We start from the raw sequence: 129,485 nt of genomic DNA, 5'->3' as shown, positions 1-129,485 counted from the left end.
ACGGCTGAAGTAGCGGAGCCCAGTCATTGTATGCAAATGAGGCCGCTGCCGACATAGACTCAGTCTGTGTGGAGGCAGACGCCTTTGAACTTGCCGCGAAAAGTCGGGGAATCTTGCTCCCATATGCAAATGAGGCAGACGACCCATACCGATGCAGCCCAACGGAGGGAACCAATGACGTACGATCATTCAAATTTGAAGTATAGCAGAGCGAGCGCTCAACTTCAAATGAAGTTCGCTTAACGGTCCTAACGACATCAACCGTCTCTCGGGCTGTGTGCGAGAGTAGCTTAGTCGAACGAGACACAGGGGCTTCATTTCCCAGCCGTTCACGATGGTGCGGTACACGAATACCTGCGCTCACCGTAGAAGTAGCAGAGAACGCCTTCCCAGTATTACACACCAAGCGAGACACAGGATTAACTCTCTGGCGAGCATTTCTCTTGGAAACGGAAAGTTTAGCTGCCGAAAGCTGACCCGTGGAGGGGGAAGGCTGCCCGACAAACTTCCTTGATATCCCCGCCGGGGTAGGAAGAGTAGCCAGGCTAGCGCTAGCTAACTGAGTGGATGAACTGGCCCGTAGTTTACTTGAGACATGATAACGGGGCAGAACAGCGCTACCCTCCACCGACTTAATTCTCTCGGCAGAGCGAAGGGGCAGGCGCAACCATCTCAGAACCAGAACCCAGAGACACATTAATCATAGCATCAGACTGTCGAGCATGGAAATGACACAAGTGACCACCGGTGTACACATGAACATGCTCTTTATTGTGCGAACCCCTAATACAGGGACCACAACCATCCTCTAACGTGAGGGGAGGGCCATAGGGAACAATAGCAGCCTGAGCAGACGTTAATTGTCACGCATTAGTGCCGGGCTTCTTTCTCTTCCACTGCGGAGCAGGACCTTGGCGAGCGGTGGAAGGAGCATGGGGAGCCTGAGCGGATCGCTGGTTCGCGGGAGGGGGACCGGGGGCAGCCCTCGGAGGGGCGGACCTCGCCGTCCTCTTCCTCCTCTTTACGGGGGCACGGGAGGCAGCAGACTGGGTCCTCTTGACCCCGAGATGCCTGGCCACCAGCTTGGACTGCTCCTCAACTTTGCCGAGGCGTTCCAGGGTTTCGCCAGCGGCAGAGCCGAACAGCCCGGACCGGTAGATGGGAGCGTTCAGCAGAGCCGTGCGAGCTGTGTCGTTCACAGAGGAGACGCCCAGCCACAGCAGGCGATGGTGCACCACAGCGTTAGCCATGACGCGGCCAGTGCAGATCGCGGCAGCCTGGCATGGCTGCATGGCCGCTCCAGCCGCAGCTTGGAGGTCGGGAACCCGTTCGGGCGATGGCGAGGCGCCGCTGCTCAACTCCGATGCCAGGGTAGTGACCAGGATGGAGATGAAGGAAACGGCGGCCGTGGCCTGGGCAGCGAGGACATACATGCGGTTTGGAGAGGGTAGCCGCCTGTCGGTCTCGCGCCCCGGGAAGCTGAGGCTTCTTGGTATTGCTCCACGCAGCCGCACCAGGAGCGAAGTGGGCGGCAAAGGAGGGCTCGAGCGCCGGGATGCCACCGGAGATGTCGCGTTCATAGCCGGACACACGCGTGGCGTCAGTCCAGGCGCGAACCGGGGCCTTAGCCTGCTCGAGAGGCGCCACCCAGGTACTCTCGACAAACTTGTCGATATGTTCCATGACAGGGAGGGGCCGCTTGATTCTCCGCGTCGAGAGCTCGAAGCAAGAAATGCCCCAGAGGTTGGTGCAACTCGCCTCAGGCTCTGACGGGAGGGGGATTCCGATGGAGACCGCCGCGCGCTCAAGTATACCGGGGAACACCCTCCGGAATACGAGCGGCTTGGCCCCACCGGAATCCTGGGGCTCATCGTCTGGGGGGCCGCCCTCGCCGCCGGCGGGGGGCTCGGAACCAGACACAGATGAGCCCGTGCGTGGGGAGGGGCCCTGAGAGGCGGGCAACTCCCCACTGTCCTCCGAGTCACTACTATCCCCAGAGTCGTCGTCGGAAGGCCCGGACTTGCAGGAGGGGAGAGGACAGGGGACGGTACTCCGTGCGCGCCAGAAGTCCAGGCGGGCACGCCTGAATTCAGAGGGCAGCAGCGCGCACTGGGAGCACGGCGGGTTGGGAGAGACTCCCTCTTCAGCGTGGCTCTTCCCCAGGCACGCCACACACCGGTCGTGGCGGTCGTCCGGGTCCAAGGCACCACAGCCGCAGTCCTCGACCCGCGGGGCATCTTCCAGAAGAGGAGGGGCCGGGCCGTCTATAGGGGGTCCAGCAGCGCCGGAGTCCCTCAGAGGTAGGTCGCCGCCGTTCTTCTCGCTCTTCTTCGTTTTCTTCATAATTCTTCAGAAGGCTTCCTTCAGGTGCTTGATAGCTCGTCTGAAAATGGGAGAGCAGATTGCTGGGGTTTAGCCACCTTTATAGTAGGTGGGGGGTCTGTGATTGGTTAGGACGATAAGAGTACATGTTTATCTTCAGATTGGTTGTTGGCATGCCAACATGGGTTACCAATAGGAGCGCTAGCGCCCCCCTATGGGGCGTAGCTCCACGATGTAGAACATGCGCCCCTAGCGGATTTGTTCCTATCGGAGAGGAGTTTCAATGTAAACTCCCATAGACCGGATTTTCTAATAATTACTACGAAGCCATTTCGGTGAAGTTATCAAAACAAAAACTTGTGAATGTCTTTACAGTAATAACCTACTAACTGAGAATTTCAAACGGTATCTCGCCTTCTTTCAAATTTTGGAAATTGCTCCATTCGTTTCATAAATGGACTACAAAGCCGGGCGTGTTATGCTTATGCGTACGTCACTCATGAGAGAAATGCTGTGCTTTGCGCCAGATTGCTCCCATCGGTATGAGACGAATGGTTGCAATTTCTACTAATTTCCAAGAGATCCCAAAGAGCTGGAAAGATGGATACAAATAAGTTGAGTTGCATTGCATATGGACAGTGCAACGTTGTGAAATGTCATAAACAAAGCCTCCTATTAACGTGAGCTGGTTAGGATGGTATTAGCTGGTCAGACTGGTCTTAGCTGGTCTGATCCGCAGGTGTTTTCGTAGGTGTACTGATTTGTAATTTGTAATTTGGTTGTATTGTGTTAGACGTTAGCTGGTAGAGTCAGCAAACTCGCAGAGGCGCACAAAATTACGTCATGTTTGTAGTTCTTTACCACCTCGTTACAAAAAATATATACATAATTCGGATTGTGATTGAAAATTAACTATGATCACCAGAATAAATAAAGTTTGTCTCCAAGTATATCATATTTAATGCATTCTACTAACTTTTCGATGTATACCGAGATATAATTTTTCTGAAAATGTGCTATGATAAATCCCATTCATTCTCTCTGCATTAGGAACACTACCGCTAGGGGGCGATGAGATTACTTTCCCTCCCTATAGCATCCGCACATGCGCGCCCGTTCCATCACTTTGTACGGCAACACCACTTGACAAACTTGATAATGGGACTGACAACCACAAACTCGATACCCGACACGTTCTGCAATCCGAGAATACAATGTGGCGAACAGTTATTCAGCTAGCTAACGTTAGCTACATATTGTAGCGAACTAGGTTCGCTAGCTAGCCAGGACGGCTAGCGGACTGCACCCTAGATAATAAACATATCCCAGCAGGCAGCACGGCCTATGTTCCAGGCCTGAAATATTAATCTAAAAAAGCACAGTAACGAACGTTATATTTTGTTAAAGGATGTGTTAGCAAAAGTGTTGTTATCTAAGAAAACAGTTGCTGGCTAGTTTGAGAAAAGCAACCATAAACGTCTTTAGCCATTTGATAGGTTCCCAGCTGCGAGAGTGGGGATGGGGCAAATTAAACTAGTAATTTGCTAATGTTAAAATGCAAAATTGCTAATATGGACAAATAGACCCTGCTGACGTGCTAGTTGAAAATAAACATGTGTAACAACATTAGTGACCTGTTTGAAGAATCCATCATTAGTCCATGTTACTATATGTAAACAAGTTGATGACAGTTAAAGCTCAATGAGATAGGATTTTTATAGTTCAATATTCACCTTTACTTGCTATTAGTTTATGAATTGGTCTTAGCAAGACCCCAAAAATCATTTTCGTGACATGAGACTCCATGAGACCCTGTGAATTTATTATTCTAGAATTTCAGTGTAGTACACTGCATGGAGGTATAATATAAACCGTATATCCCAGGCGCAAGGGTCCATCCACCGCGGAGGCCACCTTCTCCAGGTAGCCCTTTCGCCCCGTGCCCTTTCGTCCTGGGCTGGTCCAATTCTGGGCGCGAGGGGATCGTCGTCACTCAAGGGGGGCGGCGTCGACTCGGGGTAGTCCCAATTCCCCTGCATGCTGTTGGGTACAGCACCCGCTGTGTCCCTGCCCTCTCCCTGCCCTGACTCAAGGCGTTCCGGTGGCTGCTCTCCCCCGGTACCCAGGGAGGGCAGTACTATACAAGCAGTGTCCCTGACCCCTCCCTGGGGGTTGCTGTCTGGTTCCCTGAAGGGTGCCAGGCGATCCTGAAGAAGGACCACAATCCAAGAGCGGGTTTGCAGCCGTGATCCTTTTCACACTCCTTTGTACACTATATGGGCAAAAGTATTGTGACACCTACACATTACACCTACAGGAGCTTTTATGACATCCCATTCTAAATTCATAGGCATTAATATGGAGTTGGTCCCCCCTTTGTAGCTATAACAGCTTCAAGTCTTCTGGGAAGGATTTCTACAAGATTTTGGACTGTGTCTTTGGGGCACCAACCTCACCCAACCATGCCTTTACGGACCTTGCTTTGTGCACTGGGGCACAGTCATGCTGGAAAAGAAAAGGGTATTCCCCAAACTGTTCCGACAAAGCTGGAAGTATTAAATTGTCCAAAATGTCTTGGTAAGCTGAAGCATTAACATTTCCTTTTACTGGAAGTAAGAGGCCTAGGCCAACCCCAGAAAAAAAAACAGACCATTATTCCTCCTCCACCAAACTTGGTATGTCACAATACTTTTGTCCATATAGTGCAGGGTTTTCCAAACTGGGGTCCGGGTCCCCGTTAGGGGGGTGCCAACAATAGCAGGGGCCAGGCCTCAGATAAACTGATGCCTTAATATCATATTTAGCTAGACAAATATTTGTTGAAGAATCATGTCATTGACATGTCACACAGCAGTTATAACAAAATACATGATTATGTCTGATAGGGCCAAAAGCCTACTACACTACAATTATACAATTCCAAATCGCGTCAACATTGATGTTACTGCTACTAAGTTGTCAAAGTTTCATTGTACCCTAATTTACATTTCAAGTCGTTGTGAACGTCCAGTGTGTGTCGACCTCCGTAGGACGTAGACTGGACATCCAGTGTTGATTCCATTTTGCAGAATTTATTTTTTAGAGTGTTGTATTACCTTTACAAAACAGTAATAAAGCAACATGAAACGTAAAAGGCAGGTGTTTATTCAATCAAATCTAAATATTTAGCGCATTTCATACACAGAGACCACACAATGCTAGCATCGTGAGACCATCCTTCTCTCACAAGCTTAAATTCTGTTTTTTGCACTGTGGAGGTGCATTACAGGTGTCATGGTAAGCTAAAAGAGATAACTTTGTGTGTGTGTCCTTCTGTCCATCTGTGTATTTCTCCACTGGCTCTAGTCAGAGTCACTGCTGCTGCAGGAACTACTTGAGTACTGGAAGAAAAACAGAACAGGCGCACCTTTAATTAAACACATAACTGATCCATATGTGTGTTTCATAGTCAACATCCTATGGCAATTAAGTTGAAAACAATACCATTTTGTTTCTGCTTACTGCCGATGATGGCATATCTCATTTTGTAACTGAACTGATGTAATAAATAATAAACAGAAAATAGACTTGTGATTGAATCATTACTAAGATGCTACTAAACAATTCACTGGCTTCAAATGTTTCTGGCGTCTCTTACCCCGTGGCTCTTCTTTCCTTTCTTGTGACAACGGCCGTGCATATGACCATGCTTGTGCCTATGTCCATGACCATGTCCATGTCCATGACCATGACCATGACCATGACCATGACCATGACCATGACCGTGTCCATGACCGTGCCCATGACCGTGTCCATGACCGTGCCCATGATCATGTCCATGACCGTGTCCAGGTCCATGACCGTGTCCAGGTCCATGATCGTGCCCATGACCATGCCCACCTGGGTAACCTGTTGGGCCACAAGGTGGTGCCACAGGGTAACAACCAGGAGTGCCATAGGGTTGCTGAGGTGGGCAGACTGGGGGTAGAAAGGTGCCTGGGGGAACATGAGGGTAACCCCCTGGCATTGGCTGCTGAGGGTTATAGCCTCCAGGCATTGGCTGTTGAGGGTTATAGCATCCAGGCATTGGCTGTTGAGGGTAATAGCCTCCAGGCATTGGCTGTTGAGGAAAATATCCTCCAGGCACTGGCTGCTGGTTAGGATAGCCAGAGGGATGTTGGTTTCCTACACCAAATGCAAGGGAGAGAAAATAATGCATATAGTACATGCTCAAATAATGTACTACAGTAAACAGAGAGTATGTATCCTGAGTAGATATGTAAGAAAAACAGAGGAATTTACTCAATTACCTTGATTGTGGCCAAACATTTTGTACCAGATGTTTGACCTGAATCTGAAATTAAGAAAACAATCGACTGAACTCAAAGAAGTAGGCAATCTGTTATTATCTCTGTCAGTTAATCAGAAAATATAAAATCAAAACAAACTGTCATGGACCGTCAAATATAAACATGTCATTTTAAACATACACATATCAATGATAGAATCTAAATCAGTCTGACCAGTTGAAGAATGCTATCAGCAAGAAAATGCTCTGGACTAATGTGGGTTATTTCCTCAGCTAACATTCTGTAGCCTACCAGGCTGTCCTACTGAAGGGTGTGGCAGTGAGTTTTGTCCTTAATGTAATTTCAGTGTTGTTATTATTAGTATTATTATTAGTATTATTATTAGTAGTACTACTACTATTACTTGCAAGATGGCACTGTAATGCTCTGACAGTGCTTTCAAACAGTATTGGAAGATTATTCAATGATATGGTATCAAATATACAAAAAATACATGTTATTGCAATTTCTATGAAATGCTACAGTATAGGAAATTAAATATCTTAACATATCTTTAGTAAAATACACAGCATATGTAACATGTTTCCTGGCTCTGTTATCATAACATATATTACTATTAAAAAACACAAAAAACACAATGTACTTACTGTATGTTGCAGGTATGTTGTTGTACTGTATAAGCCAATGTCTACTGGCTCCCCGGAAGACATCCTTTAATTTATATAACAAGCCACTCCTCCCCTTCACTCTCCCAAACACCCCCCACAATCATGTCTTCATCATACACTCTACATGTATGAGGTTATTTTCCCTGTGTGTGTGTGTGTGTGTGTGTGTGTGTGTGTGTGTGTGTGTGTGTGTGTGTGTGTGCGTGTGTGTGCGTGTGTGTGTGTATGTAGGTTGAGGTTCCACTGGTGTTGTGCTCTCTGTGTGGTTGTCTGTGACATATCAATGCCTACATCCTGTTGGACTGTTCAGGGGTTTTTCTACACAATTGAAACCAGTTTTCAGTCATCAACCGTGGTCTTCTTTGGTATGAATGGCTGAAACTGGACATTTTTAAGCAAATAATACCTTTTTAATCTTGATTTTATAATGTAGCTTTATTTAGATTTGATTATTTTTTTCTTTAGCCATGTACAGTATTGTCTATTTCTACAATTTACTGTTAATTTATTTTCTATCTTTTCATGTTTGTTTGTTTTGTTTTTTACTGTACTGTTTTAAAATTACATTTTCTTTCCATTCTGTAAAACACTATTACATTTGCATGTATGTATAAGAGTAAAAGGATATTCGCACACTACATTATAGCTCCCAAAACTATTTGAAAAAACCTTTTGACCAAACAGGGTCTTCGTCAGGCAAAAAGAAGACGCTGAAGAAGACCGCTTGTTCAAAACTTTGCTCAAATAAAGTGTTGGAAGCTAATCCAGTGTGTGGATATCCTTTTCCTCTTACAGATTCATATTTTTTATCCTTCACCTAGCCTCAAGTACAAGTTGGATGTGCACACAGCTACTTCACTTCACATTTGCTTGTATGACCATGTGCTATAAATAAACTTGACTTTGGTCTAATCAGGTCATTTGCCATTGCCGAGCTCACTAGTACAGTCTATTTAATCACCCCTAATGTTAAATACTTTGTCTGATTGATTTATTCTGATTTTTCAGCCTCATTGGCAAGCTTCTTTTTTCTTTTCTTTTTTTTTACATTGACAGCTCTCTTGCACAAATGATGCAAGAAAACATCCACCTAATATAAAACTTTGAAACTAAGTGTCCTAGTACATTTACTACAGAACTGTACTACAGGGCCTGATGGACATGTTGAATTACTTAGGGTAAAAACAATCATACAAATATATTAAACATATAGACATTCAAATGTGTTTTACAAAGACATTCTCAATTAATTTCAGAATGTTCTTTGATATACTTCTTGTTATACATTGATGTAATATAGATAATTGTGTACTACATGCTTTTGATTAGTTCGAAAATGTGCACAGTCAATCAGAAACGGCCCAAAATATAAATATTGTAGAAAAAAAGTAATAATTTACTTGAGCTGTTCAATGAGCTTCTTTTTAACAGCTACTTCTTGTTGATTACCGTAGCATAGTGCAAGATTTCCTCTGAAGGAACAGTAGGCTACTTCTCGTGAAAATGTCTATACTCTGCATCTCTGAAAATTCACATTCAAATGAATATAAACACAAAAATGTTTTGGTTGTATAATGAGTCTTCAGTAAAGGAGACATTAACTATAGGGGGAAGTTAAGTGGAGAGCATTGGAAAATTAACCCACGGAGTTCTTTTAAAGCTTGACATTCAGAAAGAAAACGTGGGGAGAGGCGAATGACGGCTCTCTTATCAGTAAGACTCAGGTGTTTAGGAGGGACAAGAGAAATCACTGGACGGAAGCAGAGGAGGACGACTGGCAAAGAGATTGAGAGATTTGTTCTCCTGACAAGATAAACACGCAAAGTATTTGAACAGTGACACATCTTTTGTGTCACCCGACATATCGTCAATGATTCTTTGTCCCTCCTGAATACCTGAGATGTTGTGTTTCAACATGCCTACACTGAACAAAAAACCTGTTTTTACTTATGTTTGTTAGTTTTGCCCATGAAGCATGCGTCCCTTTCACTGATAAGAGAGCAGGTTTTTGCCTCTCCCTCTTCCCTCTACTGAGTCTTGCAGTCCTACTGCAGCCATACAGACCTTTGTTTGGGGTTTTATCTTCACCACCCAGTGCCCAGTGCAGTCTATTTCAGCTCCGCTCATGTTTTAACTAGTTTATACTATTGTAACCTTTTGAGAGCAGTCAAATTAAATAGTATCACTGCACTTACAGTGATTGATTTGGAATAGTAAGAAAAGCTAGAGATGGTGCACTTAGAGTATATTGCACATTTATCCAAAATCACCCATTCACTCACACACACACACACACACACACACACACACACACACACACACACACACACACACACACACACACACACACACACACACCAATGGCGGTAGCTACCATGCAAAGTGCTAGCCTGGGAGCAATTTGGACACTTTGACAAGTGGACAGGAGGAGTTGGGATTCAAACCACCGACCTTACAATCATTGGACGACCCGCTCTACCTCCTAAGCCACAGCCGCCCCAGATTACCAGAGGGTGGGTAGACAGATAAAGAGAGTGGTGAATTACAGTAAGAGAGATGAAGAAAGTGTGGGAGAGATGAGAGTAGATGGTGGAGATGCCGGACGGACAGACAGACAGGAGAGAGGGGGTATAAGTAGTGGGGGGGAAAAAAGCGCATGAACATGCTGTGACAAGAGCTTTAGAATGACATGCTCAAATAGATTGATCAATGATAAACTAGATGTATGGTAAATGGGCTGCACTTATATAGCGCTTTTATCCAAAGCGCTTTACATTCTCTCTTTCTCATTCAGACACACATTCACACACCAATGTTGGCCTGCAAGGCGCTAGCCTGCTCAATGGGAGCAATTTGGGGTTCAGTGTCTTGCCCAAGGACACTTCGACATATGGACAGGAGGAGGGGGGATTCGAACCGCCGACTCTACGACCATTGAACGACCTGCTCTCCCTCCTGAGCCACAGCCTGCCCCCGTAGCGCAACAGAGTACCGGACAGATGAGTGGCCAGACCGAGGAGCTCTCCTACTGTCTTGATTTGAATGTCCCAGTCCCTCATTTAAAAGCTGCTAAATGACTGGGATAAGACCCAAGACAGCCAAAAACCATCCTCATGTAATCAAGTTTCCAACAGTCTTTAAAAAGAATGTCAAAAGTTTCATTTTAATTTTTGAATTTTATTTTCAACTCAATATGTATTTTTCTAATTTCACAAAAGAACATATTGGGAAACAGTGAGTTTAAAAGGACACACACAATGTTGATGTTCTATTCAACACATTTACAGCATTATAGCATGATTTAAGAGTTGCCAAGAACTCATCCATATTTCTCATATACTGTAGCAGCATGTAGATTTTCAAAAGGTTCAGTCTTTTCTAAATGTACAGTGTAAGGCCAGAGGAATGATCCCGTTGTGGTCAGCTGTGATGGTTCAGGAGTCTCCTACAGCTTGACCTTCCCAGTGAGAGGATGAGAGGGGTAGAGGTTCGAGAAGCGGCCCAGAGTCCACACAGGGAACACGTTCCTGTAGGAGGTGTAGCTGATGGCACAGCTCTTATTGAACACGCCCGAGATGTTCTCCTGAGAAAAGACAGGCAAAACAAAATTACACTATAAAACTGTTGGGTAACACTATCTTAAGTCATCCCTACGGGCTATCAATTTGCAGTGTTTTTTTCTTCTCTAATTATTACATTATGTTGATTTTATTAGAGTAGATCAGTCACATGCTCAGTCATTGTACAATTTGCGATTTCTCTTAATAAACAGCAAATTTTCGGAACACAGCAAGGAGTTATGAGATCAGATGCTAGGTTCAAGTACATAAGGAAGATGCCGTTAGAGTTTCTCCACTTGGGACGACCGTGTCTTTTTAACTAAAATACTTTTTCATTCAACACATACTTGTACTCATACTCATGATTTTCTTCAGTGGAAAGTATGGTAGACGCCCATGTTGATGTCATATATCTTATCTATAAGGGAGTGTCACCAGGCAGGGACTCACCTGTGGCCAGTCTCCATTAGGCAACTGCTTGTCAATCAACAGCTGCACTCCTTTCTCAATTGCCTGGCTATCTGGGTGCCTGTCGCATTCACAACAACAAACAACAACAACAACACAGGAAAATATCATTCTACTCCTGAAACTGTTGAGCAATTTCCTAGGTTAAAAAAAACTGAAACCCATATGTATTTGTTTCCTTATCATTATTTACTTGATAAACATTGCCTTATTATCAAATACATTTGCTTGGTCAAGTACTGAAAATAACAATAAAGCCTTCATGGACTCACATCATCTGCTTAATCGATTGATTGATTGATTGATGCTTCACAAATAATTTACAAAATCATGTACATTAAAATGTGATATATAACAGGTTTCTACATCTGTTACTTTGCCAAATGAGTCCAAACTGTTTCGGTACCTGGCTGCCATGAGGCCCAGTAAGGCCCAGCAGGTGTTGTGGATCTGGGAGCCGGGACTCTGGACGTAAGTCCGTCGCTCGCAGGACTCAAAGTCCTCTCCCCAGCCTCCATCCTCCATCTGATTGGCCAGCAGAAACTCACACGCCCTTTGAACCTCGCCACAGACACTGCTAGAGGGGACACCGACACTGAGCAGACAAATAACTGAAGTTCAGAAAACAGAGTTACATCTCTGCTTCAGATCAGTTGAAATAGATTTAAGAACTAAAGGGAGTGTGTGTGCGTATGTGTGTGTACATATACGTGCGCACGTTTTGAGAGCATCTAGGACCCTTACTCGTTTTTGTAAGTATGACCCATACAAGCGAAGGCCTCTATCCCAAACCAGGTTCCATACGTGAAACACACTCCCCAAGACCTGAGGAGGCACACCACAGTTGAAAAAGAGGAATTTTTAGGGACAAAAAGACATACATTCCTAGTCTACGGTACAGACATCAAACTTGTGCATAGCCGCTAATATCTAGCCTGGCATTGCCATCTTGATCACCTGAGCTCACGCACTACCAAGCTTGTACATGTTATTGCAGGGTCAATTGCATAGAAATTGGCCTTGTGTACGAAATATGCTATACAAATAAAGTACATTCTTGAAGTCATTTACATGAAAACACATCCCAATACTTTTATTTATGTATTGTTTTTTTTCTCTAAAGGGCAGTCCAGCCCCCTTAGTGTTTTCTGTTTTAATAGGACAGGGTGAAATTTGAGAGGGAGACGAGACAGATTGTAGGAGCAGGAAGTACAGAGTGGGATTTGATTGTCCGCTGAGGGGGAGTCCAGAAAGGACTAGTGCATGGTAAGCGCCCCAGCCCGTTGAGCTACACATAGCTGTTCTTTTTTTAATAGTCATTTGTGTCACTACAGTAGTCACCAAAATATTTGAATGTATTGATGACATCATGGAATATGGGTGGCGACATGGGCTCAGAAGGGCCAGTGATTGTCTTTGTATGTGGGCCTGTCCTGATGTAGTCCCATCACTGGGCCTTGGTCTTACCCTTCCCAGGATCCATCAGGCCTCTGCACCTTTCTGCAATACTCAAGTCCTGCGCTCAGAGTGGACCTGGGTGAGAACAGCCGAGAGGTTACAGCCTTCCTGTCCTGAGCACTTTCCTCCCTCTTTATCCACATGACTGCACAAATGTCTTGTTTGTTCAGAAAAGGCTCATCGTTACCGGATCTCTTCAGTGCGATGATCAGGGTTTGCTTTCTGGAAGTGTCTGAGAGACTGCAGGACTGCTGATGTGCATTCCACATAGGTGTAGTCTATCATGATGTCACCTGGGAGAGGGGGAGAGGGAATAAGGACAGTGTCATTGTAAGGGTGTGTGTGTGTGTGTGTGTCTGCGTACTGTATGTATGTGTATGTGTGTGTGTGTGTGTGTGTGTGTGAGAGAGTGTGTGTGTATGTGTGTGTGTGTGTGTGTGTGTATGTGTGTGTGTGTGTGTATGTGTGTGTGTGTGTGTGTGAGTGAGTGTGTGAGTGAGTGTGTGTGTGTGTGTGTGTGTCCGGTGCGTGCGTGCACGCGTGTGTGTTAGCTCAAATAGGTGAACTGTTTGAGGATTAAAGATGGAGAGTGCTGTGCTGGGTCAGTTCTCACTTCATCAGAGCGCCTCGGGACCAGCTTCCTGCCGCCTTGTCTACCCACACTGGACAGTGCGGTTTATAGCTACATGTATTTACTAGTCAGGTGAACTGTTTTGCTTCCCTCTGGAAAATTGGGGACAGGATCAGTATATCTTATTCTTCCCCTACTTTCTTTCTGTGAAGCGCATTGTGATGCCTTTGTGTATGAAATACGCCGTATACTGCACGCTATATAAATAAAGTTTGATTTGTGTGTGGTGTGTGATAGCGTGTGACTGCTACAATGGGTGTGTCGCACTAGCACTTCTAAGGAGAGTGTCCAAATTACAAAATTGTCACAAGCAGAATGAAAATTGTATTGGTTTTCTTGTTGATTGCTGTACGCCTTTTAATGTAATCTTGAAAAGAAAAGCTGCTACAGAGCGAACCCTAACCAACTTGAACACAGTAGGTCTGTCATTCTACCTTCTGGAAGCTTCTCTACTGACCGACACACAACGAGCAGCAGATGGGGCGGTTGTAGCTCAGGAGGTAGAGCGGGTCCTCCTGACGACATGTCGAAGGGTCCTTGGGCAAGACACTGAACCCCAAATTGCTCCCAATGAGCAGGCCAGCACCTTGCATGGCCGCTGCCGCCATTGGTGTGTGTATGGGTGTGTGAATGGGTGAATGAGAGGCCTTCATTGGATAAAAGTGTGATATAAGTACACTCCATTTACCATGTAATGATTCTGTAATCAGTGCTTGGACTTGGCCAGGGCTGCCCAGAGCGCAGTACTGGAAACCCAATCTTTTGGGGAACTGTGTACGGGTCCCTCTGTAAAACAAAGCCTATTGCCGGCCGGGGACATGATGTGATTGGTGAATTTATGTGAACATGGTCTAATGGGCCAACTTGGAAAAGGACAGCTCCTGCACACCCCAGTTAAGCACTGACTGTAACACCTGTTTCCTGTGGCATCTCTTCCTGCAATATTGTTTCCTTTTCTAACCTGCCTGTATGTTTTTAACCTGTTGCACTGCCCTATGGATCATTAAGGCCATATTAAAGCATGTCTTATGTTTTTTCTAGTCTCATCTCAACTGTTTTCCTAATATTGAAACCAATGAGGGTGGAAGCAATACTGATAAGCAGTGACACCATGATGACACACAGGCCCCATGTTATACAACACTATGTCATAATGCTGAAAACATCAGATGTAAGGCCTGGTATCTTTGTGTGTTATACGGGTACTGTATTTTATAATTTTGCAATGTAACATGAACTCTTAATTGCATCTTTCAGCATGTCTTTAGATGACAGCTTACACCATACACAAAGTATAGACACAAGCAACAATATGTTATACTATGCATAATCAAATCTAGATCTAGATCAATCTAGATCCGGTAGTTATTTTGGGTCTCTCTGTGCTGGTACTGTGAAAACATCAATCCAGATCAAAATGTTCCCGGCCAAGTTCAGTCAGCTGGTCAGGGTAAATGTTGCTTTCTGCCCAAATCAGTCAGCTGGTCAGATAATAAAGAGTATACACTCACCAAACACCTCTGATGGATTCAACAGCTCCAGAAGTCTGCCTCCTCTCTTGGTCTCGTAGGTGGCGAAGCCCCCGTCGCTGTTTCTCATACTCAGCAGCTGTAGAAATAGAGGCGGGGTTTGAGTACATGTCATGTTGATGGATTTGACCACAGGAAAGCATAGTGAGAGAGACACCACATGAGATGTTACCAGTATGTTCTCTACCCATCAGTGTTATGCACCAACTGACTAGCATACCAATACAAGCATTAGTGTAATCAACCTTACAAAACGTAGGAGGTAATTCCCTAGGGACTTTTAAGGCCTTGCTTAAAACCCACCTTATCGATCAAGATGTTCTCTAAGTTAGTTTGGTGCTGTTGTGTGGCTGAGGTGTAATGTTTAAATGTCCCCCACTGTCTGTCTGATTGGCTGGTTGTTTGTAAATGTCATCTTAAATGTTGTCCTGTACGTTTGTTTTTTCTTTCCCCGGGCTGCGCCCTGGGACGATGTAAAAGTTTTTGGGGATGGGGGGTGCATTATAAATGAAAATATCATATCATATCAAAATGTAGGAGGTGCAAGACACTTTCTGCAACACCCCAATGATGCCATTTAGCCTCTGACCCATAAACCGGCGATTAGAGCATCACAGCTACAGCTAAAATAAACCCAGTTAGAGGTGTGGGTTTGGTAGTACTGGTCACCCACCACGCTGACGGCGTCGTAGAGGCGCTCTGAGGGGACAGGCTGGCTGATGAAGGGACACAGCTCCTGGAGCAGCATCACCGACTTCAGTCCCTCCGCTGTGCAGTCGGCTACGATCCAGCCGCAGTCACGCGTGCTGAAGGGGAACCCGCCCTGAAACCCAACCGGGACACACACACATGACATGCATATAAATAGTAATACCCACCCAGGACACACACACATGACATGCATAAAAACAGTAATACCCACCCAGGACACACACACACATGACATGCATATAAACAGTAATACCCACCCAGGACACACACACATGACATGCATATAAACAGTAATACCCATCCAGGACACATACACACGACATGCATGTGGGCCCACCCACACACACACACCCACCCACACACACACACACACACACACACACACACACACACACACACACACACACACACACACACAGTACATAATACAACTTTTACAATACAGTGTACCTTTTAAAACCACATGCGTTAAACCTCTACTGAATATTTACAGTGAAAGTTTACCTTGTTCATCTGTCTGTAGTATTTCTCATATTTGGGAGGATTATCAGGTATCTGAAGGAACGCAAACAAAACATCTGTTAGACGTCTGAAAGAATTCTAAAGCAGGTCATAACAAGCAGGTGGTGTTTCATCTGGGTTGTTTTAATGTGGAGAACAGGTCAAACAAACATCTTGACAATTTAGCCGAGAATGCAGCCTGGAAAAGAAGCTTGTACATACTGCACAACCCACATCAGCAGGACATGAATATCAACTTGACAAAACATTCCCATGCAACAGTATTTCATTGTGTGTGTGTGTGTGTGTGTATGTGTACGTGGGTATGTGTACGTGTGGAAAGAAGGGTGTGTGTCCCGCGTATGTTTGTGCGTGCGGGTATGGCCTTGGATGCATCTTTGTTTGTGTCATGCATGTTTGTTATTGTCTTTACTGTAAGATAATTATTAGTGTGCTTTGCCTATTTTTGCTTTTTATCATATTATCTTGCTTCTTGCTGAGCTTAAATATGTCCATGCTGGTTATGTTGTTGACTGCCATGACTCAGCTTTGGTAACAGCTGTCACATTTTGCAATCAATGGTTTAATTTACTTGTTCATAAATGCAATTGTCTTACATTTAGTTCTGTAAGTCACATATTTCAAGGTTATGGGCACCATGTCCCCCCTCAGGCACACAAGTGGGGGCACACACAGCTGCGTGCTTGGCTGACATCTCGGAGTGGGAGGCAACACACCTCCTCAAGTTCAACATGACAATTTAGCTGAGGAATGCATCCTGTCATACTGCACTACCCACATCAGCAGGACATGAATATTAACTTCACAACATTCCCACACAACAGTATTCCAGTGTGTGTGTGTGGGGGGGGAGGGGGTGCATGCTATACATTTTCAGCACAAAGGAACATGCATCATGGGCGGGGGACAACATGTTTACTGGTGCATCCGGTTTGTTTACAACTTGTGATAAACATCCTGAATCTATCCTTTCCTGTGAGGCTCTTACCTGTGTCAGGGTGAGGAACTGGTGGGCCTGCCTGAGGCACTCTGAGAGCCTAGGGCTGTTCTGGGCTCCTGCCTGTAGGACCCCACAAGAAAAACCAATGAAGAAGCCATTTTATACTATCAAACATAGCATATTCTGCACATACTTTACTGTAAGTACTTTATTTTGTCCCTTTACATGAACAGATATATTATCAATCACAATCTAACCATTGATGAATTGAACAAAATGATTAATTGTTATGGTTAAAGTATCAGCGTAAACTAAAATAAGTCAATGAAAGAAAGGGTCTGACTTTGGGAGATCAATTTAATATGAATATCTCACCTCCAGGAAGGCCTGCACTGCAAAAGCAGTGTCCCACAGCTGTGATCCATTGGTCCCCTGCAAAATGACATCAGAACTGAGGTGGGGGCTGATGATTTGAGGTACAGTATATGACAATGAGATGATGTTCAATTATGAGATTTAAAAAATCTATAGAGTAACAAAAAAATAAACGCACCTGCATTTTCATACCGTCCAAACCCAACCTAAAGAGAAAGCCAGTTGTTGACCATAGAGAAATAAAGCATATCTCTATACTGTATGCACAACAACATACAGGCACCTGCAGAGGTTTTATCAAAACTGATAATTTGATTTTATGACACAACAAGAATTCCCATACAGATTTGTGGGATTTTGGTGCTTTGAGATAATGCATTGGTAAGATTTTTAAAATGTATTTTACTTGATTTCTTATCTTTATTTTCTTTTTATTGTGTTTTATCTTCCATCTTATTTTCCCTGCTTTTTGTTCATTTTATTATTTTTATAGTCTATTTCTATGTGAAGCACACTGTGCTGTAAATTCTGTTGTAAAGCACTCTGAGCTGCATTTATTTGTATGAAAGGTGTTATAGAAATAAAGTTGTATTATTATTATTATTGCAGTATATGTCTATGTCATGCTATGTGTCTGACTGACCAGAGGTAGTCTGGGATCCTGGTCACGTGCTCCTGGAAGGCGGAGGAGGACGGTCCGTCCACATGCCAGCGCACCAGCATGTTGATGGTCTTGGAGATCTAAGGGGTCAGACGAACGGGTCAACCATCACTTCACATTCACTGACAATTCTCAATAAGTGTGAATAGTAAATGGTGCAGAATGTTATATAACCTGCTCAAATGTTATACTCAACTGTAGATTGACATGTAACAGAACTGGATTAGTAAGATCACTTCTCAGTTGAAAAGGGCATGCTTTTTTAAACTGAGCAGAATTCGGAGAACTATGCAAGAGATAATTGGAGTAATTCATTAGCAGATTAAATGTTTCTAGTACTGGTTTCTCTGCAGAAGTGACGTATGAACTTTTGTTGCGTACTTTCAGGTTCAACAAACACATAGTGCATTTCCATAGTTGCTCTAGTTGGTTGGCAAGCTTCAAATTCAAACTAACTTCAACTAAGGAGTAAGGGTTGTCAAGAAAGATAGAGAATTGCAATCCCCAGAACCCCAACCAACCCCTCATGAGCCTGAGGTTCCCCGATCTTGGCCTCATGAGTCTAGGTTAGGGCCGCCTGACCGTGGGCCTTCATCAGAAGTCCCGGAGATAAAGCCTCCTGGGGCTCCCGTTCAGTCTGTGTCTCCTGTGTTCGTGGACAATGGGCCCCGATACCAGCCTTTATATAGAGAGGAGGACGGAGGGGGCCGTGTACCCCACCTGTATGCGCCTCAAGTGAAGAGGTGGCCGAAGAAGAAGAGGGGCTATGGGGAGTGACCTTGGTCGCCCAACCAACACAGAGATCAAGAGCGACCACGGGAGGACCTCTGGGTTCAGATGGAGAGCAGGAGTGTAAAGGGGAAGAGGATTCGTCCTCTGCCCCCACCGCAGCTGCTGACCCAGGGTGGGGGCACTCCAGTTCAACCACCTCCAGAGGAGCTGTCGGGCTCAAGGGAGGTCATCAGTAGGGATCAGTTTCCGGAGAGTGGGGAGAAAGTGGAGTTGGATGTCTTGGAAGAATTCCTGAGGGGAAATGTCGTACAGGAAGGAAGCGACTTGGATGACGACTTTGCAGGGAGAGATCTTGTCATTGATCCAAACTTTTAAGAGGTAACCCTTTGTAACCATTTTTGAGAGAATCAATGTTGCTAGCATTGTATTGAGAACGTATTCTGTTAAAGTTAACAATAGTAACACAAGTAAATCATAAAGTAAAGTAACTGTTCTAACTTTGTGTGACCTTTCTAACTGTAATCATAAGACAGTGTGGCAAAGGGACTCGATTCCCCCGGTTTCAGCCTGTAGAAACTCTGCTACCCCGGACCTTGCTGTGTTGAAAGAAGAATCGTTACAGAAGAGTGTCGTTGAGGAGGAGGACTTTGCAGCATCCGCATCGAGGACCCGGGGGTAGTAGGAGTTGTCAGGTCAGGGCCGTATAGGGTAGGGTAGGTGATAGAATTTGGCCGATTTAGTCACTCTCCTTCAAAATGTATACTTATGTTATTGATTTATTATCTTGTAATCTGATTTTACTTGCTTATGCTTGTAGCCCAATTAATTAATATTCATCCAACTTTAATAAATTTAGTTTTGCTTATAAAGACAACAACTCTTCTGTCATGTCACTCTTCCCCTTGTGAAGCTTAGCTTCTAGGGGGGGAAGTATTTTCTTACTTCTGTGATTTGTAAAATGTTAGGTGTATGCATGCCACCACCGGTTCATAAAGGTTAACTCTAGACCCACTTAGACACTCCTTTACACTAAAAGAATACTTAGTGTTAATCAATATCCTAGCAACTACACCAACTGTAGTCTTAAAAGAGTAGATCGGTTGTTAACCAGTGCTTTATGGCTATTATGCTGTTATCAGGTCACAGCAGGGTATAGTTATATGTTGAAGCAAGGAGGGCTTTGGGATTGGAGACCGTTAGGAAGACTAGGCGAGTCTACTAAAAAACAGTTTATTGCTGGTTATAACTCAGTGAGGGATAATATCCTGTGAGCTGAAGAGTAGTGAAATCCTTAGTGATAACTGGTATCAGGCCCTTGTACAGGGGCTCTGTGGAGAAAGGGTTAAAGGGCGGGTACAGCTCCCCCTGGTAGAACACAGAACCGCAGCTGTAGTTCTCTCTTACCGGGCCGATACTGATGCACTTGGTGAACCGGTCGTCCGCCTGAATGTGATCGTACAGTTCTTTGACCGCTCTCCCTCGCAGTGCGCCGCTGTGATGTGCCTCGTATATGTTCATGACAGCTGATGAACCAAATGAACAGGTCAGCATTAATTGTGAACGGTCTAAACAATGAACAGGTGACATTGTAAGCTAGGTAATTAGCACTGTTTGTGAGAATAAGTCCCAATGATCGTCACACACCTGAGTGTGTGAAATTTGTTCTCCGCATTTGACCCATCCCCTGGGGGAGCGGTGAGCAGCAGCACTGCCGTGCTCTGGAATCATTTGGTGATGTAGCCCCCCAATTCCAACCCTTGATGCTGAGTGCCAAGCAGGGAGGCATACCATTTTTATAGTCTTTGGTATTACTTGGCCGGGGATCGAACTCCAGACCTCCCAGTCTCAGGGCAGACACTCTAACCACAAGGCCACTGAGCTGGTGACAGTGAATGATAGTGACACTGGCCCATGCAACATGTATGCACACTTACTGTATGCAAATATGGCAACGTCAAGAGTAATACTGCTTTTGTTTGATTAATAATACAAGGTTTGATTCATGCCCCAATGCCCCATGGAGTTGATTCTGTGTATGGGTCAGTGTGCAGAGTTCGTACCGTAGGCCATGGTCAGCAGCGTGCTGTGTGGTGTGTACATGTCACAAGCTGCTACGTTGTTCCTCTGAGCTGGCCAGTGGATAGTAGAATAGTCCTGAATATAGAGTTCCTGTGAAATACACAGAGTGTGAGAAATAATGGAAGTACAGATGTACTTATGCCCATGCAGCATACAGTGAGCCGTATTGTTCTACGGTAGAGTAGTAGTGTAGTGGTAGTGAAGAGTACTAGTGGAGTGTAACAGGAATAACAGAATCACTACAGCGTATTAAGAAGGCTGATTGCAGCATGAATGAAAGAATGTTTAGACCCGTTAGTCTTGCCTAGGCTAGCCTGTATGGGAGTGGTACAGATACTGTAAGGACAAGCGATTACAAGAATTCCAATGTACCTGTACTTGTTACATACTGTAATGGTAAATAAACATTCTATTCAATTTTACCACAAGGGGATTCTGGGCATCCCCTAGAATAGACTGTGCCTTAAGTAGGTCTCTGGTCAAATACAGGTCCGAAAGAAAATTTCAAATCAATAAACTTGCCACTTGCTCTCAAAATGTTGCCTAGCCTATTCTTCCTCTAAGTTTAGATGACCAACGCAGCAGATCACGTTGAATGTTAGGACGACTGATTCAATCTGCGATGCCAATGGCCGTTCTTTTGTATAGCAACTCCCATTTGCTTACTAAGTGTCTATTCTATTCACACAGACTTCTCTACAATACAGGCACCTTGTCAGACTGATGGCAGCACATCCCAAATGAATAAATATGTCGCCTCTCTGTAGGCTGAGGCAGGTACTGCACCTGTCGGAGGCTGAGCACCAGCGCGTCCTCTTTAGCGGTCAGCCTGACAGCGTAGCAGTAACTCATGGGCAGATAAACCTGCCGACAGTGGCACCAGAGAGTGGAGGGGTGAGCTGGCATCCAGCTAGGAAACAACCTGAACAGAGAACAATAAGCAACACAACACCAAATAAACAACAACAACAAAAATACAACAAGCAACATAGTGGTGAAGTAGACAAAATAGGACTGTACAATTAATTTAGAGCACAAGTGCTGTATTGTTGAGGCCAGAGTTTGTCGTGAGTAAACAGTATTCCAAATTAGAACAAATTCAGTAATTTACTAAGTAAAACAGGGACTTGCATTTCTTGTTCAGGTCATGTAGACATGGCAAGTCAGTCAGGGTCTCACGACTAAGAGCAAACCAAAGGTCCTCTATAAAATGCAGATAAGATCCAGGAGGTCAAGCCTACCACATCTCTGGGAGAAGTGTGTTCATCCCTTCCCAGCTGTACACATTAAGAATGGCCAACCAAAATTTACCCCAGGAAGGAATTCCCACAGCACCACCTTTTCAACAGACAGCAAACAAAGAACAACATAAACATGGTGACACTTTTTAAATAAAAATGTAAACGGCACATTTCAGTAGGTGGGCAGTCTAATCTTTGTTTAATCCTATGACCACTTAGGTACGACTTTATAATTGCACACTTTATAATCCATTAATAAATAAAAATGAGTAGATAATTAAATAACGATTAATACATGGTTTGTAAACAGCTGAGATCTGTAAGTAACTGGTAGTTAATCATCTACAAAAGATCTGAAATGGCTTACCATTCATAAATGTTACCACCAATATGAATAATATATATTTTGATATAACATTTTAAAATGTGTTCATGAAGACTTGTATCTAACCTTACCTTTGCTGTGCAGGTTGTTCCTGGCCTGAACCATCGCTGGGTTGTCCGGTCCCACTCCCAGGATTCTCAGGGTGGTGTAGCTTAGCGCAGTGCCAAAGACTGTAGATTTGTCTTCAACATGCCTGACAAAGGCACCAATAATAAATGATGTATATTTTGTTATCATTTTTATGTCATTCTAATTGTAGTTCTATTACATTATCATTAAAGAGACACTCTTCTTAACTTTTTCCAGTTAAAAACTGGTAGCTGTGTTCTAATAAAACACTTCATTGTAGGTGCAATTTGCACCCATCTGACCCCCCTTTGTAAAACAGCGACTTGGTATGTTCCAGAACACCGTGACCAGAGGTTCTGCTTGGGCTTGTGAAACATGCTGCCTGTGAGTGAGGGATGGACCTCCATTCTAGCTTGATATTTGACAATGTGAACCACATGGTGATGTTAATGGGACGTTTGCATGACTAAGTACACAATTCTTGTTAGGACATGACCCTATAGCAGGGGTACTCAAATCCAAATCCCAAAGGTCCACCCTCCCCCCCCCCCCCCAATAATCCAAAAGGTCAGTTTTTTAAGAAAACAATACAACCCCCCCCCCCCCCCAACCGTTTCACACGCCCACCCAACAAAGGAGAATCAAACCATTTCAAGTCCTGTCACCTCTCCTATCTCCTCTTTTCTCCTTCCTCTCCTCCTGTCTTATCTCCTGACCTCCCGTCTCCTCTCCTACTGTTCAATTTCATCCCGTTGATTTTTCTGGTTCTTAGCCCTGAATTCTGAAGAAAGGTTGCTTGAAAATGACTGTTTTGTTTCATAGTGGTGTTTTAAACTGCCACTTCACAAGAGCTACCGTTTCATGGCATATAAAGCACAGTGCTCATTGGACAACATCCATTCATCTTTGAATTGAGTAGAAGTATTGACTCACAGGCCCCAGCCTCCATCAGGTAGCTGGACAGAGAGCAGGTATCTCACCATCTCCTTCTTCCAGGCCTCTGGTAGAGGGATCTGAGCCACGTGACAGGTGATCAGGAGACCTGAGGAACAGCAGACAAGTACAGGACGAATAGATGAGGTTGGCCCTTGGCAGAGATCTTCTCTCAGCTTTCAGTGTAGCTTCTCCATAAGGACCTGGGAATGGCAAGCGGATGAGCAGCTTCAGACCCGTCAGTACCTGGGAGTAGGAAGAGAGGCCCTCCGTAGTCTCCCGCCCAGTGGCCATCTTCTGCCTGTAGGTGGCTGTAGAACTCCATGCCCTTCAGGGCTGCCTCAACCACGTTGTGTGCAGGGGGAGAGTCAGGGATGAATTTGTTCTGCAGAGTGGGTAATAATATCATATTCTACATGAATCATGATGAATTGATTTGTTATAATGCATTTTGGTGTGGTGAGGCCTTCAATAACTCTTCCCAGGGTAATTTCAAACCTTCTTTTTCACATCTAGTTCACTGCACCAGGAACGACACAGGCGTGATGGTTATAGTACAGTGAGACAATTCTTAGGAAAACGACATCGCCCAATTTAATCTTCTGAGCAGCACACAAGCTTCTTGGTCCATCGGGCAGGCTAGTTATTAGTTCTTAAAGACGTTGTACGTTGTGGGTGTACTTCAATGACCCACATAGGCTACCAATTCAAAATGTGACTAATTCTGAGAGCTGAATGAACAAGAAAAATGCTGTCAAAAGGATGGGTGAGGTTTTTGGTCTGGGCTAGGGTCTCAATAGGTTCTAGAGAAGAGCGTTCAGCCTCTGATGGTGTACCGTAGATAAACCCAGGGAGTGGGCTTCCAGCATCGTCTGTTCTCTGTCGGAAGCATCGTCCTCCTCATAGCGCCAAGCCTGCCTTCCCTCCACGTTACTCAGTCTCCAGCGACTCAGGTCGGTGGCCGGCTCCGTCTTGTAGGGTCCCCCCCGTCTCCGCAGACACCTTTGCAGATAAACGCGAATGTAAAGACTACTTTTGCCTAGCGGTAAATGCTATGTCCTGAATAATTGGTTAATTACAACAACTCGAGAACTCAATATATTTTGTGTTATATTTGATCACAAAAAAGATGTGTCCATGAAGAAAGGCAAGGCAAGGCAAAGCAAGTTTACTTATATAGCACATTTCAGCCACAGGGCAATTCAAGGTGCTTTACATGAGACATTAAAAGCATTAAAACAAAAAAGAAAGCAGCATCATCAAGGACAAAAGCCACTCTGCACACGTCTCTCTCCCCTCTGGTAAGAAAGGCTTCAGCAGCATCAGCTCTCCGACCTACAGAGCAAAGACCTCATGTTTTGACCCTTGAGTTGTGATGATCCTGAACAGCCCTCTCCGCGTCCCCTTGATCTCCCCGTCCGCCCGTCACTGACAATATCTTGCTAACGTTATTTCCATACACCCATCTTACATTTTGTAGGCTATGCTACTTTTTAACTGGTGTACAACAAGTAAACGTTTTATTGGGTAAGCCTAATTTTACCCATATTTTTCACATTTGAGAAATAAACTTGAATTTGAGACTGCTCGGGTTAATTTAGCACCACGAATTACAAATGCATAGTACATATTCCGATTATACCGTTAATCAACTTTCAGTTTCGGTCTACACAACTAAACAATTATGCGACTATAGCCTACGGCTAACTTACGTTCCATCGGTCATAGTTGAAACTTTAAATAAAACCTCCGCGATGCAATTCTCATTCCAATTTACGTTGATCTCCAAGGAGTAAGCCTACTTCTCTGGGAGATTTCCACTACAAAATCTATTCGTTTAAAATGCTAAATTAGTCCTAAGAAACAAACATTTCAATTTATTTTGAGCGGTGCTCATGGAGAGACATGAGCCGACAGGCGATGCTCCAATCAGAAGTTACATGGGCGGAGAAATGGGTGGACTTTTCATGAGGTGCCCCAACCCACGTGCAGTCTGACCAATAGTAAGCTTCTACAAATCAGAAGAAAATCTGCATCTGCGGTGCCGTCATGGTCACGTGATTGCAAACCTCCTATAGATGGATACGACCTTTACACTGTTATGAATGGAAAAACTACAGTATATCGTAAGAAAAACTAGTTTATTAAGATTTTCATGAAAAATATCACATTTATACAAGGTTCTGGCTTGAAACATACAGCTTAACACATGAAAATAAGGCACAAACATAAACAAAGCAACTTATTTGGGTTGGGAATTTGCCATTCCACAAAACCTGAAGCCAATGAAAGCCAATAATACATAATGAACAATCCTTTGATTCTAAAAACAAATGTAAAAATAGTAACAGTTTACACAATTGTCTCAACTCACAATATCTTGTATCAGCCTGTCAAGCAACATTGAGTATCAATTATGTTACAGGGACAAGAAAGCAATTAAATACTCTAATGTAAACTACAAAACTGTAGATGACTAAAAAAAGAAAAAGCTATTTGATGCTTCTTCATTGTGAAACCAACATGTACAAATATATTTTTAAAAAATTGCAATTGTCTCACACAAGGTATCCTCAAGCACAAGTCCATTGTCAGTGGATACATTTAGTCAGGAGGTCAATGAATCAATCCTCTACGATGTTCAGTAAGCTGGTTAGCTTTAGACTGCATGCTCGATCCTCCTCTTGACTGGCTAGAATCTGCCTTTTAAGTTCCTTCAGGCGCTGTGCCATGGATGGAGGGGCACTCTGCAGACAACCACGCTCTGCTTTGTCTAATAGGTCATCTGTGTCCACCTCCTAGAAACAAAGCAATTCAGGAGATTTAAAATGAAGACAGTTGGCCATGTCTTTAGTCATTTTCAATCCATATCTTACATAAATAAAGTAAGTTAAAGTTGCCTTATAGGCCACACTGCAGTGTAGTTGCTGGTGAAGTGTGTCCTCTGCCTTTGACCCCTAGGCTAGGAGCAGTTGGCAGCCTCACCAGCGACGTCCAGGGAGCCACTTTGGGTTTCAGTGTCTTACATGTTTCAATGTTGTGTGGTGTGGGTGGTATGTGTTGGGAACAGTGCTGTACCTGGATAAAAGAGGCAGGTTTGCCGTGGCCAGCTGCTGTGAGTGAGGGCACCATGACGGCAGGCATGGAGAGCAGGGAGGAGGGCATGAAGAGGGGCAGGGAGGGGGGGTCCAGATCATCCCCCTTCAGCCAGCGCTGGAGCTGCTCCACACACCTGCAGAGGATTAGGAGGAACATGGGAAACGCATGAGAATCGTGTACATTTCCAGGGGAAAAATGCACTGTTAGCCAGAGAGAAGCGTAGGCAGATGTGATTAGAACTGGTTCAAATACAAAGCTAGCCTGGGTCCAGCCGTTTCTTGGTCTGGTGTTGCTATGTGAAACAGTTGGTTCTCTGATTAAAATATAATCGACAAATGAGCGCTGTGGGTTCTTTTTTTTTTTAAAGACATTTTTTAGGGCATTTCTGCTTTATTAGGGACAGGACAGTGCAAGGACAGACATGAAAGGTGGGAGGGGGAGGGAGAGAGAGAGAGAGAGAGAGAGAGGGGAAGACATGCAGCAAAGGGCGTGGGCCGGATTCGAAACCACGCTGCTGCAGTAAGGACTAGCCTTTATATGGTACGTGCCCCAAACCACTGAGCCACCGGGGCACCCCAGCGCTGTGGGTTCTAACGATTAGCCAATGAGCTCCAAGGGCGGGACCGACGCCGCTGTGAAGCTGTTTTGAACGTTGTGGAGCTGTGGGTTCTGACAATGCGACTTCAGAGGTCCTGTAGTGAGAGCTTCTGGGAACTAAGATTACTTGAGGAGCACGACTAGTAGTTGGGAGTATGTCACAACATCTACCCCTCTGTTCGTACAGTAGCTTACTACAATAATTACACTACTGTTTCACTTAGCTCTGTTATCATTATGTTGTCTATGGTTGTCATGGCGATGCTGCCTCCCCATAGAAATCGGGTTAGAGTGGAAGCAACGTTTGACTGAGTTCTCAGCGGAGTGTAACGAGTTGACAATTCTGTCTGATATCAGGCTAATACAAAACAACGATCAAATACACATCAGTATTTGAGGTATGTCTGATTTATTTCCACATTTGGGACTGTTCTATTAGTTTCACTGTATTGAGTAAAAAAAATCAGTACTTGGAAAAATGTATTTGACCAAGATGTTAACGTTGGAAAAATGTATTCATATTGCAGATGAATCCAAAGTGTAATAAAATCTTGAATCCAGTCATGACGTGTTACCTTTGGCTCTGAGCCTTTTCCTCCTTGAGGCTCTCCAGGACCCTGAGGGGGAGGAGCTCCTGGGGAGAGGGGGTGTGGGTGATGTCCAGGGAAGCTGCGGAGGGTTCAGGCTGGTCCAACAGGCTCTGGAACAGCCTCTGTCTGAGTGACGGGGCAGCTGGGAGTCCCATGTCTCCTGGACCGGCCTCGTCACTGAGGGAGGGAGAACATACAAAAGAGGAGTGTGCTTCGTTATATGATTCACTCAAATATCATATTAGAGACTACAGGGATAGCTAACACATAATGGCCTACCATGTAGTCAACTTCTCTGTAACTATTTGTGCACTCTCCTGTTAGTCATGTCTCTCTTATGAAGTATCTAGCCCATGTTTACTGCTCTGTAAATGTTCTTAGCCGATAGACAAACATTTTCCAGGAGCTTGCTCGATCGTCTCGTTTAGAGAGGTCAGGGAAGAATTTTTACAGCTCACTTTTCTGGCCCCCGGGTGAATTTTTTTTTTTTTTTCTTCCCTCTGGAATATGTAGGGGTGGGACCTATGCCCACCCTCCCATTGCTCTCTGGAAAGCGCGTTGTGTTGCCTCTGTGTATGAAATGCGCTATACAAATAAAGTTTGATTTGATTTGAGTGAGAGAGAGAGAGGAAGATGTGAGTGAGAGCAAGTCAGAATAAAACCAGACTAAATGGCCTTGCAGGGAATCAAGTAAGATGACAGCGGAGTTGGGCGTCTGAACGCGATACACGAGAGAAGCAGCAGCTGAGGCCCAGGCTCCTTCCTTACCCTTCTGTCTCTGTCAGTTTCTCTCGATGTGTACGTCTGACTGCCTCCAGCCACTGAGCGGGGGGCTCAAACGCCTTCAGTCCCTCCCTGAGGAAGTAGACCAGGATCTCCCCGTCCTCTGACACAGCATCTACGCAGAACAACAATACCACAATTGTAGGATAATACTAATACTATTAATAATAATAGTATTAATAGTTCCATTAACATAATGGAACATGGGATTTACATTTAACACACTTTCATTGAAAACAATGCTCACAGTGCTAAAAAAATAATAGGTTGGGTAAGCCTGGCACCATACTGTAAATATACTGTACCATATTGGGTCGGCACCCCATGACCTAAGATCAAGAATTAACATTACTGTTTAACAATGGCATTTATAAAAAAAGAAAACCCCCAATTTCACAAAAGCTCTTTTTTCCCCACATAAAATAACGGGAATTTGCAAACGCAAAGCTATAGACAAAATATATTTATTGTATTATTAAAAACGAGCCTTTGTACCTTCACAAACGGGGTCTTCAGGGGGCTGCCAGTCTTTCAGCTTATGGTCGATGCACAGGGCCAACACCTCGTCCCAAGGGATCTGATCAAAAGAGGGGCCGTGTTTCTCCTCCTCCTCCTCCTCCTCCTCCTCCTCGGGGGCTGGAGACGGGGACGTGTGTTGGCTCTGCAGACGGACTCTCTCCAGGAGGTTCTCCAGGCGGGACATGAGGAGGGGCTGGCTGTGGCGCAGGGCGGGGATCTGGGAGCTGTACTGGAATATGGACCAACACAGCTGGGGCCAGGAGGCTGGTCGGGAGGGAGGGAGAGAGAGAGAGAGAGAGGACGTGGTTGGACATGACATATGAATGAAGATAGGGATAGAACGATCGCTGGTATAATGATTAACCGCGATAGAATTTGATAACATTTATCTTGCTAAAATTATCAGTAAAACTGTGTTTGATTACCGCACTCATTGTAAATACGGTCCAGCATCAACTAAAGTTAGCAACAGTTTCCAAGATAAAAAATAATGCATATTCATGCAAGCAAAAAGTGCAGTGCTGCTGATTTTATTTGTGGTTTTCTATATAAAACTTGGTGAAATGATCTGTGTGTGTGTATCAGTAGTTTTTGAACATGTTCAGCACATTTTAACAATATCGCGATAATACTGATAAGCGTGATCATTTGGGTCACTGTAATCGTAATGTGAAATTTTCATACCGTTACATCTCTAATTGAAGAGAGGTTTTATGTTATCGTAAATTCAAAGAAAGACCCGAGTAGAGTGAGAGAGGAGGTCCTTGTAGACTCCCGGATGACTGAACTTCTCACCCGATCTCTCAGGGAGACCCCAGCACCCTCCGGAGAAAACTCATTTCGACCGCTTGTATCCGTGATCTCGTTCTTTCGGTCATGACCCATCCTTCATGAGCATAGGTGAGGGTGGGGACGAAGATAGACCAGTAGATTGAGAGCTTTGCCTTTTGGCTCAGCTCTCTTTTCGTCACAACAGTGCGGTAAAGCGACTGCAGAACCGCACCAGCTGCTCCGATTCTCCGGCCAAACTCCCTCTCCATGGTTCCCTCACTCGTGAACAAGACCCCCAGATACTTGAACTCCTTCACTTGGGGTAAGGACTCATTTCCTACTCGGAGCGGACAGGACACCGGTTTCCTGCTGAGCATGGAGTCTTTCCCTGTAATGTTTGACACGGTGAAGGAGCATGGAGGGATGTTGGACCATACCTCTAGTCAGATCCTTTCAAGATCCTTCACATTCTTGGGTTTGCGCTCATCAACTGCCCTTTTCAACTCAGCCAACAGATTTTCTATTGGATTGAGGTCTAGCGACTGAGACGGCCATTGTAGAACATTGATTTTGTTGTCACAGAACCCTTTCTGTGTGGATCTTGGGGTATGCTTTGGGTCATTGTCATGTTGGAAAGTCCACCAACAGCCAAGTTCCAGCCTTTTGGTGGAGGCAACCAGATTGTCAGGCAAAATTGCCTGATTCTTGGAATTCATTACATGCCCCTGGACCTCTGGAATTAAAACAGCCCTAAAACATCACTGACCCACCATCATATTTCACCGTGGGTATGAGGTGCCTCTCCTTGTAATGCATCCGTTTCCACGCCAAACATGCGTTGCCGATGCTATATCTGGCCAAAATGTTCAATTTAGCTCTGATCTGACCAGCGCTTGCTTCTGTGTGTTGTGGTCAGAAAAGGCTATCTTCTGGCAACCCTTCTAAAGAGCCTGTGGTTGTGGAGGTGGCCCCCGATGGTGCTTTTGGAAGTCTGGTGACTCAAAGATGCCACCAAGATTACTCCAAGATGCCACCAAGATGACTCCAAGATGACTCCCAGGCCTGCAGTTCTTTCAGTGATTTTGTTGCTTCTCTCACCCGTCCTCCTCAGTATCCTGGGGGCAACATGCAGTTCCATCCTCTACCCATGAGGTTTTCAATGGTTCCATATCTTTTGACATTTGTAATAATTGCCCTGACAGTGCTGAATGGTATATTTAATCATTTGTGGATCTTCTTGCAGCCATTACCAGATTTATGAAGGTCTACGACCATCTGTCTCTTTTGAACTGCCAGTTCTTTTGTTTTCTTTGTGGTGTTGGATGACATTGATATTGCATGAGTGTTACCTCGTTTTTATACCATAGTGAAACAGTAAGAGATGTAATGGCTCAATATAGTTCCTTAAGACTTAGATGAACTTAAATAAGTGGAATTTAATACCTGGTTTAATTTTGGTAGATGTTATTCAAGGGTGACATTAATTGTGAAACCTTGATTTGGAGGAAATTGATTCTTTAATTTCAGTAAATGGTTTTGGTTGGTTCCACTGGAACATTAATATAGTACAGTTTTTATCACATGCTGGTATTTGGAGTTTCTCTATAATTATATGGTTTGTATATATTTTTTTAAATATATTGTTTGTGCATTGCCTGTCAGGGGTGCCAGTAATTTTAGAGCCCATTGTACACACACACATAGATGTGTGCTGCTCACCTGTAGCGGACGGCAGGTCCCAGTCAGGTATCTGCAGGCTGATGATGGCGGTCCGGAGCCAGGCCAGGTGTTGGGCGGAGTTCCAGCCCAGATGGGGCACCACGTCACCGGTGTCCGGCAGGACAAACTCCCCTGGGGGCCAGGAGAGGCTGGAGAGGTGCTGGGAGGACACTAGCTCTGCTAGGTAGGCCAAGACAGCGTTGTAGAGATGGATGACCGCCGCGGGGTCCTGGTAGGGCAGTCCTGCCTCCGCCCGCTCCTGCCGGTGCCGGTAGAGCCTGCTGCTGAACTCACGACACAGTCCGGCCTCCACAAACTGCACCAGGGTCTGGGAGGAGAGGAGGGAGGGGGCCGGGGCGCGGGCTAGCAGCCAGCTCACTGCATGGCTCAGCTGCAACCCAGACAGAATAGCAAGTAAAGCTGAGGATACACTACAAGATATTATGCCCGATTTTATACACAATTCACAATCCTGCCGAGTCTGTCCTAGTCAGCAGCAGTCTGCACTATTTGGGGGTAGTCGCAGTGGCAATTTGGCACAGATATCTGTAAGTGTATGAGAGGTACAGATTTAAATCGGCAAGTGTATGATGAGAACAGACTTCTCCCAAGTCGGAGCGAGTCGGAGCATATCAAACATGTTTGATATTTTTGAGCAGATTCTGGACGCAGTCGTGTAGTGTAAACTCGTCCAGTCGTTAAATGTGCGATACCCAGTTTTTCAGTTGTCATACAAAAATCAGCAGAAGCCAGTCGTCTAGTGTATATTTCATAATCTGTTAAGATTGTGAAAGTTTTCTAGTGTATACGAGGCTTTAAAAAACAATTACAATTCAAAGCATTATGGGTAACAATAGTGGACTTGTATCTTTTCCTGTAAGCCATTTGCTCGATCCACGCTTCTATTTATGTAGATGTTACTGTCGTCGAGGCATTTCAAGAACTGTTGAACCCTTATGTGGTAGACCATTTATGCTTTTCTATGAAGCAACAGGTGAAGTGTATTCTTTTTTCCCCAATGAATTGAACACATTGTATTCTCAGGGTTTCCTCATCGTATCACCACCAATAAGTGATTTCTCTTTAATGTAGGCAATGCGTAAACATTGTATAAGTGATCAAGTGAATATTGTGCCACAGATGTACATGAAATTGACCCATCACCACATGCCACAAATCTATCTATCTAACATTTGATCAAAATGCTGCCATGTCGAACACATACTTTAAGAATATTTATGAGATGCATTTAATCATATTGTTATTGATGACATCTTTTTAAAACTTAAAATCAGGTTGATGAAAGTCCAGCACAAAATGTTTTTGTTTTACCTAGTTCTGATTGAAAAGACAGAGTTTTATGCAACCAGAAACTAGGTCATGTTGACAATAATATTTGGAGCAGCAGTGGAGAAATGAACATGAATGACTGGTAAAAATAAAAGTTTGTCTGAGCTGTACCTGTTCTGAACCTTGAAGATCACTGGTGGTTTCTGGGATATAGATGAACACGTACTCTGATATCAAACCGTCTTCAACCAAAGTAGGCAGCATTAGATCTGAACAGGAAATAAGTCAATTGTGATTAATACAGTTAAAAATATGTTTTACATTCCAGGTCCCATATTATTAGCCAAATAATAATACGCAAAGCGCTTGCGTCTCCAACTACCTTGCTCCAGTTTCTGTGTGTCACTCACACCCCCTAGTGGTCCAGGCACCAGTATGACGAGGGGCAGCAGGCAGTGCCAGGGGCCGGCCTGCTGGAGCTGCTTGAGCTGCAGTAGGGCAGAGAGGAGAGGCACATCCTGGTCCTGGCAGCCGTGCTCGGGGTCCGTCAGGGCGGGCAGCAGCATGAGCAAGGCCCCTGCGCCCTGGAGCTCCCTCTGCTCCTCCATCTTGGACAGACCGTCCTCCGTCAGAGGGCCGCGTGACACCTGGGGCAGATCACATCCTATCACATCCTATCCTATCAAACTAAAAATTACTTGCCAGGCAAATGAAGTTACTTTAAACATTTGACATTCATTGCAGTATTAAAGGAGTAGTAAAGGGAAAATGCATGTTTAGCCCTGTTTTAAGGTTACTTATGATCATATACAATGGTTAAGATCAAAACGTTGACAAAACTAGCACTTTTGAGAAAGTCTGATAATTGCTCTACCACCGTTTTGGTCATACAATGGATGTGGGTGGGCACCTTCAAAAATCTTTTAAAAACATGTTAAACTCTCGATTTCAAAGACAAGAAGCTCACCGGGGGGTAATTGGTGTCCGTTGGTGTTCTGACATCAAATTCGCCGCAAAGTAGGGTAGGGGTTTATTGATAATTTTATGAAATCCATTGACTTGTATTGAAGCGACCGTTGTAGATGTGTAGATCAATCCGCAGAGGGGATTCAGGAAGCGGAACTACTTACGGTAGCTATTGTTATTGTTTATGTTGCTAGGCTACCTAGTTTGCGGAAGTTTACACACGTATGTGCTGCGACTAAATAGTTCTATGCTAAAAAAGCCTTTCCAGATGAACTAGAATCTTACTTTATGGCGAATTATATGTCAGAACGCCAACTAACACCTCGGTGAGTTTCTTGTCTTTGAAATTGCGAGTTTAACATGTTTTTTGAATGATTTTTCACAGTGCCCACCCACATCCATTGTATGACCAAAACGGTGGTAGAGCAATTAACAGACTCTCAAAAGTGCTAGTTTTGTCAACATTTTGATCTGAACCATTGTATATGATCATAAGTAACTTTAAAACAGGGCTAAACATGCATTTTCCCTTTACTACTCCTTTAATGGAAGCATCGTCAGCACCATAACCATAAATACAACCTTCCATAAGGCCGAAAGCAACGGCAGCCTCTTATGCAAGACGTTTCACCTTATGTTGCAGAGGAAAATGGAGTTTGGAGACTTACCTTAACACTGACATGGACTTTGTGGGTCTGCTGTCCCCGGTCCCTGAGTCCATTACTGACATAGAGAGTGCGCAGCGAACCGCTGGTCTGCTTCTCTGTGTCGTCCGCCTCTTCAGCTCCGCCCAACTTCACCTCCAGCCAATCGGACAGGATCCTGCCGCGAGCAGACCCAACTCGCCATCAGTTACAGTCAGGTGTAGTAGACTATACTGTACACATAACTAAGGTCTTCTACATATTGGATTTGAAGTTCAAAAATTAGTATAGGGTTAAAAAAACAAAAAACAACAGTATAATCTTTGTTTGTAATGCACTCCAGGCTCTGCCCCCGCACACCCCAGTCTAAACCCTGTGGCTTCCTTCTGAGTTTTGTTTTCATTCGTGGACCTGCCCCGTGATTCAAAAACTGGAGGTGAATGGGCGTGGCTGTAGCGCCCCCACAGAACACAGCTGGCGGGGCGCTCTCTAGCGCCCCCATACAGGGAGCTGGCTTCGTTCTAAGTTTTGTTTTCATTCGTAGACCTGCCCTGTGATTCTGACCCACTCCGTTTAATGGGCTGGCCCATCCTACACCCCTCCACCGAGTTTCATGAAAATCAGTCTGGTAGTTTTTACGTAATCCTGCTAACAGACAGACAGAGGCTGTCACTGAGGCGGAGGTACCAAGCCCTCATCTGATAGCATGACGCCTCTCACCAGGACCCATGTCAAAAGAAGACATTCAATGTGGTGGGGTTAAGCCACGTGAAAATCACCCCAAAACAGTCTTAGTGGGCGCCACTTACCTGTCAGCGAGGCTGGTTACGCTCTCGTGGTCGCTGGGCAAGAGGAGGGTGGCTTTCCAGAAGATGCGTTCTGGAGGGTTGGGGATGTTCTCAGTGACCAGCGTGAGCAGGTCTAATGGCGTCCATACTGACTCACTGAGAGGGAAAAATCATTATATTTTGGACATAATAAATGTGCTTCTGTTCACATGAAAATACAAAGGAAGACAAATAAAATAACAATGATACAATAGAAATTATGACAACCTCTCCACCGAACATACCACAGAGATGGTGGACATGGACATATTACACATACAACATGTAGTGCAACTTTATTTTTCAATTTTGCAAAAGAAATGTGTCACTTTATTGCGCTCGATAAACTCTTACCTCAGCAGCTGCTGGTAGTGGTAGTGGACTCTCATCTGATGGATATTGTCCTGTCTCATTTTCAACAATCTATCAGCATGACACAAAGTCAAAATAAATACATTGTAAAGCACTAAATTCTAGAATGCAGTGGTTTTACAGTCTCCTCATGTCCCCTGACAACTAGCTAGCTAACCGACCACAAGCTGTAATCAAATAGTTAACCAATATCTGAATTCAGGTTCTTGATGCAAGTTAGCATGCTGGCAAGTCCTTGGCAGTAGGAGAGGAGATATCTTATGGAGGGTGAGGGCCGTGGGTACCTGGTGCTGGACAAGGCCACGTTGCCGGTGTTGCCCAGGTTGACCATGCCTCTGGCCAGCACCTCCAGGGAGGGCTGGGAGGGGGCGCTGGGGGCCAAGGCCTGGAGTTTGAAGCGAGGGTCCACGCCGCATGGGGCCGCAGGGAAGCTGCGCATCTGCCTCTTCAGCTGCCTGCGCACAGCGACCACATCACGCCACCTGAGCCAGAGATGTGGAGAAAGGTTGCAATAGGTCAGGGAAAAATGAAGAAAAAAAAAAAAAAGGTCTGCGGGATACAAATAAAGTACTGAAATCTTAACATCTCAAATCTTCAACAGTCAAACTAAACAAAAGTGTGACAAAGACACCTGTCAATTCAACAGCCTTCAGATTTTGGTACTTTTTAAAATGATTTTTTCTATACTTTTTTTGAGAATAGCTTTTACATGAACACAAAACAAAAAACAAAAAAACAACACAGGTCATCATGGGTATCACAGTTTTAACTTATCCTGAGCAATTACATGTAGCTTTGCTTTGTGGGTTACTCTGTCCATACTTTGTCCATTAACCCTAAAGGGGGAGAGGTGTTACTGTGGAGTAACATAGCTTCTCCAGTCCTTATCAATCAGATTTTGGTACCTTTTGATGTACTTGTGTATGCGCTGCAGCTCCACCTCCAGAATGTCCTCCGCCAGAAGAGCCATCTCGCCATCCAGAGTCTCCTCCACCAGACCGGCGCACTCCTCTTCTGAGCAGCGAGCAAAGTGCTCCGCTTTCTCCTCCAGCGCTAGCCTGTCACAGGTATCCCAGGAGATGTTTTGATTTAAGGCTGGGTATTGGCAAGGACCTCACGATATGATACGTATCGTGATACGTATGATGTGTCACGATACAATACATATTGCGATACATTGCGATACTCTACATAATTTACTGAAAATGTAAAAATACAGCTTAAAATATAACTCCATCCCCCGCTCCTCGGAGGTGATCCTGAGGGCAGAGAGAATATAAGGACATTTTAAATCCATTTAAAACACGAATAATGTATCAATGATTAAAATCTATCCTTCATTTTATATATCTCTGTCTGATTCTGTATATTTTCCTTGTGCCTTTAAAAATAAAAATAAAAATAGTGTATCAATACTGTACTGTGGAAAATCAATACAGTACTGCGGGAATAATATTGCAATATTGCTGTATTCATTTTATTGCACAGCCCTAATTTTATTTCAATAAAATCTCAATTAATAAAATTTTTCTTCCATATCATCAGATGCAAAGTCAGGTGAAGCAGCTTGTGGAATCTGAGTTTGCTGGGGTGTTTTTGCAAGGCTTAGTCACCACTAACCTAGTTCTGTATGTAACTCCAACGGCGGGTACTGACAAGCTACATAATGAATATTTCTCAGGCCTTATAACCCCCCTCTCCCTTGGTCTTCAGTAAATGCCTCTGGGAGTGGCTGGTTGGAGGTCAGTTTGAGCTGGGTGGGGACGTAGCTTACTTTATCTCAGAGGCAGCGGTCTCCTGGACACATTCCATCAGGACCTCTTGGCTGATCTCAGAACAGAGGGAGGCGCTGAACTGGGTGAGGAAGGCCTCATGCTCCTGCTTTCTCCTGAGAGGGAGGTTATGAAACTTCAATGAGACACAAGTTAAATATTCTTTATTTCATTTTTAATAGAATTACACAGAGATTAAGCCCAATCTTAGAAAGTGTTTACCATTGGTCCCTGACCAAACTTAACCCTTTTGGCCCTACCTCTTGCTCCAAACACTTCATTTTGCGAGTTTACTTTAGGGGTAGGGTCGTCCTATTTATCGAGGGTGTCAAGTGTCCCCAAGTGTCTTCCCTTTGATAGCATATGAGTGACACTCGAAATTTAAATGAAGTCCAGCAGCAAAGTTGCTGCACTTGTTACCGCTCTGTGTGGACCGGCAGATTAGACTAGACATACTGATGACGTATCGGTCTATAAGGGTTGTCCCATTTCATAGAGGAAGATTTCAACCCACTAGCCCTTGACACTCTGTTCTGAGGGGTAAGGGGTATGGGTAAAAATGAGAAATGGAATTCAGCCTAAATTCACAAATCAGTTTAGTGTAACTAGTAGGAACATGGATACTGTGGATAGTGTGATACAAAATGAAGTGTTTAGGTCTCCAACCTGGCTTCCTCGATCTTGCGTTTCTCCGCTGCGATTATCTGTTGTTCCACCTGGATCTCAGATGTAGTTACTTCTCTGACCACCTGCTCCACCACCTCACTCACCAGCGCCTCCATCTGGCCACTGCTTTCACTGCAACCATAGATCAACACAAATGTCAGGAAGAAAGGTTAACGTGGGAGTATTCCACAAAGTAGGATTAACGCATTATCAGGCGAAGTCAAGTCTGAATTTTTGGGTTCCTGATGCAGAGAATGAAGTGAAGCTGGATCAGAAACTATGAAAACTAATCATTAACGTTAAGTTTGCTGTCGCGTGGGCTCTGATCCAGTGTTAATTTCATTGAAGAAAACTATGACAAATGATTCATTAACAACCTTTAATTAGTTATAGTCACGAGACGATAACCAAGTAAAAACTTGACGGAATCTATTGATCAAGTTATCAGACTTCACAAGTGTTAGGTCAATCAATGCTAATTTAATATTTTTTCACTTAATCGTCTCATTCATGTCTCACAGCCTGATTGGATGCTTCCCAAAGCATTCTGATTGGATGCTTCCCAAATTGCCCTACCCTAACATTTTCATGTAGTTTTTATTTGTTGACGATGATATACATGAAAAAAAACAAGAGTCAATGAAAAGTTGTAAGAAACACAATGCTCTTACCTGAGAGCTGATATGGCGTAGTCAGCCCCTGCTCTGGCTACCTCACACAGAACCTCCTCCAGCACCTCCTCCACCACACACTCCAGCTCCGCCTGGAGGTCCTGGACAAGTGAGATAGTAACAGCTTCAAAATCATGGAAAACAGACTAACTACTGGAGAAGAACAAGAAAATCCACTGGAGTCTCGTCTTACCTCATCAGAGTACATGGGTTCTGGTTTGGGTGGGGGTGACGGGGGTCTTATGGGCTGCAGCCGGGCGACGGGCTGGAACAGCTGCTGGGGTTCTGCAGGGTGGGATGCTGCGCTGGGCTCAGCGGGCTCCCCGGTCTCGTCGATGACCGCAGGCCCGGTGGGCTCGGCCATGGCCTGGGGGTCCCCAAACAACCTGGGCTCCGCCAGCAGCTTAGCGGGCTTCATCTGTGGTCTGGCCTCAACCTCCAGCTGAGCCTTCATCTCTGGCTTCAGAGTGAAGGCTGGTACTGCCAAACAACCATGGGGTCACAGTAGGAAAACTGACCATGTTCCTCGTGCAAAAAACTATTTGATCCTTTGGACTGAATTAAACATCAACATCTACTCTAAGGTAGTAGTGAGGGGAGACTGTATATTGAACGCTTTTTTCTTTAGTATTCCATGAACAATGAATATACGTGGCAAATAACAGTGTGATTGTGCTACCTTTAAACTAAACTCTTGTAATAATTGTATAATTATTACCTCCACCCCAGCGATAGCGCAGGTGGCGTGTATTTGTGTGTGCGTTTGTTTGCAGGATTACTAAAAAATTACCACACCAGATTTCCTGAAACTCGGTGGAAGGGTGTAGAATCGGCCAAATTAGAACCCATTAAATTTTGGAGTGGATACGAATCACAGGGCGGGTCCACCAGCCGCAGAAATACGGCCGGCTATTCACCTCCATTCATTTTTTAGACCAGGTTTAAGTTAAAACTACCAGACTGGTTTTCGTGAAACTTGGTGGGATGTAGCATGGGTCAACTAACAAGCCACTAAATTCTGGAGTGGATAGTAGCATGAGACAATTTAGAACCCATTCAATTTTGGCACGCACAGAGCCACAAAATCATGCCATTTCTAGTTTCACTTTTCTATATGGACCACAGGAATTTACAGGGCTAGTCTACGATTAGCATGGAACCCTTACCTGCTGCCCCCATGGAGCTGGCCGTGAGGGTGGAGGGAGGGGGTTCGGTCAACAGTCCGGTGCCACGGTACTTGTTTTGGGAGTCGAAGCTGCAGACGGGGGTGTGCTGGGGAGGATTAGGGAGCGGACCTCCGTTCACCACTTCCCCCATCAGCACAGTCCTCTTCACAACGATGGCCTTCGACTTCCTCTGGGGCAGGGGCAGGTCCGGGCCCTGGTAGGCTGTCCGGCTCAGCTCCACCATGCTGGGGTTTCACACGAGAATCACATCTTTTCATTTAACATCTCAACAGAGAAGAGTGCAGAGAAGAGTGCACTATATGTGTGTGTACTACTGTATGTGTGTACAGTGTGTGTGTACTGTGTACAGTGTGTGTATGTACTCTGTGTACAGTGTGTGTGTACTGTGTACAGTGTGTGTATGTACTGTGTGTACAGTGTGTGTACAGTGTGTGTGTACTATGTGTACAGTGTGTGTGTGTGTACAGAGTGTGTGTGTGTACTGTGTACAGTGTGTGTGTGTACTATGTGTACAGTGTGTGTGTGTACTGTGTGTACAGTGTGTGTGTGTGTGTACTGTGTACAGTGTGTGTATGTGTGTAGGTACTGACCCGTCACTAATGCTCAGCCCATACTGCTGGATGAAGTCTGTGGCCTCGGCGGTGTTGTGGAACATGAGCATCCTCACCATGTCCTCGATGGGGAAGACGGTGGATCTCTGGGAGCCCACAGTGTGGGCGATGTTCAGGATCCACAGGGCCTTAGTCCTCACCTAGAAATCACTCAATTAACATTTTCCAAAACGCTGGGGTGTGTTGCTGTGAAGTCTGGACTACATTTCAAATACTTTATTGAATTTGCATTTGTTACAATGACCACCATACAGAGCATTCAGAACGTATTCAAAAAATCGTTTCCACATTTTGTTACGTTACCGCCTTATTCTGACTGATTGACACCCGTCTATATAAGGTCTCACAGTTGGCAGTGCATGTCAGAGCAAAGACCAAACCAGGAAGTCGAAGGAATTGTCCGTAGACCTCAGATGCAAGTTTGTGTCGAGGCCCAGATCTGGGGATGGGTACGTAAAATGTGTGGAGCATTGAAGGTCCTGAAGAACACCGTGGCCAACATCATTCTGAAATGGAAGAAGTGTGGAGCCACCAGGACTCTTCCTAGGGCTGGCCGCCCAGCCCAAGTGAGCAGTCGGGAGCTCCATATCTCCATAGTTCCTCTGTGGAGAGGGGAGAACCTTCCAGAAGGACCACCATATCAGCACTCCACCAATCAGGCCTTTATGGTAGAGTGGCCAGACGGAAGGTGGCCTCTCAGTAAAAAATACAACAGGGGTCCGCTAGTAGAATGAAGCAGCAAGCGCTAACGTTAACTTAAAGGAATAAACACAAACATAAGTGCAGTTATTGCAGAAATGGAAATAACAATTCAAGAAGAAGTATGCACTAGTAGAGTTTCTCAACGGAAAACACATTTTTGCCGTTCCTCTGACTTTTTTTATCTCTGTTTTGTTATGCTGGTTGGCTGAAGGAGCTCATCTGTCAAGGTAAATACCCCGCTCACTCAAATCGTTCTGGGTGGCTGGAAGTCCAGACTTTTTGTAAAAACGTTAAAAAAAATCGCAATGAGTCTGGTTTACCAGGCTAGCAGCATCACGCTGTGGGGATGTTTTTTAGCAGCAGGAACTGGGGGACTAGTCAGGATCGAGGGAAAGTTGAACAGAGCAAAGTACAGAGAGATCCTTGATGAAAACCTGCTCCAGAGCACTCTGGACCTCAGACTGGGGCGAAGGTTCACCTTCCAACAGGACAACGACCCTAAGCACACAGCCAAGACAAAGCAGGCGTGGCTCAGAGACAAGCCTGTGAATGTCCTGGAATGGCATCTCTGAAAGACCTGACAATAGCTGGGCAGAGACACTCCCCATCCAGCCTGGCAGAGCTTGAGAAGATGAGCCGGGCTTGTATCTTCATACCCAAGAACACTGGAGGCTGTAATCGCTGCCAAAGTTGCCTCAGCAAAGTACTGAGGAAAGGATCTGAATACTTATGCAAGTTATATTTCAGTTGTTGTTGTTTTTGTTGTTATTTATAAATATGCAAACATTTCAAAAAATCTGCTTTTGCTTTGTCATTATGGGCTATTGTTTGTAGATTGATGAGATTTCTTTATTTTAGAATAAGAATATAACATAACAAAATGTGGAAACGGTGAAAGGTCCGAATACTTTCAAGTAGCACATGCTCCTTGTTTTATGTAGAGATATAATGACTGGCCTGGAGAATGGCACACCTTCACTAAATTATTAGTGATCACACCTCTCCTTATCTCTAACACCGAGTGAAGTAAATACCATATAGCAAAGGTTTGTTCTGATGTGACCTTTATGCTCATAACATGACAGTGTATGGCCCTCTAGCTTATCAAAAAAAAAAACATATGAGAAAACGATGCTTGGTACTGACCTGGTTGAAGTATCCATGGAGGAGGCAACCAGCCAGGTAAGAGGCAGCTTTCACCAGCTTGAAGAAGCGCACAAAGTTGTTACTGTTGAGTGCGGAGAAGGCCTGCACTGCAAACTTCACCTCTGGGGAGTTGCGTATTTCGTCACGGAACTGCTGCACCTCCCTTTGTGAAGAGGCATAACAAGGCATCAAATCTAGCATGCATTATGACAACGCTCTCAAAGATGGCGCAGAAAATGGCAGGTTTAAAAAATAAATGTTGCTACTTCAGAATGGTGTGCTCACTATGCTGTACTTCTCAGTCAAACGATCTCTTAAGAAAATAGCTCGGCGGTTTTGTCTGAATGCATTTCCCACGTTAGGTTTGCCCTGCTTTTGGCCAACCACACACAGTGCAACCATGAAACCCGTCACCCTAAATTATGTTGTGCCTCTCATGACTGACCTGAGGATGTCTCCGTCGTTCAGTTTTAGCAGAACGGTGTACTGGCGGAACTCGGCCTCCTGGGGGCAGTAGACGCCCCTATTTGCGAGGTCCAGGTACATCTCCTTCAGACTCTGCATACACTTGGTTAGGTTTTCATTGTTGATCTTGGCGTCGAAGGACATCATAGGCTCCTCGCACAGGTGGTGGGCGCAGTGGACATGGAAGCGGGCGCACTTCTCCATCAGAGACACGGTCAGAGGATCGCACAAGTGCTGCTGGGTAATATCCTGAAGCAGGTTGGGAGAAAGAATTTTGCGATAAATGATACATTGTAATAATTGATACACGAAGTGGGAAGATTGAGCAGAGATCAACCGGTCTACAAAGGTTCATTAACAGTGAATAACACTCCCACCATATTGCTGTTTTTCTTTACTTGCATGCTTTCGAGCGTACTTTTGATATTTCAAAAATGTATCCATAACCATTTAAACATTTTTGCCTGCAGAGACAGGGAGTTGGCCCTATAGATATACATCACCAACAGATTGATTGTGCAATTTCTTTAACAACATGTGTACCATAAGACAAGTTTTACTTTACTTTATTGAGTTTATTTGAGCAGGGACAGTGCATAGACATGAAGCATGAATAAAACTGTAAATATGCCAGTATTAGCAGGGTTGCTAATGTTCAGCTGCAGTCCCTGGGCTAGATATTAAAGCCTGGTTTTGCTTGAAGTGTGTGTTTACCTTGCGGATACCGCGGGTCCTGTTCCACACAAAGTCATACCAGTCGCGGTAGTTGTCCTGGCCGTGGTCCATGACCTGGGTGACCAGGTAGTCCATGGTCATGCTGAGGACCGGGAGGGGGCGCAGCTCATGGGGGAGGGGCTCCTCCTGGTCAGCTGACGACCTGCTGTACTCCTTGATGGCTGCCACATGGTCCACCTGGTCAGGGGTAAGTAGGTATGTGTGAGATGGCCGTCTGATTCAGAGATACATACAATACCATTATATGAGCACCTAATTAGAAAAACCCCAAATTCCAACTGGTATTACTATGGTGATTGCTTTAGCAGCTACACTGACGTCTGAGCATCATCCAAGTAGGTGCTGCACATAATCCCCTCCTCCCCTATATAAATGTGTCATTATTATCATTATTAAAGAGAATATATATACCCAAATTTGTGAAAGTTCACGCACTAAAACCTTCTTGAGATAAGGACTGGTGCTCTCAGTTAAGGACCAGCAGTTTCCAAAAAGAGAGTGGACTGGAGTTAGGGGTGTAACAATATATCGTGCCACAATATATCGCGATACAGAAACGTCACAATACGTCAAGGTGAAAACAATATCGTAATATGTTTATTGTATATCAGTGAACGCTGGCTATACAACGCTGGTAACAAACACATCTTTTGTCTCTAGGCCTATCCATGATATCCTAACAGTTAAACTCTAAATTCACAAAGTGTAGTGGAGTAGAAAAGTGGAGAAATGCACTATTGGTGTGAACAGCAGCGCTACTGCAACGCTTCACACCTGCCCTTAGTGTATCGTATCGTATTGTTATCGTCAACCCCAAATCGTGTATCGTATCGTATGATTAGTGTATCGTTACACCCCTAACTGGAGCACAAGGATAATTTTTAAGAACATTTTTATTGGTGCACACGATTACCCACTAACGTTTCGACAACAGTGTTGTCGTCTTCTTCGTTCACTCTGAAGAAGACGCTCGTCGAAATGTTAGTGGGTAATCTTGTGCACCAATAAAAGTCTTCTTAAAGTGAACTGTGTGCTCTAGTCTACTCCCCTTTTAGAGAATATAAACTACCATAATCCCTTGTGGTTAAGTGAAGAATGTAACTTGAGCAAAGCAAGATAGATATAAATTGATCATACTACACCAGTTTATTTTTAGCTAGGCAACTAATGCTGTGTGCGCACACTCAGATTAAATACTCAGTGGATATAGATCTATGTTATAACACTTCTATCGGACTGGTGGCGAGTCAAACCTCACCATCTCCGTGTTGGGGACGAGCTCGAAGGCGCTCAGCTGGTTGCGTGTTTCCCTCATATAGCGCTCCTTCTCTGGACACATGTCTGGACACGTCCCCACAAACACCTTGGACAGGTCCAGGTCCGTCCGCTTGGGTCGACCTGGATCACAACACAGTCACTCAGAAGGAATCGGCCACAACGTCTTCGGTCCGCTCTAATGGGCCCTGTCCACTGGTCACAAAGGCTTACTGTATGTGTCCATCCATCTCTTCATGGACACTCCATATGCTAAACAAATGGCAAATCGCATTCTTTTCCGACTGATCACAGCCCCAGCAATGTTCACCTTGTATTTCCATGAAGTAGACTTGGGTTCAACGTTTTCTTTGCCTTCAGGAAAATATTTGCTTTGCCACATATCCCATCATGCACCACCCATGCATTCACTTGCCTGCCTTCATTGAAAATGCGTTCTGACTCCATGACCAATGATTAGGACCCATTAAGCCAAGATGCTTTCATTCATAAACATTTGACAGGCCTTTATTCCCTTAAGCCTTCTGTACACTGTACGACTGAAAATATCTTAGATCGGGGATCCCTTCCCACTGTACGACCGGGACTCTGTCTCAAGACCATACGACGTGTGTATTCACACTATGCGATTTGTATTCACACTATACGATTTCTGTCAGCCACGATTATGCCCACGATTAATCTTGGCTAGAGTTCTATGTGATCTGTGATCTACGACGAAAATATCTGACATGCCAGATATTTTGTCGGGAGGTCGTAGCCTCATCGTAGAACGTTGTAGCAATGAATCGCAGATCGTACACCTTCTCACACTGTGACTTGCGAGTCCCGATTTTGCATACGATGAGCTACGATTGTCTGCGACAACCGACGACCACCTTACGACCTCAGAATCGTGGGTTTTATCGCACAGTGTACATGCGGCCGTATACAAACTTTAGGGATGGTCCCCAAATGTTCCCAACTATGTTCTCATACAAAAAGCTAGTCTACAGTCATGACTACAGTCACATCACACACCACCTGGAGTGGCCAGATTGGAGTGAACCAACCATCCCTAAAAAGAGAATAGGTGATCTAAAAGTGTCTAGTAGTATCAACTACAAGCTTGTGATCAAAATAGTATTTGTAGAACTGCATAGATAGATGCTGACGCTGCTATGAAAGGGATGTCTGGGGCCCCTTGCTGGAACTGCTGCCTCCGCGACCCGACCCCGGATAAGCGGATGATGATGGATGGATGGATGGATGGATGCATAGATGGAGGGCTTTACCTTGGCGCAGGATTTTGTCCCTCTGCTCCAGGAGGCGGTACTTCTCCTCAGCCGTCTCTGCCAGCTGGCCCACCAGGGGAAGGAGAGAGGAGGGGACGGGGCGGTCGGAGCTCAGGCCCTCGGCGCCGGGCTCCTGCTGCCACTCACTGTCGAACTGGAGAGACTTGGCAACGGAGGGTTTCTTCACCGGTGAGCTAGACAGAAAACATAGCAGACTTTGAAAGCAAGTGTTGTACAAAGATGCTGTACAACAAATGTTTCCTTCACATGCTGGGCCATACCTCCATGTTCATGTCAGCATTCACTCCATGGTAATATTCGAGTTGCCCGTAAAGTGTTCAGATGATTACCATTCACCGTATATAATGTTATAGCAACTATTAATTATCTGGCAACATGCAGTTATTTTTACCGCTCACCAGCTGCCATGTGTAGGCTACTACTGACAGAATTAGCTAATAGCTTTGAATTGACCCGCCAATGCATCCAAAATGTCACCATTAATGACCGCCTGACAGCTGTACAAACTCTTAAGTTTAAACAAAATGTTCTCTACAAGGAGAATCAGGACCCCAAGCCGGTACAACACAATAGACCTTTCCTATTCAGCCAGCAAGTTCCGCCCCCCTAGTTACTGTTGCTATGCCCCACAAGCTTTGGAGCAAGTTAATAAAATGTCCACTGAACAGCACATACCTGATCATTCTCTCAAGGATTCCTGACAATATTGCTTTAGCCGATGTTATTCGCCAAATGCCACTACTTACTCTAAGAGAGTTCTACAGAAAGGCCTTAAATATTTTACACAAGGATATATCCATGAGATTTGGATTTCGGACGTAGCAGGTGACAACATACAAGTCGATGCTAGGTGTTGGTGATCTATGCAGAAGGCACAGATGCCTCAAACTCCAGATTGAAATCCATCAGGACAAAATCGAGGAGTCTAACTGCGCGTCAAGCAGGGTGAGTAAGTTGTAAGTGAGTAAGTGGCATCCATTTGTAGAAAATAAGCCTGTGAGAATGATCTGTTAACTACTAGCTATGGACTAATTAGCTACTGTACATCAAGCACCTAACGTTACAGCTTTTTGTGTTGGCGCTGCTGTAAACTGGAGGTGTGGAGTATCGTACAGCTTGTTTTCTTATACCATTACGGTACAGCAGCCTGCAGGCCAGTTTTCTGTATGTTGTAAGAACTATTTCCTTCAAATGTTTTATCTATGAACACAACGCAGGACAAGCTTTGTTTGTGGGACATCAGAGGCGTGGTCTTAAGAAATCAAGCAACCTTATTGGTTATTATTCTTCGCATGATTGATAGGTCGGAAAGGTCTATTCTGGAGGTAACGCTGCTTCACAATTAACTGGTGACAGTAGTTATGGCTGCTGACTCATGTCTAATAATTACTGTAACCTCTTTGATGACCTGTATCTTGATACATGCATGCATAGGTAGCGACAGATCTAATCCTGGGCATTAAAATTAACTTCACACAAAACAACCCTTACTCAAGCTCTCTCTCTCTCTCTCTCTCTTTTAAAAGAACAAGAAAGCACTGAATGGTTTAGGGCCAAAATATATTTCTGATCTGCTGCTACGTTATGAACCATCCAGACCTAACCCTAACCCTCGTCTGTCACAGCTCGTCTGCTGCAACTCTCAGTTCTTCTAAATCAAGACTGAAGACTTTTCTTTTTGCAGCTGCTTTTTATTAATTCAAATAATTATTTATTCACACACTGCACTAACTTTTATTCCTGTATTTTATTTTTCCAGCATTTTGTTTTAAAATGTCCTTTTTTGCATTTTGTTGTATATGACCTTTATATGTATATTGCCTTTAAGTGAGAGGTGTTTGTGGTTACCTTGCCTTTAAGTGAGAGGTGTTTGTGGTTACCTTGCCTTTAAGTGAGAGGTGTTTGTGTTTACCTTGCCTTTAAGTGAGAGGTGTTTGTGTTTACCTTGCCTTTAAGTGAGAGGTGTTTGTGTTTACCTTGCCTTTAAGTGAGAGGTGTTTGTGTTTACCTTGCCTTTAAGTGAGAGGTGTTTGTGTTTGCCTTGCCTTTAAGTGAGAGGTGTTTGTGGTTACCTTGCCTTTAAGTGAGAGGTGTTTGTGTTTACCTTGCCTTTAAGTGAGAGGTGTTTGTCTTAACCTTGCCTTTAAGTGAGAGGTGTTTGTGGTTACCTGCGGCTGATGGAGACCAAGCTGCTCACAGCGGGGGCTCTTGGAGAGGGTCTTCTCAGAGGGGATTGCTGGAAGCCCCCCTGTCTGGAGTCGGTGGCCTGGTTCTCCCTGTCCTCCACCTCTCCCTCTAGCGGTCTCCCTCTCTTCTCTCCTGGACCTGAAACAACAGCGCAACACAAGCTCAGAACAAGATACTCACAACTGAGGAGCAGGGAGGGAGTGTTGGGCTTCTTCAATCAATCAAAGCTTTATTTGTATAGCATATTTCATACACAGAGGTAACACAATGCGCTTTACAGAGAACAAGGGAGGTGGGCATAGGTCCCACCCCTACATATTTCACTTGAAGTCAGTTTACTGCCCTTGTAACTACTGAACTGCTAAAAACAGCTAAGAAGTAGGGATGTAGGTGAGTAGGGAAGTCCTGATCCAATCCATGGCATCGGTATTGGCCTGATACTGGCCCAGAATGCTGGATCGGAGATCGGAGGAGAGAAGAAAACAGGCTCTAATCCGTGCAGCATGTCACTTATGTCATAACAGTAGTAGCCAGTCTCGTATTCCTCGGTTTAACACCACAAACTTAATCAAACATTTGGAAAAACATCACAAGGAGTAACACCAGGAATGCCTTGTGATTTATATAGGACAGGCCAATCATTCGTTTTGGGTTAGGGCTACCATAGTAGGCCAAACCCGTCTCCTTCCCCCCGTTCCTATAGTCTACTATGCGCCTCAGTCACGTGCATTTCCCAAGCGGAATAGCCCAAATATCACAACACAAAACTGCTTCCTTAGATCAATCCTGTATTAACTGAGAGATCCACTGGAAAAAATATTTTTCCCATACATTGAGCTCTAATATCTGCAAAAATACGCAGTTGAGGAGACAGACTTACTATATTCGTCAAATCGCCCAACCCTAATGTAGGCTGTTAACCTGACGCACCAGATGGTTTGCTTCGCATAACCATCTGGGAACTCTGTTGGAATCTGTCTGGAAAACGGAAGGCACTTTAAAAACTACTTGGCAGATGATTGGATAAACAATCTGAAAAAAAAAAATCTGAAAAGGTTGATCATGCTCTAACTTCAACCGCTCCTCGCCGTCCTAAACCCACCTAGTGTAGCTGTTAGTATTTCAGAACCAACGCTGATTGGCAAGATCATTTTCTGATCTGGCTCAAAAGGATCTCTATGGAGAGTGATTTGCGAGAGAAACAGAATGCGAGCTCGTGAAATCAGGATGGTCTCACAAGGCTAGCAGGCTATGGGAAACAATGCATAACAAGGCATCCGAAGTAGATAGACTAGAAAAAAATGAGACAGCCCTAGTTGACTAGAAAAAAACTAGATAGCCCTGGTTTTGGGAAGAGCTTGATCAGTAACAGATGTACAATAGATGTATAATATTTTGAGTAATGATATACATTACTTGCAAGTGCACAATGTTTTCTATGTACTGTAGTGCTATGCATATAGCCCTCTTCTGATGTAAAAGTCAGAAGACAGATTATAAAACAGTAACTGTAAATGTGACATGGTTATTCGTCTGTAGGTTTCAATTGTGAAATCTCTGATTTGAACAGGCAAATCTGATTTGACTGACAAAATTAAGAGCCGGGTACAGCCCTATTATTAGTCAAGAGTAAATAAATATATATCAGAGGTACAAACCGATCACAGGTGAAAAAGGTGACAAACATACAAGCCCATACATACGCAGATCAAACAAATGACCTATTTTGGATTGAAACCGGCCTTTCACTTAAAGGTGACAAGTCTGCACCCCTGTATACACATCTTGACATTTTGATATCTGTATCGCAGATACCCAAACCCAGGTATGGGAAGTGAAAAAGTGGTATCGGGACATCAAGTTAGTAAGCTATTTGTTTCTATGTGATTTTAGCTTGAACAAAATGCAATAGAAGGAACATTAGGACTTACTCTGCTTCTTTTTTTGCCAGAAAATAAGTAGTTCCTGTCCTTGCAGTAGTTTGCCCCTTTTTTTTGCCTTTGCTGCAGATGCCTGAAAGACAATCGTGAACACTGAACAGGTTATAAATTGCTCAGGAAGAACTCTGGTGACTTTTTAAACCAAAGGGACATACTACAACACATTTCATAGAAATTATAGTCATAATATATTATTAATAACTGTAATCTGGGGTTTTTCATCTTAAGACAAGTCACAGGGTTCATAAAGGCATTGATAAACAAAATGTTAACAAATTTTAACAACGTAATGGACAGGTTCGGAATTTAGCATTATAAGCCATGTTATAAGGTTATTTACGATCAAATACAGCTGATAAAGTTTTGTCAAAAGGTGCACTCTCGAGATATATCCCATCACTGCTAACATGCTCAATGGATCCATAGGTGCATAGACAGAATCCCTCAAAAACACCATAAACTCTTGTTTTCAAAGACAGGAAACTCACGAGTGATCACTCAAATCAGGCCTAGTTTACACGACAATGGCCCGAGCATGGATGGAAGGAAACTTCCGTATGTCTAAAGCCTGTTGCCTGCTGGCCTGGCATGCACAGCCTACTACAGCGTTTTCAATCATTTCTGCAGATCCATGTGACCGGGGATTGCTATCACAATACTGTTGTGTGAACGCAGAAGTTTTGTAAAACACTAAAGAAAAACTGTCCTGTTTTTGAAGTCATTGTCTCTGTCACTGTTCTCATATTGTATTTGCTTTGGGTGCACTGTGGAGTGTTTAAGTGAGTTTGGTACTGGATGCTAGCCGGTACCATTGCATTGCACTAGCAGTAGCAATACTCAAACAAGGGACAGCATGGAAGCAGCTGAAAATGTTCTCAATCAATCAACAACATAATAGGTAAGTCCAAAATTAGGCCCCATGTCCAAAATTCCAAACTATTATCCTTTTATCAAATAACATCAGTTTCAAGTTTTCCTTTATCAAGTAAAAACAGTCAAGCAAAATGATTAAGCATGTGTTCTTGAATGTTGATAAAAGCTGTGCAGTTTCTATGGCTTGGGGTGGAAGAGAATGCCCTACTATTCTTAAACCTGCGGTATACTTTCTGTTTAACAATGCATAGACAGCTTGTATTTTGCAACACGTTTATTTCTGAGGACCTGCACAGCCAACTAACCCTAACCCTCCAGGGAACGCAGGAGACGCGTGGCAGCCATCTTTTTTTTTTGACGTCCACCACATCAAAACATGTCCATAAGATGTAATATTGCAAAAATAAAAGTAATATTCAGTAAAATTGAAAAAGATAGAGAGGTAATATCACCAAATAGGGGTGAGTGAGTTGTTAGCTGAGAGGGAAAAGTGTTCTCACATGATCTTGGAAGTGCACGATCACCAGGTTCTTGTGAGGGCGACACATGACCTTACGGACTTTGCCGAAACGGCCAAAGTGCTTCTCGATGACGTCCTTCTTGTTCAGGTTGGCTGGGACATTCTTGCACTGGATGACGGTGGCGTCTGTGGGCGACATGCCCCCCAGACTATCACTGCTCTCCCCACGCTGGGTGCGTCTTCCAGGTGTCTTGGTTTCAGGCACTGGGTCATGGGCTTCCACTGACCCTGGAAAAAAAGAGGAAAACATTATGTTTGATATAAAGATCGTTTTTTTTCCATTAACCCTTAGGTCTATTAATTTCTGAAGAAAAAAAAACACCTTGAAGGTATAGAGACCCCATTATGCTATTTATATTTGGAGTTGTAAACTGTTTTATCATCAGGCAACCAGACTCTTGAACGATGGATACTAGCGGCATGTTGCCTGCCTGCAGGTGTCACTGCATGTAAACATTGCCAAGAAACTGAGGCAGAAGTCTTGTTGTAAAAGGATAATAGTACAAGCTGATTTTCTACGTGCTCCAATGGGGATACTATACTGTACATGCTGCTGCCTCCGACTTACATGTTCTAGATACTGTTTGTCACTGTGCCCTCCGATTCATAATCCCAAATTACACATATGTCTGCAATCTGATTCTGTATTAAGTAGACTGGACCTCATTAGCTGTTCGCAGGTGCCATTATTGGCATCCATTTTACCCAGAACTAGGCTATATTATGACACAATTACTATGTGATGAAGTTACTTTTTGAAATTCTTCATTGTCACAGTACATTAGGAAAACCGCTTTATCCTGCTTCTAAAACCTGGAATAAACAATTAAATAAACAAAAAATGTGCTAAATCTTGTAAATATTGTGTCCAATTCAAATTATTACGTATTACAATGTGTATATGCTATATGTGTTGTATAGGCTGTGTGTATTGTAATGTGTTTTGTCCATTGCTCATTTACATGTTAAGCCCTGTTATTCCTGAACAGGTCTCTCTTGGAAAATTGAAGCAAATCTCAATGAGACAAACCTGCATAAATAGGTAGAACTTAAAAAAACTGACATGATTTACAGACAAGTAATAGAAATTGTAAAGACAAAATAAAACATTACAGCTGGCTATGCAAAAGAGATCAAATATAATAGATCAAATATAAGTTGAGAAGCAAATCTCAATGAGACAAACCTGCATAAATAGGTATAAATACAAATACAGAAATAATTTACATAGACATGAATCACAAATTGTACAGACATTGAAAATGTTGATAAATAATACATTACAGCTGTCTATGCGAAAGAAATTTAAGACAGATAAGAGTCAAGTCAAAACTCAAAGTAGTTACATTCTTCAGAAATCAGTTCCGACACCATCCGTTTGAAATAGGCCAAAGGGACTAGGGAATCTATCTTTACTCAAGATCAAATATAGGTTTTACATTCAGTGAGAGCAAATGAATACACATGTACCGTTACTGTATGGTAGGCTTGGCTACGTGACAGAAAAAATGATAGTGAAGACAAACCAAATTCAAAATAATAGAAAAAGGTTGACTAGTGCTCACCTGTCTCTTCTGCTTTCTCCATGCCCTCTCTGACGGGGGCTGGGGTCCTTGGCGGAGCAGCAGAGTGCTGGGCGCTCGGGGGCGGTACGTCAGCTATCTCTGTCTCCCTCAACTCAGGTTGCTGTGGCTCCTCCTGCTTCAACGCCTCTCTCTGCGCCGGATTAGCCGTGGACTTGATCAGCCCGGACATAGCGCTGCGGAAGAGCGCACCCATTGGACCGCGGGACCTCAGGAGGGGTCTCTTGGGGGGGTGTCTGGACTCATCAGCACCTGCCTGGGGAGCCTCCTCCCTGGCTGGGTTCCCTGGAGTGGTGCTGGCTTCCACCGGCTCCTCCTTACGCTTGGTCCCTTTCCCCAGCCTGCTGAACACAGTCACCTCCCCGGTAGTTTCCTGTTCACCACTCCCCTCCTCAGTACTGACCGGGGCCTCAGTTTTGGTTTTGGGGTCACCGAACGCTGGGGTCTTGCTAAAGCCAAACAGGGCCATGGGGGGCGCAGGCTGGGGCTGGAGGACTTTAGGGGCGAAGCTGAAGGAGGACGGGCTGCTGGGGACAGCGGCCGGCTGGGGGGCAGTACTGGCTGCACTCACACTGGTGCTGGTGGGGGCCGCTGGTTGGGAGAAGGTGAATTGCAGGGTTCTGGTAGAGCCAGTGGTGGAGGTGAGGGGGTCATTCTGGCCTATACTGGCGCTGGGGGCAGAGATGGATGGAGCGGCCGCTGGCTGAGAGAAGCTGAAACCCAGAGGACCGCTGCTCTTGACCGCGGATATGAGGGGGAAGGCAGAGCTGGTGGACCCACTGCTGTCCATACTGGAGGCTGGCTGGGAAGCACTGTCAAAGGACTGTTCTGATGCAGGTTTAGGCTGGGGGTTGGCAGGCTCAGGGCTGACACTGAAGATGGGTTTGAAGAACGCCTCGCTGGATGGTTTGAAGCTGAACTCTGACATCCCGAATCCTCTGCTCTGGACGACACTCTGAGCTGCACCGAAGGAGCTGGGTGTGGAGGTGGGAAGCTGCTGGCTGAAGTGCGACTGACAGCTCATAGGCTGCTCTGACCCGGACGTGGTGGGAGCACCGGACGATGCCTGGGAGATTCCGGATGGGAGGGAGAATCCTTGGGTCCGCTGCCCGAACCCAGCGGGCTGCCCGAAAGCCGAGGCCTGTCCAAATGCCGGTGTCTGTCCAAACAGAGAACTCTGACTCTTTCCAGTTGCCTGTCCATATGATGGTGGAGGAGCGTTAAATCCGGTGCTACTCTGTCCCAATGAGATCTGACCAAAAGCTGGAGGTTGACTCATTGTGGAGAATGTAGAGGATGGTGTCGAGGTCTGGCCAAGCCCTCCACTTTGCCCAAATACGGAGCCCTGTCCAAGGGATGGTGCCTGCCCAAAGGCTGCCGATTGCCCAAACATGGAGGTCTGTCCTGTGGTTTGACCAAAGGCTGAAGGCTGACTGAAGGCAGACGGTTGCCCAAATGTCACCGTTTGCCCAAACCCTGCAGTCTGAGGGGGGTTACTGGACTGCTGCCCAAAGGACTGGAACATGCCAGCCTTGTTAGTGTCGCTAGGGGCTTGGAAAGCTCCACCTTGTGGCCTACCAAACAGATTGTTGGAATCCATAATGGCAATGTCAGTATTCTTGCATTTCCCCCAGTTAATTAGGGCCCTCAAAGGTCGTCACCCCTTTCAGTATTAAGCCAACAAAAATGTCCTGCGAGTCAGGTTAGGCATTTATATGAGATTTCCTCAATTTCTGTGACTCTTCAGTGCAACATCCTTGAGCCTGGGAATACGGAACATACAAACAATGATCTTATTTAAAAATAAGTAAATTCCATATCCACGATCATCTCTAACGTTAGCTAGTTAGATATTGTTGCTATTCGATGCATTTTACCTCGCCAGTGGTAACGATAGCCTACCTTGCAATCACCGCCATGCCAAGCACAGCCAAAGCTAACGTTACCTCGTTTAATAGCTAACACCATCTGGTTTTCAACTTAATGTTAGTCTAGCAAGCGTATCAATTGAAATAGGTAGCTAACATAAAAACGATGAAAATCTTTTTGAGACAAATGTATGCAGAACTAGCTAGCATAGCGTTAGCTAGCTGGGTATGTACTACAGGCGAACTCTAGCTGGCTTGTTTGATTGCAAAACCTCGACAGCGGTTACATATGCAGCTGCATCAACATGATATTCCTATCGAAAGTAAAGTTGACAAATAGAATTATTACTTACTTTGGTTATTATGAGTACCACTTTGCTAATTTAACGTTAGCTATCTTGCATTTCAAAAGATAAGGCTTCCGGTTCCGGTCCTTCTGATTCTGTTTCCCGACTTTGACAAACACCGAAACAGGAAGGTTCCACGCGAACTCTGGTCTGGTAGTTCCCTCGCTAGTTTGCCGATAGCTACCCTTTACAATCGAACAATAATTGTCAGGGGCATTTTTAGATCTACACCCAAATAAAGCAACTGGTATGAGCAACAACTTTTCAGTCTTTCACATCGAAATGAGAACTGTATAACGTACGTTACTGACGGAGTCACCTTGACTTGAATGAAACGAAAGAGCAGTCGCGCGCTGGTTAGCTACTTGAAATTCACCCTTTTCCCTGAAATTTATTCTTGTGATTTTCACTTTTATAATGGGTGTAGTTCTTCGGAATCTGCAGAAGGTCGTTCCGCTGCGACGTGCTAGACTACGTAAAGATGTAGACACTTTGAGACACATACTAGGTATTCAAAAATTTGACATGGGTATCATTTGTGTGGACAACCGCAAGATTCAACGCATTAATAACATTTATAGGAAAAAGAATATGCCTACAGATGTCCTCTCATTTCCTTTCTACGAGGTAGGTAAACTTAATGTTTCATACGCCGTATTACACGTGGGTTTGGTGTTAGATGCCACTTGGGAAAGCCGTTTCAATCGGTTCCTTTTTGCTGTAAAGCATCTATGGGGCCATGTTTTCAGTGCCCACTGCCTGTTTTTGATTGAAGGACCTGAGACCCGGGAAGCTGCCCTGTCCTCTTCACAGAGACGAGCTGAACCTTGGGGACATTTTCTTGGGGGTTGAGTACTTGATGAAACAGTGCCAGGAGGAATCTCAGGATATTCATGAAGTTCTCACAGTGAGTAAATGCTAGTATCACATCCATCGGTCAACATTAGTGAAATCCTTGAGCATCATGATGCATTTGTCATGTTTTATGACTCTTCAAGGTCCAAACGTTTGACAGCATCTCCCAGGAACAGTATGCTACAAATAGCCTACATTTTCTACCCCGTTTCCCAGGTGGTCACTGCTCATGGGATCTGCCACTTGCTGGGCTATAGACATGAAACCGAGGAGGAGTGGACAGAGGTAAGGATAACACTAGTCAAGTGCAATGAACACGATGGGAGCATAGGACTGCATCTGGTTTTGAATCAGATTTAGCAAATTCTCAGCATTCAAGGAATTGAAAACCAACCAACTTAACAGCCTTATGTTTACTGATAGATGCTGCAGAAGGAAAGCTACATTTTGAGCGAGTTCAACAGACTCACCGGCAGATATCTGGAACCTCTGACCAAGAAAGGCACCCAAGACAGGTGACCACCAAACTACCTCAATGACTGGATTTTAACGAGGACATTGTTTTCCAAAGGCGACGATTGTGGACCACGTCACATACATAGTTGCCTCTAGACGAATGAAAGGATAACTACAGCGTTTCCACAATCAACTTAACACTACTGTTCATAATACTTTTACTTTTTTTTGCAACTTGACATTTGTGACAAATTAAAACAAAATACATTTTTCAGTAATATTTTATTTAAAATGCGCTTTATTAAGTCAAATATTGGGACGCTGAGTAAGTACTGTCCACTCTACTACTCCACTTTGCATCACAGACAGGTTCTTTTTAACTGGGGCATTTTCAGGAAGGTGCAACTTCAAGGACTGCCCAGACAGAAGGATGATCACGGTTTTGCATGCTTTGATATATTACAGATCATGTCAGCTCACATGACTTATTTCTCTGCTAGATTCAGGGATGAGATTCCTGACAGTTATAACAAAAACGTTCAGAAAGGTTTTATGCGTATGTAATTTATAAATTATTTATAAAGTCTCATTGAGTTAGATTCTTTCTTGCAAGATAATTTTTTTCTAACTGCAGAAAGTTAGTTGCACCTTCCTGAAACAGCCCCAATATCCTTACTCACTACACAGACTCAAACAAGCTAGCCTATCAGATTGTTAGCAAAGGGAAGTTTAAAAGTTCTGAATACTGGCCTTTAGATGGGAAAACACCTTCGCAAAAATAAATAGTAAAATCTGTTGGCCTTAATACAGGCAAAACCTATCCCTAGCTTTCACATTTGGAACAGATTTCTGCATCGTTTTCAAAGGTTTGAAGAATCTAAAAGTTGTTGTGCAACTTTCACAGTAAAGCTCTGTAGAAATAAAATCTATTGGTTCTTTCCTGGGAGGCACTAGAGAACGAACCCCTAGGAGTGTGAACATATAAAAGACAATTTACCGTATTCATATTAGCTTGTTTACTTTTATATTCAGATTTATAAAACATGAATAAAACAAACTCATAGTCCGTAAGTAAAGCATAGAAACTGTAAAACACCCCATTCAACCCTATAGAGCAGACTTGAAACACATAAGCAAAACTGGCAAATCTATGCCATAGAATAAATATTGCACCACTTGTCTGCTGCATATAGAAGCAAAAATAGACCCTCCTAGCCAAGTTAGATTGTACTCAAACACATAGAAGAATAGATCTCTATTAGATTATATGGGAAACAAAATTTCAGAAAACCATACAATCCAAGGAGCACCAGCATCTAACACTCTCTATAAAGTTCTGAGAATACATAACAGTATAGGAGAATCCCGAGGACTCTTACAAGGAGTTGTTAAACAAATCAAAGAAAAGGTTGAGCCCCAGAAGCCACGACTGAATTATATACAAACAACCCCCCCCCCCCCACCCCACAATGACTGTCTCTGGTGAAGTTTCAACATGTCCGTAACAGAAGATACTGGTTTTTTATTGTTCTAGAAAAGGGGAAGAGGGCCATTATGGACGGTGATCAGTAGTACGGGAGCGGACTTCTCTCTTTTACCCCCGACTCAAACAGAGTCATTCAGAGGAGTCGTTGAGCGCTCGGTCCATCAGGACCCAGGAGTGTTTGATGTGTCCAGCGTCCTGCGGTCTCTAGAGGGGCTGCAGGACGCTCCTCCCTGCTTCAGACAGGCTCCCCCCGGCCCTCTCCAGCTCAGACAGCTCCTCAAACACATCCCTGAGGGAAGGGATACAAGTTCACAATAGCTCAAACACGTGCTGCACCCCCATGCATGCACATGAATATGAAGTTAGTAAAGCTCACATGGGTCACACACACAGGACTATTAGCAATCAATACACACCAATGTGAAAGCCAGCTCTAGTGAGCTCCATACTATGACATGCCCCAAGCTTGGAACCATCCTACTCCCGTTTACTGAACCAAGGATCAAATACATTCCTTGAACCAAGGAAGATCTTTTGAAGACATCCCAGGTAGGGATGTTAAGTTAATCGACTATTGATTAATTGCCAATAAGAATTTACTTGAGTAAGATTTGTTTATTCGATTAATTGTTTGTTAATGGAACAGAACTTTTTTTGGGGAACGAACATTATCAATGGGAGTTTACGAGAAATGTAATCATGATTTAAGGTCTGACTGCACATGAGGGCACCACACCATGTAGTGAAGGCTAATTGGGATGGCAAGAAATTTAAACGACACAGCGGAAGACAAAAATGAAGCGAGCAAAGCGCAGTCCAGCACGGGACATTCTTATCAATTAATCAACTATTGTTTGTTAAGGTTAACAGTTATCTATTAATTAAATTCCTTAATTTGCAACCCTAATCCCAGGTGAACTCACTTGTGCATGTAGAAGAAGATGTAGCCGCTGCGATCCCTGTCCCTCTGCACAGTGGACTCCAGAGTGCGGGACACGTCCAGGTCGTTGTAGGTCAACCATGACTGCTTCCTCATGTCGTACACGTCGCTTATGTAATGACCTGAGGAGAAGGGATGGAGGAAGATGACGGGATACATTTATTGGATTCCATTTATTATACAGATTTGCCTGTTCAAACCAGAGATTTGACGATTCGTTCCTCCTTTTTTTTTCCTTTATAAAATTAGGTGAGACCGCGGGAGTCGGGACAGCTGTCAAACTTTAAACTCAAACTCGCAGGCAGCACAATAAAAGACGCCTATTTTTATTGCTAAACATGAATCATCTAGCCCACATTGTCCATGTACTTCAGATGCCCCCATGTTTTATGCAGTGTTTCCTATAGCCTGCTGTTGGGCAATTTGACAATAGTCTCCTCAACTGCACATTTCAAAGCGTGCGCGAATATGCTCATGCGTTGGGTAGCAGTAAACAAGGAAATGTTTTGGCTGTCACTAAAGCATTTTCGCGGACGTTAGAGCTTAATCTATGGGGAAAGAAATCCAGCAGATAGTTAATACATGACTGATTTAGGAAAGCAGTTTTCTGTTGTGATATTCCGTTTGGGAAATGCGCTAGATTGCTGGAACATAGTAGGCTAGACTACAGCAGAGCAGAGGGGGTGCCTGCCTTCTTCCCTCCACTGTATCAGTGTAAGTCTCCTTTTACTGCACACATGGTAAATGGACTGTATTTATATAGCACTTTTATCCAAAGCGCTTTACCATGGCGTCTCATTCACCCATTCACACACACCGATGGCGGCAGCTGCCATGCAAGGTGCTAGCCTGCTCATTGGGAGCAATTTGGGGTTCAGTGTTTTGCAAAAGGACAGTTTGACATATGGACAGGAGGATGTGGGATGCGAACTGCTGACCCTACGATCATCGGACGACCCGCTCTACCACCGAGCCACAGCCCCCCCGCCCTGAGCCACAACAAATGGCTAATAGCGGTAATAACCTCGGTCGAAAACGAATGATTGGTCTGTCCCATATAAATCACAAGGCAGATGAGTGATCTTAGCCCACCAGCGCATCTTGACACTAGAGGGGGAAAAAAGACTGCTCTCAGTCGACTGATGATTCAACTCGTCGACTTTCAGGGGGCAGCCCTACTGCAATCGTTAGATCGAGAGCTTTATGCAAGTCAAAACCGATTGTCCCTCCCCCCCCACCATTGACGATGGAGCCCAAATCGGCGGAGTTCCCCTGCTTATTTTTACCCTGGAGAATTGAGCATTCCTGAGCGAGACGGGGGGTAAAAAAATGACTGGAGGTGAATGGGCAGCCATGTTTGCATCCAACATCTCTGATTCAGCTCCAACGCCGACATGGTCTTCACACCAAATTGAGGTGGCCGCCAGTTAACGAACTTATAGGGATGTAACGATAACCGGTATAATGATAAACCGTGATTAAATTTGATTACATTTATCGTGCTAAAATTATCATCATTAAAACCGTGTTTGATTGCCCCGCTTTTGAAAAACTCAATGTAAATACTGTCCAGCATCAGCCAAACCTAGCTACAGTCTCAAAGACACATTATTTTAGTGTTTATGCCCCAAAAAAAAGTGCAGTGCTGCTAATTTTATTTGTGGTTTTTAATATAAAACTCGGTGAAATTATTTCAGCATGTGTATCGGTAGTTTTAGAAAAATTTCTGCAGATTTTACAATACCGCTATAATACTGATAACCGTGATAATTTTGGTCACTATAATCGTGATATAAAAGTTTCACACCGTTAGATCTCTACGAACCTACACTGTGTATATTCCGTGTTATGCTTACCGGAAGACGAGCTGCTCCCAATATGACTGACCACACTGATGAGTCGAAAAGAATTGGCCAGGTCTCCACTCTGTAGATGAGAACGGAGAGTTTCATAAACCCATGCTGGCTAGTTGGCTCCATTCAGTGACCGCAACCAGAAGCACCCATTCACAACGAAGCCCTTCTGTCAAATCAGTTCCATTGATTTTGTTTTCTTGGCAGTTGAATGTGAATGGACCGTCCCATAGATCAACAGGGTGTGCAGACATGTTTTCCAGCCAGGTACTCACACCTGCTTCAGTGTGTTTAATTTTAAATAAGTGAACCCATGAACAACTGAATCAGTTGGCCCTCTGTTGGTGCTGGACTGTAAAACAAAAAAACCTGCACACCTCGATCTCTCTGGGACCATAATTGATAACTGACAAGGACTAGTTTTTGGTGGTAACTGCTGTAGTAAATGCTCCAGGTTGCTGTGAGGAGAGTTGGGGCTCTATACCTCTGCGTTCCTCTTCAGGTTCTCTGCTTCAACCTCGCTGTACTCCATGTCCAGCATGTCCTCGTTCCCAGAATCCTCGTCAGAGCACAGCAGCTCCGGCAAAGAGTAGTTGTTGAACTCTGAGAGGTCAGGGAACAAGACAGGGATTTAATCACACTGGAAAGAAATACAATAATTGGTACAAAACCAACTCATCTTGCTATGAAAAGTGAGGGTAAAGCAAGTGAAGGGTTAAAGGTTCCGTATGCAGTTTGTGATTTCCTGTTACTTTTTAAATTTAATTAAGAGTTTGAAAAATGCAACGGACAAAATCTCCACACCTCCCTTTAGGCCTCCAACCAAAACGGGGGGAAACAAAAGACACTCGCTAGGCAGGTAGGTGGGTAGGTTGATGGGCAGGTAAGCCATCCAATCATTTCTTGTTGGCAACTCAACATGACTGGATACACTTATTACAGTCCTGCGACTCCCACAGATTACGGATTTCACGTCAGAGCACTTTATCGATTGCTGTTGGAATGTATTATAATGTATGCTGATTAAAGGTGCAGTACCAAACCGCGTACTGCACCTTTAATGACATCTGTGCTTCAGTGAAGGTGAACATCAGAAATGTGGGGTTTGATAGCAGCTAACTAGTACAGTATGTCGTACCTTGCAGGCTGAGCTCAGTGGCTCTCTTGAGGTCGTCATCCTCCCTCATCTCCTGGGCTTCCTGTGTAGCACAAGTAACACATATCAAGAAGAGATGGTATATCAAGACAAGATGGTATATTATCAAGTGATACTTATTGAAAATATGTAATAAGACCTTTTTGAACCAACAGAAACATGTAAATTTGCACTTTATAAAGTTTCTACACCAGGAATCCTCAATACCTGGACCTGATCCATTCAAGACCACCCCCCTTCCCTCCAAATCAGCATGATCTCCCTGAGTCACGGCTTCAGGATTCAAAATCCAGAATGAAATCTCTGGCCTCTGCCAGCTAGGAAATGTGTGCAATTCAAGTCGAGTACCCCTGGTACTAATGGCCCTACGATGCAAAACGCCAATGGAGGAGAGTCTTACGTGCTCCTGGAGGCTCTGGGCCAGGGCCTGCTGTAACTCCTGCTCCTCCCTCTCCTGATCCAGGCTGTACTGCTGAACCCAGTCCAGTTCTCCCTGAACTCCCTCGGGGGTCTGGTTCTCCTTGTTCTCGTCCATGGTCAGGTCCAGGGAGTCCAGCACGTCTAGAGGACATACGACTGGGCATCATCAACCTGAACCAGCTTTTTGTTGTTGTTGTCCCGATACGCCAAGCTGATACCAATGTCATAGCATCACACAGTGAATCATAACGTTACAGTGATTCGCTAAAGTGCAACTGAACAGAAGCGGATTTCATGCTTGTGTTTTCTCCCTCAAAACACTCTATGCAGGTCTCTGGTTAGGGCCGTCAACTTAAGACAGATTTTGCCTCCGTCTCCTCTCTTGTGCTGCCACACACGCTGCCACACACGCTGCCACACACGAAAGAAGCGAAAATGCTTCTTAAATTGACAGCCCTAACCCAGCATACTAGCTTGCTAGCATTGCTCAGCGTGTCACTGGTAAATAGACTATGCGACGCTGCCACCTAGGGGTTGAGAATGAATAGTATTCGATATTCGTTTGTTTCCACCAAAGAGTATTTGAAGCCTATAAAATGGTATTCAGGACAGCCCTACCCAATAGCGCCTTTACTACTACTCCTTTCCATCTTGTCCACTTTGTGTACCAGTCTATTCAGTGGTATTATGTGAGCATTGTAGAAAGACACTGCCCTAGTTTATATCCACTTGTAGACAAAATTCTATTAAACCATTAGAAATAACCCCCCAAAAAAAGAAGTTAAATACTGAAAAAACACTGACCTAAATCTTACCATACTGAACTCATGAACTTGCCATCAACCCTTTTCTATTTGTTAGTCACGATTTGTTAGTCAACTAAAATCTTCTGGAAGTAACAAATACAATCACTACTTTACTTGATTGGTGATAAATCAATTCAAACTAGAAGAATGTAACAAGCATACATGCTTTCCTAACGTGTTTTGTCTCCACATCCCCTCGCCCCTGTGTGGGGCTGTGTTTACCTGCGGATGGTTTGTTGTCTGCGTCCAGAAGCTCCGTGTGATAGGTCAGCTCCTGAGCGTCGGTGTCCCCGAAGCCGGTGTCCGGGCTGCTGGAACGCCCGTCGTCCGGGGGCGGCGGCGAGAGGCCGGCGTCATGGCGACTCATCTCCAGCACCGCGGCCAGCATCTCGTCATCGTTGATCCCGTTGAAGTCTGCTGGGTCGCTGACGCCCCGCTGAATCTATAAACGCATGATGTACACCGTGTTATTTACTGGACAGTTCGAGAAGTAGTTCAACATTAGGCTGCTTTTCCGGTCATCCAGACCACTGCGGATTAGGGTTGGGCTATAGGAGTCGGACGAAGGCATCGTCCCTTCACAATGACTGACAGCCATCATAGATGGATGAGGACATAGTGATGTGACAGACCATGTTTAGCCTATTTACATGTGGCACCGCATTGTAGAGTGAAGTCAGTGAGCGCAAAACCGGGCAGCAAAAATATAGATATTAGCAATGCTAGTGGAGGTTAATGGGGCCACTAGCATCCTCTCTGAAAATCACCATTTACATCAAAGCAAGTCCAAATCGATATGTAAAAAGGTTGCTCTTGTACATTCTTGCTAACAAATGTAAACATATGATCAAGGTTTGGATGGATCAGTAGATGTAGATTAGAAATGCAAGATAAATGTTAAAAATGTTGAACCACCAAAACATGGAGGCATGAGTAAAGTAACAAAGTGGCATGGCCCCATGTCACTACTAACACACTTTCAGAGAGTATTAATTGTACAAATATCCTTCAATGCTGGGTTGCATTGAAAAAAAAAAGAGATTTTTTTTTTTTTTAGTGCTTTTCTTCTGTCGTGTTATCAATGACCTAAATTCTTAAAGGAGTAGTAAAGGGAAAATGCATGTTTAGCCCCGTTTTAAGGTTACTTATGATCATATACAATGGTTCAGATCAGACTTTCTCAAAAGTGCTAGTTTTGTCAACGTTTTGATCTGAACCATTGTATATGATCATAAGTAACCTTAAAACAGGGCTAAACATGCATTTTCCCTTTACTACTCCTTTAACAAAGTCCTGAACATGTGTGTTTTCTTGTTCCATGTCTTTCTCTTGACACCCACCTCGTCTGCCCGGTCATCGTCCGGCTTGCGGCTGAACACCTTCCTGGTCAGCTCCTCCTCGCCGTCAGAGTCCACCAGGGTGCTGCTGGAGCTGCCCGCCTTCACACAGCCTCGCCTGGGGACACTGACACACAACACAATGAGTCACTGGGATACAGCCTGATGGACAAATGAATGAAATAAAATGTCCCACACTTCATATCTTAACCCTTTGATTATGACGGTCTTGCTGGCAAAAAAAAAACAAAAAAAACAAATTCCAACCTTAAAGGACAATGCTCGTTTTTGACAACCTGGACCTTATTTACGACATATTTTAAGAAGTTTGACTCACCGAGATCACTTTTGTGTAGTTCGGAGGCCTGTAGAAGAAATTTAAAATCCAGCGCGAGCCAGTATATCCATGTAATGGCGGTGATCGGGGCAACGAGAATGCAGTTTCTCAAAATCTATTTTCGGCCGCTAAACGGTTGTTTTCCTCAATCAGATTGGATGAATCGACAGTTGAGATTCCTCAAAGCGAGGCATTGTTGTGGTTTTCAAATACGGGGTCTTAAGCCTCTGTAATATGATCTTTACACGCCTTTCCCCACTTGCTCCAGCACGCATGCGCACAGGCCAGCGCGCAGACTGGCTATTCTCCGGCTACACTCGCGGCTCACATTCTCTGCGCTACGATCGGATTGTTGGTGCCTAGAATATTGTGTGCGATATGGCTGAATATTTGTCAGATTTAGAGGATCTAGAAAATGAATTAGAATATGACGGACGTCCATATCGTTTTGAGCCGCGAGTGTAGCCGGAGAATAGCCAGTCTGCGCGCTGGCCTGTGGGGAAAGGCGTGTAAAGATCATATTACAGAGGCTAAAGACCCCATATTTGAAAACCACAACAATGCCTCGCTTTGAGGAATCTCAACTGTCGATTCATCCAATCTGATTGATGAAAACAACCGTTTTGCGGTCGAAAATAGATTTTGAGAAACTGCATTCTCGTTGCCCCGATCACCGCCATTACATGGATATACTGGCTCGCGCTGGATTTTAAATTTCTTCTACAGGCCTCCGAACTACACAAAAGTGATCTCGGTAAGTCAAACTTCTTATAATATGTCGTAAATAAGGTCCAGGTTGTCAAAAACGAGCAGTCCTTTGGCGCTTTCCAGTAATATAGGGAAAATCCAATTAATATTGGTAATGTTGGCACTGTACTTGCTGTACTGAAAGGGTTAATGCCGTGCTCAGACATTATAGGGTTAACGCTGTGCTCAGACATTATAGGGTTAACGCTGTGCTCAGACATTATAGGGTTAACGCTGTGCTCAGATATTATAGGGTTAATACGGTGCTCTGAAATTATAGGGTTAATCATTATAGGGTACCTGAGAAGGGAGGACGAGGAATTCACTAACTGGGAGGCCTTCAGTGTTCGTGACCTAAGAGACAAAATTAGGTTAGATCAAACATCTGTGAACATTAAAAATTGAACATATCATTCAATATTTATTTACAATTCATGCCACGGAACACTACACGACTTGCAAAACACCAGAGAGGTTGACAAGTTTACAACCAACTCCACTTGATTTTTCGGATATTCAACTTCCCGCCAATCAGTGCAATATCTCTTGCAAGAAAGTGTAGTTTCATAGATATATGCACTACAAAGCCACTCCAATATTGTTCCGCTAAAATCTATCAGAACATTCCAGACAGCCTTAAGACTTGATCAAAGGGCTTAGAAATGAACACACATCCTCCCCTCTCACATTCCAAGATCATCAGCTTTGAGTCCAGACCAAGCTATTTTTTGAACTCATTGTTCTGAACCAGGTAAAGCACACCACAGGCGTCTTTTGCCACATTGAGATTTATTTATTTTTTTACATTTATTTTTAGAAAGTTAACTTAAATTCAGTGCATGGTTAGAATTGGCTTAATCACTATAAACCCATACAGTAAAGGAAATTTATTTGATATTGGTATGAACCCTTGTTATGCGTAATGGTACCAAGTGCACGTTGGGCTGATGATAGTCATGTAAACGTCTGCGCTGCCCCCTGCGTTTGTTGGCGAGGGTCTTACATGGCGGTGTGGGCGCTCCAGCCCAAGGTCAGGGGGGGCCGCGTGAATTCGGCGCAGTGCGCCTGCAGGGTGAGGTACCGGGGGATCAGCACCTGCTGGCCCAGCTTGCTGTTCAGAGACAGCTGGGCGTTGAAGCTGTAGCGCTTCAGATGGAGGATCAGCACTCTGGATGGGTAGTGAACAAGGACATAGGAGGCGTGTCACCTTCTCATCACATTAGCCAAGTGTGTGTTAGATAAAGATGGGACTCCGTCATCGGGAGTCATTGAGAAGTCTTTGGGAGTCTGCCGAAAGAAAAGAGGATGCCATCTGGGGCACAAAGATGAGTTTTAACCCTTAAAATGCCTTTTGAGGGCGGAGCCTCCGTGATAAAACAGTGTTGTATACCTCGGCAGGCGGCTGAATTTGTGGGTCACTGTCGCAGCTTTCCCACTGCACTTCTCACACGAGTACTCAATTTCCTCCACCTGGAAAAATACATGGGAATAATTCAATTAAATCACTTCATTGCTAGGTGTGATATGATTGGTGGATTTGACCTCGCATGGTGGTCTGTGGGGGGGCACTGACCCTAAAAAATAAGTCCAGAGAATCCTGGATGGATCTCAGAGGAAGAGTCTTTTTCCGGCGTGGGAGGTCGATAGACAGGTCGTTGAACTGCTCTCGCTTGGTGACCACTTCTCCACAACTGCAGACAAGAGGCACAGCATTAGTATGTGTTTACAAGTAATTAAGACTAGGCCTTTCTCTGAGGATTCACACACGCACGCACACACATTCCAAGAGTTACTTCCCAGAGCTGTTCTATAGATCCCAACAACATAATGCCAAAAATATATATACACAAAGTGAACAGTTTAGTAAATACACTACTACTTTGAATTTCAAATGTATAGTTTACAGTTGCGACATCGGTCAGCGCTCACCCTTTGCAGGTGATGGTGTGCTGCACCTCAAACTCCATGTTGACTACCACGGGGCACGTGTAGATGCGGGAGGTGTCGGCCTCCTCTCCGGGCCGCGCCGCTGCCTGCTGAGGCTCCTCCCACACTGCGGCCGCCGCCGGCTCGCTCTTACAGCTCTTGTTGATCTTCTCCACGTCCTCCTTCAGCTGGTCGAGACACTGGCTCAGGAACTCGTGGGCGTCCTAGAGAGAGGAGGGAGGGGGGGATCACGTGAGACGCTGGGATCTGGAAGTCAATGAGTCCACTCAAAGAACCAGAAACGGGGAGCTCAATTCTGCTGAGCCTTCAGGGCCTGTTTTCACAAAGCTTCTTTAGGAGTAGGTGTGCTGATCTAGGAGCAAAACTGGTGCCAGCTCAGCACTCAGGCCTTCATGTCAAATGTTTCGGGGACTGTGTGGGACCGTGGCATGGGTAATGGCAAAGGTCTTCCCATGTCTACTATGGGAGAGATGATTGGGGGTCCCACTGATATTTTATGGGTCAGGTCCTCCAGTAGCCTACCACAGGTGTGACACTATGGGTCCCACTTTACTAAAAGCCTGACATGAACTGTTAACACCTTGGTCAACCAAAGCTAAAAGGGCCTGGGGACCTAGACATTATAAATCATGCCTTTAGACGCATGCCCTATCATGACCTACATATATAACGATGCAGAAATCTTTGCATATTATCTTGTCTGTTCGGTCAAGGAATTCGGTCACCCTGGTCCCAGGGTCGTAAATACAGATAGGGAACGTGTTGATGACCCTGCCTTGGACTGCTACGCTATGTAAGATCTTATACTCTGTTTTGAGAGACTGTGCTGACTCTTGACCGAGAAACTCTCTGTGTGCGTCAGGGTGGCTGCCAGTTCCATTGACCCCCCCCCCCCCCCCCCCCCCCCAACAGGATGGCAGCCCCCCGCAGAATGGGAGGGGCAGAGTGGGGGGGGGGGGGGGGGGTGGAGCAGAGTCTTACGTTCTGCATGTATCCAGAGAAGCGCTCTGCTGTGGAGGAGATGGCGCTCTTCACCCTCCTCAGCAGTTCCTTCTTCGTCTCAGGACAGGCAACGTCCTTTTTGGCCAGCAGGAAGGCAAAGCGCCTGCAAACACATTGAAGAGGGGAGGGGGTGAAAGTTTATATTGTCCATTGATATACACATACACACACACTCCTCAAAAAAGGTTCAGAAACGTTATTTCGGTTGATTATTTCTCCCCTTTAATAATAGTTATTGTATTTGATATCATTGTAAAGCCTGATTAGTCACCTTTACAACAAGGTACAACTTGTAAGGATCATGCATTCATGGAATGAGCAACACAGCTACACGTGTGGGTAGCACCCCACAAACATGTGCCAAAATCCCCTGGAGAGGGTGACTGATGCAGTTACCTGAGCAGTGCGTTCATTGGGACTTTCTTCCATGGGATCCCCTGCTTCAGCAGGTCGTTGGAGAAGGATGGCAGGCTAAAGAGAGACTGCAGAATGGCGTTCATGTAGCACGTGTTTCCCAGGTTAGAGAATCTGCAGCAAGGGAGAACAAATGTTATTTTAAACTATGAGCAGAATTGCACAAAGGAAAAGGTATACTGAATACATTGTTTATAATAGCAATTGTTATTAGTAAACATTATTAAATATCATATCCATCATCGTAGTCGATATACAAGGTTTTTATGGGGGTTAAGTGCAAACCACATTTAAAAACAATCTAGACTGTTATGACTGTCCCAAGCTACTAATAAGTAGTCAACTATGATGGTTAGAATTCAAAGTGTCCCTGTGTGAGATCTCCCTACCCTTGCAAAGGCGGCTGGGCTTGGGCCAGAGTGGACGGTCTGGGCCTGTTCCAGCCCCCATAATCCCCAGAAGGACGCACTTTCTTAACGGGGGTTGTGTGATTGGGCAACATGAGACTTCTTTTAGCAGAGGGGGTCTGGGTTGAACTGGTGGGCCTGTGGAGTGGATGGAAAAAAAGAAAGCCACATAATAAATGTGAGAATTAAACATCAAGCACCTGAGAGTTCTCCCCTTTTTTATACTATTGATCTACGTTCTTGACCTCCAGGACCTTATTAAAATCTACTTGAGTGCGCAGTAGATGCCTCCTCTACATAGGATCAAAAACCACTATAGATGCTCTTACCTGTCCAGAAACGAGTGGTTCTGGCTATAGTCTTTGGTCACCGATCTGCTACCATAAAATGAAGTTGCTTGTAGAGGTGCCGGAGTTAAGGAAACTGATGGAAAAAAATAAAAAAAAATAATCAAAAGACGACTAGTCTAACATCTTGCTGGATACATGTGCCAGTTGAACAGCACCCCTACCTGGGCTTCGATTCTCCTCTGCCTGTTTCAGCTTGTCTTTACAGCTCTGCAGAAATTTCCGGGAGGGGTCTGAGGTTGCTTTATTGTTGCTGAGGTAAGAATGTTAAGATGATATTTGTCACAGATCAATTCTACAAAGGCTGCTGCATTGACAACAAGAAATTGACTTGCCATCAGTCTGTACTCACACATAGGTGTGTGTGTGGGGGGGGGGGGGGTCTCCTACCTGGATGAGTCATTTTCCTTGGGGTAGTCTTCAACCAGGTCACTGTCCGAGTTGAGGAGTCTCTTCCTCTTCTCACTCCTGACGGGGTTCAAGCAAGAGTGAGGGAAAGGTGTGGGTGTGGGTATCGTACTTTACAGGATACACATAGGAAGGAAAAATGTAAGGGGATGTTGGTTTGGGGAATTGGTTCTTTGCATTGATTCTTGGTTAAGGACGATTGGTTAAGGAAGGGTATAGGGCTCACCATCTATCAAAATGATGAGGTGAGGACAGTGAGATCCTCATTTAAAAACTAATTTATCAATCGAACATAGAAACCAGCACAGATCCGAGCTCAGAAATGATTGTACCACAGAGTTCACATGTGATTCATGAAACCTTGCCATCTCGCCAATCACAGCATATGAATGATCGGACATTGATAATGTGGCGCGGCTGAAAACACTTGTCACTTAAATATCCCCAACACATCGTCCTACATACTCTGACCTGGCCCCTACAGTTTGACATGGAGATGCGAACACAGCCAAGAGGAACTTCTCAGACCTCTAGTCCAACAGCCACTCGCCACTCTCCCTGAAAACATCCCCGCTGTCCTGGAAAACCCTTGCGTCTTACATGCGTGTGTTTCATCCTGAATGAAGGACAGCGTGCAAGCTGGGCAGAGATTTGTTTAATTGTGTAGCAGCCTATATAAAAACCATTGCACATGAATAGCTGTCAATTTGAGGATTTATTCTGACAATAAATCTCAAATTAGAGCCTAGACCTGTTTGAATTTCATCCCATAACAGCCTGTTTCATCAGTATACAGTAGGGCGGGCACGTGGAGGTCTTCTAAAGAGCCTGATCTGGCATTACTCTACCAAGATTTGATGACTGTCAAAGCTCATATTTAAATAAGTCACTGAATAACACATTGCAAATCCGTTAGCCTACACATTGCTTTTCATTTCGTCGATTTTGATTGCTTGTAATTATATCACCAGTAGCCATAGCCTGACAAGTAGACTGGCTCCAAATGAAAGCAAACTTAATCTTACACCAAAAAATTTTTACCTGTTAATTGCAAACAATGGGAAAATACTTTCACATTTTTATTTTAGGGATATATGACACAGTCAAGCCCTTAATAATAGAATATTTTGCCATAAGATACATATTTTTAAGTGCTGAATATGTGGCTGCATACATGTTTAGATGCCAGTCAGTCTTGTGACAATTCTCTTGTGTAAACAAACTGAGCTGAGACTTCACCTGAGATTTGAGCGTAGTCTCCGCCCCCCTCCAATGGCGAGCTTTGCATGGAAATGACCATACACACAGTTTTCTGTCGTATGTTCATTTCGTCAAGGAGTGCCATTGGTTAGAGTTAGCAGGGTGCGGTGTGGTGTAGTGGAGCAATGGTGAACTGGGAGGCCCACGGCAGGCAGAAGTGGACGTTACTCTGCTGGGGGTGTTAGCTGGACCAAAGACTGGTGTTGGGGATGGGTTGTGGGCTGAGGAAGGGTGAGCGGAGGACGTCCATACCTGCTGTCAGAGAGTCCACCACGGGCAGGGGTGGAGGTGACTCTGCTGGGGCTTCCCAGGGGTTTGCGTGGTGTGGTCTCCTCTCTATCCACACTCTGCCGTCTCAAAGTGCCCTGACAACAAGTCAAGTCAAGTTTATTTGATAGAGTACATTTCATGACAAGCACAGACTCAATGTGCCTAACCCTTTTAATACGACCACGTCACCGGCAACATTTAAAAAAATATCTAACAAATATTTAATAATATAAAAAAAATATCTAACAAATATAAAACATTCTTCACTCCAACACTTGCTGAAAGTGTATAAGTATAAGGAAAATCCAATTAATATTCTAAATGTATTTTCAGGGTTAAAAGGGTTAAATAATAAAAAGACATTATACACAATAGAACATTAAAATAAGAATGTATTACAAATATATAATCATGTAAGATAACATAAAACGTGATAAAATAATTACAGTACAGAAAGAAGAAGAAATCCAGAGTTTGTGCGTGAGCTTGTTGTAAGGGCACATATTACTGATGGAGGTGATTGTAATGGTTAACATATCATTCATGCAATTCCATACCTGTCGTTCTCCAGAGGGGCTGGACTCGTTCTTTACTGAGCGATTCCCGAGAATACTAAAACTGGCACTTCCCTGGGATGTCTTTAGAACTACGAGAAAAGAACAACATTGAAAGTGAACCAGCGAGTGAGTGTATTTCATTGTTAGTATGGGAGGGTCCTACTAAAATCAAGCTCCTAACCCTAGTAGTGAAAGTGCTACATAAAGACAGTCCATTCTCAACAAGATATCATCTACATGTGTCCTTACCAGTTGATTTGCCCTGCTTCATCTTCTCAAGGTACTCCTTCATTTTCTGACCCAAGGTTGGGGTGATGTTGTCAAGCGTAACAATACTGCAATCCTTCAAAGTCACCATTAGTCGGTTTTGATTAAACGCCACATTCTTTATGTTACCGTTGAGCTGAGGGCAAGGACACAATATAGACACACAAATTAGAAAGCTCTCTTCAAAATGTAGTGATATGTGAAGTGCCGAAGATAGAAAAGCTACTGTACAATACCTGGAAATTTCTTGTTGGACCACCACTATTGAATCTGATACAGAGGTTGACTTTGTTGTCCTTCTCGAGGATCTCAAAAGTGCCTTCTTTCCACCTGGTGGTCCCCAGGTCTAAGCTGTTGAAGCGGATTTTAACCGCACCACTGCTGGAGAGCTTGGGCACTGCGGCCGCCATGTGGGACAGGATCTAACCTCCTTGGTCAGAATAGAGCTCTCTGTGCCTGTGGTTGGAAATAAAGACTCAATAGCCAACCTAACCTTGAAAATTACACAAATGTATATAGCATGACTAAAAGAGATACACGATTGTTGGAAGTGGCAAAGGAAGTCACCACTGACGGTAACATGGTGACTTTTCCTCAAGCAAAGCAGCACAAATACAAAGTGAAGTCAACCTAAACATGAATGAAGAACAAGTGCAATCCTCATCAATGCATAATGTAACTTGCATGCAGTTACTTGCTACGTGGGTATACACTACCTACGCAAACTAACCAAACGGAAATGGCTAGCTCTATACTACAGTAACTTCATAAGATAAGTGCAGGGATATAAATTAGATAGTCCGGCAGGCTAACGTTCTAGCTTGCTAAAGTTGTCATGTGACTACCTTAAGTTAATGTTAGTCTAGAACAGGGGCTAGATAGGTGTTTCCTAGCGTACGTGACAAGGGGGTGTGCTGTCCACAGACCGCTAGATAGCGTTGATCCTGGCTTGGCTGTCTTCAAGGCCAACCATCAACCCACGCGGGTGGCGGTAGCTACACGACTAGCTACTGCCTGCCACCGTGCAGGTTCACAAGCTAGGACGTTAGCGATAGCTAGCTAAACCGTAGGCAAATGATTGTATTGACACTAGCAACGAGACGAGTAGATATGTAGCTAGGTAACACCACCCTACTACTTAAGATACCCATGTTAGCTAGCTTGCCGCTAGTGAAGATACGGATTGTATCTGCAGCGCGTTCGCAGCTAGCTAATGTTGTTAGCCTAGTTAGCTTCCATTCCTAGCGCGCAGGCCTAAACACTCAGCAATGACACTTAGCTAGCTAACGTTAGCCACCTAAAATCAGCTAGCTAACATTTGCTTGGTTGTCATTTGGTGGTGAAAACATAGCGTAGACTGAATTGCAACACAATGCCTGCTTACCTCTCAGTGAGCAATGTTCTTCTCAAAATGTTTAAATTATTCTACCCTTAACAAAAATCCTTAGAGAGAAGTAAGTTGGTTTTGCCGGCATTTCAGTATATATGCTGTTTACAGGTTCACACGACGCCTCGCTGTGGTCTTCAATGATGGCGGGAACGTGAAAATTCACAGCGGAAATTATATTCGGGATGATACTTTTTCTCGCGACAACTCAGCAGAGCGACTGTGAAAATAAATTATACTTGCACTTCAATACCGAACCATTTAACCATACCATTTAAACTAACGACATGGATTTTTTTCGGAGTAGTAAAACCAATTTCAAGGCTTGCGGTTATGTCTTACTTCTTAATAATATTATTATGCCCGATACGAGCGCACCCACCGGGTACGGGGTTTCCGGTTCCGGTCACACAAACATACACGAACGTTTCAAAATGGCTTTGGTTTCAGTTCACCGGGTTCATCTAATCGTCTTTGCCAGAAATAAGAAAGAATCCTATTTGGTTTTACGTAGTTAAGAAAGTCTGTGACCCTACTGTCCACCACAGCCAACTAACCAGAGTATCTAACCGCTACAAGTAAAGACCGTGATTGAATATTATACACATACGGGAGAACTACTAGCGAGCCTAGTTTTAGGTTAGGCTAGCACTAGCTAACGTTATTCCAATCTTAGTTCTCTCATTTGCTATGTAGGCTACCTCACGCTACTTGTCGCACCTATCATCAGAATATAATTAGCAAGCCTGGATAGCTTCAACTCCGTCGCAGTTCGCCGGTCGTATTTTCAAGGTAAGCAAATAGATTACAACATGAATTCCCTTTCTTTTAGCGGCAAAAAAAAACTTTTGTCACTGTCCCGAGCCCTCTGCTCAATTTGTTGACGTTGTCGGTCTGTCTGCTATAGCTAGAGTTAACGCATGTTAGCAAAATGTGCACAGTTGCACACATAATTTGGGAAATGTGCACACATAATTTGGGAAATTAGATAGATTTAAATGTAATTACACAATACAATGGATTGGGTATTATAATATTAAATCGCAGGAGAAATGTCCCAATGTCACCATCGATGAAGATGCACCCTTTGACGAGGTGACAAGCCTGTAAGAGTTCCTGAAGGGGAAAATGAATGGAAAACAAATGACAATACCTTGTGAAAGATGGAGTACAGTGGCTAATCATTTTAGTGACAATGAAATTCCACATATCAACCTGGCCAGATTTGCGTCCACTGTCATGTGCTTACCTGGGAGCAATGTACCAGTCGAGAGTCTACTCCTACATGAATGAAGGGGCGGGGAGGTAGAGCGCCCCGGTTTGATCCCAGATCCCGGCATTGTACCGAAGTGTCCTTGAGCAAGACCCCAAAATCGCTCACGTCCAGCATGGTGGTGCAGTACTTAATACTGTCACCTCACAATAAGAAGGTCTTTCTGTCTTTCGGGCCTTTCGGTGCAGAGTTTGCAAGGGTTTCCTCCCAAAGAACCCAATACGAAAAGCATGCAGAAGAGCACATGCTCTTCAGTCTGGTCCCTGACCAAGACCTGGACTGAGCAGTTGGACTTGGTCCCTGAGCGCAATGAACAATGACTGCCCTCTGCTGCTGGCTGCCCCTGGAGGAAGACGGCATTGGATGGGATAAATGCAGGAAACGCTTTCCACCGGCGACCCCTGATTGCATGTGTGTGTTGTGTGATGTATCGCCCTCACATGTGTAAATCTATCAATTGCCGTGTGGTGAATTAAAGACCCACATATTATTATGAATGATGTCACTAAGAAATTTGTTGCAACTGTCAACAACTCCCATGTCAAGAGTTAAAGGACAGGTTCGGAATTTAGCATTATAAGCCATGTTATAAGGTTACTTACAATCATATACAACGGCCAATATCAAAGTTTCGTCAAACGGTGCACTCTAGAGATATAGCCTGTAACCGCTAACCCACTCAATGGATCCATAGGTGCAATGGTAAAAATGTCCCCCATTTTTATTTCAGAAATAATAACATTGGGTATTGTATTAAAATATGTATTGCTGAACTATGCATGTCCCTGTTTTTCATTTCAGAAATCTGGTCACCTTTACAATAAAGGGTCTCAACCTGATCGGGGAGAGTACACCCAGGCGCTGCAGAGGATGCTGGCTACAGGAGCAGTATGTGACCAACTATCATTGACTAGCTAACGCTAGATAGCTCACCCTGAGACAGTGAATTGCATTTACTACAGGCAGCCAGGTTATTCTCAGTCTGTGGACATGCTGGAACCAGGAGAAAGCATCCCACAATGCAGGTGGTTTCTCACGGAACAGTTTCAGAACATTTTGTCAAGTAGGTGTCACAATTGGGGCTAACAAGTCTGTGCGTTTGTCTAATGCATCGCTTCAACTGTTTCATGGAGGTAAAGAGAAGTACTGATAAGTCCGGTCTTAGAGGCGGTTAGATCTTTGAGAGGTTAGATGGGCCAAGTTCAGTCTCCCCTTTGTTCCACAGGCAGTGACCACAGCCCTGGCACAGGTGGATAGGGAGAAGATTTACCAGTGGATCAATGAGCTGTCCAGCCCTGAGACCAGGGAGAATGCCCTCTTGGAGCTCAGCAAAAAACGGGAATCAGTGCCTGACCTCGCACCCATGCTCTGGCACTCTTGTGGAACGATTTCCGCCCTCTTACAGGTAACTATTACTTAATAATAGCTACATAGTTTTGCCCCAAGAAAATATTTCAGTATGGATGATACTGCACATTTTTCATTTTGTGTGCCAAAAGCAGCACACATTAAAAATGAAAAACAGCCTACAGTGTATTTTTCTGCCCAAAACCTTATTTAAAATATGTAAATGCTGGTATATTACAAATTGTTTTACTCAAATGAAAGTCTGTTCTAAATTGCCATCAGTCTATCGAGTTTTGACAAAAATCTCACTCCTAAACAGAAAAAAATATGGAATAGAAATACCTTTTTGTTTTCCTTTTTCTCCAGGAAATTGTAAACATATACCCCTCTATAAATCCACCAATACTAACAGCACACCAGTCAAACAGGGTATGCAATGCCCTGGCACTCTTACAGTGTGTCGCCTCACATCCAGAGACACGGTAATAGGCCCCAGCCACTTGAACGTTTTCATCATTTGATATTATAATGCAGCCATCATCAATAGCAGAATTCAGATCTGCCTTGACTTCTTCAACTCATTTGTCTTGACCCTCACCATGCCTGTGCTAATTGGTCATAATCATAGTCTTCTTTTCCAGGTCTGCGTTTTTGGCAGCGCATATTCCTCTTTTCCTTTATCCGTTCCTTCACACTGTGAGCAAAACACGGCCTTTTGAGTACCTGCGCCTCACAAGCCTTGGAGTTATAGGTAAAAACCTGTCTCCACCTGGCTTTTTCTACATAAGCCAAGACCAGACATATTGACACACACGGCTATGACCGAGTCCAAAATCCTAGCTCCCCTGGGTATTGGTATGGGAGGTACCTCCTCCTCCTCCTCCTCCTCCTCCTCCTCCTCCTCCTCCTCCTACTACTACTACTACTATGTGCACCTCCTGTATAGTGTGTGTAGGTCCACACTTTCTAGACCTACAGATGTAGAATTTAAATGAGTGCCATCACTAATGGTCACCTTTACAACATAGATGGATATTCTCAATATCCCTATTGGGAGGTGCCTTTCAATTTTCTTTCTGCATAAATAGTCTGTTGGGCTGATTGATTCAGTGTACTGAAGAAGAAGAAAATAGATGCCCTTTTGGAGTGAATTCTGAATGAGATAATAGAGATGTAATAATATTAATAAGATGTAATAGAGATGTAATAATATTAATAAGATGTAATAGAGATGTAATAATATTAATAAGATGTAATAGAGAGGTAATAATATTAATGAGATGTAATAGAGATGTAATAATATTAATAAGATGTAATAGAGATGTAATAATATTAATGAGATGTAATAGAAATGTAATGATATTAATAAGATGTAATAGAGATGCAATAATATTAATAAGATGTACAGTAATAGAGATGCAATAATACTAATAAGATGTACTGTAATAGAGATGTAATAATATTAATGAGATGTAATAGAGATGTAATGATATTAATAAGATGTATTAGAGATAATAATATTTACCGGGGCGTTTGTCTTCACTTCAGGTGCCCTCGTCAAAACGGATGAGCAGGAGGTGATCAACTTCCTCCTCACCACGGAGATCATCCCTCTGTGTCTGCGCATTATGGAGTCAGGAAGTGAACTCTCCAAAACAGTACACACCTCTGTTTCTTCACCTGGCTGCAGTCCTCTGAGAATACGACATTTCATCCAACTAATTGTTCTTTGCGCTATGGATGTCGAATGGATCTGAAGTAGTCTTGACCCTTGCCCCACTTGATATTTAACCTGATCATCTTTAAGCTGGCCGCCCTGATATTAGAATAGATGACCAGTCCTTATTTCTCTTCAATGACTTAGTGAAATGTTCCTCCCCTCTCTGGTCATCAGACCCCAGATCTGTGGCCAAGAGCCTTTCTCTTGTTCTATCTCAGAGATTTAGCATAGAAGAAGCAGTCGAATGTGTAACCTTCATCACTGACTCTTCTCTCGGTCTTCACTGACAGGTTGCTACTTTCATACTGCAGAAGATCCTACTTGATGACACAGGACTAGCTTACATTTGCCAGACATATGAACGTTTCTCTCATGTGGCAATGATTCTGGTAAGGATGCAATTCCGGGCATTTCTCTGAACAACAACGGTTTCTCTTTTTAATAAGAACAACACACTATTAAAAGTGATGTTTCTATATTCCTCCATAGACATTCAGGGAAAGTACTGTCCTACCATGGCAAAATGAAACATTGTGGCTTTTAAACTCCTTGTAGCTCCCCTCTTTCATAGAAATAATACACATCTATGATTTTGGTTTAGATTATCAGTTAGCAAAACTGTTAAGGGCTTGAATTTGTGGAATAGAATTAAAAGTGGTGATGTCATGGCTCAAGGGTATGAAACCAGGTGATGCATGATTGACACGGCCAAGGCCGTGGTTGAACTGTATCACACCAGAGGTACTGACTTTGTTTTCTACTACCCTCTTTGTTTTCAGGGGAAAATGGTGCTCCAGCTCTCTAAAGAACCCTCCGCACGTCTACTCAAACACGTTGTACGCTGTTACCTTCGGCTTTCTGATAATCCAAGGTAGGAAAGTGTGTGGCCTGCCTACAAATAAAGTATCTGAAGGTGCAATGTCTCACACTGTCCACTTGGAGGTGCATTATCACTGCTCACATATTCAAAGAACTGCAACAATTGTCTGTAGTTAGTCTAATAAAAGTGATTATTATCCTCTGCATTGACAGTCTGAATATTGGCCCAAAATGAAACGGATATGGACGCTACATCGAGGACAGTAGAGTAGCAGGAACAGCTCATGCTTATACAGTACAGGGGTGCAAGAAACATGGGGGTGCCTCCTATCATTTGGCTTTTCCCTATCATGTCTGTTAAGACCTGTTACTCTCAAGATTGGGGTCTAGGCCGGGGAGGAATGGGCTGTCAAAATATACAGGCCTTGTATTGTATATCCTGTCTATCTAGAACCCATCTAGAATCTGACTTCTGTGTTCAAATTCAACTCCCATCTGTTCTTTGACTCAATCACCTAAAATATTAGGCAAAAAGAGCTGAAATGGGATTGATGGGCTGAACTATTTTTTCCCCTTCTGGTGTATAACGTTTGACCCTCAGAGCACGAGAGGCGCTGCGCCAGTGCTTACCTGATCAGCTGAAGGATAGCACCTTTGCCCAGGTGCTGAAGGACGACACCACCACCAAGCGCTGGCTGGCACAGCTGGTGAAGAACCTCCAGGAGGGTCAGGTGACGGACACCATGGGCATCCCTCTGTCTGCCCAGTGATGCCCACACAACCACACAGGCACACCTATATGAGGACACACACAGGTCCAGGAGAGAAAGGTTCAGTAGGAGCCTCAAACTGTGCGGTCCATCTGTTTGTGTCTCAAGACATTTCACCCTGCGACTTAAAACGTGGCATACGTTTAGCATGAAGTTACTTGTTATATTCTAGCAAAGACACAAAATAGGATATTTGCTTTGGTGTCAAATATTGGCAAAAATCTCCAAGACAGTTGTAACCTTCCTACCCAGGATCCATTTATACACAGAGACTTTGTGTGACTTAAAATGTAATTATTTCCCCCACACATCGACTGTTTATGTTGCTTTCTTCTACTTGGTTTTTGGCTCCAGCCTCTAGGTATGAGATGTATGGTAACCTTCCCCAACGAAGTTTCACTAAATGTTTACATAAAAGTTTGTTCATGTTTTGAAGTTTCCCAATAAATGTTATGTTTGATACGTTTTGCTATTCATTTCCTTTAAAGGTTCCATTATCGAAACAACATGTTTTGTAATTTGGATATTGTGAAACAGAAACGATTTGCAACAGGAGATTAGTAGATTCAGTCTGATCCCCAGAGTGTATGCTGAAAGGTGTTCTTAGTTGCCTTGCAGCTTTCTAGTCAGGAAAGTGCCTTCTAAACCAATTACTATCTTCACCTAATCCATTTCTCTGAAATGCTCCTTTGAAATTTGAATCTGTTGACAACAGGACAAGTACATTATAATACATATTTTGTTGAAGTGAGAACCACCTTGACATCCATGTCTTTGTGTGGAACGATACAAAAAACAAAGCTCAGCCCACAGAACGATCGAGGTATTCAAGCATGTTTGTTTGCCATATTTACCAGTACAACAATATGCTCACTTGAAACGTACACTATAAGGACTAAAGTATTGGGACATGGGTTTCTCTTAATAAGGGGTGCCCAATACGTCGATCGCGATCGACCAGTAGATCTCAGAGGTTATGCTGGTAGATCTCTATGTTGGTAGATCTCTATGCTGGTAGATCTCTATGCTGGTAGATCTCCAGCCATTGTAATGGAATTACTGATCTAGTAAAAAAGGATTTACCAAGATTCGCTCAAAAGGTTAAGTCTGGTTTATTGTGAAAACATACGAGCGCAAGGACTTCCTGAACAACGCAACAAGAGTGGTTTATCCAGCGAAGTGCCGCCCCTGGGTCTTGCTCTGCCTTATATGCAATCAAAACACAGGTACGGTGCTTCCAGGATGTGATTGGCTACTCCATTGTACGTCATATGAAATGGCAGGCGTGGCCAAGAGTAACAAAGGATGACAAAGGATGGTTATTCTGTTGTAGACAGAATCTAGGTGTGTGGACCTCCTGGAGGCTACCGTCTTTGTGAAACGGTTGAGGGAGGTGGTGAATTACAAAAGGAGAGAGAGAACAAAAGGTTTAAGGTGTTTGGATGTAAATTCTATAACACCATTCAAAAGAAAAGCCATTAAAAGGCGACTTGATGATGCGTGTGCAGAGATAAGCAGTCTCATCATCTCTCTTTTTGTCCAAATGAGCAACTTTTTCCTCCTGCTACTTTGTAGATTACAAGGGTGACCTGCAGTTTAGCTGAGCGTTTTAATGATTTAATCATGTGTGGGCTGATTTCATCATTGTTTAGTCTTGTATGTGTAGCTGACAGCTGATAGTAGCCCAGCAAAATCAATCAGAAACTCAAAAAAGCCCGAATTCTGCAACCCTGACTGATCCATTCAGTGCAAGTCAGCAGAGTGTATTGTGCTGTGATTGAGTCATGTAAGCAGGCTAAAGACACTCTGTTCTGACCACTAGATTGTTACCTGTTAAGATTGTGCAAGGCATATATACAACAAAGTTAACGTTCCACTTCCAGTGTGAAGTAATTGGTAGCTTGATTAATAATTAATAATAATTGATTTTGAAACAGTAGCCGTATGTTGTTATTTCGGTTGTATGTTGTTATTTTTGTGCGTGGCGACGCACCAAAGATGGCAAATATCCAGTTGTCACTCACTCCCTCCCTCCCTCCGTCGGGTTGTTGACCTGCAGTTCTATGTTGCTACCACAAGAGGCAGTGGTTTTTTGTGCATGGCTGTAGGCCAGCGCACCTAGAATAGCGTTTGACCAGTTATCACTCCCTCCCTACATGCATTTCTCTGTTGGCACCACAAGAGGTTTTAATTAATGTTATGTTATTTTCAGTATGGGATTATTTTTTCTTTTAAGATATGACTTTAATGACACATGAATTAAAACCTAGCCAATGTTAAGTGACCAGTGATAGAAGGGAGGGGGTTCCGGAGGTGTGAGGCGGGGGCCCGCCGGGGGGCGGGGTTTGGGTGGTAGATCTTGATGAGCTGGTCATTTTAAAAGTAGCTCACCGCCCAAAAAGTGTGGGCACCCCTGCTCTTAATCATTGAACAGGTGTTTCATGCAGTCTCACAGGTGTATGAAATCAAGCACCTAGCCGTGCACTCTGCCTCTACAAACATTTGTGAATGAATAGGTAGTTCTAAAGAGCTCACTGAATTCCAGTGTGGTACTGTAATATGATTCCACTGTTGCAACAAGTCAGTTCTGGAAATTTCTTACCTCCTAGATATTCCACGATCAACTGTAAATGATATTATTTCAAGTGGGAATCTTTAGGAACCACAGCAACTCCGTTCTAGTTCATCCCAAAGGTGTTGTTAATGGACATCCATAAAGGCGTGGTTGGGTGAGGTCTGTGTGGAAGAACTTGACTGACCCTCACAGAGCCCTGACCTCAACCCCATCAAACACCTTTGGGATGAACTAGAACGGAGATTGCGAGCCAGGTCCTCTCGTCCAACATCAGGGTCTGACCTCACAAATGCTCTTCTGGATGAATGGGCAAAAATCCACACAGACGCACTCCAAAATCTTGTAGAAATTCTTCCCAGATGAGTTGAAGCTGTTATAGCTACAAAGGAGGGACCAACTCCATATTAATGTCTATGAATTTAGAATGGGATGTCATAAAAGCTCCTGTAGGTGTAATGTGTAGCTGTCCGAATACTTTTGTCCATATAGTGTATCTATCTCTAACTTGTGCGCCTGCAGAACAACTGTAGCTAGCTCAATACTGAGGTGATCAGGGAAATGATAGTCTCTTATGTGTCAAGTTCACTCAAGACAGACTGAGAATAGGCCCTAAACTCCAAAATAGTGAACCTATCCTTTAGTGTGGCCAATAATAAGCTTGTTGTTCTATATTTCAAGGTTTGAACTGAGTCTCTATCTTGAATTTTGAACAAACTACCCATAGATATTCATTTTGGGGTATTTTGAGCTTCTGTATGCTGATATGTTCGATTGAGATCGCTGAAGAGGGAAAACTGATTAGAGTGATATGTGGTGCTGAGAAAGCTGCACACATTGCACAATCTACAAATTGCTCTGCAGTGCATGGCACAGAGCCAAATGTGATAGCCTTGACCAGTTACAGTAGGTTCTCTCTTACTTACTTTTCCAGACCCATTTCCCCCCTGTTCTCAGATATTTTGCCTGCCTATACTAACTACAAATCAATTCAGAGTGACATTATCCTTAAGTGTACTGTGTTAGATCTTGAAATTATCCAAAATGTGTAGCGACAGGATAGGAATGGAGAAAATAAGTACTAATATGCTTACTGTAACTGTGTACACCAGCTCAGTGGCCTTGTGGTTAGAGTGTCCGCCCTGAGATTGCGAGGTGGTGTGGTGCACTTGTACATCAAGCTACTTCACGCTAATAAATCCATGTCCTGTGGGCCACTAGGCTGGAGAACACTGGCTCTCAAGGCTACTTACTACTTATGCTTAACTGTAAGTACAATATGCTTAACTGTAAAACGTGGAGTAATAAGCAATCTGCAAGTCATAGTTACTGACACAGACAAGAAAATACCTTTATAGGACAAGAATAGCAAAATGAATGTCCATTTCCTGGAATAACATGCTTATACATGTTTATTTACTTTCACAGGCAACCCTTCCCAGACTGGTATCTGAAAACCTTGCTGATGCAAACACTGCCTCAAGTGTTGACCTCAAATCTCTTCAGAAGAGTCACAGTCAGCTGATGGGATAGAGATGGCATGAGACAGGGAGACATTTATAGTGAGAGGAAGCTTATTTGAAAAGTTAGAGCAGGGATTAGACAAGAAACTTCAGCAGCTAAGAAACTTCTGTCTGAAATAATGCACTAATATTCTGTAATGCTAGGGGAAAGAGAGGGTGTGGTGTTGAAGGAAGGAAGGAAAGAGGGGGGTGGGGGAGGGGATGGGGGAGGAGTGTACCAGTGTATGCCAGTGTTGCCTGGAGATCAGTTTTCCCAGACCGGTGGGAGTCAGGAGGATAGAGGGTGATACTGATTTTCCCCCGGACACTCCCTGTGTCCCGAGCGCTGCGTTGGACCGGCGTTTTCTGAACAGCCCCTCTGCCTCGGGACCTCTCCTTAGGATTCACACATCTCTGGAGATCCTTCAGTGCAGAAACACTCGATTTTGGGGTCTCACCCAAAACAGCTGGACCAGCTCCAGACACTTCCCCCTCTGGAGCACCCCAACGCAGTTGCACTAGGGTGAGTATTCAGGGGAGTGGTCCTTACTTTTGTTAAGATTTTATTTTTTGGATGACCTCTCCAAGATGTATCTGTCTTTGTGATCGATTTCCTCCTAGTGTTTTTGCTGATGCGTTTTTAATCTAGGCCACGGTTGCTGTCTCATGTTACAGCATCTGGTTCCACTTTGTTGTCCTCAGTTAAGAACTCAAGCCAAACAGTTTCATTGTACAAATACCTATGGAAAAGCCAGGGACTGACTGGTATTACCATAGGCATGTGAGCAATGAAACTGTAGAAATAGCTCTAGAGAAATAGCTCTGTGAATGCAGGACAAACAAGAGGAAATGGAACATTCCTGTGGAGATTGCAGATATGTAATAGGAACTGACATTAATGGGATTCATTGCATACTGGAGAGAGATGCGCTGATACATTATATATGATGAGGCGGTCAAGAGTGTTTCAGTACGCTCAAGAATACGATTGTTTTCCAGACACGCCTTTAATGTGTCTACCCATGAGTCATGATAATCTGCTCATCTCTCTCTCTCTCTCTCTCTCTCTCTCTCTCTGTGTGTGTGTGTGTGTGTGTGTGTGTGTGTGTGTGTGTGTGTGTGTGTGTGTGTGTGTGCGCGCGCGCTGGACAGTGAATCATCTTGCCACATGGCCCACTTAAAATAGAATCACTTGATAGACTCAGCTCATAAATAAACAGACATTTTATCTATGGGCTGCTCATGCTGTGCTTTGTGGTGTGAGTGTAGTGGGGATGACCGCTGCTATTGAGAGGGGTGTCGCTCTCTGGTTACCTCCACCCCAGCGACAGCGTAGGGCGATGGGTAATGTTTTCGGTGGCGTGTATGGGTACGTTCATGCATTTGCGTGTGCGTGTGTGCCTGCATTTATCTGTTAGCAGGACTACGCAAAAATTAATGGACCGATTTTCACGAAACTTGGTGGAAGGGTGTAGCATGGTCCGACTTATGTCAGGCTAACACTAGAGGATTTGGGGGCCGATTTATCCCAGATTCCCCCGTCCCGAGAATCGGAGGAAGTCTGGTCTGGAACGTTGGTCGGTACCGATGTTCAGCCCAGATGATCTTGTAATGTGAGGGGTTTACAGATCCAATTGGCTGGCAGCCCATTCATTGCTACCTCGGATACGATAATATCCTGTAGTGTGTGATGAGCCGTTATTTTCAACTCTTGTAGCGTGCGCTTATTTGAGATTCTCGAGAAGAACATCTGTTATGATTCTCCTTATGTGTGTGATACAACCCGATTTTGAAATCGGTTAGGATTTAAAAAATCCTCTAGTTGTGTTACATTTTGGAGCGGATCCAAAGCACGGGGAGGGACCATGAGCTGCCCAAACATCTCCATCTATCATCTCCATTCATTTTTTGAACCAGGATTATGCAAAAACTACCTGACTCAGTGGAGGGGTGTAGCATGGGCCAACTTACAGTCCGCTACATTTTGGAGCAGATCCGACTCAAAGGGCAGGTCCATGGGCCGCCCAAACACAGCCGGACTGCCCATTCACCTCCATTCATTTTTTGGACTTTTTGGATTACGCAGAAACGATCAAATAGATTTTTTATGAAACTCAGTGGAGGGCTGTATCATGGGCTGCCTTAGAACCATTACATTTTGGAGCAGATTCGAGTCACGGGCCGGATCCACAAATACATAATACAAAAATAGAACGAAGCCAGCTCCCTGTGTGGGGGTGCTAGAGACACGGGGTTTGGACTTGGGGGTGCGGGGGGAGAGCCCGGAGTGCACCGCACTGCCCCCCACTGGCTGTGACCCGAGGGGGGCGCCACAGAGCCGGCCAAATACAGCCACCCATTCACCCCCAGTCTTTTTTTGGACTAGGATTACACAAAATTAAAACTAAATTTAGAACGAAGCCAGCTAGCTGTGTGAGAGTGCTAGAGACACGGGTTTTGGACTGGGGTCTGCGGAAGGAGAGCCCAGAGTGCACCGCCACCTGTGATCCCAGGGGGGCGCTCTTCATGTAACTCGGTGGAGGAGTGTAGCATGGGCCAATTTAGAACCCATTCGATGTTGACGCGCACAGAGCCACGAAATGCATTCAGGGGCGGAGGTCTGTGCTCTCTGAACTAACATGTGGTTTTTGAACTGTGGAGCCTTGACCCCGCAGGAAACATCTTTTGCACTCCTTCCTGGAAATGAGGACAGAGTCTGCTATTGTAGACTGAAGAAGGGATCATATTAAGATAAAAATGTAGAGTGACATAATTTTCCCGGTACCATTTAATTTAATTTTCAGTCTCAGGATAAGCTACATGTTTTACACTGGAACTAAACCATTGGTCATTTACACCAGGCCAACTAGAGCAAGCAAGCCAGATGTAATAGGAATCTGACACTCATTGAAACTAGTGCAAAGTGCCCGTCCATACACGTGCTATGACATAGTTGCGTCCCCCTTCCATTATAGCATGCTGTACATGTGCTTGAAATAATCTTTATAATAAAAGGGGAGGGAAATCACACTCTCAAATAAGTGTTAATTGCTTTTAATACATATATACAGCAGACAATGAACAAACACATTTCAGCCGTCTGGATGACGAAGGCCGGAGGTCTGAGACGCATCCGTTCATCGTCTGATCGTCTGCTGCATCGTCTGATTTGTCACTCATAATGTTTTCAATTTCAATCAATTGCACAGTACTGTGCTTGGATGCTGTATAGTTAACTTTCAACCTTAGATCGTAGACTTTTTTATCGGAAAAGCTAGCAAAGTGACTAGAAATGTGTGCTGGTTTTGTCGATATATCCGCATTGTGTGAACTTTAATATAGTGTTTCTGTAAATAAACGTGTCCTGTTAACATTTGTAGGCTACTGTGACCTCGGCCCCAGTGACAGCACAGGGTGAGAGGTCATGTTTTTGATGGCGTGTGTTTATTGGTTTGTTTGTTCATTCATTCATTTTTATACAACGGTATAGATCCGGTTCATTGTCTCTGTTGGTCTGTTTGCATTCCAGCCGTGGCGATAACCACTGTATAGGCTAATAATAAGAGGTGAATAATAAGTGGATATTAAAAGATGTGCGAACATTCCATTTTAGCGTGGGGCCATCGTGGTTATCGCCACGGCTGGAATGCAAACTGACCAATAGAGACGATGGACAAGCAGACGATGCCTTCGTCATCCAGAAGGCCACAATGTGTTTGTTCATTGTCTGCTGTATATATGTATTAAAAGCAATTATACAACGGTATAGGCTGGAATGCAAACTGACCAATAGAGACAATGGACCGGGTCTATACCGTTGTATAATTGCTTTTAATACATATATACAGCAGACAATGAACAAACACATTTCAGCCTGCTGGATGACGAAGGCATCGTCTGCTTGTCCATTGTCTCTCTCTCAAAATACATTCATGGGTGGAGGTCTGTGCTCTCTGACCACCATTTCTAGTTAATTTTAAGAGTTGACTTGGACTTCCATTTCTTCATTATATCCACTATCCAGTATATAACCCATATACTTTAGGAGTTCCACTCAAATAAAAGTATTGTCCAGTTTGTACATCTAGGAGCAGTCAGACAACAGTGACTGAGTAATAGGGGTCGGGTCAGTTGGGTCTTTTCTAACTGTACATGTACTGTATGTCCAGGCTGGAAATGTGCTTTTTATTATAACTGTAAAACGTTTGTGAGTGCAAATTTAAGTTATGAAAATGTGGAAAACGTAATTGATTATCACCCTTATTTGACCATTTTGTACATTATGTATTTGGATTATCTCAACAGACAATATATTTTATAATAATCAAAAGAAAAGAAAATTCACTCTAGGAGTGAAAATAGTGTTTGGAATAATGATATAGTTGACCCATGAAAAACAGTTTGTCATCTATTTGTTTCATAGCCAATCCCTTGGTGACTGTATGTGTCAAGGATAGCAATGGAATCTCCCCAAAGCTTGCGTAAGTTTGATCAACTGACACAAAACATGCACTGTACATACTGTATGAAAAAAGGAGGGAATGAGAACATTTGTCAAATGAACTGTATATTTAAATAAACGGAGCACAGCTGTTCACAGTGGTGTACATAAATTAAATATAATTTGAATGGAATAAGTCTCAGTACACTGGTTTTGAAAATGATATTTGACCCTGCGCAGGTCTCCAGAGTGATCAAGATATCCAGGTGATGATGGCAGGGTCAACGATGAGGAAGGTCAAATGCCGGACATCAAAGAACAAGCGACAGTTCCGCCTGATGGAGGACGGCCTAACGATCTGGTACAAGTCTAGGTGGGCAAGGAGAGGCCACTCTACCTGTAAGTATAACGGGAGTGTGTCCCAACAAACTGCACTTGGCACTGGCTGGCATTGCCTCTTTAGTCTATCATATGCTCTCTTAAAAAAAAGGCATAACACAATGTCATAATTTGAGACGGTAATTACACCAGATTCATATAGAATTTATTTCCTCTCTTAAAATGTTGACGCGCAGTCTCAGTGAGTGACGTGCAGGCAGTGCGCGAGGGTCACCAGTCAGAGACGCTGCTGAGCATCGCGGACGATTTCCCGCCGGAACGCTGCTTCACCCTGGTGTTCCAGGGTCGCCAGGGCAACCTGGATCTGGTGGCAGAAACGGCGGAGGCAGCGAAGGCCTGGGTTCGGGGCATGCGCAAACTCATCCACACCACGCAGAGCATGGATGACAAGGAGAAGCTGGATCAGTATCCTTCACATATCTATACTGTAGGAGGCAGCTTTGGGGACTAAGGGCTTTGATGCACACTGACACTGCCAAAACTAGCAACATCTTGGATGTCAAGGAATTTTGATCTAGGCTATGGTAGCCTACAGTATATACAGGTTTGCTAACAAAATAACAAGAAATAGTCCAGTGGAAGTTGGCCCAGGGATGAGGCCCAGAGGCCATGTAGGTCTGCGAAAAGGTTTTAAATGAGCAACTGTGTCACTAGTAACATGATTAGTTACCATTAAATCAGAGGAACACGAGGAACAACCACAAACAGAAATTAAATTATTGGTGTCAGTGCTGCTTCCTTTCATACAAATTTATCCCACTTATCACAGGAGCACCAACCCTTGATTCCATCAGATTCCCACATTGTCTAGTCTGGCTTCACCAGACCCAACTCGCAAAAATGTCAATGGTCTGAAACTGCTGTTTATTTTTGATTTCCAAGGGCAGTTCTCAATGGTTGCAGACCAAATGCCTCCGGACGCAACTGGACCTACAACCAATCAGAGCAATGCAACGTGTGTTAGTCATTGTGTCATCATATCATCAAGTGGGTACAGTCATCGTATCAAACCCACCCTATATTAGATAAATGGTTGTGATTGGCCCGGTAAATATCTGACGGGTGGAAATCAGGCTGAATCAAAGCGTGACCAGACTGATCTGTGGAGGGAATCAGAATGTGAGCTCATGTGATCAGGATATCGACCCCAGACTACACATGGACACCCCCCCCCCCTAACTAGAGTTCACCCTGGGGATCCATCCAATTCTATTCTTCACTAGAGCAGGAAGGCCCCTTCAAAGTGACTTGATAGCAGTTACAAATATTCGACATAGTTTTGACATATTGACATATAGTATTACAGTGCACTATCGACTGCATTGTGATACATTATAAAATATGCATCATTATTCTGTGTGTCTATCCCTTGCTAGTGTTTCCCTTAAACGAACCCCTTCCTTCAGATGGATCTGGGACTGGTTTCAGAAGGCGGATAAAAACAATGATGGAAGGATTAACTTCAAGGAGGTGTGCAAACTGCTGAAGATGATGAACGTGGACATGCATGAGGAGTATATTCTCCGTCTCTTCACGGTGAGATCCATACGAGTTCCCCGCTAGAACATCCCGCCATCCCCTAACATCCAAAAGTCCTCAGATACATTTTCTGCAGGCAACTCTTAACAAAAGAGAGACTAGATTATTGACAGGTTGAAGATAAGGTTAATTACTGTAGACAGCACTGGTGGGGAGCGCTTCTGTGGGATGTATAGTAATACCAGAAAACAAGGTGCTCTTTGGAAAGAGGTAAACAGCTAGACCAAAAAGAGAGGAGCCAAAGCACTCTTGTTCTGGGAAAAAGTTAAAAAGCCTTTATTTTTTATTAAGGTTAATTACTGTTTGACTTTTCCAACAGATGGCTGATAAGTCTCAATCTGAATCTTTGGAGATGAAGGAGTTTGTCCAGTTTTATAAGATGTTGACAGAGAGAGAGGACATATGGCAGGTCTTCCAGGACTACTCTGGCGATGGGCAGACATTAACCCTCAGTGAGCTGGAGGACTTCTTAAGGGAGCAGCAGGAAGTAGAGAGCAGTCAACAGCACGCCCAGGAGCTGATTGACCGCTATGAGCCCTCCGATACGGGTAAAGACCACTCTGAACCAGAGCTAACTGTGTCCCAGTAAATTGCCTTTATGAGCGTTATGGATTCCCATGAGGTATTCTCAAAATTGCTGATGGGCGTACCAGAATTAAACCACAGGCGATTGGATCAACATCAAATTAATCAGAACAACAAACCATTGTGAACCAGAGTGAACCACATGTCTCAACTTGACCAGCCACATAGTACATCAGGGCACAGTGATTATCTGGCCAGTAGTTTTCCTATTCTATGCGGTGGTTCAGTGGGAGGCCAGACTGATCCATGAAGTTATCAGAATGTGAGCTCATGAGATCAGACTTGTCTACCAGTTGATGTCTATAGGCAGCAAGATGGTGAAATCCTCTTGCTTAATTTACCCATTAATTCTGGATAAAAACCGGTAAGCCCCAGAGTCACCTCAAGCAAGGATGACGCTCTAATTTATCTAGGTTTCCAGGCAACTGTTATTGTTCACAGAAACCCCCCCCCCAAAAAAATCAAGGAGCCTCAACAGTTCCTACTGTATCATGATCAGAACAGAATACCATGATGAGCTACTTATGCCTTGGGGCCTCTGACGTCAGTTTGAACTGTGTCTCTCTTCAGACAAGAAGAAAGGTGTCATGTCAATAGATGGCTTCCAGACATACCTGTGCTCCTTAGAGGGCGCCATCATGGATCCCCGACGGCTGGGCCTCCACCAGGACATGAGTCAGCCTCTCAGCCACTACTTCATCTCCTCCTCCCACAACACCTACCTCCTGGAGGACCAGCTCCGGGGCCAGAGCAGCCTGGAGGCCTACATCCAGTAAGACCAAAAATAGTTTTAGTTTCAGCGATGAAGTTTGTTTTATTAGTAGGATAAAACCCATTGAGTTGTCCCAACTCGTTTTCGAGGGGGTCCCAAAACAGACAGAAAAAAAGTACAATGAATTACAGAGACAGGACATAAACATAGAAATATGGACACACACGGCTAGGCAAATGCCTGTCTAAATAGAGGGGTCTTTAGCTGCCTTTTAAAAATGCTCACAGAGGCTGCGGTTCTTAAATCCTGTGGGAGGACATTCCACAGATTAGGCGCCACAGATTCAAGGGCTCGTTCGCCGTTTGTCTTGAGCCTAGTGTGGTGGACAGCCAGTCGACCAGTAGGCCCTGATCAGGCAACATATTTTTGTTGTTTTTGTGTTTTTATTGAACTATATTATTATCTATTACAATAATATCCACGATCCCCCCTCCCCCCCAACAGTACAATACCACATGACAAAACCTAACACCAACTAAAAGTAACACAAACAAATACAACTACATTGGCACAACGCGCAAAAACAGGATAAAGGTGAAGACATTACAGTAGATGAAGACAAAAATTAAAAACAAACAAACAAAGACAATAACAATGGTGAGGTTTCAGTACAGTTCTAATCTCAAAGGTGACACTTGTGTGTGCTATACAAATGCCGTCCTATTTCTCAGAAAAGCAACAAAAGGTTTCCAGATTTCTTCAAACACATTATGCCTGTTCCTCAATGTGTACGTAATCTTCTTAAATGTGATCAGGCAACATATTGATCAGCTTACTGGTCAACTTTCCCGGAACATCAGCGTAACACAGGGGGTCTCAAAGTATTCTACTACGTGTATCTATTGAGTGTGTGATGGTGTGTGTGATTAGGGCCCTGAAGCGGGGGTGCCGCTGTGTGGAGGTGGACTGCTGGGACGGACCCAATGGCGAGCCGGTGGTGTACCACGGCCACACCCTCACCTCCAAGATCCTTTTTAAAGATGCCATCTCCACGCTGGGGGAATATGCCTTTAAGGTGGATAATCTCTCCTTTATCTAATTGGAGCATTAGTTGACTACAAGTAGGCCTATAACTGTTGAATAGCTTACTATTTCTAAATTAAATATCTACATGTATAAACCCAAATACTATCTAAAATAGTTTTATACTAAACTGGATACTATAGCTTCACCAAAAAATTGCAACTTTATAAACACTGTGTGGTATTTATTATCCAATGCCTGAAGAAAGCAGTTTTAGTCAGTCTGAACGTCCCACTCTTCCTGTATGTCAGGCGTCTGAGTTTCCTGTCATCCTGTCCCTGGAGAACCACTGCAGTGTTGAGCAGCAGACCATCATGGCCCAACACCTGGACCACATCCTGGGTGATGCGCTGCTGCGAGCCCCCCTGGATGGACAGAGTCCACAGCACCTGCCCTCACCGCAGGTTCAACCTAACGCCCTTCTTCACAGTAGGGATGTAACAATAACCGTTATAATGATAAACCGTGACAAAATACGATTAAATTTATCGCGATAAAATCATCACTAAAACAGTGTTTGATTTCTGCACTTTGAAAAACTCACTGTAAATACTCTCCAGCATTAACCAAAGTTAGTAACAGTCTCCAAGACATATTGTTTTAATGTTTATGCAAACAAAAAGTGCATAGTGCTGCTAATTATTTGTGGTTTTCAGTCAGTTTTATGATTTTAGTGTGTGTATCAGTAGTTTTTTTTTAAAATCATTTTCAGCACATTTTAACAATACCACGATAATACTGATAACCGTGATCATTTTGGTCACTATAATCATGACGTGAAATGTTTATACCGTTACATCTCTAGTTGTCTTGGTGCAGTAGTTCCATTAACATGATGTATTAAAAAACAATGACAGTGATTGAGGCAACGTCAATAGAGACAGTATTCAGAATGGTTTTCGTGCTCCTTTTCCAGTCAAAGCACTCAGTAGGTTATCGATGCTCATGTGAATCAGTATAAATGGCAGGCAGATCCTAGGCAGAAATTAGAAAACGTGAAACAAAGTTAATTGTTTGGTTTATTGTACTTCTCGGTCAGTCTTTGTCACATTGCTTCAATGGCCATCTGAGGGATTACAGTAAGAGAAATTCAAAGTGAAACCATGGATACATGATGTAGCTGCAGAGAAGCAACATTTGGCAGAGGAGGAGGTGACTGAACTAATCCAGTACTACTCAACTACTAATCGTTACATTGTTGGTGGGTGGATACATTCAATTCCTCAACAATCCCAAAACAATGTGCAAACTAAATAGACAAAGACATATTTCAATTGTGTAGCCTTGACCCTTACTGGTCTGTGTATTTTTCCTGCGCGCTTTGAGGACATAAGAACAAAAGCATCTTGTTCTGATTTCAATAGGAGCTCATGGGAAAGATTTTGCTAAAAGCAAAGAAGATAAGCGGCCTGGAGGAGAGTTGTACCAGCGAGGGGGATGAAACTACGTTGGATGAGGTCAGTGATGACGAGGAGGCGGAGTTTGCGGAGGACCTATCAGCAGGCAAGCTGTGCCTCAATGAGAAGGTAGGATGGAGGTAAATGGTGGATAATGGTTACCAGTAAGCTTTTTACTTACTTACCATAGACAAAACAACAGGATTATTAGAATTTATTGGTACTTGCACTTTCTGTCTTTCCCTCAGATGTCCAATCTCTCCAGGGAGCTCTCTGACCTGGTGGTGTACTGTAAGAGTGTCCATTTTCACGGCTTCCAACACTCTCGCCTGCACTCCAAGTGTTATGAGATGTCCTCCTTCTCTGAATCCAAAGCCAGGAAACTCAGCAAGGGCACAGGTGTGCCAGAAAATTAAATTACAATTAAGTCTTATAGAACCAACTCTCTCAAGTCTTGTTGAGATTAGCTCAATATACAGTAAAACGTCAATGATAGGCTACTGTAGGCTATAATAATGTATCTTTGTAGATAATTTATTTATCCTCAGCTGAGTTCATGAGAATAACAGCTGTTATGGGAGCAAATTACTTAAAAGACATAAAGAACGATCAACATTTGTTATGAAAAGGGGCAAATTGAAAGCCAAACCTCAACGACTTCAATTAATATTCATTAATGGAGATATCTTTCAGTACTTTACTATTAATTTGTCTTCCGCAGGGACAGAATTTGTGCAGCACAATACCAGACAGCTGAGCAGAGTGTACCCAAGCGGGATGCGGACCGACTCCTCGAATTACAACCCCCAGGAGTTATGGAATGTGGGTTGCCAGATTGGTAAGGGTAACCAGCAAGGAATGCCACCTCTAGATGATGATTGTACATAGCTCTTTGCTTTCATGAAATCTGACTTTTAAAATTAAGTAAATTCATTGTGTATGCTTTTGGGGAATTAGATATATTTGAAACAGATGCTCAAGAGGGCAGCGAGTGAGTGAGTGAGTGAGTGAGTGAGTGAGTGAGTGAGTGAGTGAGTGAGTGAAAACATTACAGATACAATGTGAAAAAACTGTTTCCTAATTGTTCCCCAAGTGGCGCTGAACTTCCAGACCGCCGGGCTGGAGATGGACCTGAACGACGGGCTCTTCAGGCAGAACGGCTGCTGTGGCTACGTCCTCAAACCCGACTTCATGAGGAACAGTGACAGTACCTTCGACCCAGAGAGACCGCAGGACTGGGCGGGCTACAGACCACTCCGCCTGTCCATTAAGGTTCATAAACAATAACAAATGCTGTATCACACACAAATCAGACATTTAAGCGTTTGTTAAGTGTGCACCTTTTATTTGTGTGTCTGTTTTTTGCATTTGTATGTCTGTTTAGGTCTTATTGTGTTTGTGTGTGTGTGTGTCTGTCAGGTTATCAGTGGACAGCAGCTCCCTAAAGTGAATCAGAAGGAGGGCTCTATAGTGGACCCTCTGGTTCGAGTGGAGATTTATGGAGTGTCACAGGACCAGGCAAAGCAAGAGACCACTTACATCAACAACAACGGTCAGGGTCCAGTGGGTCTGATTGATCAAATGAGAAATGTATTCTAATCTCCACTCCAGCAGCCTGTGTATGGGTCCAAATTCAGAACTTGCTTTTTGCTGCCCTCTTCCTGTAGGTTTTAACCCACTGTGGAACGAGAGTCTTAATTTCATCCTCCACTCTCCTGAGCTGGCCCTGGTGCGCTTTGTTGTTGAGGACTATGACAAGACCTCCAGGAACGACTTCATGGGCCAGTTCACTCTACCATTCACATGCATACAGTCAGGTACTCATCTATATTATATATAACGATATTGAAAGTTATTCAGATATGCAACAACCTAATGAACTATGATGAATGTCTGTATATAGTTTGTTAATTGGGAAAAATAATATCATAATATTGCAATTGAACTTTACATTTGCTTTTTATTCAGTGACTTGAAACCACTGTGATTTTGTTCTTTTATCTATTCCTCCAAGGGTATCGCCACATTCACCTTCAGTCAAAAGATGGAACAGGTATCCCGCCATCCTCTCTGTTCGTAAACATCAAGATCTCGGCGCTTACATGAACAGGATGGAGAAGACATGTAGCATATGATGGCAGGTTCCAACATTACCTCAAGATCACTATTACTACACTGCATTTCAATGATACAATCACTATGGAGTTAAAGCGCAGACTACTATCTTTAATTTGAGGTTATGATCCATTTTGGATTTTGGCCATTTAGAAAAAACAACTTTCTGTACCTACTGTAGTCTCCCCATTTTGGGTCCCAACGGATTTTGGACAGATTAACATTACTCTAAGTACAATAAAGTACGTAGTCATGTTCAGTACTTGGGTGCTTATCCTTTGTATCCAATTACTGCCTTAAGTCTGTAACCAACATCATCCAGTGTTGAGTATCTTCTCTGGAGATACTCTTCTGGGCTGCATGGCAGTCATCATCAGTTACTGCATGTTTGGGGCTTTCAGATGACTGGATTCAGATCAGGTTATTTACTTGTTTCATATTTGGGCCATGAAAAAAGTGTTGCTCTTGTAGAACAGGAGTGCCCAATACGTCGATCGCGATCGACCAGTAGATCTCAGAGGTTATGCTGGTAGATCTCTATGTTGGTAGATCTCTATGCTGGTAGATCTCTATGCTGGTAGATCTCCAGCCATTCAAAATAAAAGCCATTAAAAGGCGACTTGATGATGCGTGTTGAAGTTACCCAAAAAGTGTGGGCACCCCTGTTGTAGAATGTCTGGGGAGATTGTCTTGCTGCACGATGAAGACCCCCAATGAGTTTGGAGGCATTTGGTTGTATATGAGCAGAGGATTTCGTTCACTTCAGAATTCATCCTGCTGCTGTCGCTGTCACAGATGACATTATCAATGAAGACATGTGAGCCAGCTCCACTGACAGCCATACATGCCCACGCCATAACACTATCCATTACCTCTGTCACGCTTACAAAGGATCGATTATGCTTTGCGGGCAGTTGCTTTTTTATCTTTCCTCTGTCCAGACACTCCACATCCTGATCTATTTTATTACCTCATTGTTTCGAGGTACAAAGGTGCTGTAAAAAACGTCATGGTCATCGACTCCAAGGTGGTGCAACACAGTGCCAAAACAAATATGTGTCACTATTGAAATACTTGAAGTTCACTGTAGAATGAACTGCATATTGTTTATTTACGGCTCATTCAATTGCACTGGTAGAATACTGCAGTTGCAGTCTTAGAAGACAAGATGTCTTCAAAGCCCTATTTAATGCTTACTTTCCCTTGCATCTAAAATATGTAGGTGGACAACCATTAGCTACCTGGCACGTTTGTCATCTCCTCCTTGTTGATGTTTTATTTCAGTGCATCATTACCAATAACTACTTCCATGGACTGCATCTAGTGCTTGTAAACTGCATGAACGAAGAAGTTCATAAGAAACTAACTTAATGCAATTACTTTGCACGCGATTATACCACAATATACCTGTTGTTTTGAAAGCATACACAGGCAAAACAGGCAAAGGAATACCTAGCTATCTTGGAAAACTGGTTGAACACCCCGAAGGAGATCAAATTCATAGTTGTTTTCCATTTCAATGAACTTTTTAAATCCATATAAATCAACATTTTTACTTCCATGGACTGCATCGTGTGCTTGTACAATAAACTGCGTGAATGAAGTACAGTAGTTATTAAGTAACTAAGCTAACAATTTATTTGCAGGGGTGTGCATAAGACTGACAAGACACTTTTTTTGTGTGTGAGGCAAAACGCGAACACCTGCGAATTCTGCCTACGAGACCAAAATGGTTGCATATGCGACCGTTATTTTTGAGAGTGTGTGAGTCCATGATGATCAAGACTGTTTTGGTGCCTGTTTGTGCACTACCATATTTCCATATCATAAGATTCATTCATGTCATGTCATGGTTATGACAGTCTCATGTCATATGCACAACCCTTCAAATAAAGGGTTTGGCGAAATAAATGCAATTATTTTTGCATTCAGCATGTACAGTAATTATACATTGGAAATGTATTTATGTGAATACACAGTAAATAAATAATATACCTATTGTTTTGAAAGCATACACAAGCAAAACAGGAAAAGGAATATCACCCTGAAGGAGATCAAAATCATAATTGTTTTAAAATGCATAAACTTCCATATTAATCAACATTTTGTACAGTATTGAAATGTATTCTTTTTTTAAGATTTACACATCTGTAACAGTAGCCTATCTGTCATTGTTTTATGCTCATGTTCAAAACATTAAAAAGGCAACTTGATGTTTCAAAGCATTGACAGAAATATCAGTAGTCCCTCTGCCACTGTCTTAATAAACTTGTATTCTATTTAGAAGCGTACGTCTTTTTTGTCTGAACTACTTTGACCTCCAGTGTCACGCTGTCTGCCTCCATTTGTGTATCGTTCTCTGTCCTTCCATGGGCCTCAGCTTCTGCCTCCCCCTGTGCTCCCTCCTGTCTCTCCTCCTCTCCCACCTCCTCCAGCGCTCCCAGGCGGGCCTCCTGCAAGCTCAAGCCGGGGAAGCTCGGGTCCTTGGCCACGCCCTGCTCCACGGGCAGCTGCGGATGGTGCCTCCGCAGGTGCTTGACCACCTGGAACCTGTGTTTGGCGCGGTAGGGGCAGTGGCGGCAGAGGAAGGCCTGCTGGTTGCTGTGTGTGAGGTAGTGGTGCCGGAGGCCTGCGGGCCAGCGGAAGCTCTTCTCACACCGGCCGCACGCGTACGGCTTCTCCTCGCTGTGCTTGCGCTGGTGGGTCTTCAGAAGGAACCGCGTCTTGAAACCCTTGCCGCACTTCTCGCAGATGTAGGAGCGTGTGTCGCGATGCTGTGTGTCTTGGTGAATACGAAGGGAATCCCCTCTGTTGGTGCGGTACTCACACTCGTCACAAGCATAAGGCTTATCTCCTAAGGAGAAAGGGATACTACGTTTGAGTTTATTTTCTTGATACCGAGAAATATTATTAACCAGAGCTTATATACATTGAAACAGTGCTAATTTCTATGTGATGGACGCACCTGTATGTTTTGTCATGTGGTACTTCAGCTGGCTCATCCACTTGCATTTATAGCCACATTCAGGGCAGAGGTATTTCTTTTCCTCCTGGTGGATCCTCATGTGATACTTCAAGTAAAGTGAAGGTTAGCATTAGAAAATCAAATAAACCTCTAAAACAAACACAGTTTATTACAAGCCGATTACACAAGCATCAGCAACAGAACTACAAAACAGTACACACAAAGCCCAGAATTTATCAACAATTTCAATTCCTTCCATCCATCCATCCATCCATCCATCCATCCATCCATCCATCCATCCACCCACCCACCCACCCACCCACCCATCCATCCATCCATCCATCCATCCATCCATCCATCAACATTGTGTCTTGTGCAGAAGCAGATGTATTTAATTTCTGTTTTTATGCAAACTGAATGCTTCCCAAGAATTCCCAGCTCACCTTTAACCTTGAAGGATCGGCGCAGGTGTAGCTGCACTGCTCACAGTGATACGGTTTCTCCCCAGTGTGGATGCGACTGTGCCACGTGATCTTCTGCTTGTTCCGGGTCGAGTACTGGCAATCTGCGCACTTGTAGAAATGAGTGGCTCCGTGCGAGCGAGCGTGCTGCTCTAACACCAGCTGGTGGCTGCATGTGAACCCGCAAAGGGCGCACTTCAGCGGGTTGGCCTCCGGGGGGCCTCTCTCGTGTTCGTCCAGAAGGTGCTGGGCTAGCAGCTGCCTCCTTCGAGTAGCAAAGGTGCACAATGGGCACTGTTGTGTAAGGTGGGTTCTCCGGTGCGTCTCGAGGCTTTCTTGGGTGTGGAAAGCCTCCTGACAGAGGGTGCATTCCAGCTGAGGGTGCTTGCTCTGTTGGTGAGTCTTCAGTGTGGCCTGACTGCAGCAGGTAAAACTACAATGCGGGCAGGAAAAGCTGCTGTGCTGCCGGTTACAGTGCTGCTTGAGTGCTGCTTCCGAGCTGAAGCAGGACTGGCATTGACTACATGTGTGCTTTAGCTCCCCCGTGTGGCAGCTGAGTGTGTGACGGCCGATGTCACTGAGCGAGTAGCCGCTGAAGTCGCAGAGAGAGCAGAAGTGGGAGGGCCGCTTGTCGTGGACACGCCTCCGGTGCTGCTGGAGCTTGGAAGATGTGCCGAAGGTTCGGTTACAGGCGTGACAGATGTGGCGGCCCAGACCGGTGTGGAGAGATTTGTGCGCTTCTAGGCGATAGCGCCGAGTGGTGCTGAACGGACAGAAGCTACATCGGTGAGGTCTGGCGCCGTCATGTTTGAGTGAGACATGCTGAGTCATGCAGCGCTCTTGTTTACAAATGAAGGGACATTGCTCACAATGCAAGATATCCTTCTTATACAGTTTGGAGGATGATGGCTTGTCTCTCTGATGGACTAGCACATGGTTGGTCAGCGCCTTCTGGGACTTGGCCACAAACGAACAGAGCTGGCACTGCACCTCATCCGGCTTCAAGCAGCCTCTCTTCTCGTGAGTGTCCAAAGCTCTCTTCTGATGGCACATGAAAGGACAGCTGGGACAAGAGAACCTATGGCTCGACTTTGAAACCTTTTCAACAGCTTCACCAAAATCACTATCCTCTTCCACCTCCTCACCCACTTGCAGCTCCTCGTTGCCGTCTTCGACTTCCAGATCCCGTGAGCTTCCAGCGGGCTTCTTCGATGGAGTCTTCCCTCTACACCTCGAGCAGTGGCGCTCAACAGTTGCAAGCCTGCTGGATGTAAAACTGCAGAGCTTGCATGTGAATTTCCCATCGACTGTTGTGTAGCCGTGTGTGTTATTCATTTCAGATTTTGCAGAAGAAGCTTTGTCTTTCTTAAAGATGTTCCCTTTTTTGACCATCCATACCTTCGTATTCCCCTTTGTCTTTTCACTTTTACGTCTTTGGATGTTTCGTCGACCAGAGTTAGGAGCCTTCTCAGCAGAGGGATTGGCTGAATCGCACGCGTTTCCTTCCTCGACTCTTTGCTCTGGCAGAGCATCTACTGACAGAACGTCTACTAACCGTCTGGTCATCTCATTTTCCCCAGCTGGGATCTCAGAGGTATCAGAGGTTGTGATTTGATCAGGTTGATTGAATCCATTCTCACCACACCCTGATTCCTCTCCCGCAGGCAAATTAGCAGAAGGCTTGCGAACAACCCTCTTGGTCTTTTGACGGGCTGGGCACTTCCTAAGGCAGTGGGTGTCCAACCCTCGCTTCTGTTTGAACTGTGCCCCGCACGCCTGGCATTTCAGTCCCTTCCACCTCGCCTGGCATGCTGATCTGCAGTGGTGCTTGAGAGAATTTTGCTTGCAACTCACATAGGAGCAATGGTCACACCGATACACCGTCTCGTTTTCTCGCTTTCGCACCACCAGCATCTGCACGCGACCTTCCAAGACCAGAGCCTCCGCCTGGTCTCTGTCATGCTTCCTCATGGCTTTGAGACGGACCTCGGTTTCTGTGCTGTCATTTTGCGATGACGGTTCAGAGGGGCCACTGCTCACTAAACAAGCTTCTGTCGTCTCAGTAGTGTGGGTTTCCTTCGCAGCCTCATCTGCAGCCTCCTCTTGTTGACATTTAGAAGCCAGAGGGGTATCATTGTCATCTAAATCACTCAGGTCGTCTTCACAGTCCTCCATGACATCTTCGTCCTCCGCATCGTTCCCAGATGGAGCCAATGGCTTTGGAGATTCAGATCCTTGACTGTCTATCTTGGGCTTCTGGTGAGTTAAGTCTCTGCTCGTATCTGTCACACTTTCCAAGAAAGTTGTCTCGATGCACTCAGTGTTTGATATTGCGGTTAGAACCAACGTACAGCACTGTTCGGGATCATTTGCTGAAGAGTCATCCACTGAAATCCCTTGGTCAACCATCTCCTGAGCGACAATGTTGTTTTCCATTTCTAATGTTTCTAAACCAGGTAAAGTTTCTCTGTTGCATCTGCTCTGAACTACGGAGTCAGTAACATGAGCTTGTTCCCTTAGGCTCTCAACAGGACCTTCTTCAGCACATTTTTTGGCTAGGTCCTGAGTTGCCACAGGGGCCCTAAAGAAATCCTGAAGGAAGTCGATGGCATCGTTCTCTCTCTCCTTTGTAGCATACTTCTCTAGCCACTCCTTATCCCCAGGCACATACCCGTGAATCTTCCTCTTGTGCAGAAAGAGGCTTGTTCCGCTGTACGTGGAGTAGGGGCAGAGGGCACAGCGGAACTCTCTGGTCCTGGTGTGTTTGCAGTTCTCGTGGTTGAGCAGGGCTTGTCGATAACATGTGTGGTAAGGACAGTATTTGCACTGGAAAGTAGGCGGCTTATGCCCCTCCCCCTGAGAGTGCTTGAGAAGCATGTGCCGGCGAAGCTCATACTTGCGCTTGCAGGAGTACGCACAGACCTCACAAATGAGTGACTTGGCCTGATGTCGGAGCTTGTGGCTGTTCAGCTGGTCTGTGCGGTGACAACGGTAGGAGCATTGGTCACACTGGTACCTAGGAGGGGGTAAAAAGTAAAGACACACGATAGTTGTAATTAAGACCACCCCCTTTGCCTGGCCTTAACAACTGTTTCTTTCCTTCAGAGTTACAACATAGATCATACATAAAGTGCAAACATATATTGCCCCGACTAAAACAATATTACCAGACACAATGCCCACTTACATTCCCCAGAGATCACCTACCTAAGATCACCAGCATGTTTCCTCATGTGCACATTTAGGTAATGTTTCCACTTGGTGACGTAACCGCACTCCGAACACATATGGTTCTTGTCGTCTGAGTGAGTGAGCATATGTTTTGAGAGGTATGTCTCATCCCGGCACCTGAAGTCACACAGCTTACACTTGTGGGGCTTCTCACCTGAAGAAAAAAACATGGAGGGGGTCAACTCAACAATGAATGTTGCTTTGAAGCTACTTTTACATTCAACATTGCTTCATACTCTAAGTGTCAAATTGTGAGGCACCTAATAACATATATTTTGATTATGCTATTTTGGTTCAGGGTAAGGGTTAAATTAATTGAAGCCTGTGGGAACATGCTCTACTTTGTTGCCTTTGAAAAACCTCAGGGCAAAGCCGTTTGATGTACTGAACGCATGTTTTCAGTCAACCAGTGAAATCAAAATCGTTCTTCTCACCGCTGTGCATCAGCATGTGTCGTCCGAGGACCCTTTTGTGTGCCGTGACAAAGCTGCACTGCGGACAGCGATGGATCTTCTCATTAGCGTGGAAATGTCCAACATGCTGATGGAACTCCACGGGGTTAAAAGAGGTGAAGGGGCAAAAGTCACAGCTCAGTTCCTCATCCCCGGCGTGGCCTTGTCGTTTATGCTGCTGAAAGAGGGTCTTGTTTGAGCAGGAGTAGTCGCACTGTGAACAGTGGAAGGCCAGGTGTGTCCGTCGGTGGGCCTCCATGTCCTTCCGGCTCCCGAAGACGGCGTTGCAGGCGTGATGGCGGCATTCCACAGCCTCGATGCCGTGGACGTCGGCCGCGTGTTTCAGGAGCTGCTTCTTGTCCGAGCTCTGGAAAGGACAGCCCTCCTGGAAGCAGGTCAGTGGCTTTCCGTCCTGCGACGTGCGGTGAGATTTCATGTGAGACTTGAGAGCCCGGCTCTGACGGAAGCTCTGGCCGCAAGTGGGACAAGGGTAGACTTCCGCACAACTGTCCGCTCCTTCCTCATCGTGCACGCTGACCAGATGGCGACGGAGAGAGTTGCGCTCCACAGCTGCGTACTCGCACAGATGGCAGCGGTGGACTTTCTGGCCGGCCTCGCGGAGCATGTGGACGCGCAGTTTGCTCTTGCTGGTGAAGAAGTGCTTGCAGGTGGGACACTGGAGGCCGGGGTCGGGGAAGTGCAGGTGAAGGTGCTCCAACAGGTGTGAGCGCATCTTGAAGCAGCGATGGCACTCGGGGCAGATGTGAGTGTGGTACATGTGCTCTGTGCCCTCCATAATACGACCTTCAGAGTAAAGAGAACACATAAAACATAAATAATATGACCTTCAGAGTGAAGAGAACACATAAAACATGCATATGACCTTCAGAGTAAAGAGAACAAGTAGTGGTAAAAACAGGTCAGCAGACAATAAATACATGGAAAAATAACATTATGATTTTAACTTGAATATGTTTGTATGTGTGAATGATGCTTTTAATGCTAAACATAAATTAATTAATAAATTAACAAATGAATGGCTCCTACAGAACACATAAAACAGTCGCTCTCTTAATTTATTATGATGGTACTGGTTCTGTAGTTATGCCTTCTAAGAGCAAAACGAAACATTGAAATTGCATACGGTTGTTCATCACATACACTGTGAAAGGCCGAGCCGTCTCTACGGCTCAGTCTTAAGGGGGGCGCATGAACGGCATGACGGGGCAAAATGTTTGATTATACAATATGCTATTGTATTTGTGCAGCACTGACGCACAGTAATTATACTGAGCTCTCTCGTTCTCCCTGTGACAGTAAAGTCGAATGAGACTTTTCTGAGTGTTTTCTGAGTGAATCTTCTCATCGAAATGTCCTTCCATTCATCATTGAACTTGTGAGTGAGATCATTTTCAAAGGTAAGCTGAACAAGCTGAGCCTTCTGTTTGTGCACCATATTATGCTGATGCTCATAGAAAATGTTTATAAGTGTTGAAAATGAGTTTTTACACATTACGGTAGGCCTACATGTCCTCAAAGTTAGGGCAAGGGTATAAGCTGTGATGACAGTCAGCATGGCCCGGAGTGCACACCTCAGCTTGACTGAAATCGCATGTGTGGTAACCGCTAGATTGGCATAACTTCCTTTTTCAGTACGGCGGTCACCTCTGGCCAGAGATACACTGTTGCTCACATAACATAATGCAATGAAGAGAGCTCATTAAAGCCTTATGTCCCATAGGAGATGTAGACGAGTCACATAACAGAGCCGTGTCAAACAAAAATATGCCATTATTTCTCTATTTTAAATTCTTCATATATAAGGAATATATAAAGTTAATATTTTTAATTTAACAGAAAAATACAATAATTAATATAAAATTTAATAAATTTTCAAACTATGGATGCCAGTGGGGGGCACTAGCACTTTTGGGGGTGGGCCAGGTCCCCTAACGCCCGTCCATAGTGACGTAGGGTTAAACGTAAGAGTGCACACAACTCCTACTGTAGTTTAAATGAACAGTCACGGGTGCCCGGCAGGGTGTTACAGCAGATAAAGAGAAGAGCATGTGACGGCCATGGTGAAAAGTCTGAACACCAGCTGAGTAAAACTAGAGCCCAGCAAAGTACACCCACCTTTAGAGGGCAATTTGTTATTGCTTGTAACAGCAAATGACTTGTCTTTTTGCATCTGCTTCGCAGCTCTTTTTTTGAGCCGTTTCCTCTCTGCCTCTTCTTCATCACCTTCTTCTTGTGAGGATGACTTATAAGCTGGGTTGGGTTTGCACGCCCTTCTTGGCCTACTTGAGCCGGTCTCTGGACTGGATTGGCTGCCTCCATCTAGACCAGTTGTCGCGGGCTGCGCCTTTTTACCTGTGCATAAAAATATTCCGAAAAATGATGCATATTCTACTTCGACCATTCTACATATTCAGATTGAACACCATCAAATAAATCACACGTCACTATATCAATAACACTGGCTCCTCTGTGAAAATGTTAAAACTACACCCCCGATTCAACAGACTGTAAATTACTTAGCCTACATTATGCCTTTGTTAATGGCAAAATACGCTAAAAACCTTACGTTGGTCCTAAGCACAAATCAAACTAAATCTACTTTTACTATTTTTACTAATCTATTTTACTAAATATCCTCAGATCGATTCACTAGGGATGGCATTGGTACCTATTTTGAGTCCCTATTTAGAAGTACTTGAGGTTCTGGATAGATATAATACACGATGAGCATTTAACCAAAAAGCTTAAAGGAGTAGTAAAGGGAAAATGCATGTTTATCCCTGTTTTAAGGTTAATTATGATCATATACAATGGTTCAGATCAAAACGTTGACAAAACTAGCACTTTTGAGAAAGTCTGATAATTGCTCTACCACCGTTTTGGTCATACAATGGATGTGGGTGGGCACCTTGAATGAATTATATGTCATTCTGACATATAATTCGCCATAAAGTAAGATTCTAGTTCATCTGGAAAGGCTTTTTTAAATATTTAGCATATAACTATTTAGTCGCAGCACATACGTGTGTAAACTTCCGCAAACTAGGTAGCCGAGCAACATAAAAAATAACAATAGCTACCGTAAGTAGTTCCGCTTCCTGAATCCCCTTGGCGGATTGATCTACACATCTACAATGGTCGCTTCAAAACAAGTCAATGGATTTCATAAAATGATCAATAAAACCCTACAGGATTCATACTTTGCAGCGAATTTGATGTCAGAACACCAACGGACACCAATTACCCCCTCGGTGAGCTTCTTGTCTTTGAAATCGAGAGTTTAACATGTTTTTGAATGATTTTTTAAGGTGCCCATCCACATCCATTGTATGACCTAAACGGTGGTAGAGCAATTATCAGACTTTCTCAAAAGTGCTAGTTTTGTCAACGTTTTGATCTGAACAATTGTATATGATTATAAGTAACCTTAAAACAGGGCTAAACATGCATTTTCTCTTTACTACTCCTTTAAGATCTTGGGGTTTTCCACAGGAATAATTCCTGCTTTATCTTTCACAGTAGGAAAAGGGATTGTCCAACTGGCCTTGCCTATTGCGATATTATCTTCTATGCCTGCAGTTTCTATTACTACCTTCTCTTGGACTCCCATAGTAGGGTTTCCCATAGTGCCCTTAGATTTATCACTGGGGATGCATTTTGCCCCCATTACTATGTATGATACTGATATGTTGCCTAAACTTTAGGGGAGTACTGTCTTACTTTAATGCACCAAAACTTTAATGCACCAAAACCATGGAGCACTCTACAAAGTAAAGTGCAACTGGACCATACTGTGTGGGATTGTACGTGTTTTGTTTGAATTGCTGTATTGATATTATTTTCTCATGTAAATTATTGATTGGTATTGTTATTTCTTGTAAATAATGACATCCATAAACCTTTAAGCAAATTAACATGAAAATGTCTATCTTACCTCGCTGGCCATGTTCCAGACAGTGAGCACTCAAAGTCTTTGCATGGCTGGTCGCAAACTGGCAGTCAGGGCAGTGGAACGGCATATGGTTGCGCCAATGCTGCTCCATCTCACCCCGAGAGCAAAATGCTAGACTGCAGGAGCGGAACGTGCATGGAATGAGAGAGAATGCATGCTCGGTGGACAAATGATCCTGGTATATCTGTCGGTCTGGGGTGCTGAACTGACAACCCTGTTCGGTGCAATTAAATGGTCCTTTGGGTTCATTCTCATGTATTCGGAAGTGAAGCTTCATGGCTCCTGGCATAGGAAAGACCTCGTCACACAAAGGACACTTGTACCTGACCAACTGGCCGTTAACCGTGTTCTCTGATGTCAAATCATTACATAGGTGAGAGGCAAAAACGGCATTGTTGGAAAAGGTCTCCCTGCTTTTCTCATAACACCCCTCAGTCTCCATTGGCACCTGTTGAGAAAGTGCAGACAGATAGTGAATGTTATAGTGGAGACTGTTGAGATAGACAGAGCCCCCAAAACTGACTGGATGATCCACTTGCTAGCCCCCAAACTGAATGGATGATGATCCACTTGCTGCCTAAAGACAAATGCCTCATACAAATGCTTTTTGCTAAATATTTCCCACTGCAGTGTAATTTTCACTTGCAATAGCCAACAGTAGCTATACTTTTGTTAAACACACACGTGCAATTCAACTGAAAAAACTGCAGTAACGTTACTTGCAAAACAGCTGTCTAGAACCTAGCTACGTGGTTTCATTGTATCATAGTCATCACTGTAACGTTACGCCTATATTACGGGGTAATATGTAAGCAGTAAGCATACGCAACATTAATCACAATATTAGGCTACAGAATTCTACAGCATTTTTGAAGGAAGATAGGGTTCAGCAAAATGTTTGATGTTCGTGTAGAAAATTGCTGTTGTTGATTTTTTGTTACTTACATATTCGTCGGTGAGCGTCGCCATGTTTGTTTTGGTTAAACAATTCTGAATCTCTTCATTACACAATTCTGCATGGACCGGTAGGCTACATAACTAAACAGTGTGAGCTATGTAACCCCAACTATCATTGAAAGTAGCCAGCAATCTAATGTAATTGTGATAAAGTTCTAGATAGGAACTAATTATCCGACCACAGAGAAAAATCATAATCGGAAATATTTTCACCGAACAACGGAAGTGTGGCAGAGGTCGCCGCATGATTTGTCAACGGACGAAGGCATGGACGAAATAGATGCAGGAGGCACTAGACCAAACCTCTCTTAATAAAGTACATCGATTGACCAAACTTGCCGTTGAAGTGAAACATGCATGTTGCATTAATAGTGGCATGCCTCTGATGGGAGTTGTTCGACAAAAGTGATATGGCGAGAAGATGGGAAGGAGTGGGATGTTCACCAAAACAACGTATGTGGTTAGTGGTTGTGGCTACATAAACGCGTTAACGTTACACACATCTCAGTCCAGACAGCTGGCCAGCTAACCAGAGCAAAAGAATCAACCAAGTGTCACACAGATGTAGTTGATGAAAATGTTTTTTTGTTTTAGGTTGGGGCTTGCCGACAGAAAGAGAACCCTGAATTCCTGATCCTATGAAGTGTATACACTCGTATACATCATGCCGCTGTCAGATGTTTTTGATGCCCTCAAAGACAACCCTTACTTTGGGGCTGGCTTTGGGCTGGTGGGAGTCGGGACAGCCTTGGCTGCAGCTAGAAAGGGCGCCCAGTTCGGCATGATCTTCTTCCGCAGGAACTACATGATCACCCTAGAGGTGCCCAGTAGAGACAAAAGTTACCATTGGCTATTGAGTTGGATCACCAAACATGCCAGACACACCCAACACCTCAGTGTGGAGACCTCCTACATGCAGCATGAGAGCGGACGGATTAAAACACAATTTGACTTCCACCCCAGCCCTGGAAACCATATAATCTGGTAAAATGGCTCACATATAGGGACACACTAGTGCTCTGTTACATTCAATATGGATAGTGGATTCTTTATTTTCACTGACATTTTGACCCAAAACAGTCATGTCACATAGCCTCAAACTAGAAATATCCTTTCTGCCAACTGTACTGGTAGGCAGCCTCTAATTGGCTATTATGCCTATTAATGCTTTCTATGCTACAAAGTTACATGCTACAATCGCTAACCTGTCTGTATTCATTTGCATTTCAAAACATTCTCACCAAGACAGTCGATTGTATGTGCTGCAGGTACGGACGGAAGTGGATCCGGGTGGAGAGAACCAGGGAGAAACAGATGGTGGATCTTCACACCGGGACACCCTGGGAATCGGTTACATTTACTGCTTTGGGCAGAGACAGAGAGATCTTCTTCAACATCCTTCAAGAAGGTATAAGTGATTGGACTATTAGAGGACAAGGATCCTGTAATATTATGCTCTTATTTATTTTTTTATTTTTTTTGCTCTGTGTGGAAGTTCCGAGACTTATCAACTGCAGTTTTATGAAACCAATTTTAAAACAACTTGATGTCTGACCTGCTAACTTACCATAGGTGTTTTGACATAGGTTTAGTGTTTATTGGTGCTTGGATAGATTCTATTAAGTGTTAATACTGTAGGTGCATTATCAGTCTTTCTCCTTGGTTTGTGTGATCAGAATAGGGTGCTGATTGGTAAATCTGTAAAGCACATTGTGTTGCCTCTGTGTATGAAATGCGCTATACAAGTTTGATTTGATTTGGTTGCACACCTTCATGTCATGTGGTGCAGCACGGGAACTGGCCCTGAAGCAGGAAGAGGGCCGCACAGTGATGTACACGGCCCTGGGCTCTGAGTGGAGGCCCTTTGGGTTTCCACGCCGTCGCCGACCACTCAGCTCAGTGGTCCTGGAGGTGGGAGTGGCCGAGAGGATCGTAGATGATGTGAAGGAATTCATCGGAATACCCAAGTGGTACACAGATAGAGGTAGTGTGTCATTCATTCTCATTCAACTTTATTGCAGATGCAGGGTCCAGATAAACAACAACACATAACATACAATGAATAACATACAAAAAAAATAAAGAATATCATGTTTCCCGTAGATGGCGCTATAGAAGGGTTTGTGGCTTAGATTGGTTTTAGTGTTGTGCTGTGTTCCTAGGGATCCCCTACAGGAGAGGCTATCTGCTGTACGGACCCCCAGGCTGTGGGAAAAGCAGCTTCATGTGAGTTTTGAGATGCTGGTGGCAGCCATTTTGATTATTTACGCTCAATATCGTTATCCATATGAAATTCAATTATCTTTGTATGCTTATATGACATAGAACAGTACAATGACGAAGACTCACTTAATTTTGATATATGGGATTGATTAATGGTCCGATCAACCGCATACAAGGGACTTACAGTGCGACGTATTTTTTTTTTCTACATTCAGATAAATCCACTTGCTCATAGCTCTTCTAAGGAGAGATTATTTTGTTCAAAATTGAGATGCAGTAGTATTGGAAGAAGTGAAAGAGAAAGTTAGTATGGTTTACAAGAATCTGCATACTTTCTTCATCTTTATGCACAGGGATTGGCAGGTCACAACCTGTCTTCCACTTTCCAGGTTTTTCACTGGCTGTAACAGCTTGACCCTCTGAATCATGGGACAGAAGCAGCCGTAGAGGGTAGCCTACATGTCATCCATGCGTATTTAGGCCGTGTATAGTATCCCAGGTAGAGGCTTCAGCACACTGTGTTCGCCGACTTTAAAACACCCTCATCTCACGTACGCAAATTTCCCTACGGCAAAACTCACAGTCTAGAGACTTCTGACACAACCGAGGTATTTGACGAAAGGATATATATTCCTAGCGTTCACGGTGCGACTCTGTTTGTGCGTGTTCCAGCACGGCGCTGGCGGGGGAGCTGGGCTACAGCATCTGCCTGATGAGCCTGAGCGACCGCAGCATGTCGGACGACCGCCTCAACCACCTGCTGAGTGTGGCACCGCAGCAGAGCATCATCCTTCTGGAAGACGTGGACGCCGCCTTCATCAGCCGGGAGCTGCTGCCCACTGAGAGTACGCCCCGCTGGGGATGAGAGGGGTCTGGGAGGAGAGGGATGAGAGGGATGAGGCTCACGTTTACCAGCTGGAAGTCTATAACCGGGTGGAAATTAGGGGGTGATGAGGAATGGGGAGTATCAATCAATCATTCAATCAACCAATCAATCAATCAATCATATTTATTTATATAGCACATTTAAACATGACAGAAATCAACCAAAGTGCTTTACAAGTGACAGGTAGGACACAGACATATGGAACAGACAACAGTTTGCACAACGTGGAACAGACAACAAATTGCACAGGGTTCAGGTCAGGATGAATCAGGAAACGCTAGAGAATACAGGGATGAGAGGGGAAGGAAGGAGAACATGTACAAGAAGACTTGGTGCTAAGGAGAAGTTTACATTATGATGTCATTGACATGCTGGCCAGGTGAAGTGAGGAGAAAATGTGAAAATGTTCCTTGTGAGGGAAGGAAGAGCGTGAGGAAAAGAGCCAAGACATGTTTTCAGCTCATACAAAGCTGTGCTATATTGGCTTGAAATATGGGTTCCATTTACTAGACTGGGCCTGGAATTCATGAAAAGGGGTATGGAGGTACTGTATGCCTTCGAAAAGGGTGAGGGGGGCACTGAGTGAACATACCAATGTACGCTACTTCTCTTACAGTGATCCTTTGCGTTTGTCTTTTGCGGTCATCAAGACTGATCAACAGTTCTTTTAGCACTCATGATTTCATGCGTTTCCTCAGACCCAGTGGCCTACCAGGGCATGGGCCGACTGACCTTCAGTGGTCTCCTCAACGCTCTGGACGGAGTGGCCTCCTCAGAGGCCAGAATAGTCTTCATGACCACAAACTTCATTGACAGGTATGGTTGATTTAGTGGAGGCTTTCACTGAATTAAGGAAGGCAATTCAAATTGAAATATAAAAAATACAAATGTTTGCTTGGAATTGTGAATTGATTAAATTTCAAGTTAATTGATCCAACCATGAAATTGACCTCAACCTCACATTGGATTATATACTGTATTATTATTATTATTATTATTATTAGTAGTAGAAGTAGTAGTAATAGTATTATTATTATTATTATTATTTAATAGTATTTAAATGGCCAGTTAATCTATTGGGTATCAAATTATAATGAGAGGTGCACACAATGGAGCATCATTTGCTTAAAGAAGTGTCTTACACATCAGCCCTCTCCCCCTCTCCTCTGTCTCAGACTGGACCCAGCTCTGATCAGACCCGGCCGTGTGGATGTGAAGCAGTACGTCGGATACTCCACCCACTGGCAGCTGACCCAGATGTTCCGGCGTTTCTACCCGGAGGAACTGGCCACTGAGGCGGAGCGGTTTGCGGAGCGAGCGCTGGCCGCCCACCCTGACATAAGCGCTGCCCAGGTGCAAGGACACTTCATGTTGTACAAACTGGATCCAGGAGGTTCCATAGACAATGTGGCCAAGATGAAAGAGTGAGGATCCAAAGGTTGAATCATCTTTGAGCCCCATCTTTAAGTCAGTTTAACGCAAGCGGTAGTTAGCACTAAATTGCCATGACTCGATTGGTTTAGATATGAGATTACTTTTACCATTACATTTTTCATCCAGTTTGGTAGTCCATCACACACGCCCTGCTGTGGAGGGTCCGTCGCACACCCCTGTGGTCAGCGATCCGGAAGATAGAGCCAGCTACCTGACTCTCAAGCCCGTGACCGTGGCTCCCACACCAGACAGGGGTGCTGTAGAGCGCCGGATCCTCATGCCAAAATTAAACTAACCCCCCTCGGTAGTGGCGGCCCAATATGCTCCTCCCCCGTGGGATCCGTCCATATTGGGATCTGGCGAGACAAGGGCGTGACCCCTGGTCCCCAGTGGGCAGATGCACCAGAAACTGATGCTAAGACAAATTCAGATAGGGCCAAACAATTTGGGGATTAGAAGTCAGGAAAGCAATGACCATTTGACATGGAATGAGGACTTAAAGGGACTCTATGAAAATGAGGAAATCTGCAACCTTTCTTTGTGGTCTGTATATGGAAATTCTAGTCTTTGTGTGGGAACATAACGAATAAACTCAAATCTCAGTGAACATTCTGTGTAAATGAATCAAGGAAGTGAGTATACTTTATGTAGAATACAGATGAATAGTCCTGCCGTGTTGGGAGCCTGTCACACTTCACACGTCAAACTCCAGGACATTCACAGTGCTCTACATCTGTAAGCAGTGGAAACGCCCATAAAGAAGGCATCTATTGAAAAATGTTAATTCTCGCACAGAACGTGCCCACTGAGCTTTCTGTCTGGCCAAGACCTGTTGGAAACACTTTACATTACAGTGCCCTTGTTGCAGTGTAATTGCATGAGTAGCTAGAAAAGGGTGATTGAGGAGCACAAACCTCTGCCCATGATGGTTGTCATCAGCATGTACAGTTGTTGAACGTGTAAGTGGAACGGGCTTTTCTAGTTTAGAGTCTCTCGAGCTCGACGTTAACTAAAGTGAAAAATATAGATTGGATTTTGTTGAAGAGTAGGCTACTGACCTATTGACCTCAAGGTGATGGCTTATTATGTGAAGTCCCTACAACGGCTTATAGAACCTCACCACCAGGTTTTATTGTTATCCGTGGCTCATGAATCTAATATGTTATTGCTTAAAATACCATCACATGAGTCAATCAGTCACAGCCTCTCTTAAAATGCTTCTCCCAGTTCTCCCAAAAGTGTGTGTGCTCCAATGCGCTCTCTCTGTCAGAGCGGTGCCACTTGATTTAGACCTCTGTTTGTGCTCACAGCTCAAAGGTCAACTCCTCAGTGTCAACTCACACACACGCATTCCTCTTCAACCTCCCTCTTCGGAGGAAAGGCCCAGGTTAGACCCTCTTTAGTCGACCTGGGCGGACGGGCCTAATCGCCCTGCTGTAAGACCTTTAAGCTAAATCTCAATCACCAATTCAATGACTCAAGCAAGATATATCAATACTCACCAAACCAATAAAGCCGAGGAGAAAATATCTGATGCAAGGGTAAAAATCTTTATATAAAATTTGGTGTTATACATAAGTTATACAGATAATCCAGTTACATGAAAAATACAGGTTACAAAAGAAAAACATGAAAGAGAATAGCTCCCAGGTCTCCAGCCTCTGACGACTTCTGTTGGTGGAAAGAAAAGTCTGACTTCCTCCATTCCACTGTTGATGGAAATAAGGTCTGACTTCCTCCATTCCTCTGTTGATGGAAAGAATTCTGACTTCCTCCATTCCTCTGTTGATGGAAAGAATTCTGACTTCCTCCATTCCTCTGTTGATGGAAAGAAGTGCCTCTCCCTCCTCGCGAGCTGTTTTTTGAACCGCCTTCCAGGAGGGCAGGGTGTTGACGTCACCTCTTCGGATGAACACAGTCCTTCTCTCCTCCCTGGCATATTAACAATCCCTGCATTCAACACCTTATCTCTCTCTCACCCACAGTAGGACATCACAGAATAAATGTCTAATTAACATCTTATTAAATATCCTACTTTAAGCATTACCTATATACTCAAACAGTTGATACATGGATACATTCTCCAATCATTACATTGTCATTACTGTCTCACACGTATGCAAGGTTACATAATTGATCTTGACTAAGAACAGATACATGACTTATAAATGTCATGTATCCTACGTTAAAGGAGTAGTAAATGGAAAATGCATGTTTAGCCCTGTTTTACGGTTACTTATGATCATATACAATGGTTCAGAGCAAAACGTTGACAAAACTAGCACTTTTGAGAAAGTCTGATAATTGCTCTACCACCGTTTTGGTCATACAATGGATGTGGGCGGGCACCTTGAAAAATCATTCAAAAACATGTTAAACTCTCGATTTCAAAGACAAGTACAAAAAATTGAACTTTTGCGAATGTCGTCGCGCGGCGAATCCTGGCCGTCGCGCAGCGAATCCTGGCCGTTGCGCTGCCGAGTTCTGCGATTCGCGCCGCCCGCCGCCCAGTTCGCGCAAATTGTATTGACTTTCTATGTAAACTTTAAAAAAAAAAAAAAATTGCGCCCGCTGTGAACACAGCATAACAGGTGACAGCGTGTCGCTCGTCAACACTGCTACCAGTTACACCATTGAAAAACGAACTCTTCGATGGCGCGAGTGGGCGGTATTTATACTGAGGAGTGAGTAACAAATTAAACTCGGTTACACAGGTATAGTGAGTACAATCATTAACTACCAGATCGACATGACAGAACACGAGGAAGATCTTGATTTGAGATGGGAGTCATAGGCCTACAGCCACTGCTACTCCAACAATGTGAAATGTGTTACACTATGTAGCCTACACCATTACTAAATGCAGACGATATATTGTTTACATCCCTTCGTCATTCCAAGGGCAGCCGGGAGCAGACAGTGAGCAGCGTGCAGGGGATGCGCCCGGGGGCCGAGCAAGTGCTCCTGTCTGTCTTCACCAGGGATGGACGGGGAGAACATGCAAACTGAGCGAACAGGCCTCGAGACCTTCTTGCTGTGAGGTGACAGACTGCGCCACCACGCCGCACATGAGTGATTTTGGGGTTCAGTGTCTTGATCAATAATAATAATAATGCATTTTATTTCAAGGTGCCTTTCAAAACACCCAAGGTCACCGTACATGGTTAAAACAAGTAAACAGACAAAATTTTCAAAGGTACAACAATAACAAAACAATTATAAAAATCAATCTAAAAATTCCTAAATTATAGAGTATGCCTGTATGAAGAGGTGTGTTGGGACAGGAAACGAAGGTGGGGAGATGGTCTACTGCGCGGATGTCTTGTGGTCGGGTGTTCCAGAGGTGGGGGGCACAGCGGCTGAAGGCTCTGGATCCCATGGTAGTCAGGCGAACAGGGGGAGTGACCAGGACAAGGACACTTTGGCACACTCCGGAAACCGGGGACCTTGTGATCCGGGGACCGTCCGCTCTACCGATCTTCAAGCTCACATTCAGTTTCTTTCCACAGATGTGGGTAGAGAAAGTGAACGTGAGCTTGCAAGAGCAGGATGATCTCACGTTGGTCTCCCAGAGCTTGTAACTCCACGGCCAGTCGTTTTAGGGGCTTCTTTAGCTTCCATAGGATGAACAATACATCAGGATTGTAATTTCACAACACCCTTTCAATTTAGAGAACAACTTATTTCTGTCCATGACTTTTGGGATGACATGTTTTCCACATCATTGCGACATCAGGCTACATTCCTCAAACGCAGCCATTAATTGTCCTACTAAAAAAAAATGAATATTTGAATATTAAATGCAATATCTGTATTACTATTCCATATCTAAAGGACCATCTACTGTATAATCTAAAGACACTAACAGAATATCACACAGTATTCTCCAATAGTGGACTCTTAAGGGTTAACCCTCCATGGACGTGGCCACTCCCCAAGCAGGCTTTCATGGTGACCAATATAAACCCTTTGGATGTAACAGGAGCTCCGTGTTATTTTGATATTCCTCCCGTGGAACCATCATGGCCGCACGACTGGTTCAGAGTGCGGTGCAGAGGAGCGGACAGTGGCTACTGCTCTGCCCCTCAGTCTCAGCTTTGGTCTCTGCCAGGGGCACGGGGGGCACCACCCCTTCCCCCTCGGTCACCATGCCCAAACCCCAGCGCAAGTTTCGGACGCAGGAGGACCTCCCACAGGTGAAGATACTGGAGATGCTGTACAGAATGTTTTTTCAAGGATACTTCAGTCGCCTTCACGAGCTACAGGTAGGCTATTATATGAACAAAGCTTCTGTGATGAAACTCTCAGATTGCAAAGGGTGCTCAGGTAACTTGAATACTGTAGTTCAGGCGGTCAACTGTAGGCTACTGTCTCTAGTTTAGCTGCCAACTAGTTAAACGCAACTTGCATCGGTTTGGCGTACTTGCTCTATCCAGTCCAGCATGAATTTGGCTAGGTCAGTTTTGCCTAGATCTATTGACTTACTGTAGTTAGGTTCAAGTTGTACTGACAACATGTCTTATTGGAATAACAATACAATGCTGACATGTCTTATTGGAATGACACACAATACAATGGTTAAATCCTACAATATATTCTACAACACTACATCCTATCCTACAATCATATATCCTAGAATATAATGAAGGAAACTCAGCCCTTTGCAGAATGCTTCTGAGTTTGGAGACAGGTTTTGAGAGGACAGTATAGTCAATGAAGAGCATTGCATGTTCTTGTCCAGGTATGAAAGGGCAGTGCAGTGGCATTGTCCATAGACCCGTTTGGGTGGTGTGTAATTTCATCCTGGTTGGTGGAATTACTGTACCTTAGTTTCCAGAGCGATCCCCAGTGAAGTGCAACTGAAGGACCACAACAGGCAGTCTCAGTTGCCATTTTTCACTGTTGTTTTTCTTAGAGCTGCCCTCACCTGGGAATACAATCTCAACATTGTCCTGGGAATAAACTGTTTTTCATTTACACAAATTGGGTTAGGGAAACAGCAGAATGTTCTGAATGACTGAGGTTTTATGTCCGCAATCCGCATACTGACTAGCCTACTGGCTATTGGACAAAAACAATAAGTAGATTATACTAGAATAAGTCATTACATTACATTACAGTCATTTAGCTGACGCTTTTATCCAAAGCGACTAACAATAATTGCATTTAACATAGGAAAAGCCAATGTACTACTACAGTAGGACCCCACTTATCCGAACCCAACGGGACCGAAGGTCGTTCGTATCTCTGAAATGTCAGGATGACTGAAACATAATTATGTTAAAATGCACCAAATTCAATAAGTGGTATACTTGTTTCATATAGACTCATAATAGACCGATAAATACCCTTAATTACTTGTGAAAATGCATCAAAATTGCAATCAAATAGCCAACTAAACTCATACAGCCTAGCCTATAATAGGCCTACAGTATAGCCTAGAATAAAATAACCGAATTTCAACTTGAGTGCGTGCTTTGATCAAATACAGTACTTCATTCTCAAATGAGGCCTACGCTGCATCGATAGGCTACTGTATTTGCAGATCAAAATGGTGTAGCCTAAAAACAACCCAACATTAGAACAATTAGAGCAAATTATAATAAATAAATAAATAAATGAAATGACAGACAAGTTGTCGTGTCTTTGGCTATTGCAGCCTAAACAACCGATGTAGGCTAACGTGGCCTGTAGGGTATTATTTAACAAATACAGTAGGCCTAGTAGGCTAATCTACATGCTTACAACACGTCTGTGTTCCTGAAGTCCATTAACTGGGAACGAAAAATGACTCGATGCTCCTCTGCTTCAGGTTGCTGACGCGCTTTCTGGCTACCGAGGAATGCAGCTCTCGCGCAGCAGACTCGTTTGCGTTTCGCGCTCGACAAGTAAAGAAATGAAACGTGACAGTAGGCTACAGCCTACAGGCAACATGTAGGTCTACATACAGTTCTGTTTTTATTCACAGTAGGATACAGTACGTGTTTATTATGATAGATTTAAATGCAAGTACAGTACTGTAATGAAAATCCCACCAGTAACCAGATAGCAGGCTAAAAAAAAAAGAATACGTTTTTTAAGTCTGTCCGGTAGACCGGGAGGTTCGGATCTCTGAAGTTCGGATGAGTGGGGTCCTACTAGACTTGCCAGAACTCACAAGTGCATCACCTTTCTAAAACAAGTGACTATAAGAGCATAATCTAGTACTGAAGGCAAAGTGCAAGAATAGCAATCTAAAATACAATAGGTGCTTAAGAGGGATGATCGTGGTCCCAGCAAGCCAAAAGACGTCCCGGACTAAGCCAGATCACGTCTGTTTTGGCGATTTTTTTGACGTCTTTTCAGGACGCCATCATAACGACTTTTTAATGACCTGAACTGGCCGTTTTTTTTAAGTCATTAAAAAGTCGATATAGCTGGACTCTGCACTGGATGGATTGCTCAGGGATGGCAGAACTTGTGTCACATTCTCCAAAGGAACACTGAAGTTCTGAGTGACCACAGAGTAGCCAATTACTGATGGTGGAGCAGAACAGGGTTGTCCTAAGACAAATTTAGCCAATCAGGTCAGAAAAGCAGGAAATCCTGTTTAATCAGGAACAATCACATCCCTGAGAGAGAGAGGGACAGAGAGATAGACAGAAACAGAGGGAGAGAAACAGACAGAGAGAATCAGAGGGATGGAGAGAGACAGATACAGAGAGAGGGAGACAGAAAAAGAGACAGAGACATTAAGAAAAACAGACAGAGAAAATTAGAGTTGATGCAATTACAGTACCTAGAAAAACGTTAAACAGGGCTGTCGGCCTAAAGGCCATCTTCACTCCTGTTCATCAAGGCCATCATGCTGTTTGTGAACATCCTGAAACAGCAGAAACACACCCAATATGAAACACAGAACAGTTGAAAAGCCGTTTTCACTTGCTCAATTGAATCCGCTTTAATACAATGTTTTGCTCAACACTTCATTACGACTGCATAATAAACGGCAGAATTCATCTAGTCCTTTGTACACACCTATCCATTATGTTGGTCACACAGTCCCTTAACTTCCTCCCCCCGACTCGACAGGTGGGCCATCTGTGGATAATGTATAATGTCACCTGATTGTATCCATTTCAGAGACACATAACATAAAACATAAAACAAATGACCAAGGACCAAACATAGCACAATGAATACATCCATTCACACTGTACACTAGGCAAAGATCACATACAAATTATTGAACACTTACATGGGATGTCATCAGGCACTTTTGAGACTGGCTCCATCAATGGACATGGTGGAGCTGTTTGAGCAAAGTGGAAGAGATTTTTGCTGTGATCATGCCATGCTACTAAACGTTAGTAAAAATACACATATTCTTTATCCCACCTCGGTATTAGTGGAACCAAATTAGAGCCAGCAGCCAGGCTGTGAGCTTGCGAATGTCAGCTAAAGCTAATGCTAACGCTAGCCGACGAGCTAAAAGCTGCTTGCTTGCGTTTGGTTTCAGTAGCTAGCTTGCTAAATGTATGTCTTACGTTGGCGTTTTTTTTCCACTATTTAAGTACATACATAAACATTGCACTGCCAGGAGTTGTCTCATAATTGAGATGTTAACTTAATGAAAGTAATTCAACACTCTCGTGTCGAAGTAGCTAGCTAGTTTGCTAGTACATTTGAACTTACATTACATTGCTGACGCTTTTGTCCAAAGCGACTTAAGTCAGAGTTACATATACTGTACACTTCCATGCCAGTTATAAAGAGTTTTCTCATAATTCATAAATCGCACAAACCTGTTTATAGACGACATCTTTCTTGGCTCCGATCTTCTTCTCTTGGATGTTCTTCTGCTGCTCTCTTGTTACTGACCTCGACTCGTCTGCCGTTAAGTGCAGGAATTATCAATCCACGTGACCGACGAGAACCTGGCTCTGCGTTAAATTGCGTTAAATTGCGTTAAATGCGAGCTGCTACAGGGAGCCAGTTTAGAGAACAGAGAAGGGAAGTTGTGTGGGAGAACTTGGGGTGGTTGAACACCAGGTGAACAACAGCTTTCTGGACAAGTTCCAGGGGTTTAATCATGTTACTAGTTATACTTTAAATAATTATGTTATGGATGAATTGATGAGATACAATAGGACTTGGGCGGGAGATGGTGTAAATGTGTAATCCAGCAACTTAACTTCAAGAATGCTTCCCAATGTTGACACCACCCAAGTCGACAACCTTTTATTCAACCAACCTTAACCTAATTCTACATTAACATTTACACTTTCGTCATTTAGACACTTTTATCCGAAGCGACTTACAGTAGGCCTATACCCAGATAAGTCGATATGAGTCATATATGGGCCATATATTCGGTGCAACTAAGCCATAAGTGCTGCATCTGGCCCATTTGTCTAATTCTAACCACTCTGGTTGCACTTCGGGCCTTGCTGATCCAAACAACTTTACACGCGGCACTGCACCACCTGGGGTCCTGAGCAAGACACCTGCCACATTTCAACTTATACAGTGCCCGTTTGTCAAGCAAATCAAAACGTAGACACAATGGCACATGGCACATGGCAAAACGGGCTGCGTTTATAAATAGATGTCTGTAGAAAAAAGGTTCTGTCAAGTGTCCTGGATATTTTACCACTGCACACGCCAACATTTTGTAATCATGTACTCGAGTGAAAATAATCAAATCAAGTTTGAATACACAACAAACTGTCTGTCTTTAGCTAAGACTTAAATATGATTTTTGCAAACACCGACAACGCTTCCTGCACTCAGAGATGCAGAAAGGAGTCCCAATCATTCAGAGCATATAGGCATTCTTATACAGATAAGTTGCATAGCGACCTAGTAAGAGGTCAGCATGACCAACAAGTAGATAAAGTTATTCATACGTATCTATGCAGCTGGTGCCTAAGCTCATAGCAAGATGATTCTTGGGCCTACTCTACACAGACTTTCCAGCAGCAAGATAGCATACATATCTTCAGTTTCAGAATGCTTAAGACTTTGTTATGCTCATAACAAAGATGAGATGGCTTGGGTACCTACAGGGGCTCTACAATCGTCAAATCAAATGGTTAACCCAAAGTCATCTTTGTCAATGTACAGTAGTTTACCATTCAGTTGAGATGACATAGACAACACATTTTGTATTGATCAACTATGACACGGAGGACAGTCTTGGTGATGGGCTCTAAGTCATCACATGAAGTATATGACATTACAACTGATATGATAATTCTGCAACTCATATATCAGCACAACCACATACAGTAGTCAAGTTGCAATTACAATGCTATAATTCTAAATGTTATGAACATGGATTTATTTAGAGCTCCATTCGGTCAGTGCTTTGTCATGGTGGTCCCCTAATCCTATTCATTATAGCCTGTTTGCACACTGTGCATATACTGTAGTGTATAAAGTATGAATAGGATTAGTCAAAAAGTCAAAACGTGTTCATTTTTTATAATTTAATTCCCTCGTCTGGGGCACAGATGTTACAGAAATGTGATCATTATTCAACATAACTCCTTCTCTTTCCCCTAATCTAGTCTAGACTAATCTATACACTCTTTCTTTTTTCTCTCCCTTGTTTTGTGTGTCCACTAGCTATATGAGAAGCAGCTGTATGGCCCCATGTACAGAAGTTTTAAATCCATCTGCCTGGGCAGTGCTGACCTGCTAGAGGAGCTACTGAGAAAGGATGAAAAGTTCCCCTGTCGAGGAGACATGTCCCTATGGACAGAGTACCGCAATATGAGGGACCTCGGCTATGGCCCATTCACAGAGTAAGTCATAGTCATAGTCACTTTTATTTAAACACACACCAAATTACACCGGTTTAGGGTGCCCTGGGCGCAGACTCTAAAGAACAGAAACACATAAAGGTGACATGGCAAGAAGAGAAAGGACAACATAATAAACATGGGGGAAACCAACATTCCAAACTTAAGACATTTAAGACAAACATTCATACTACATAAAAACACAACAGAAACATCTCAGTAGCCCAGTTCACGACAGTAAGATCCAGAGAAGGTCTCTGCCTCCCCTTTTGAATGAATGTGTCATCATTCTTGCTCAATGACTGCCCTCAAATTAATACTCAGGGATATTATATTATACTCTGGAAACGCTGCCTGAAGATAAGTACTCTGTCAAGTTCAACATTCAGACTGTCATATTTGCTTGGTGGTATACTGTACATGTCATCTGACAGGTGAAGTGACATCCTCTAAAGGAGGCATGATTCAATTCCAATCACCACATGCTTGAAACTGAAATTGAGAACACTCAGATTGTTCTGTGCTTACTTAACTTTTGAGTGTTCTGTGCTCTTTTTCTTTTAAAGCTGTTGTGCAACCCCTAGCTTTAGAGCAAAGTTCAATCATGTGAGTGAAATGGATCATTGAAAATTCCAAGCAGGTTTAATGAGTGAGTTACCGTAGGTAAGAGTGTTACATGGCAAACTTTACTTAATTGGATCATCCATAGCATCAAGGAAGAGTTCTGATTTGCATTTTAAAGGCTATCTTCATTCCAGAAATGTACTGGTAGCTACAGCATGTGATCTAAACCTAAAACGTCATGGTTCCTCAAGCTGATATTATGTTTCCTCTAAGGGAAGGGGAGAGATGGTACAATCTGCGGGCAGTATTGAACAAGCGCATGTTACACCCCAAAGACTCAGTGGGCTATGGAGACGTGGTCAACGAGGTGGTCACCGACCTGATAAAGAGGATCTACCACTTGCGCCAGACTAGTCCCACGGGAGACTTGGTGCCCAATCTGTCCAATGAGCTGTACCGATTCTCTCTGGAAGGTGCGTAGACCGAAGGGTGGAGCAGTGATTAGGATGCAAGTCCCTGGATTAACTGTGTGAACAATGGGCCTCATTCACCAATGAAGTTAAGAATTTCTTAGGAAGTATTTCTTCTTAAACTCCACTTACACTGTTTCCAAGAAGATTCTGGCACTCACCAACGTTGTCACATGTGGGATCTAAGAACAGAATCAGAAGAGCAGTCTAAATAGCCTAGGCTACGGGACTATTCGTATAAAAGACGTTCATTTAGAATGATTTGCTTGTCAAATCATGCACCGGGTCCAACTGTGTGCCCAATACAATGTTACCTGAACGAGTAGGCTAATATCGCCCCATGCATTTTACTGACGCTGATAAATGTGACAGAAATGGCCCAAATGTGAGTCCTGTTTTTAGATTTTCATTTGAGCATGCCGCATTGACAGCTGTGTAGTTTATTTAATAGCCTACATTTTTGTAGACTGTATAGGCTATTGTATATTGTATTCTATCACTTTGACATTTTGCACTGTCCACTGGAAGTGGCCAGTCTGGAAGTGGCCAGTCCTTGCACCCATGATATTGGTGAATGAGGCCCGATAGCCTATTGGTAACACATTTTATAAGGTCCTCTTATTAAGCATTAGTTAATAGTGCTGTCAATCGATTAAAAATGTAATCAAGTTAATCACAATAATAGGCTGTGATTAATCATGATTAATCACATTTAAAAATACTAATATTTACTTGTATTTTGGGGGTGCCGAAACAACTAGGCATACACGTTTAAAATACTAGTATTTGCGTTAAAACAATTAGGCATTCATGTATGTGTGATGTTAGAATAAAGAAATGCATGACAAAGTGGTTAGAACTACAAGCCAGGCTGGACCTGGCCTGGTTTTTACTCAACTTGCTTCAGTGGAAAGACTGTAGCCTGCATTCACTGCAATGTGCACACAGCTTCGGTTTGGAATTACGGGAGGAAGTTGGGTTCAAAATTGGCAATATGATTAATTTGCGTAACACAGAGTAACGCGTTAACGTTGACAGTCCTAGATAATACAGTAGGTAATAAGCTCCTTATAAGATGCTTATTAACTTGAATGTGTTAATAAGACATTTATAAAAAACTTGTTATCAGTTTATAAACTGCTTAAGAATGTTAATAAATGCCTTATTAGTTTCGTATAGGCTACATAGGTTTTATCCATTAATTATGCCTTTATTGACATATGAAACATATTTACAGTTTATAAACTGCTTAAGAAAGTTAATAAATGCCTTGTTTCCTATACATAATTATTAGCTGTTAATTATGCACTTATAATGCACTTCACTATGCATTTTTTGCAGGTACCAGATCTAAAGCAAGAACAGTGCCTTATTAAGGTTAATAAACCTTTTATTATGCACTTGTGACTGATTTCAACTCGTCTCGACTGCTTTGTGTATTTTATTGCACAGGGGTGAATTTGAATCCGGGTCTCCCACGGGACGAACACTGATCTATTGAGCTATGCCACCAGAGTATGGATTGACTTTAGGGGCGTGGGGGTGACCCAGTTGAATTGTATAAACTCACTCCACTGGTGGTGTAAATAATCCAGCTGCAGCAGCGGGTTAGAGCGGTGTTTATCCTACAGGAGACCTGGGTTCAACTCCACCCCTGATCAATAAAAACACACACGCAAACGCAGACAAGCTTGTAGTGGTGTAGGACATGACACAGTCTACTGACCGTTCTACTGACCACAAAACAGTTCCGTGATATTGTGGGACACTGCCTCAGGTTGGAATGTGAGAGATCTTGATAAGAGATACTCAGAGACACACTCTGTGCTCCCCCATCCCCCTTTGCGACAGGCCAGGCCACAATCCACATTCCACAGACACTCACAGTGAGACAAAGGAGTGAACCTCTTGGCTTTCTTTCTTTAATAAAGTGAAGTTGCCCCATCTCCCTCACGTGATGCAAACACCACGTGAATAAGCCCGGTGAACAAAGTTCATGTTTGACACACTGTATTGGTAATCCAACTGTACTGTATGTTATAAGGCAAGGCAAGGCAAGTTTATTGATATATCACATTTCAGCCACAGGGCAATGTGCTATGTGCTATAAATAACGGATTCTGTGCTGCTTAATCTGTATAGCCGTGTTTGGTATCAGTCTGAAGCTAAAATCATGACTCAGGTGATTATGCATGTTGTGGAATTGTCATATCATGTTGAAACCATAACCGGGATATTTGATGATTCCAGAGGGAGTACAGAACGTGAGATCTGTTTTACGATGCTAACAGGGGCCACTGGTTTATTGACCCCAAGTGACCAATCGCGTGCCTGTCTACGCCCCCAGGTCACACCTCACCTCTACTCCTTTAAAAGTGATCAGACAGGAAACCCTCGTTCTCTTGTAACCCTCAACTACCAGGGTCCGTGTTTCCCCAAGTAACACGTGACCCAGGGTCCAAGCTGTGTGCCGGTTGATCAAATCAGCCTGTATCTGTGGAATGCTGAACCGCTATCTGAGAACCCTGTAGTCGACACAGGGCTTAGGAATCTCCACCAACTCTTCAAAGATCCACCTCTGGCGAGAGCAGAGGTTTTGAATGAGATATTTGCAACTTGTGAACTCTGAAACTGAACTTTGAACTCCGCGAACATCAACTTTGCGCAGCAACACTACTATCACTGTTTCAACGGGAGCGCAGGCGCGCTGCCCCTTCATCAAACCGAGCGACCACCACGTCACGTACCTCCTCCATGCTTCGAGCCAGACAACACCGCCCGGACAATGCGCTTAACACACCGCTACTAAGGCTGTATCCAACAGTCTCCTATGATTTTGGTGTGAGATGCCAAAGTGTTGTTTAAGCTTAGAAGACTTAGGATAGGCTGTGATAACCCATGACATCATTCTTTTCATTTCTGCTGTTTTCATATTGCCACATGTGTTTTTCCATCTATTATTTGAATTGTGTTATAATATTATTTTGATAATTGATTAGTATAATTTCAATAAACATTATTAACTTTTGATCACGTCCGAGCGTCATCACATTATCTTAGGTCACTTGATTGAGTCAAGGACTCCTCCTGCAGACTGAGATTGATGAATAAATTAGACTATTGATAAAGGTTATCTTGTTTCCCTGTACATAACAGGGTGGTGCCCCATACGAGTGATTTAATGCCTTAAATCCATTTTCCTTCATATTTGTGATAACCGCGGTATAATCATAAATTATACCGGTCATAGTCAGAGCTCTAACCCCAGAACACGCTACAAGCTGAAATCCATCACAAGGCACTGCAAAATGTATATCGATTAATTAATAAAGTAAAGTGCATAATTAAGGGTTTATTAACCTTAATAAGGCACCATTCTCACTTTAGATCCTGCAAAATCCATAGTACTGGTAATGTGCATAATACGTACATAATTAATGGCTAATAACTAGAAGAATAAACTACAGTAATAAGGCTTTTATTAATGTTCTTAAGCAGTTTATAAATGGTTAAATTTCTCATAAATGTCTTATAATCTCACAATAAACATGTTTATCATGCTATTATTAACACTTATAAATGTCTTATTAACACACAATGTAAATAATCATCTCATAAGGACCTTAAATTAACTAATGCTTAATAAGAGGACCTTAATATTAAGTGTTACCACAATCTTAACAGTCACTGCATATTTAAGTGGGTCCAAGTTAAGTCCAATGATGTATGAATAAGTATTCCATTTATTTTGAAATAATGTGGAGAAAGGTGCTTTAGAACTGCAAGGTTTGATAATACAGGTCATTTTGAGTTGTCTGATATGAAGAGGCATAATTTCCATAGGATTATTGCAATCATTTCAACATAACAGTAATTTAAAATAACTGTGATTATTCAAAAATAATTCTGTTGTTGTCAAAGCTATTTGCTCCATATTATCTTCCTCTATTTCAGGAATCTCCTCTATTCTGTTTGAAACACGGATTGGCTGTCTAGAGAATGAGATCCCAGTGGAGACGCAGGACTTCATAGACTCAATAGCTCAGATGTTCTCCTACAGTACGGCGGTGGCGGTGCTTCCCAAATGGAGCCGGAACCTCCTGCCCTACTGGGGGCGCTTTATTGCTGGCTGGGATGGCATCTTCAAATTCTGTGAGTTATGGTAGTGGAGAGATATTTTAGATTGTAGAACACTATAAGGTTTGCATCTGAGGTTACATAATGTACCCTATGTTGAATGCCACACCTTGGTAGTGGATCAGGTGTGTTGTTCCCCCATGGTTTAAGTTATTAGATGAGATACATCATCACATATGGTTTTTCGTGGACAAACATAGCTAAAAATGTCAGTCTAATAAAAGTATATCAAAACCATGAATGCTTGTTGTTTCACAGCTGGAAAGTTAATTGACATGAAGATGGAGGCCATTCAGAAAAATCTAGACCAAGACCAGGAGGTGGAGGGAGAATACCTAACATACCTCCTCTCTAACACCAATATGACCAAGAAGGAGGTGTATGGCAGTATTGCTGAGCTACTACTGGCTGGAGTGGACACGGTTAGTAAACATTTTGAATTCAACAACCTTTCAACTCTTTGGATCTGTGGATTGATCTATTCATTTAAATTGTTTTGTCGTCGGTCTGTGTCTAGACATCCAATACCATGATGTGGGCCATGTACTTGCTATCCAGAGACCCTGAAGTTCAGGACACCCTTTACCAGGAGGTGTCCAGATGCGTGCCAGGAGAAGAGATCCCCTCTGCTCAAGACATGACACGTATGCCATATCTCAAGGCTGTCATCAGGGAAGCCCTGAGGTGAGGGCCATGATGTTAGACTGGAGATAATTATAATCTATGCCTATAGATGATACTGACTAATACCCTAACTGAATGTTCCCTTGAGTGGTAAAGATTTTCCCTGGGATGGAATCTCTGCTCTTGTACTGAATAAATTAGCTCTTCAGGATTTAATGTGTTACATGTAATCATTTTGATTTTTTTCATACTGTATATTTAATGAAGTAAATAATGTACGTTAGCAATGGCTACCAGGTTAAATCTGTAGGGTTGGTGAAGTGAATATGTGTCAACATTTGGTTTAATGTATCATCAGAAGAAGTATCGTGCGCCTTTACAGGACAGTCCCTGGGCCCAGTATTTCAAAACATTCAATCTGGATCAGAATGATCTGGATTGGATTAAATCTCAAAATTGGGTATTTCAAACCAGGATATGTGATCCTAATCCTCCTTAATTGGGATATGGATTTGGTAATCCAATCCTACCCAGAATCCTGATCAAATGTTGTTCTTGGGTATTTCAAAATTCTAAGGTGGAGATGTTGATGCTAAAAATCAGGATCATCCTGATCCCCCTGGAAGGGTGGATCAAGCATGGATTCAAGGTGGATGTAGAGACATGTAGGATCCATGGCACATATTTAATCATTCTTTTATTCAAAGATTGCATATTAAAGTAGCCTAACACAGACCATGCCAAAGCAATATTCATTCTTAATTAAACAATGAACCAATAAAATATTTTCAATGAAC

At 43.8% G+C, this 129,485-nt stretch overlaps 9 protein-coding genes across 12 annotated transcripts in view; 5 read left to right on the top strand and 4 right to left on the bottom strand.

Annotated features, from left to right (window-relative positions):
• Positions 1-10,508: 10,508 nt before the first annotated feature.
• lss (lanosterol synthase (2,3-oxidosqualene-lanosterol cyclase)) lies at positions 10,509-25,482 on the bottom strand. 3 transcript variants are annotated; one of them, XM_084457900.1, is made up of 22 exons: positions 25,286-25,482; positions 24,410-24,575; positions 23,820-23,958; positions 23,574-23,682; positions 22,643-22,764; positions 22,187-22,283; positions 21,732-21,867; positions 20,927-21,035; positions 20,271-20,389; positions 18,117-18,214; positions 17,652-17,679; positions 17,474-17,530; positions 17,147-17,218; positions 16,141-16,191; positions 15,599-15,748; positions 14,908-15,004; positions 12,953-13,058; positions 12,775-12,840; positions 12,052-12,132; positions 11,714-11,902; positions 11,290-11,368; positions 10,509-10,862 (listed from the first exon to the last, which is right to left on the bottom strand). In XM_084457900.1, the coding sequence occupies exons 1-22, from the start codon at positions 25,297-25,299 to the stop codon at positions 10,725-10,727; spliced, it is 2,223 nt and encodes a 740-aa protein (XP_084314026.1). In that variant the 5' UTR covers positions 25,300-25,482; the 3' UTR covers positions 10,509-10,724. The 3 variants fall into 3 exon arrangements, with proteins under 3 accessions (XP_084314026.1, XP_084314027.1, XP_084314028.1); XM_084457901.1 differs by having other exon boundaries at positions 11,714-11,884; XM_084457902.1 differs by having other exon boundaries at positions 11,714-11,881.
• Positions 25,483-25,779: 297 nt separating this feature from the next.
• mcm3ap (minichromosome maintenance complex component 3 associated protein) lies at positions 25,780-55,676 on the bottom strand. Of its 2 annotated transcripts, XM_084457874.1 has the most exons (30): positions 55,600-55,676; positions 53,361-55,141; positions 51,776-52,023; positions 50,394-50,475; positions 48,444-48,600; positions 46,255-46,448; positions 44,964-45,103; positions 43,685-43,882; positions 42,951-43,219; positions 42,506-42,668; positions 40,637-40,797; positions 40,026-40,270; positions 39,053-39,339; positions 38,860-38,960; positions 38,189-38,320; positions 37,525-37,638; positions 36,656-36,808; positions 36,035-36,232; positions 35,733-35,801; positions 35,361-35,495; positions 34,576-34,729; positions 33,324-33,588; positions 33,113-33,210; positions 31,652-32,042; positions 29,138-29,425; positions 28,948-28,971; positions 28,628-28,757; positions 27,845-28,036; positions 26,652-26,805; positions 25,780-26,371 (listed from the first exon to the last, which is right to left on the bottom strand). In XM_084457874.1, exons 2-30 carry the CDS (start codon positions 54,976-54,978, stop codon positions 26,198-26,200), a joined length of 6,534 nt encoding a protein of 2,177 aa, XP_084314000.1. In that variant the 5' UTR covers positions 54,979-55,141; positions 55,600-55,676; the 3' UTR covers positions 25,780-26,197. The 2 variants fall into 2 exon arrangements, with proteins under 2 accessions (XP_084314000.1, XP_084314001.1); XM_084457875.1 differs by lacking the exon at positions 28,948-28,971.
• A 201-nt stretch (positions 55,677-55,877) lies between these two features.
• ybey (ybeY metalloendoribonuclease) lies at positions 55,878-57,016 on the top strand. The gene is made up of 4 exons (XM_084458058.1): positions 55,878-56,220; positions 56,369-56,500; positions 56,665-56,733; positions 56,872-57,016. The coding sequence occupies exons 1-4, from the start codon at positions 56,011-56,013 to the stop codon at positions 56,965-56,967; spliced, it is 507 nt and encodes a 168-aa protein (XP_084314184.1). The 5' UTR covers positions 55,878-56,010; the 3' UTR covers positions 56,968-57,016.
• Positions 57,017-58,427: 1,411 nt separating this feature from the next.
• On the bottom strand, positions 58,428-74,383 carry usp37 (ubiquitin specific peptidase 37). The gene is made up of 24 exons (XM_084458082.1): positions 74,250-74,383; positions 73,102-73,321; positions 72,848-73,001; positions 72,599-72,687; positions 72,024-72,136; positions 70,494-70,571; positions 70,268-70,356; positions 70,086-70,179; positions 69,739-69,894; positions 69,332-69,463; positions 68,915-69,038; positions 67,916-68,136; positions 67,560-67,677; positions 67,377-67,456; positions 66,990-67,154; positions 66,287-66,340; positions 64,906-65,029; positions 63,788-64,007; positions 62,740-62,900; positions 62,322-62,382; positions 61,668-61,786; positions 61,187-61,256; positions 59,314-59,452; positions 58,428-58,679 (listed from the first exon to the last, which is right to left on the bottom strand). Exons 2-24 carry the CDS (start codon positions 73,273-73,275, stop codon positions 58,595-58,597), a joined length of 2,820 nt encoding a protein of 939 aa, XP_084314208.1. The 5' UTR covers positions 73,276-73,321; positions 74,250-74,383; the 3' UTR covers positions 58,428-58,594.
• Positions 74,384-74,690: 307 nt separating this feature from the next.
• Positions 74,691-80,565, top strand: LOC311325341 (CCR4-NOT transcription complex subunit 9-like). Its single transcript, XM_084458023.1, has 9 exons — positions 74,691-75,044; positions 76,327-76,413; positions 76,751-76,930; positions 77,239-77,354; positions 77,514-77,623; positions 78,421-78,530; positions 78,883-78,981; positions 79,372-79,463; positions 80,013-80,565. The coding sequence occupies exons 2-9, from the start codon at positions 76,396-76,398 to the stop codon at positions 80,179-80,181; spliced, it is 894 nt and encodes a 297-aa protein (XP_084314149.1). The 5' UTR covers positions 74,691-75,044; positions 76,327-76,395; the 3' UTR covers positions 80,182-80,565.
• An 8,140-nt stretch (positions 80,566-88,705) lies between these two features.
• Positions 88,706-96,564, top strand: plcd4b (phospholipase C, delta 4b). The gene is made up of 15 exons (XM_084457924.1): positions 88,706-88,736; positions 88,937-89,095; positions 89,272-89,500; positions 90,502-90,631; positions 90,954-91,182; positions 91,790-91,991; positions 92,862-93,006; positions 93,266-93,418; positions 94,379-94,540; positions 94,660-94,810; positions 95,133-95,249; positions 95,505-95,683; positions 95,831-95,963; positions 96,079-96,228; positions 96,426-96,564. The coding sequence occupies exons 1-15, from the start codon at positions 88,715-88,717 to the stop codon at positions 96,515-96,517; spliced, it is 2,253 nt and encodes a 750-aa protein (XP_084314050.1). The 5' UTR covers positions 88,706-88,714; the 3' UTR covers positions 96,518-96,564.
• Positions 96,565-97,530: 966 nt separating this feature from the next.
• znf142 (zinc finger protein 142) lies at positions 97,531-108,577 on the bottom strand (the record flags this gene model as incomplete). The annotated part of the gene is made up of 8 exons (XM_084461440.1): positions 97,531-99,380; positions 99,492-99,597; positions 99,935-102,968; positions 103,160-103,337; positions 103,618-104,439; positions 105,772-106,008; positions 107,591-108,056; positions 108,554-108,577. The coding sequence occupies 8 exons, from the start codon at positions 108,575-108,577 to the stop codon at positions 98,803-98,805; spliced, it is 5,445 nt and encodes a 1,814-aa protein (XP_084317566.1). The 3' UTR covers positions 97,531-98,802.
• Positions 108,578-108,718: 141 nt separating this feature from the next.
• On the top strand, positions 108,719-113,694 carry bcs1l (BC1 (ubiquinol-cytochrome c reductase) synthesis-like). Its single transcript, XM_084457980.1, has 8 exons — positions 108,719-109,018; positions 109,160-109,549; positions 109,834-109,973; positions 110,355-110,549; positions 110,728-110,791; positions 111,461-111,633; positions 112,373-112,490; positions 112,850-113,694. The coding sequence occupies exons 2-8, from the start codon at positions 109,230-109,232 to the stop codon at positions 113,100-113,102; spliced, it is 1,263 nt and encodes a 420-aa protein (XP_084314106.1). The 5' UTR covers positions 108,719-109,018; positions 109,160-109,229; the 3' UTR covers positions 113,103-113,694.
• Positions 113,695-117,130: 3,436 nt separating this feature from the next.
• The window catches only part of cyp27a1.1 (cytochrome P450, family 27, subfamily A, polypeptide 1.1), a gene marked incomplete at both ends in the record, with an annotated part of 15,332 nt that continues 2,977 nt past the window's right edge, over positions 117,131-129,485 (top strand). Inside the window, 6 exons of the mRNA XM_084457944.1 lie at positions 117,131-117,373; positions 122,718-122,896; positions 123,731-123,930; positions 127,882-128,079; positions 128,323-128,486; positions 128,582-128,748. Coding sequence (XP_084314070.1) covers positions 117,131-117,373; positions 122,718-122,896; positions 123,731-123,930; positions 127,882-128,079; positions 128,323-128,486; positions 128,582-128,748 — 1,151 coding nt within the window. The remainder of the gene's footprint in view (positions 117,374-122,717; positions 122,897-123,730; positions 123,931-127,881; positions 128,080-128,322; positions 128,487-128,581; positions 128,749-129,485) is intronic.

Source organism: Borostomias antarcticus (assembly GCF_949987555.1).
Source record: "Borostomias antarcticus genome assembly, chromosome: 2".
NCBI lineage: Eukaryota > Metazoa > Chordata > Actinopteri > Stomiiformes > Stomiidae > Borostomias > Borostomias antarcticus.
This window is presented reverse-complemented; position numbering and strand designations above follow the sequence as displayed.

Bases quoted from the DNA above. Each gene is read 5' to 3' on its own strand.
- lss (XM_084457900.1), bottom strand. The intron at 22,284-22,642 runs GTAAGGTTAGAT...TCTGTTGAAAAG, and splicing joins GAACAACCTGCACAGCAAAG to GTGGTGCTGTGGGAATTCCT. The intron at 18,215-20,270 runs GTAAGAGAGAAC...CTGACCCCTTAG, and splicing joins AGTGCATCAGTATCGGCCCG to ATCTCCAAGACCATCAACAT.
- mcm3ap (XM_084457874.1), bottom strand. From the start codon at position 54,978: ATGGATTCCAACAATCTGTTTGGTAGGCCACAAGGTGGAGCTTTCCAA. The intron at 40,271-40,636 runs GTCAGTACCTAC...GTGAAACCCCAG, and splicing joins GGGCTGAGCATTAGTGACGG to CATGGTGGAGCTGAGCCGGA. The intron at 37,639-38,188 runs GTTGGAGACCTA...CCTCCCTCTCAG, and splicing joins CGCAAGATCGAGGAAGCCAG to GAGAAAGCAGGAGCATGAGG.
- ybey (XM_084458058.1), top strand. From the start codon at position 56,011: ATGGGTGTAGTTCTTCGGAATCTGCAGAAGGTCGTTCCGCTGCGACGT. The intron at 56,501-56,664 runs GTGAGTAAATGC...CCCGTTTCCCAG, and splicing joins ATATTCATGAAGTTCTCACA to GTGGTCACTGCTCATGGGAT. The intron at 56,734-56,871 runs GTAAGGATAACA...GTTTACTGATAG, and splicing joins CCGAGGAGGAGTGGACAGAG to ATGCTGCAGAAGGAAAGCTA.
- usp37 (XM_084458082.1), bottom strand. From the start codon at position 73,275: ATGGCGGCCGCAGTGCCCAAGCTCTCCAGCAGTGGTGCGGTTAAAATC. The intron at 70,572-72,023 runs GTATGGACGTCC...GAACCCCGTCAG, and splicing joins GGTGGACTCTCTGACAGCAG to GAGTGAGAAGAGGAAGAGAC. The intron at 67,457-67,559 runs GTCAGTGCCCCC...GTATTTTTCCAG, and splicing joins CTCTGGACTTATTTTTTAGG to GTGGAGGAAATTGAGTACTC.
- LOC311325341 (XM_084458023.1), top strand. The intron at 77,355-77,513 runs GTAATAGGCCCC...CTTCTTTTCCAG, and splicing joins GCCTCACATCCAGAGACACG to GTCTGCGTTTTTGGCAGCGC. The intron at 79,464-80,012 runs GTAGGAAAGTGT...TTTGACCCTCAG, and splicing joins CGGCTTTCTGATAATCCAAG to AGCACGAGAGGCGCTGCGCC.
- plcd4b (XM_084457924.1), top strand. From the start codon at position 88,715: ATGGAATCTCCCCAAAGCTTGC. The intron at 89,096-89,271 runs GTAAGTATAACG...GTTGACGCGCAG, and splicing joins AAGGAGAGGCCACTCTACCT to TCTCAGTGAGTGACGTGCAG. The intron at 96,229-96,425 runs GTACTCATCTAT...TATTCCTCCAAG, and splicing joins ATTCACATGCATACAGTCAG to GGTATCGCCACATTCACCTT.
- bcs1l (XM_084457980.1), top strand. From the start codon at position 109,230: ATGCCGCTGTCAGATGTTTTTGATGCCCTCAAAGACAACCCTTACTTT. The intron at 109,974-110,354 runs GTATAAGTGATT...CATGTGGTGCAG, and splicing joins CTTCAACATCCTTCAAGAAG to CACGGGAACTGGCCCTGAAG. The intron at 111,634-112,372 runs GTACGCCCCGCT...GCGTTTCCTCAG, and splicing joins GGAGCTGCTGCCCACTGAGA to ACCCAGTGGCCTACCAGGGC.